The 144179-nt window shown below is 42.6% G+C and overlaps 4 protein-coding genes across 8 annotated transcripts; 2 read left to right on the top strand and 2 right to left on the bottom strand.

The window, feature by feature from the left end:
* Positions 1 to 2475: 2475 nt before the first annotated feature.
* On the bottom strand, positions 2476 to 17188 carry LOC132888186 (uncharacterized). Of its 4 annotated transcripts, none has more exons than XM_060924234.1 (3): positions 16822 to 17188; positions 16395 to 16539; positions 2476 to 7913 (listed from the first exon to the last, which is right to left on the bottom strand). In XM_060924234.1, exon 3 carries the CDS (start codon positions 5397 to 5399, stop codon positions 4038 to 4040), a length of 1362 nt encoding a protein of 453 aa, XP_060780217.1. In that variant the 5' UTR covers positions 5400 to 7913; positions 16395 to 16539; positions 16822 to 17188; the 3' UTR covers positions 2476 to 4037. The 4 variants fall into 4 exon arrangements, with proteins under 4 accessions (XP_060780217.1, XP_060780218.1, XP_060780219.1 ...); XM_060924236.1 differs by lacking the exon at positions 2476 to 7913 and adding an exon at positions 11378 to 16200; XM_060924237.1 differs by lacking the exon at positions 2476 to 7913 and adding an exon at positions 11378 to 16197.
* A 44814-nt stretch (positions 17189 to 62002) lies between these two features.
* LOC132887598 (B-type lectin plumieribetin-like) lies at positions 62003 to 63429 on the top strand. Its single transcript, XM_060923067.1, has 3 exons — positions 62003 to 62152; positions 62843 to 62936; positions 63088 to 63429. The coding sequence occupies exons 2-3, from the start codon at positions 62847 to 62849 to the stop codon at positions 63337 to 63339; spliced, it is 342 nt and encodes a 113-aa protein (XP_060779050.1). The 5' UTR covers positions 62003 to 62152; positions 62843 to 62846; the 3' UTR covers positions 63340 to 63429.
* Positions 63430 to 78814: 15385 nt separating this feature from the next.
* scg3 (secretogranin III) lies at positions 78815 to 107035 on the top strand. Its single transcript, XM_060923066.1, has 12 exons — positions 78815 to 79004; positions 80232 to 80284; positions 80474 to 80504; positions 80666 to 80884; positions 85222 to 85364; positions 86984 to 87094; positions 87634 to 87862; positions 89877 to 89993; positions 95161 to 95244; positions 95896 to 96000; positions 96936 to 97025; positions 105344 to 107035. Exons 1-12 carry the CDS (start codon positions 78866 to 78868, stop codon positions 105460 to 105462), a joined length of 1440 nt encoding a protein of 479 aa, XP_060779049.1. The 5' UTR covers positions 78815 to 78865; the 3' UTR covers positions 105463 to 107035.
* Positions 107036 to 107167: 132 nt separating this feature from the next.
* On the bottom strand, positions 107168 to 125588 carry lysmd2 (LysM, putative peptidoglycan-binding, domain containing 2). 2 transcript variants are annotated; one of them, XM_060924232.1, is made up of 4 exons: positions 125177 to 125588; positions 110794 to 111146; positions 109344 to 109393; positions 107168 to 107794 (listed from the first exon to the last, which is right to left on the bottom strand). In XM_060924232.1, the coding sequence occupies exons 1-4, from the start codon at positions 125384 to 125386 to the stop codon at positions 107640 to 107642; spliced, it is 768 nt and encodes a 255-aa protein (XP_060780215.1). In that variant the 5' UTR covers positions 125387 to 125588; the 3' UTR covers positions 107168 to 107639. The 2 variants fall into 2 exon arrangements, with proteins under 2 accessions (XP_060780215.1, XP_060780216.1); XM_060924233.1 differs by lacking the exon at positions 109344 to 109393 and having other exon boundaries at positions 107661 to 107794; positions 125177 to 125587.
* Between the last annotated feature and the right edge of the window lie 18591 nt (positions 125589 to 144179).

Below are 144179 nucleotides of genomic sequence, written 5' to 3'. Positions count from 1 at the left end.
CATTTGAACAAGGGGGGGGGGCCACAATCGCAAGAGGGTGTCACCGAAATGTTAGGTCAGACATGATGCAGGGGTTCCGGGGCTGAGCCCTGGCACATAAGCTCGGAGCGGAAGGCATATGATCACGCACACATCAAAAGCAACAAACCCTTTTCACGATTTTCAGTTATGAATAATTAAATATCGTTTTATTAATCAATAAACCCATGACTTTTATGAGATAGATCATAGTTTTCCTGATAACAAGATGACCTGTCAAAGCTATTTAGAACAAAACTTGCGATCAGAGATTCTGGTTTCTGGAACACTGCATGGGTTGCCAATTCCGCTTTTTATAAGCGACTTTGGGGTTTCTTTTTTTGTGAGCTCGCTTTAAAAAAAAATCAGAAGTCGTGGTTTGCGGGTTTTTGGGCTTGTGTTTCAGCGTTGTGACTTGTTTATAATTTTCTCCGTACACCGTCTCCCCTTTTACCTGCATACGATCCTAATCCATCAGAGGTGCTTGAACGAACTGTCTGTGCATTTGGCGAGTTCTATTTCCATAGTCCCCAGTTATCGACAGAAATTAGCCAGGGGGAAGGGGGAGATGTCAGTTAAAGTTAGCTACTGAAATTGACCAAAAGTTGAGCCTAACGTTACCTCAAGTTAGCTACCTTTGGCAAACATAAACAAAACACTCGTCTTGTGCTCTAGCCTTAATTAACTGTCGATACAGTCAATTTCACTTTTATACAAGAAGGTTAATAAATTGTTTTGTTGTCTTGGATTTTTAGAGGTCAGCAGCTAAAGGTTAAAAATGAGGAAAGCAAAGAGGAGGAAGCTTACAGATTTCTTCAAAAGGTGGGCAGCATCATCTCATCTCATTATCTCTAGCCGCTTTATCCTTCTACAGGGTCGCAGGCAAGCTGGAGCCTATCCCAGCTGACTACGGGCGAAAGGCGGGGTACACCCTGGACAAGTCGCCAGGTCATCACAGGGCTGACACATAGACACAGACAACCATTCACACTCACATTCACACCTATGGTCAATTTAGAGTCACCAGTTAACCTAACCTGCATGTCTTTGGACTGTGGGGGAAACCGGAGCACCCGGAGGAAACCCACGCGGACACGGGGAGAACATGCAAACTCCGCACAGAAAGGCCCTTGCCGGCCACGGGGCTCGAACCCGGACCTTCTTGCTGTGAGGTGACAGCGCTAACCACTACACCACCGTGCCGCCCCAGAACTGGAAATTTAAAAAAAAATTAATTAGTACTGCAGGTTTACACCATGATTTGCCACACAGCTTAATTAACTGCCATCTTGTGTGACTAAGCTATTGAGCCTCAGATAGCTGGTGTTAATATGTTCACTGAGAAATTGACCAAAAAATATGAATGAATGAATGAATGAATGAATTTATTTATTTCGAACATGTATAAAAATGTATGTAACTATTTGTACATACAAAAGAAAGAAAATGAAAAAAAGTGACAAAAAAAGAATAAATAAAATGACAAAGAGCTAATACATTACAATACACCGCACATTGTTCGAAAAAGGAGTGGGAAGAAGTACAATACTTTTTTTAATTTCCCACCCCTTTTTAACTACCCCGAAATCCAAACTACATTAATACACCAATAAAAATATATACCATATAGACACTTCATGATTATCCATATAAATATATCTCATCTCATCTCATTATCTGTAGCCGCTTTATCCTTCTACAGGGTCGCAGGCAAGCTGGAGCCTATCCCAGCTGACTACGGGCGAAAGGCGGGGTACACCCTGGACAAGTCGCCAGGTATATAAATATATAATTACAAAAATAAATATATACTACATACCATATCCATATATATATATATATATATATATATATATATATATATATATATATATATATATATATATATACACACACACACACACACACACATATATATATATATATATATATATATATATATATATATATATATATATATATATATATATATATATATATGTGCAAAGAAGCCCCTGAAACAGTCCAGCACATAGTAGCAGGGTGTAAGATGCTAGCTGGATCAGCGTACATGGAGAGGCACAACCAAGTGGTTGGGATAGTATACAGGAACATCTGCAACCAGTATGGAATAGAAGTACCCAAGTCCCAATGGGCCATACCACAGAAGGTGGCTGAGAACAACAGGGCCAAGGTTCTGTGGGACTTCAGCTTCCAGACTGACAAACAGATCCTGGCTAACCAACCGGACATAGTGGTGGTGGACAAAGAGCAGAAGAGGGTGGTGGTGATAGATGTGGCGATCCCAGCTGACGCCAACATCAGGAAGAAGGAACATGAGAAACTTGAGAAGTATCAAGGGTTGAAAGAGCAGCTGGAACGGATGTGGAAGGTCAAGGGTTGCGTGGTCCCCGTGGTAGTGGGGGCACTTGGGGCAGTAACCCCCAAACTGGGAGAGTGGCTCCAGCAAATCCCAGGAACAACATCTGAAGCCTCAGTCCAGAAGAGCGCAGTCCTAGGAACATCGAAGATACTGCGCAGAACCCTCAAACTCCCAGGCCTCTGGTAGAGGACCCGAGCTTGAGGATGACATGGATACCACCCCCCCCGCCGGGGGTGAGAAGGAGATTTTTTATATATATATATATACACACACACATATACATACACACACATGGTATATATATACACACACATATATACATATATACATACATATATATATACATACATACATACATACATACACACACACTTCATAAATATCTATATAAATATATAATTACAAAAATAAATATCTACTACATACCTATCCCTGTAAATATGAAGATATCTATCCCCATAAATAAATATATACCATATACTAAGTTAGTTCTAATATAACAATCCACCCTATTCTATTTATCCCTCATCATCCTCCATTAACATACTTCCTCTGCAATATACTTATTTAAAAATATTTTTTGTACCTTTTTTTAAACAGATTTATATTTGCACTTTGTTTTATTTCTGTCTCCAGTCTGTTCCATAAAGTCACCCCACAGCTCGATACGCACATGCTTTTCATATTTGTTCGAACCTTTGGTTTTTTAAAATTTAGGTCTCCCCTTAGATTATATCCCCCCTCTCTCTCACTAAACACTCCTTGTATATTTTTCGGCAATAGATTATTTCTTGCTTTGTACATTATTTGTGCTGTTCTGAATTTGACCAGATCCATAAATTTCAACATGTGTGATTTTATGAATAGTGAGTTTGTATGTTCTCTGTATCCTGTTTTGTTTATTGTCCTTATTGCTCTTTTCTGTATTGTACATATCGGCTGCAGAGTGGTTTTGTAAGTGTTTCCCCAGACTTCGACACAATAAGTCAGATATGGCAAAAATAATGAGTAATATAGAGTACGCAAAGATTTACAATCAAGAATATCTTTTGTTTTCCACAGTATTGCTGAGCACTTTGCCAGTTTTGCTCGTACATATCCTACATGAGGTTTCCAGCAGACTTTAGGATCCAAAATCACACCAAGAAATTTAATTTCCTGTACCATTTCTATCTTAGTATTGTCTATTATCAATTCTACATTACAATCTATTTTGTGTCTCCCAAACAACATCATCTTTGTTTTGCTTAGATTTAATGATAATTTATTTTTGTCAAACCATAGTTTTAGTTTATTTATTTCAGTTGTGATTATCTCTAAAGTCTGCTGCAAATTCTCACCGGAACAAAAAATATTGGTGTCATCTGCAAACAAAACAAATTTCAGTACTTGCGAAATTGTACATATGTCATTGATATATATTATGAATAATTTCGGACCTAATATTGACCCCTGTGGTACCCCGCATGTAATGTTCATGAAATCAGATTTATGGTCACCTATCTGCACAAACTGTTGCCTGTTTCTTAGATAGCTCGACAGCCAGCTCCACCCAACTCCCCTAACACCACACTTTTCTAGTTTACTTAATAATATACTATGATCAGTAGTATCAAATGCTTTTTTTAGGTCCACAAATACTCCTATTGCTATTTTTTTATTGTCTATACATTGTGATTTCCTCTATTAGTTCCATTAGTGCCATCGATGTTGATCTGTCCATTCTGAATCCATATTGACTGTCTGTAAGGAGGTTGTGTTTTTCAATGAATTTGTCCAATCTATCTGAAAAAAGTTTTTCGAGTATTTTGGAGAATTGGGGGAGTAAAGAAACAGGCCTGTAGTTTGTGAAATGGTGTCTATCTCCGGTTTTAAACAATGGTATCACTCTTGCAATTTTCATTTTGTCTGGAAATGTACCTGATTGAAAAGATAAATTGCAGATGTGGGTGAGTGGTTTCACAATTCCCTCAATAACTGTCTTTACTGTTAACATGTCTATATCATTCCAGTCTGCAGAGGTTTTGTTTTTACATTTTCTTACAATTTGGATAATTTCTTCCTCATCAGTTGCAGTTAGAAAAATTGTACTTGGATTTCTATCCCCCATATCTTCTATGTCCCCACATTGTGTTGTCTCGGGTTCCTTTATTTTTGCCGCTAAATCTGGTCCCACATTTACAAAGAATTGATTAAAACCATTCACCACATCCTCCATATTATTTATGGTCTTATCATTTTCAGTGTAGTACTCCGGGTAATTTGTAGTTTTGGATCCATTTCTCACAATACCATTTAGTACAGTCCATATACCTTTAATATTGTTTTTATTTTTCTCCACTAATTTATTATAATAGTCTTTCTTACATATCCTTATAATATTAGTTAATTTATTTTTATATTTTTTATATTTTTCCTCTCCCTCTATAGTTCGATGCTTTAAGAATTGTCTGTATAATATATTTTTCTTTTTGCAGGCATTTTGTAGCCCCTTGGTGACCCACGGACTATTTGTATATCTATGTATATTACTGTATTTCTTTATAGGACAATTTTTATTATATAGTTCATTGAATATTATTAAAAATTCCTCATATGCTTTATCAACATCTTTTTTTTTATAAACTACATTCCAGTCCTGTATTATTAAATCATTTTTTAGTGCAATCATGGTTTCTTCAGTTTTCACTCTTATATATTTATAATTTTTAGTATCCTTTTTCTTGCTATAATTACAGTAATATACATTAAAAATAGGTAGGTGGTCACTGATGTCTGTTAATAGTAGTCCACTCTCTATATTATTTTCCAGGATATTAGTAAATATATTATCTATTAAAGTGGTGCTGTGAGAAGTGATCCTGCTTGGTCTGGTAATAGTTGGGTACAGTCCCATACTGAACACTGAGTTAATGAACTCTTCTGTCATTTTGTGTTTCTTATGATTAAAGAGGTCAATGTTAAAATCACCACAGATGTACATGACCTTCTGAGTTGATTTTATAAACATACTTTCCATCCAATCTATAAAAACTTCTATGCTTGATCCAGGAGATCTGTATACAGCTCACCATTTGCAGCTAGAATAGTCATTTACCACATTAGCAATGTATAGAGTGGATTTCTGATTAGTTTAAAGTGATCTTCATTGAAAAGAACAGTGCTTTTCTTTCAAAAATAAGGACATTTCAAAGTGACCCCAAACTTTTGAACGGTAGTGTATATGCCAGATTAAAAATGTTTGCATTGAAAATCAAAATTTTTAGATTTAAGAACCAAGAAACTGTTAGTATCAGCACTGGTACAATGTCACTATGATTATGCCTGCTCTTTCTGGTACTCAAGTTTGACGAAGAAAACAAAAACAAAACTTCAGATTTCTCAGAATAAATTGGTTCATTTTATTCTAAATTTGCAGCCAAGAACATCATTATTTACTGAACGCTTGAAAATCTTAGGGTGGCTCCCTATCCGATATAGAGTAGAGCAATCAAAACTAAATCATATGAACCGAGTGCTTGATGGGACGTGTCCTAAGTACCTTTCTGACCAATTCCTTTCCATCTCAAGAAGACATTCTCATACTACTCGTTCTAGTCAACATTTGCTTGTCATTCCTCATTTTGGTGCTTTCGGTAAGTTTTCGTTTTGTATCGCTGGTGCTCCGTTATGGAATCGTCTTCCTTCTACTTTAGTCAGTTCTCATCAATCTTTGTTAAATTTTAAGAAAAATGTTAAGTCTTTTATATGTGTAATGTTATGACTAATATTGAGAATAATTATTTTTATTTTTTATTAATTTTTGTACATTTTTATTAGTATTAGGCTTATATATCTCTTTTACGTCACATCTTGTATTATGGGGACCACAATGGAAATAAGTTTTTAACTTTTTTGTGTTATCCCCGGCAATATCTACAGTATTATGTATTTTATGTTTTGTTTTATTTTTTATACTCCTGTTTATTTTGGATCATCTTTTTGTATACGTTTATCATTTTTATGTCCTGTATTATTGCCAAATAAATCAAATCAAAAACTTTGACAAGCTGAGATTGTTATATACAGCTCTGGAAAAGTAGCCTGGCAAGCCAGACTAAATGTGAATATTTAGTCTGGTCTCGGTCGTAGACATTTCCGAAGGGTGTGGGTAGGAACAACCCGCTGTCTTTCAAACTGTCTCTGTGCGTATAGGCCAACGCTCTGACCAATCAGCGCAACTGTGACTGTGACGTAGTCAGAGCGACAGAAAGCAGTGGGGGAGGCCTTGAAATAAATAATTTTTCAAAATGCGTATTAATTAATAAACAGGTTCTAGATATTAAGAGGTTTGGAGATAATGACCACGAGTTTGGAGTCTGTACCACATACTTAACATACACTCATTTTTTTCAAGTGTTTTTCAAGGGTTTGCTTAAACTGTTTTTGAGAGTTTTTATTTAGTGGTGTTTGGTGAAATAATTTTCCTTAAATTTAAAATAACGGGAAAATAAGAAACAATCAAAAAGTAATGTTTCAAAGCTGTTTATTAATTCTTCGTACTGCACAAACTAGCCCCATCCTTTTGGCTACCAGCGGAGCCAGCTGGTAGATCAGACTTTTGCCATAGCCGGTCGGCAAAACAGCAAAAACGTCCTTCTTGAAAAGGAATGAGCGGAGAGCCTCTTCCTGCTCATGTTTCAATGAAAACTCCAAGTCTAATTCTTCTAAAACTGATTCCAAAGCGGAGTCAAACGCGCGCTGTTCACTAGCGGTAGCCATCTTTCCTGCTGTGCTTTCTCCAGCGTCGCGCAGCTTTGTCGTCACTCCTGCAAAAGCCCGCCCAAAGAATCCAAACAAAAACCTTGTGTTGTGATCGGCGGGAACGATTTGATGCCCGGGGTGTTTTGTTGATATGGTGCGAGGCTAGACCCACTCGTAGGCAAAAATATTTTTGGCCGCTAGGCGGGTGGGTCTAGTTTACTAGGCTACTGGAAGAGATTAAGAGACCACTTCAATTTTTTTTCTTAAATCAGCATCTCCGTGTACAGCAGCCATTTCATTCCAGTGTCTGTGCTGGAATTTCTACACAAGCACCTCATTTTAGTTAACGAGGTCCTGATTAGGTGATCACCTGAACCACATTTTATGTAACAAGTGCTGCCAGGCAAAACAAACCTCGCCTGGTCGCATTTATGATGAATATGAAGGAAGATATCATGAAAAAAATCGGTCCCCTATGGGTCCATGTGGCTCCTGCTTATAAATAAAATAGTTTTCTGATCCCGTGTCCATACAGTAAATACAGCATATATTTACTCTATGAGTCAGTAGCCACAAAAATGAAGCGTAATCTAAAAATGAACAATTTAAAAATCACAGAAGTAAAATATACCAAGTGTCTGTACTTTATATTATTCTACTCTTACCTCTTACAGTTTCCGAAACTGAAAGCTCCGAACCGAGGCTGATGTACACACGCTGTCGCCATGACCCAAACTCTTATTTCCCGGAAATGGCCCGGCGCTAGAGCTCAGTGGAAAGCACTTTCCCTCTGTAATAAGCATAAACATTTCTGAAAGTGATTTCTTTAGTCTAGTCCATTTATTTCGAATGGTGAACTGTATACACTCACTGGCCATTTTAATAGGAACATGTGCATGCACATGCGCAGTGCACGACTGTTACGCTCTTACATTCTTACAGCACGATGATGTAGTGGGTTAGCGCCTCTATATGAGGCAGTAGACACAACAAAAACAATTTTGACCTTTTTGGTGACCTTGACCGGATGACCCTCAACAGGGGCTTAGCTAGGATTGGGAAGGTTGGGAGTGTTTTTCTGAATATAGGAAATGTAACTTGGTCGTGACCTGTGTGTGTGTGTGTGTGTGTGTGTGTGTGTGTGTGTGTGTGTGTGTGTGTGTGTGTGTGTTCTTATATATAATATAAAATGTTATAACAAAGTTTTAATTTAGTTTCTTATTCATTAACCAGAACTTTACAAATCACTGTAATTATCAGTAAAATTTTCTACAAATTCCTGCAATAAAAGCCGAAACCTTAAATGATCATTTCTAGTGCACTTAAGACAAAAAAACAAAATGCAAATTGCTGCAACTGAGTCGTATTACACAGAATATATCTTTACTAAATATAACAAAGATAACAAATGAGATTCAGCCGACTCTGAAGATTAATATTATGGAATATATACAACTGAAAATAATAGATACCTTTAACAAGTTTAGATTTTATGAAATATACATAATGCAAATGTTACATCACAAAATGTTAGGAATAATTTTGATTCTATTAAAAAGTGCAATAAACAGATAAAAAAAATCTTTTAGAATGAGTAGGTATTTACATGACTTACTCACTCTAAACTTGTCGAGCTTTGCCAGCGAAGCTCTCAAAACTTGTAGTATTTTGCTTCCATTCAAGCCTCGTTTCGGAGTCTGACCAATAAGAAGGCTACATTTTCGGTAGTAAATTTGATTTTCTTGATTTAACTTCCATATATGGAAAGCACGCATGCTGGGCACGCCCCGGGAAACCACTGACCATTGACAAAAATATCCACAGAAATGCATAAAATTACTTCACAAAACAACAAAATTTTGGTTAGCATGGGTTAGTATAACATTTATAGGCCATGTTTGGGGATTTATGGCTGTGTTTTTTGAGAATTGGCCGTGTGAAACATGGCTGCACGGTTTGCTAGCTAAGCCTGTGACCCTCAAAATGTTGGAGGCTCTATTTGAGACCAATGCCCATCTATCTTGAAAGTTTCATGAAGATTGGTCCAGCCGTTTTCCTGTAATGTTGCTAACAAAAAAAAAAAAACAAAGAAACCCCACTGAAAACAATACCTCACCCTCTGGTGGACTCTGTCCCAAGCAAGGTAATGAGGAAAAGTATAAAAACCACTGCTGTGGTCAACGCTATCGTCTTGCAATAGGATCAGTTTGGATGGCAAAAACAGTGCAAATAGGACCTTAACTTTTAATTGGAAAACAAAATTATCTATTGATCATGCCAAAAAAGTTAAAAAGAAGAGTTTTAAGTGAGGAAAAAGCAAGGTTCAATTCTGGCTTTACTGACGGAGGGATACAGTGAGTGCCAGGTTGCTTCTGTCCTCAAAATTTCAATGACTGCAGTGTATAAGAATAAGGTCAAGCAGCAGACAAAGTTACAGACTGGCGCAGGGCCGTCGACAGGGGGGGACAACCGGGTATTTTGTCCCGGGCCCAGGCATGAGGGGGGGCCCAGAACTGGTCCCTCATGAAGATGCCATTAATCATTCTGTTTCATTTCAAAATGTGTTGATATGGGGGAGAAAAATGTGCTATATTTGCATTCAATGAATGATTTCTGGTTCTTTTGCCTTTATTGTCTTCGAAAATAGATTCAAGAACCCACCTACCACCCCTAATGCAGAAATGGTTTGGTCTTTGATTAAGGCGCCAAATAACACGGCACTATTCCATCATAACGCTTCGACAATAAGCGTGCGAGCCCGTTTGCCAACATGCACAAGTCAGGAGCAAAGAAAAGAAAAGAAAAGAGAAAAAGAGATGAAGAAGCCAAGATTCTCAGGGGCTCACTGCATAGATATTTAGCTGAGCCAGGTAAGACACAGATAACTTTTTTCCAGCCCCGTAATGTAACCCCAGCACGCGCGACGCGCCATTCATAATTATAAAGTAGGGGATAGCAGGGTACACTGAGTGAACACTGAAATGCACAGGACATTGAATTATTTCATAAACATATCGGTTTAATAACACTGTGTTGCATATATCTCAATGAAGCAAAGAATAGCACATTGGCCCGCAATCATATCCAAATGTTTTAGGCACGCTTGCTGAGCTGGACTCCGGTTAGCTGAAAGCCCGTGGAACGCTGCCTCTTGTTAATTAAACCTTATTTTGTTGGAAATCATCCCGTGTAGATACGACGGCATGTGAAATTGCCAGCTAGATAGAGTTTAATGTAACGAATGGGCTATAAATGGGGTGTTTTGAGGTTAGTCTGTTGCAAAACATTAAACTTTCGCTTAAACTGGATACTCTTCAAACAATTCCCTTGCTCAAGTGAAAAATGATAGGCCTGTATGAAAAGCGCAATTAATGAAAGTAGCCTAATAAGCCCTAAATGAATAAAACAACCTCTGTTTTATTGTTGTTGCTTACACGTTAAGATTTTGAAATCTTCTCGGTCCAGTTCTATATCCAGGGAACGTTGTAATCCTTTTGGTTTATCCGTAATAAACGTGTCAGCCCCCAGGTCAGATAGGCTAATGTTACGTGGTTGGGAGGGTGTCAATTTTTTTTGTAACATTCTAAATCGAGTACGGAAAGGACGTTTATGAAAAACAAGACAAAAAAATACACTGAAAAACTCACTGTACACATCACTAGTGGCACACACGGACTGGCCATTGGGAGTAGCGGGAGTTTTCCCGGTGGGCCGGTGGTTCAGTGTGGGCCGGCGGAGAAAAAAAAACAGTTGCGCGCTGGCCTTTAATATGATAAGCAATGTTAACAGTTTCTTTAAGAAACTGTTAACATTGCTTATTACAGTTGCGCGCTGGCCTTTAATATGATAAGCAATGTTAACAGTTTCTTAAAGAAACTGTTAACATTGCTTATCATATTAAAGGCCAGCGCGCAACTGTTTTTTTTTTTTTCTCCGCCGGACCACGCTGAACCACCAGCCCACCGGGAAAACTCCCGCTACTCCCAATGGCCAGTCCGTGTGTGACTAGTGGTGATGCTTCTATGTTCAGATTTTGGGAAAGCCATAACTCCGTTCTCATTGAGGCCCAGTTCCATCCCGTAAACAATCATTTTGGTTTATCAACTACCTGCGCTCAAACATGTCACAGGAGAGGCTCAATGGGCTGGCTATGCTCTCTATAGAGCGCGAACTTGCAAAGAAGCTGGACTTCAATGACCTTATTGACGACTTTGCCACAGCAAAAGTCCGGCGCATTGCATTTCGCACCTGAATAGTTGCAGACTAAGGAAATGTTCAAACTGTAAATATGTTGAAATGTTGAAATAAAATGGTTGACTGTTATAATGGGCTTGGAATACCTGTTATTTAAGGGTTGGAGTGAATGGAGACTGTGAAAAGAGGGGTTGGGTGTGGGTGGTTGCTGTGTGGCGATGTGCGTGCGCGCGTATGTGTGTGTGTGGGGGGGGGGGGGCACTCAGATTATTTTGGGGGGGCCCACTCAGATTATTTTGTCCCGGGCCCAGCCAAAGCTGTCAACGGCCCTGATTATATGAGTGATGCTTGGAGCAATAAGCTCTGCTGCATCAATCACAAATCGGGCGGGGATATTATCCAGACCTGTGGCCTTCGACGAGTCCAGAGTCCTCAGCATTTTACGCACCTCAAAAACCTCGATGGTTGACAAAGCAAAAGCGTCCTGCTGAACTCCGAAAGTTTTATAAAAATTATTTATGTGATTTTGACCAAATGTAGAAGGTATGGGGAGGGAATCTACAAGAATTGTAGCAATGGTGGTAAAAAAGGAATTAAATTTTAACACCACTGCTGTAAGATTAAAAGATACAATCCCATCAATTTTGAGACCAATTGAAAAGTTGGATTTTTGTTTTTTGGAAGAACCAAGCTGTTTACACAGCTGCCAGAGTTTTTTGGGATTATTATGGTTTAATTGAAGATTATTTTTATAGTAATCCACCTTTGACTTGTCTATCATTCGATTAACCTTATTCCGAAGACGTTTGAATTCAGACTGATCATTTGATTTCTTGGACTCCTTCAAAGCTTGATCTCTTCTGTTGATCGCCTCCAAGATCTCAGTACTGACCCAAGGCTCAGTACGGTGTTTCACAGAGATAGACTTAACAGGAGCGATACTATCCAACACATAGATAAACATGGTTGTAAAGTTACGCCAAGCTTGATCAACATTCATACAGTTTAACACACTCGACCAATCAATCATAGACAGTCTTTCACAGAATACCTCAGCAGTGTAATGTTTCATTGACCGAACCTTTATCGTATTATGACCTGTTGCTTTTGATCTTAGAACCTTCCTGGTACAATAAATAGCCATATGATCACTCATACCACAAGTTATCACACCACTTTGACAGATTTTATCCTGATCAGATACAAGCATCAAATCTATGGTAGTCTGACTAGATTCACACACTCTTGTTGGTTCTGTAATCATTTGATGAAGATCAAACATTGAACAGAAATATTTTAGAGAGTTAACAAGTGAATTAGCCTTAGATGTTGACACATTTGTATTGAAATCACCAGTTATTATCACTTCACTGTCAACAAAACCTTCAGCGTTCGAGCACACTTCCTCCAAGATGTTATAGAAATTATTCACATCAGGTGGTCTATAACAGGCGCTGAGAAGAATAGGCTTAGTCTTTGGGAGGAGGATATTCACCCAAACAGCTTCCAGGTCATTGTCCATCATGTCAGGTCATACGTTGAACACGATGTTGTTGCGTATATAAACTACGACACCGCCACCATTCCGATCTCTGTCCTTTCGAACATAGGAATAGCCAGGGATGTCAACTTCTGGATCCAAGATGGTACAGTCCAGCCAGGTTTCGGAGAAACACAACACTGATGGGTTCCACTGATGAGCGAGGTTTCTCACCTCATCAATCTTCGGAAGAAGGCTCCTCACATTCAGATGTAGTATGTGAAGACCTTTCTTCTTCAAACACGTCCAGTCATCATTCTCAATCTCGGTCTGCGCCGGCTCAGCCTCGCATTTTAAATCAGCCCCAAGGGCCGGAGGTTTACACGTATGACAGAGCCACTCGGCATCACTTGATGACAGGACATCGTACTGGTAATCAGTCAACGAGATTGCTGCTGGCAGACACCTGACATGATGCCATACATCACAAGAGTCACACTGTATCCCTTTCTCACCGGATTTCACCTGATTTTGGCAAACTCCACAGGGATCCTGGTTAAACTGTTGAACTGGACCAGGATTTATGTGAACATCTCCGCTCAACAGCAGTAGTATCAGTCCGTGATGCCAGCAGGTCTGTAAAGTTGTCAATCTTGTTGTTGTCAAACTGTCACCTGGGCGCCACCATCTTTGTTGTTTTTTACATTCGCGACCGTCAGTGCTGGGCAGCAAACCACCAACACACAAAAGTCCAAAATTCTCACCAATAAAATCACCATCAGCTGTTAAAAGTTCACCAACGGGGTCTATATATCTTCCAGTTGTCAATGATTTCGGTTTGACTTTGATTTGTAACACTAAAACTGCACAAATAATGAAAGCAAGCAAGAGCTTTTCACAGAGATTGACCGCCATCATCGCCGCCTTTCTGATCCCTCGAACACACGTTCGAGATAGAATTAGCTCAATTCTCCTCCTTTAAAGGATGTTAAAAGACGCTCCAATCTCGAAACCGACTAAAGGCCAAGAACCGATCCGGGGATTTTCCTGCTCGGTGGCACCGCAGGCCGCTCACCCTGACATGCCTGTGAAAAGCACAGCGAAACTCGGAGCAGTCTCTCTATAAACAACTTGAAATCGTGTCTTGAGTTTCCAGAGTGTCTAAAGAATAAACTCCCAGTGTGGAAAAGTCATCTATACGCCCGCTTTTAACTTAATTTCGGGTTCACAGCAACAGCACAAGGATCCGTTTGACCACCAAACCCCCCCAACAAAATTCTCCTCGATTTAAGACATACTCGCGTATCGATTACTTCCTGATCTCCAATTCCATGTTTCCCTCTGTGATAGAATGTAACTATAACAGCATACTACTGTCAGACCACTCCCCTACTTCACTTGTGTATAGAGCTCAAGGATCAGTTGAAAGCACTCCTAGATGGAGATTCCACCCCAGATGGCTTTCCGATTCAAACTTTCTGCAATTTTTAGAGGCACAAATTGATTTTTTCTTTATTACAAATACAGATGAGAACTCTGCTGTTGTCAGATGGGAAGCCTTTAAGGCGTACATCCGGGGCATGATCATATCTTATACCAGTTCAAAAACAAACAAATCCAAATTAAAAATGAATGAGCTTGACCAAAAAATTAGAAGGTTGGAAAGGGAGTCATTTTTGGATAACTCCCTAAAAATTAAACAAGACTTGACGTTACTTAAAGCCCAATATGAGGAATTGTCCACATTGAAAGCAGAAAACAGTTTAATCTGGCTAAAACAGAGCCATTATGATCAAGGTGAGAAACCCGGGAGATTACTGGCCTGGCGAATAAAGAAATTGGACGCAGACAGGGCAATTACTGCAATTCAAACTCAGAAAGGAGCAATAACAACAAACCCTCAGGAAATTAATGATACCTTTTACACTTACTATAAAATATTATATTCATCCGAATCCTCAGAACAATTGGAAATCCAATCCGAATTCCTGGACGGTCTTGATATTCCCTCCATACCAGATGATTTTAAAAAGATATGGATAAGAAACTAGATGCTTCAGAAATCACTGATGCTATCACCAATATGAGAGGAGGTAAGGCCGCAGGCCCTGATGGTCTCCCAGTTGATATTTATAAGAAATTTAAAGATAAATTAATTGAACCTCTTTTAGCTATGTATGACGAGTCTTTTCAACAGGGTCGTCTCCCAGACTCCCTGAGGAGCGCGCTGATAACACTTATTTTGAAACCCAATAAATCCCCCACCAACTGTACCTCATATAGACCCATTTCTCTGCTCAACACAGATGCTAAGATTATCGCTAAAGTAATTGCAAGAAGACTGGAACCGGTGCTCCCAACTGTGATTAACCTGGACCAGAATGGTTTTGTGAAAGACCGTCAAGCCTTCCACAATGTCAGAGTGTTGCATTTGATACATGTGAGGGAGGGAGGGGGCCCCTGACACCGCTATTCTGTCTTTAGATGCTGAGAAAGCATTTGACAGAGTGGAGTGGAGCTATTTATTTGAGGTGCTCTCTCGTTTTGGCCTTAGTAATTACCTTCGAAAATGGATTGAGACACTTTATACTGATCCAATGGCAGAAGTCTCCACCAACTATTTAATATCATCCCCTTTCAAACTCACAAGAGGAACCCGTCAGGGGTGCCCTCTCTCACCAATGCTATTTGTCTTGTCAATGGAACCGTTTGCGATAGCAGTGAGGTCACACCCAGGGCCGTCGCAGGGGGGGTGCAAGGCCCTGTGCGAACTTGAAATGCGAGGCCCTAATCTTTGACATGGATGCGTAATTGCGCATGAATAACAGTCGCACGGATGCAACTATTCTAGTTCTATTGCACGCATAATCTCGCTGCAATACGTTTTATCAAGTAGAATAATACAGCATAATCATGCACATAGTCTCAGCTATGACTTTTTGCTATTTATTTCAAAGGAAAAAAAATCAACTGTGCAACGAGTGGCTACAGTACATCAGGTCAGTTCAGTCACTTTATTTTTGGCATCTTGACATTTTAAACATTCCATGTCCCAACAGCCAGCCGCTGTGTCCGGGGATCAGGTCGTCGAGGCCCCTGCCTTCGACTGCCACCCAATCCACACTGCACCAAACCCCTACTGCTACCTCTGTGGGTGGTGAACCCACAGGAGGTCAAGAGGAACCAGCTGAGGTGGCTCGGGCATCTTTTTCGGATGCCTCCTGGACGCCTCCCTGGGGAGGTGTTCCAGGCATGTCCCCCCGGGAGGAGGCCCCGGGGAAGACCCAGGACACGCTGGAGGGACTATGTCTCTCAGCTGGCCTGGGAACGCCTCGGTGTTCTTCCCGAGGAGCTGGCCGAGGTGTCTGGGGAAAGGGAAGTTTGGGCTTCCATGCTTAGACTGCTGCCTCCGCGACCCGGTCCCGGATAAGCGGAAGAAGACGAGACGAGACGAGACGAGACGAGACATTTTAAACAAGCAGATTAGGACACTTTTCATTCATTATATACATTTATTAATCACAATTATACACAACTCATTTTACTTATTATTTAACTTATTTACAACACTAACCGGAACAGATGAGATGGACTCACCATGCATAAACTGCGCAGAAACTAATCACTTCAGAGTCACTTTCTTTGCCTTCTTGGCCGCAAACTCAGCAATAAGATCTTTATAATCCAGTTTGGATGCAATGTCCTTTTCAATGGATAGCAGGGCAAGCCCGCACAGTCTCTCCTGTGACATGGAGGTGCGCAAATAGTTTTTAATTAATTTTAACTTTGAAAAGCTTCGCTCGCCCGATGCCACCGTTACTGGAAAAGTCAATAATCAATATCCAAAGTTTCACCAGGCTTGATTACCAAAGTTAGCTAACGACAGCACCTCATTCATTTACATTAACTTAAAGCCAGTTAGTTCCTGTCCTTTTGGTTAACATGATGCAGTGAAAACATAGTTGCAGAAATAGCATAGTTACTGCCAAAATACACTCGTATCATGCAGAAAGATTTTACCAACCTTTTGTTAAGTGATCCAACTCGTGCGTGCACTCTTCTCTTCACAGGCAGCAGAGACAAAAGCCAGTCAGCAAACAGCAGAAACTGCGCGAAATGTATCCATTTCACAGGGGGTGGAGATTTCCCAGTTTGCATTGCTTCTTGCTTTTGTTATCCTGCAGGAGTTGCACTGGAATATGCCTGCTTTCTTTTCAGTTATTGCAAACTTTGTTGTGCTCGGAATATGTGTGCTTTAGGTTGTAGCAAACTTTATCTTTTATGCTCTAAAATTGAGAAATTTTATTTTCAATTGTAATTAACATTGTATTGTTTATATTATGTTATGGCATCTTAGAGGTGTGGGAGTAAAATTCTTGTGTTTTTGAATTGAATTGAAATGGCTCCTTGCTGGAGCCCACTTACTGCCCATGCTTAATTTAGCCCATTTAATGCCCACCCATTGCCCATATGGGCTCCAACAACAAAGCCCACTTATTGCCCATGCTAAATAGCCCATTTAATGCCCACCAACTGCCCATGTGGGGCCCAACAACAAAGCCCACCTATTGCCCATGCTAATTTAGCCCATTCAATGCCCACCCATTGCCCATGTGGGGCCCAGCAACAAAGCCCACTCGAAGCCCATGCCCACCCGAAGCCCACCTAGCCCAGATGAGACCCATGTGGGCCCCAACTGTACGTGTTTGCAGGGTAGGATCCTGAGCGCAATCTCACAGTTAAGGAAAGTTCCTTCAATCCCTTTGAGGTAACGAAGTGTTTTTATTGCTGTAGTTGTTCCCTTTGGGATTATCTCTCATAGTATCCTCAACTCCTGGAAGAGGTCCTGTGCATTTACATCCTGAGATTCGGACGTGCTCAGAGCATCACTCAGTCTTGTGCACTGTCTTTGCAGATCAGTCTCCTCCATTTCACGCAGTTTGGTCAGATCAAAAAGAAATCCAAACATGTTGCCAAACTCCTGCATTTGTTTAAAGCGGGTATGAAGAGCAGTGAGGGCCTGGTCCACTAAAATAGTCCGTTACATATACCTGCTCTGGGTCTGAAGTATATTCATTCTCATTTTCATCACGTTTGCGTTTCAGTCGCCGTGTTGCTTTTATCACAGGTTCAGTGTCCATATCAGAAGCGATTTCTGTTGCAGTAGCTTTTGCGGACATAAATCCAGTGTCTCTGTATTTTTGCATGAAGTCAATCAATCCATCTAGCTGCGATAAGGCCACATCAAGCTGCATGTCCTTTGACTGGAGCGTCTTACTGATGGTGTTCACGGCAAACAGAATATCATACCATATCACCATAGACATGATAAATTCAAAGCTTTCCATTTCATTAGCCAGCGACTTGGCTTCACTTTTAATTTTGGGGTCGCTACTGTCCTCTGACACTCCGAGCAAAGCATCCTTAATATCGCTTGTTTGATAGCGTATGGGTTTTACACTCTCTACCCGACATTCCCACCTTGTTTCAGACAGAGGTTTAACTGTGAGATCCGGGACTTTTGCTTTCAGTATTTCCCACCGTTTAGGAGAGCCTGCGAATATGGCATAAACTTGTTGTACAATACCAAAAAATGACATTGCTTTTGGACAGCATTTTGCCATATCTCCTAGTGTTAAATTCAGGTTGTGGCAACCGCATGGCATGAAGTAAGCCCGGGGATTGAGACGCAGAATATGGGCTTGGACTCCCTGATTTTGTCCTTTCATATTTGCCCCGTTATCATATCCTTGGCCCCGACAATCATTTATGTTCAGTCCAAGGGCCTCTAGTTCCGCCAAGAGTGCATTTGATCATAGCCCCTTTCCAGTTTGGTCGTTCACTGGGATGAAGTCAATGAAATGTTCTTCTACATTCACTTCTAATCAGGGCCGGAGTGGGCCCTGTTTTCAGTCCGGGAGTTTAATTCACATTCAGGCCACTTTGAAATGGAGGAGGAATTTGAGTACATTAAAAAAGATAAAACAAATAACTGTTCTTTCACAATGCTTTTTATTTGGTTTAAATTCAGGTAAACTTCACTTCACTTCACTTTAACAATATAGGTTATAATTCAAATTAACATAAAACGAAAGATAAAAATTAAGAATAAAAGTTGTTTGTACAGTTATTTAACCAATCAAACTGCTGGTGTTCGAGATGTATGTTGTTCGTCGTTCTCTGCATTACTTTAGGGTTAATAAAACTTCCATTACGCGGTAGTTTAATGACCACAAACGTAATGCAGAGACCGACGAATGATTTCATCTAGTATGAGACGGGGCTCCACTTAAAATTGGATGGTGTGTGGCCGCGTGTCTAATCCGCATATACATTTATCTGTGTTACCAACATGTCCCAAAGTTCCTTAGTGAAAATATTTGAAAACACATCCAAAGGACATGCATCTTCAGAAATCGGCATCTTCGGCCCGGGTGTGGGAATGAACTTTTACGTCGGGGGCGAAATCCAGCTGACTGCCACTCCAAATAGCAAAGCAGCGAGTATGGCTGATTGTTTTGCGTTATTTAAGACGAATTACACAACACATTTTTAGTCACATAGTCTTAAAATAACGAAAGCACCCATCTCGCGTGCATTTGAACCAATGCTTGTGCATTACATGCCGCATACGCCTCGAAAATAATGGCAAATCAACAATGCTGGGTACTCAGCAACCGGCAGATAAAGCGTGAGGGCGCATTAGGCAACTCAAAAATGGTTAAATGAAATGTAGGCTAAAGCAAGTGTTCGATTCTGCTTAGAATATTGGCATACGCATACACCTCTTCTAAGTTATATATTTAACAACAATTATTTAACATCAAATATGACTTCTAGGCCTGTGTGTTCATAACCACAATGTGCGCACGCCTGTGGAAATGCACGGTGTGACAGCAAGATGAAATAGGCTGGATGAGGAAATAACGCGCAACAGCACATTTGGGACCTGTTCATCTAAAATTGTTAATAATGTAAAGCAATGTCCGGTTCTTCTTAGAATTAAGACATACACCACATCTATACCGTGTAAATTGCGAGATTTCACATGACATCAAAAAGCTGAATTGACATCGCAAACTATCGACACCAGGGGCGTAGGCAGAAATTTGTAATACTGTGGACTTCTATGAAATAGAGTGGACCCCATTGTAAGTGGGGGGTCTGGGGGTCCTCCCCCAGAAAAAATTGTATTTCTTAGATGCAATTTCCTGCATTCTAACCAATTTTAGGGTGAATATATTAGCAAATCCCATCTGATTCACAGCCCTCTGATTAATGGCAAGATTAAGAATTGTGTCAAGTTTCAGCTCAGAGCAGGTCAGATCTTTTGTTTTGAAATACAGGACGATTCCGTATTGTAAGGGACAGTTGACAACCCTACCCTTTCACCCCCCTATTTTGCTTACTTTAAAAAAAAAACAACAACAAAAAAACAAACCTACATTATAGACAACGGGTCTTTATTCACTATTGTTTTGTAAGAGAGAACAAAATATATTTTTCACAAAAAGAACAACAGAATTTTTAAAAACATGGCCATTTGAAGTCTAAATTTAATGCAGTAGAATAAATGAATAAAATAGTAATAATGAATAGTTAGTTACCCAATTATAATACAACAATTAAGAGTTTTACCGTTGGCCAGTAGGGGGAACCATTCCTTTGACATCCCGAATACAGGCAAGAATGACAAGGTTTCATCAGCAGACCAGTTATGATACCTGGTGAACTTTTTGCATTCAGAAGTAGGCTATGCAGGACCGCACTGTGTCTTTCGCATGCTTGTCGAAGGTGCTTCCAATCTCTGTATCCGTTTAAACATACACAGTCCTGCATCTCTGGAGGGAAATGACGACAGGCCTTGCAGAATATCGCATCTTTTGAAATACTGTACTCTAGAAAACGAAATTCTTTGTACCATTTCGCCGAAAACGACCTGGCCTTTCCGTTTATCACGGTCCGTGGGAATTCTTTCAGATCGGGCTGGGTAGCCGGTTCCAGGAGAGCGGACAGGTCTGCAGGGGGGCTGCTGGGCTGAGAGGCAGAAGGAGGGCTAGTCATGGGGAGAGTGGAGCGGGTTGCATCTGGTGTGGTGGCGGAGGTCGAACTTGATACCGGGACGGCATTATCATCATTGTCCACATCTGTTTCTTCTGATTTCTATCTTTTTGGCTTATTAAAGAAAGAGGACAGCGATGTCTGTTTAGACATTTTCTGTTTAAGTTAGCACAGCTAAACTAGCATTCTAGGTCAGCGATGACTTCCGTTTTTTGGCATAGCAACGGATGTTTGCTTCTTGCCGCTTATCAAAAACGCGGGCATTAGCCAATCAAAATGATTATAGAGAAAAAAAAAACACTGACAAAAATATAATTTCTTTAAATAGTTGTAACATTATACTTAATTCAAAGTGTTTTGTTTCGTGTTACATTATTGTTATCCTGCTGTTCATTGGATTTCACGTTAAAAACACCTCCTCTATGGTGGGCGAGCCAGCTGTCAATCAAGTTGGACACCTCCGATAGGGTGGGCCAGCCGTCAATCATAGTGGCACCGGCCCACTGTTGCCCTTATGTGCCTACGCCACTGATCGACACATTATAGGCCTAGCACAGACTGATAAAATCGACAAACAGGGTTATCATACTCCATATCTTTCGTAACCTACCAGCTGGTCTTGAGAACATATCTGTCAATTTGGCACATTTTGCTGCCACCTCCTTCCTTTTTTTAAGCTTCGCCCTTTCGGTTCCACCTGGCCTCTTTCTGCCCTCCATCACTGACGCGCACTGTTTCGCGCCAATGTTGTTTAAGTTCCCCGCAATACAGAGGAGGAGTCTTGGACCAAACCAACTGCAATAGAGGGGAGGGGAGAATTTCCTTATTTGGTAGCGCCTATTTAATCTGCTGCGATGCTGTTGGCGTCTGGGCTGCCATGTGAAAATGCAGAGTGCAGTTGAATTGATGATTAATGCAAGAATAAGATCAGTGACCAAAATTAGTGAAAATTATTTTCCCCATGCTCCAAGCAGGCCACCATTGATGGTTTGGGCCGGGGATGGTCCCGGCTAAATATAGGGCCACCCCGGCATTGCTTCTAATGATGTCATATTGACAAAACGAAGAATCAGTGACATTTGCTCCTGATGGCTCATATCTGGTGTGCAATCTAGAAGCACAGAGAAATACTTAGCTCTCTTCGTGTCATTCACAATAGAGTTTTTGACGTTTGTGGCCATAAGAGAAATTAACTCATTTTGGATCTGAGGTCCTAGATAATGTGCATGAGTTTCCTTGTTTCTTATGCGTCTGACATAGTGGGATCAAATTTGGCAATCATCTCTATTAATCCCAAAAAGTTACCATTGTTGTCTTCATAAAGCTTTGCATTTGTTCCTCGAAATGCCAAATTATGCTCAGACAAATATTGCACAGCTGCTAAAATGCGTGTTAAAATGTCCTGCCAGTGTGCCTTTTCTCTGTTTATCTCTCTTTGATGTGACTCGTCTATAGCTGTGTGTGTATTTAATCTTTGTTTTGTCTCCATCCATTTTGCGGCATATGTGATATGATCAGGGGACGTTTCGTGTTGTTTCAGCAGAGTACTCAAATGTCTCCAATCATTATTGCCATTATTAGCCAATTTAGACCGACTTGTACTGTTGTTAAACAGTTTGCAACAAAAGCAAAATACAGCATCTATTTTCTTTGAATAAACAAGCCAGGGAGGCACGGTGGTGTAGTGGTTAGCGCTGTCGCCTCACAGCAAGAAGGTCCTGGGTTCGAGCCCCGGGGCCGGCGAGGGCCCTTCTGTGCGGAGTTTGCATGTTCTCCCCGTGTCCGCGTGGGTTTCCTCCGGGTGCTCCGGTTTCCCCCACAGTCCAAAGACATGCAGGTTAGGTTAACTGGTGACTCTAAATTGACCGTAGGTGTGAATGTGAGTGTGAATGGTTGTCTGTGTCTATGTGTCAGCCCTGTGATGACCTGGCGACTTGTCCAGGGTGTACCCCACCTTTCGCCCGTAGTCAGCTGGGATAGGCTCCAGCTTGCCTGCGACCCTGTAGAACAGGGGTGTCAAACCTGATCCATAAAGGGCCTTGTGGCTGCAGGTTTTCATTCCAGCCATGCAGCAGCACACCTGACTTGGCTCATTCAATCAACTGAACTGTCTTCACCCAGTCAACTTGCAGCCACACCCACCCTTGATTAAAGGGTGGGTGTGTCAGTTGATTGAATAAGCCAAATCAGGGTGCTGCTGCATGGCTGGAATGAAAACCTGCAGCCACACGGCCCTTTATGGATCAGGTTTGACACCCCTGCTGTAGAAGGATAAAGCGGCTAGAGATAATGAGATGAGATGAGATGAGATGAGATGAGATAAACAAGCCAGTCTCTGCGAGCTTCTTCACCGTTGGGCAACTTCCTAACATAGAAATGATCGGAAAAGTGTCTTTTTTCCTGATTTACGGGGAAATCAAAGTTGGAGACCTTGACCGGGCCCTTTTCCACAAGTAAATCCACCTTTTTGCTATCCAGATGCACGGGCCAATTGCTGGGATCGTTAAGGTCCACAAGATGCGCTGCCGCTGATACTTCACTGTCGGACTGGCAGCGCTGCTCTTCATCAGGCGTTGGCGGGACCGCGTCTTCCAGGGCAAACTCTGATCGATTGTGATAGAAAAAAAAACAGAATTGATCGTGTGATCCAGCTCAACTGAATCGGGCACAAACCTCATTATAAAATATTTCTCAACCACAGCTAGCCTACTTATTATCCTCCTTCCTCACCTTGGACTTCACCATCATCCTCAGTGCGCGCGTTCCCGTCCTGCTGTTGTAGAAGCCCGCTCGGCTCTGCCACAGTGTCGGTGTGCGTGATGGAGATGCTAGTTGCTGCCACAGCATTACTGGCAGTACTGATAAATTTATCCAGCGATCCCCGCAGTAACTTGTGAAATTCCTCCTTCTTTTTAAATTTGTTCCTCTTCTCAGCACCCGATTCGTGCTTGCGAAATCGGTCGCGTTCTCTTGCCGTCGACATGTTTACTTTCCCCTGCTTTAACTTTCCTCCTCTCCCGTCTTCAGTGAGGATGCATTACGTAATGACAATGAAAAACTCGCTTTGTTTGGATTTGTTTTTTATTTGTTTGTTTGTTTGTTTTTATGTGACATCTCATTGATACAAAATCATACATAACTAATGTATTTATTTAAAAAATAATAATAATAATAATAAAAACACAGCAAGATTTAAGGCGTGAGGCCCCCTAGTGGCGCGAGGCCCTGTGCAGTTGCACAGTTCGCACAGCCTATGGGACGGCTCTGGTCACACCCCTCGATTTCAGGTATAAAAATATCGGACACTGAACACCGAATTGTAATGTACGCTGATGACACCCTTTTACTTCTAACAGATCTAAGTAACTCCATTCTTAATTTGATTAACTTAATTGACAAATTTGGAAAGTTTTCAGGCTTTAAAATAAACGAAACAAAATCCTCTATCATGTTTTTGAATGAGCAGGAACAAATAAATCCAGCTATAAACCACCCCTTTAATAATGCACTAAATGGATTTAAATATCTCGGTATCACCATTACCCCAAACATTAAGGATTTAACATCTCGCAACTATGATCCTGTGATCTCTACAGTAACTGAATCCATGAATAGTTGGTCATCAATGCCAATCTCTCTACTAGGACGTATAAATATAATCAAGATGAATGTACTACCAAAGTTTTTATATCTATTTCAATCGATCCCTTTACCCCCACCACCACAGTTTTTCTCAAAAATGAAGAAACCATTTACAAAGTTTATTTGGAATAATAGAAGGTCAAGGTTGAGACTATCACTTCTTTACCTGCCATATGAAAGGGGAGGGTTACAATTACCCCACTTACAGTGATATTTCTGGGCGGCTCAAATTAGAGCTGCAATGTACTGGTTTTCACCTGAACCGTGCTTACCATGGGTACAAATCGAAAGTATTTGCACTGGAGGCCTGCGACTAGACACTTATTTATACTCTGCATCTGTCAAAAAATTGAACCGGCTTACTGTTAACCCTTTTGTGAGGAATACTATTAATGTCTGGCACCATGTACAGTCATTTCTTGGAGAATCTACTTTGTTTTCAGGCTTTTCACCAATATGGGGAAATGATAACTTCTCTCCTGGCAGAAAAGACCAAGGTTTTAAAATGTGGGGTACAAAAGATTTGTAAAGTTATGGCAAACTAGCTTCATTTGAAGAACTCAGAAATGAATATGACATTCCCCGGACACACTTATTTAAATATTTACAGTGAAGAAGTTTTGTTTACGCACAGACTCACTCTTGTATACAACCCCCTCTGTCCATATTGGAAAATCTTGCAGTGAATAATTGTACTGGTAAGGGTCAGATATCCTTAATCTATGATATACTGGTGAAAAATCATAAAGACTCTACTGAACATAGGAAAGCTCGATGGGCAACTGAATTGCAAGAAGATATCTCAGAAGCGGATTGGAGAGACGTGTGCTCAACAGTCCATCTCCTAACAGTAAACACCCATCTCAGACTAATTCAATATAATTGGATTATGAGAATTTATATTACACCAGATAGACTGAATAAGATGAATCCAAATATCCCTGATACCTGTGTTAAATGTAATGCTGAAAAGGGCACCTTATTTCACTGTCTGTGGGACTGTCCTGAGATGCAACAATTCTGGAATGAAGTTATAGAATGCATTTCTCAGATGACCTTGAATCCTGTACCCAACTGCCTGACACTTTGGATCCTTAACCTATAGAGATCTTGCAGTCACGTGACCGGAAAGTTAACAGCCGCCATCTTGTCAGTAAAAAACACAGCTGAATACTGCTGCACTCGTGTACAGAATGGATCAATTTCAACCGACGGACTACACGGCTCATTTTTCTAATGAACAGATAACTAGATACATGTCTAAAATAAACGGTCTACAGATTAGTGACCCTTATGGCTTACCGGACGTAGTTTTCACAACCGTGTCAGTGGATTTTGAACTGCCAGCGGAATACCCAGACGTGTAAAATTACCTCATTAACTTTCCCTCGCTGTTCAGTGGTGAAGCACTGCGTGCTTATAAATCTCTGGACAGTTATCTTTACAGAAATTCAGGATTTATCAGCCCCCCTAAGATGTGGCATCTTGTAAACAAAAAAATAACAATCCTCATTGGACGGGTAAGTCACTTAAGTATTGAGTACTAGAACTGATACTAGATATACCAGCCGATTATGGTTGAATATTTTATATTATCAGTTAGATCAAGTATCAGTAGTCTATCACTATTACTCTATATATGGTATACCTGCTTTATGAAATAAAAACATATTTGTCCAGTTTAATTTCTTTTGCTTTTACCATAATTAGCAATACTGATAAATCATAATTATTAGAATTATAGATGTGCTCGTCTATGTCATAGATATTGGTAATGATACACTTGACACTTCACAGCCAAAACGTGGAAAGGGAAAATGAGAGGGTGACTGACAAATGTCTAAAGGTCACTGTTTTTTATCACTGATTTCTTATAACAGTTAGGGTAACTGTCAGGGTCCCGTGGCAGCCTATGAAACTTTCTTCCCGATTTCTGACCTCTCCTGTTGTGGCATTTATATGCCATACAACTCTCCGGCATTGTGGCATGGTAATATTTGAAGATTTCGGCGAAAAATAACGAAAGTCAGTGTCAGTAAGATGGCGGAAATATAGCGTTTTACAGACAAGATGGCGTCTGTCTACAATCTGGAGCGGATGTGATGTCACATGCAAGTGCTCCATACCCAATGGACTGTAAGCTAAAAAGCAAAGAGAGGAAATTGACTGATCTATGTCTATTACAAGCTAGACGTTTGATCTCTCTCTGTTGGAAAGATATCAAGAGGTCGTCTGTTGGTCGTTGGCTGAAAGAACTATCAGCCTGCCTTGTCCTCGAAAAGCTGACTTACACGATTCAAAAGAAACTGGCCAAATTCAAAGAGATCTGGAACCCCTTTCTTGCATTCTTAGAAAACTGTGAAGTTGAAGAAACTCTGAAAACTTGAAGGTGTTATGTCCCTAACTGCCATCACGTAAACCATGTGATGTTAAACTGCGTATGTATATGCATGTATGCTTATGTAATGTCATTGCCCATGTCAGTACTGGGTTTTTTTTTTCGTTCCCTTTGGGGTGGGGGTGAGTGGATTATTTTTACAGTTTGACTGTAATATGCTTTGTTGAATGTATGTTTGCACATTGTTAAAACTCAATAAATACATGTTTACAAAAAAATTTATTTATTTTCCATCTATACCTTTAGTAGGCTGGGCTACACCTTATTAATTAAATAAAAAGCAGCAGGCATTTTTGGTATCTGCAATACTAAAACTATATATTCTTTTGAATGGGGGGGGGCACCCCCCCGGGCACCCCCCCCCAATCCATGCCAGATTAGACTTGTATTTGGGTGTTTAATTTTTGGGACTACCTGACTTGACTGTGCTTTGTGGAGCTGGAATGCCAACAACTTGCTTGCCCTATTTCCCATCTCATAGTAAGTCTGACCAATAAATCTAAGGGCCCCATCTAAGGGCCCCTTCTGCTTTATTTTTAGTCTTTGCCTCTTTAGGATACTTGACATTGAGATGATTTTACCTCTCATTAAGGCATTTACTGCATCCCATAAAACTGAAGGTGAAACACTCCCACTGTTGTTAGAATCAATATAATTCTTCAGTTCTTGACTTACTTTCTCCCTTATGAGAGGGTCAGACAGCATGGATACACTGAGCTGCCAGTATTTAAAAATTTTATCAAATCCAAAGTTCATTTTAAGAGTTACAAGTCTGTGATCTGAGATAGTCACTGATTCAATATTACAGGATTCAATTTGGCTAATGTCTTGCTTGGAGACACAAAAAATCTATCCGGGAATAACTACCATGGACCTCTGACCTGAAAGTAAAATCCTTCAGTCTCGGGTGATGTTAATGCCATGCATCTGTAAGTTCAAATTATTTTATCATTGCATTCAGTGATCTAGATTTCCTAGAGATAGATCCACTATCCGGAGGGAACTGATCGATTTTTGAATTAAGTACACAGTTGAAATCTCCAGCCATAATAATAATTCCTTTGGCGTTTCCTGCCAAGAGCGATGCTATGATTTTAAAGAAGTTAGGGCAATCCTCATTTGGTGCATATATATTGAGGAAAGTTAAGTCTATTCTGAAAATTGACCCCACAACCATGAGATAGCTACCCTGTTCATCAGCAATTTGATAAAATAGACAGATTTAGTAAATAGTATAGCCACTCCCTTCTTCTTTCCATCTTGGGAAGAGGCACTACATGCCTGGTCTGTGTTCACCTACTGATTCCAGCTTGTAATGTGCCAAAACAGAACAAACACCAAGGGGGATGAATACTTTTGCAAGACACTGTAGCAATGTTTATGCCGTGATCAAAGTCACTGAGCACTTGGTAGCTTTCCATTCTGCTCTACCACTTCACTGCTTCCATCCAGCACTCAAGTATAACCTGGACCTGTGCAATTATCATAACAGTGTACACTGATGCAGATCATGTTTGTTGTCATGATAATGATGTTATTGTTGTTGGAAGAAGATGCAAGTAAGGATTTCGGTGCAAAACGTGAACCTGAAGGGCATTTACAGTGGGGCAAAAAAGTATTTAGTCAGCCACCAATTGTGCAGGTTCTCCCACTTAAAAAGATGAGAGAGGACTGGAATTTGTGGACACCTGTCCACAACCTCAAACAGTCACACTCCAAACTCCACTATGGCCAAGACCAAAGAGCTGTCAAAGGACACCAGAAACAAAACTGTAGACCTGCACCAGGCTGGGAAGACTGAATCTGCAATAGGTAAGCAGCTTGGTGTGAAGAAATCAACTGTGGGAGCAATTATTACAAAATGGAAGACATACAAGACCACTGATAATCTCCCTCGATCTGGGGCTCCATGCAAGATCTCACCCCGTGGGGTCAAAATGATCACAAGAACGGTGATCTGCTGGTGCCCCTAAAGGCTGAGCTAATTTCACGTGCCGTATGATAGAGTCCCCTATAACCAGAGCTCTTTCAGGTTTCTCAGTGGGTGCATCACTAAGGAGAGCAAACCTGTTCGACACGTGATGCAGAGAGGAGTGGTGCTCCCGTGGGCGAGCCTCAGCGGTAGCTTTGGCTCTACGCTTATGCCGCCGAGCCGTCACCCATTCGCCCCGCTGTAAGGGCTCTAATGCCGGAGTTGGGAAATTGCTAACTCCACCTAGGGCGTCCAGACTTTCCCTAACAGAAACTACACTGTTCGCACGCTCACTAACCTGCTCTAAAGCCTGGACACGCGCTTCTAGCACTGTAATCTTCTCCGTCAGAGAGCTAACTAATCTGCACTTATCACAAGTAAAGCTAATAGAGCTATCGCTAGTGACGGAGGAAGAATGACTAAACATCCTGCACTCAGCACACTGAACAGGCTGAAGGTGTGCGATTATGAAAAGATTCACGTACCTTAAATGAAGATCTGTTGATATTAAAGCAGATCAGATGTGGATGGCCTCTGCTTGTGGACTTTACACAGGAGGAGAGAAAAAGAAAGCTTCGGGTCTCGGCGTTCTTCCGAAAAAAGAAAGAGAAAAAACCGGGAAAAAAAACGGAAAAAGGAAAGCGAAAGTGAAAAGTACAAAAATGAAAGCGACAGTACAATAAAAATGAAGAGGATACTGGAAATTTATTTGTCGAAAAAAAGTTAAAAAAGGATTAGTAATTAACGCCGGCACTCGCGGGAAAAAGGACTCGGCGCGAACCGAGTGATCACAAGAACGGTGAGCAAAAATCCCAGAACCACACGGGGGGACCTAGTGAATGACCTGCAGAGAGCTGGGATCAAAGTAACAAAGGCTACCATCAGTAACACACTACGCCGCCAGGGACTCAAATCCTGCAGTGCCAGACGTGTCCCCATGCTTAAGCCAGTACATGTCCAGGCCTGTCTGAAGTTTGCTAGAGAGCATTTGGATGATCCAGAAGAGGATTGGGAGAATGTCATATGGTCAGATGAAACCAAAATAGAACTTTTTAGTAAAAACTCAACTTGTCATGTTTGGAGGAGAAAGAATGCTGAGTTGCATCCAAAGAACACCATACCTACTGTGAAGCATGGGGGTGGAAACATCATGCTTTGGGGCTGTTTTTCTGCAAAGGGACCAGGACGACTGATCCGTGTAAAGGAAAGAATGAATGGGGCCATGTATCGTGAGATTTTGAGTGAAAACCTCCTTCCATCAGCAAGGGCATTGAAGATGAAACGTGGCTGGGTCTTTCAGCATGACAATGATCCCAAACACACCGCCCGGGCAACGAAGGAGTGGCTTCGTAAGAAGCATTTCAAGGTCCTGGAGTGGCCTAGCCAGTCTCCAGATCTCAACCCCATAGAAAATCTTTGGAGGGAGTTGAAAGTCCGTGTTGCTCAGCAACAGCCCCAAAACATCACTGCTCTAGAGGAGATCTGCATGGAGGAATGGGCCAAAATACCAGCAACAGTGTGTGAAAACCTTGTGAAGACTTACAGAAAACGTCTGACCTCTGTCATTGCCAACAAAGGGTATATAACAAAGTATTGAGATGAACTTTTGTTATTGACCAAATACTTATTTTCCACCATAATTTGCAAATAAATTCTTTAAAAATCAGACAATGTGATTTTCTGGATTTTTTTTCTCATTTTGTCTCTCATAGTTGAAGTGTACCTATGATGAAAATTACAGGCCTCTCTCATCTTTTTAAGTGGGAGAACTTGCACAATTGGTGACTGACTAAATACTTTTTTGCCCCACTGTAAATGCATGAAATGATGCAAGAAGATAGCAAGCAGCAAAGTTCATGCAGCAACCTCAAACATCTGATCGGTGCTGTGATGTGGTCTCGGATGCAAACACTCGCAATTCTTACAAAAGACACAAAAGTTCATGCACTCAGCAGAAAGACGACAGCAGGAAATCTGGAGAACATGCAGACATACACACACACACAGGCGTATGAACAGATATGTAGTGGGTATTTTTATTTTGTACTGCAGAGAAGTAGTGAAAATGAAAGATTAGATTAGATTAGATTAGATTAGATTAGATTAGATTAGATTAGATTAGATTAGATTAGATTAGATTAGATTAGATTAGATTAGATTAGATTAGATTAGATTAGATTAGATTAGATTAGATTGAACTTTATTGATCCCTTTGGGCGGGTTCCCTCAGGGAAATTAAGATTCCAGCAGCATCATTACAGATAAACAGAGAATAGAAAATAGAGAAAAAACTTCTAGATAAATTAAATAAAGTATGTACATATACAAATATAAAAAGAATAAGATATGGGGAAGAGATGAAGGGGGAGGAGAAAAAAAGGAGGGGCAACAGGAGAGATATTGCACTTTATATTGCACATTGTCCGGTATTGCTTATTGTTAGGTTACTGCTACCTACGGTATAGGGCTGAGGAAAATATAGGACTGAGGAAACATTGAAGTTAAGACTGACAGGAAATGGTGAAAATGAGACGGAGAGAAGAATATAAGATTAGCTAGACTGATAGACAGAGTTTACCAGGAAACAAGAAGTCCCAAATTTATACTAACCCTAAACCCAGGGTCAGTAGTGACCCTGAGCCTGAGAGAGAGAGAGATATCAAAGATTAAAGCAGCAATCCAAAAATTAGAGTGTGCAAGCAAGTATCTTCATAATAATAATAATAATAATAATAATAATAATAATAATAATAATAAAAGATGGACATAAAATATTCAGCAAAATATATAAAATATAGTATTGGATATAGAGTATAGCTTTGGGATTATTGTGATGTACAGCACAAAACAGCAGGAATGGAACCACCGCAGTGCATCAGAGTAATCAAGTCAAGTCAAGTCAATTTATTTGTATTGCACTTTTAACAACAGACATTGTTGCAAAGCAGCTTTACAGAAAATTAAAGACTTTAAACAAATAAACTAATTTTATCCTGAATAAATTTATTTATCCCTGATGATCAAGCATGAGGTGACGGCGTTGAGGAAAAACTCTCAGACGACACGAGGAAGAACCCTTGAGAGGAACCAGACTCTAAAGGGAACCCATCCTCATCTGGGTGATAACAGACAGCGTGATTATAAATAACTCACTTCTATAACTGTGTCCTATAGCATGGGCTATTGCTCTAAGACAACGAGGGAGGCTCAGCCTCCTCTAAAAATGACGAACATTGTTTAGGATGAATTGAGCTAGGCTTATGTTATAGCCGACCTTACAGTGGGGCAAAAAAGTATTTAGTCAGCCACCAATTGTGCAAGTTCTCCCACTTAAAAAGATGAGAGAGGCCTGTAATTTTCATCATAGGTACACTTCAACTAGGAGAGATAGAATGGGGGGAAAGAATCCAGGAAATCACATTGTAGGATTTTTAATGAATTAATTGGTAAATTCTTCGGTAAAATAAGTATTTGGTCACCTACAAACAAGCAAGATTTCTGGCTCTCACAGACCTGTAACTTCTTCTTTAAGAGGCTCCTCTGTCCTCCACTCGTTACCTGTATTAATGGCACCTGTTTGAACTCGTTATCAGTATAAAAGACACCTGTCCACAACCTCAAACAGTCACACTCCAAACTCCACTATGGCCAAGACCAAAGAGCTGTCAAAGGACACCAGAAACAAAATTGTAGACCTGCACCAGGCTGGGAAGACTGAATCTGCAATAGGTAAGCAGCTTGGTGTGAAGAAATCAACTGTGGGAGCAATTATTACAAAATGGAAGACATACAAAACCACTGATAATCTCCCTCGATCTGGGGCTCCATGCAAAATCTCACCCTGTGGGGTCAAAATCAAATCAAATCAAGTTTATTTGTATAGCGCTTTTAGCAATAAACATTGTCGCAAAGCAGCTTTACAGAATTTGAACGACTTAAAACATGAGCTAATTTTATCCCTAATCTATCCCCAATGAGCAAGCCTGTGGTGATGGTGGCAAGGAAAAACTCCCTCAGACGACATGAGGAAGAAACCTCGAGAGGAACCAGACTCAAAAGGGAACCCATCCTCATTTGGGCAACAACAGACAGCCTGACTATAATATTAACAGTTTTAACAGGTATAACCCTCAACTGTCCTCATGGGGCCGTCCTTCACAGGAGCGGTGCGATAAAACTCCGACCAGACACAGGGCACCAGGATGGATCAAGCAGGTCCGAGGGGCAGAACAGGCCAGCATCTCAATCCCAGGATCAACATGTAACTCAGAGGGACAGATTGTGGGGGGGGGGGGGGGGGGGGAGAGAAAGAAAACACGTTAGGTATGCCCTAAAAATGACAAGTATTAAATCTGTGTGGTAGGCTCACAGAGACGAGAGTCTTTACATCAGGCATAACACACAACAATGGCATGTTAATATGGTAAAATATATCATGACCTGCTCTGGCTGGATGCTTGATTGGGTGATGGGAGCACACTCCTCAGCAATGATGAGATGCAGATGGGACCCTTAGGGCTGGCCAAGACAATTCAGTTACATTTCACCGGGTCTGGGACATGCGACAGAATGTCTGACGGCCAATTCCCTGCAGGCTACGATAGCCAGTCGAGGTCTCCACCCTCTCCACCAAAAGATTTCCTGTTGACTCCATGTAACTCAGAGGGACAGATTTGGGGTGGGGGGGAGGGAAAGAAAACACAGGTGGTTAGGTATGCCCAATGTCACCTGAATAAGTAGGAACAGTATACATATTGCACCGAGTACAAGCAGGGACTCCGGCAACTAACTATGACAGCATAACTAAAAGGAGAGAGCCAGAAGGTAACACAGGCATGAGGGAGCCCCGGGACATAAAGTAGCCAGCCACTACACCGTCAACAAACTCGAGTGAGCAAGCGAGTGGGGACTGACAGCATCCATACATCCCAGTTTACCAAAACACTGTATGTCTGAGGACCCTCCAGATCTACTCCTTTACCTCATAAACACCATTAACAAAAGGCTTGACTAAACAGACATGTTTTCAGCCTAGACTTAAATGCTGAGACTGTGTCTGATTCCCGAACATTACTTGGAAGGCTGTTCCATAACTGTGGGGCTTTGTAAGAAAAGGCTCCGCCCCCTGATGTAGCCTTCACTATATGAGGTACCAGCAGATAGCCTGCACCTTTTGATCTAAGTAGGCGTGGCGGGTCATAGAGGAGCAGAAGTTCACTCAGGTACTGTGGTGCGAGACCATTTAGTGCTTTAAAGGTCAATAGTAGTATTTTATAATCAATACGAAATTTGATTGGGAGCCAATGCAGTGTGGATAAGACAGGCGTGATGTGGTCATATTTTCTAGTTCTAGTAAGGGCTCTTGCTGCTGCATTTTGAACTAACTGGAGCTTGTTTATGCACTTATTGGAACATCCAGACAGTAAGGCATTACAATAATCCAACCTGGAGGTAACGAAAGCATGGACTAGTTTTTCTGCATCATGCAATGACATTAAATTTCTTATCTTTGCAATATTTCTGAGATGAAAGAAAGCTATCCGGGTGATGTTATCAATGTGAGTTTCGAATGAAAGACTGGGGTCAATAATCACTCCGAGGTCTTTTACTGCTGCACGTGAAGAAACAGAAAGGCCATCCAGAGTCACTGTGTAATCAGAAAACTTACTTCTAGCTGTATGTGGTCCTAGCACAAGTACTTCAGTCTTGTCAGAGTTAAGCAGAAGGAAATTAATAAGCATCCAGTGTCTAATGTCCTTAACACATTCCTCAATTCTATTAAGCTGGTGTCTCTCATCAGGTTTTGCAGAGACATACAACTGTGTGTCATCAGCATAACAGTGGAAACTAATACAATGTTTACGAATAATATCGCCCAGAGGTAACATATATAGAGAAAAAAGCAGTGGACCCAAGACAGAACCTTGTGGAACACCAAACTTTACCTCGGTACGTCTAGAAATATCACCATTTATATCAACATACTGATAACGATCAGTCAGATAAGACCTGAGCCAGGAGAGGGCCATTCCCCTAACTCCCACAACATTTTCTAGTCTATCCAGAAGAATGGAATGATCAATGGTATCAAATGCTGCACTAAGGTCAAGCAACACAAGTAGTGAGACACAGCCCTGATCAGACGCCAACAGTAGGTCGTTTACTACTTTAACCAGTGCTGTCTCTGTGCTATGATGAGGTCTAAATCCTGACTGATACATTTCATGGATGTTATTCCTATGTAAATATGAGCATAACTGCTGTGCCACAGCTTTTCAAGGATCTTGGAGATAAAGGGAAGGTTTGATATTGGCCGATAATTGGACAGCTGACAGGGATCAAGGTCAGGTTTTTTAATCAGGGGTTTGATAACTGCTAGTTTAAAGGATTTGGGTACATAGCCAATCATAAGAGAAGAATTTATTATTTTTAGAAGCGGTTCAATTACTCCAGGCATTATCTGTTTGAATAGATGTGTCAGTAAGGGATCTAGTACGCAAGTTGAGGCTTTTGATGTAGAGATTAATGAAAGTAATTCAGTTTCTTTTAGGGGAGTAAAACATTCTAACTGATGATCTGATAGTTATATTGTTAACTACAAGGTCACTTTCATTGTCTAACCTTAAATTAGTAGTTTGAATTTTTTGTCGGATATTCTCAATTTTGTCATTAAAAAATTCATGAAGTCGTTGCTACTACATACTGCAGGTGTGCATGTGTTGATAGTGGACTTATTTCTGGTTAATTTTGCTATAGTATTAAATAGGAATCTAGGATTATTTTTGTTATCTTCTATTACGGAGGAGAAATATGTTGATCTCGCAGCACTAAGAGCTTTTCTATACTTCAGGAAGCTCTCCTTCCAAGCTAATTTGAACACTACCAATTTTGTTTGACGCCATTTACCTTCCAATTTTCGAGTGGTCTGTTTTAATGTGCGAGTGTCATCATTATACCAGGGTGCTAATTTTTTGTCTCTGACCATTTTCCTTTTAAGAGGAGCTACATTATCTAAAGTGTGGTGGAATGTTGACTCTAAGCATTCAGTTGCCTGATCAAGTTCTGCAGGGGCTGACAGTGACCCAATCAAAGTTGACAGCTCTGGGAGATCATTTATAAAGCTCTGTGCAGTAGTTGACATGAAAGTACGTTTAATACAGTAGTGTGGTGAGGTGCATATATTATTACTCAGACATATTTTGAATGAGATGAGACAATGATCTGAGATAACTTCAGACTGTGGAAGTATGACTATATTGTCTACGTTTAATCTGAATGTTAGTATTAGATCAAGGGTGTGACCACCATTATGGGTCGGTCCTATGACATTCTGCTTAATCCCGACTGAATCTAAGATGGACACAAACGCTGTTTTTAAAGGGTCTTCTGGGTTATCGAAGTGAATATTAAAATCTCCGACAACTAAAGCTTTGTCTAAGGAAATAACCAGATCTGAGATAAAATCTGCAAATTCAGAAAGAAACTCAGAATATGGCCCCGGGGGCCTGTAAATAATAAGCAATGGAATTACCTGGGTAGACTTATTTTTCGAGGCTACATACATTATATGAGTATGAAGAACTTCAAATGTATTAAATTTATAACCAGGTTTGTGTGTTACACCTAGATAATCATTATAAATAACCGCAATGCCTCCTCCTCTGCCAGTTAGACGAGGCTGGTGTATATAACTGTATCCAGGAGGACTCGCTTCATTTAATGCTATATATTCATTTGGCTTAATCCATGTTTCTGTTAAACACAGTACATTAAACTCCTGATCAGTAATGAGTTCATTAACCATTAGCGCTTTAGATGTAAGAGATCTAATATTTAATAGCCCCACCTTTAGATCAAAGGTGCTGGCAGCAGCTGTACAGTCAGTATGATCTAATTTTATATTGATTAGGTTACTGGAACAAACTCTCTGAAAATTTCTACCTTTTTGTTGAGCTCGGGGAACAGACACAGTCTCGATGTAGTGGGCCCTGAGTGACGACTCTGTGCAGCTAGCAGACAGTCGGTTTAGCCTGTTCGTCTGCTCCCTGGCCTTGGCTCTGGATTGTCAGAAATTAACTAGGCCTGTTCTGAGACTATGACCTATGCTGCAGGAAATGAGAGCAGCACCTTCCCGAGTGGGATGGATACCGTCCCGCCCTAACAGGCCAGTAGTGCCCTCAAAATTAGCCCAATTATCTATAAAGCCCACACTGTTTTCAGAGCACCACCTGGACAGCCAGCAGTTCAGCGACCATAACCTGCTGTAAGCTACATCGCCACGCCGCATTGGGATGGGGCCAGAGCATACTACAGCATCGGACATCACCTTCGCTAATTTAAACACCTCTACAAAGTTACTCTTAGTAACCTCAGACTGATGCAGGCGTATATCATTAGCTCCTGCATGGATAACTATCTTTGAGAACCTGTGCTTGCCTAGGACCCTAAGATTACCTGCTATGTCCGGCGCCCTGGCTCCCGGTATACACCTGACTAAAGCTGCTGGTGCCCCTAAAGGCTGAGCTAATTTCACGTGCCGTATGATAGAGTCCCCTATAACCAGAGCTCTTTCAGGTTTCTCAGTGGGTGCATCACTAAGGAGAGCAAACCTGTTCGACACGTGATGCAGAGAGGAGTGGTGCTCCCGTGGGCGAGCCTCAGCGGTAGCTTTGGCTCTACGCTTATGCCGCCGAGCCGTCACCTATTCGCCCCGCTGTAAGGGCTCTAATGCCGGAGTTGGGAAATTGCTAACTCCACCTAGGGCGTCCAGACTTTCCCTAACAGAAACTACACTGTTCGCACGCTCACTAACCTGCTCTAAAGCCTGGACACGCGCTTCTAGCACTGTAATCTTCTCCGTCAGAGAGCTAACTAATCTGCACTTATCACAAGTAAAGCTAATAGAGCTATCGCTAGTGACGGAGGAAGAATGACTAAACATCCTGCACTCAGCACACTGAACAGGCTGAAGGTGTGCGATTATGAAAAGATTCACGTACCTTAAATGAAGATCTGTTGATATTAAAGCAGATCAGATGTGGATGGCCTCTGCTTGTGGACTTTACACAGGAGGAGAGAAAAAGAAAGCTTCGGGTCTCGGCGTTCTTCCGAAAAAAGAAAGAGAAAAAACCGGGAAAAAAAACGGAAAAAGGAAAGCGAAAGTGAAAAGTACAAAAATGAAAGCAACAGTACAATAAAAATGAAGAGGATACTGGAAATTTATTTGTCGAAAAAAAGTTAAAAAAGGATTAGTAATTAACGCCGGCACTCGCGGGAAAAAGGACTCGGCGCGAACCGAGTGATCACAAGAACGGTGAGCAAAAATCCCAGAACCACACGGGGGGGCCTAGTGAATGACCTGCAGAGAGCTGGGATCAAAGTAACAAAGGCTACCATCAGTAACACACTACGCCGCCAGGGACTCAAATCCTGCAGTGCCAGACGTGTCCCCATGCTTAAGCCAGTACATGTCCAGGCCTGTCTGAAGTTTGCTAGAGAGCATTTGGATGATCCAGAAGAGGATTGGGAGAATGTCATATGGTCAGATGAAACCAAAATAGAACTTTTTAGTAAAAACTCAACTTGTCATGTTTGGAGGAGAAAGAATGCTGAGTTGCATCCAAAGAACACCATATCTACTGTGAAGTATGGGGGTGGAAACATCATGCTTTGGGGCTGTTTTTCTGCAAAGGGACCAGGACGACTGATCCGTGTAAAGGAAAGAATGAATGGGGCCATGTATCGTGAGATTTTGAGTGAAAACCTCCTTCCATCAGCAAGGGCATTGAAGATGAAATGTGGCTGGGTCTTTCAGCATGACAATGATCCCAAACGCACCGCCCGGGCAACGAAGGAGTGGCTTCGTAAGAAGCATTTCAAGGTCCTGGAGTGGCCTAGCCAGTCTCCAGATCTCAACCCCATAGAAAATCTTTGGAGGGAGTTGGAAGTCCGTGTTGCCCAGCGACAGCCCCAAAACATCACTGCTCTAGAGGAGATCTGCATGGAGGAATGGGCCAAAATACCAGCAACAGTGTGTGAAAACCTTGTGAAGACTGACAGAAAACATTTGACCTCTGTCATTGCCAACAAAGGGTATATAACAAAGTATTGAGATGAACTTTTGTTATTGACCATATACTTATTTTCCACCATAATTTGCAAATAAATTCTTTAAAAATTAGACAATGTGATTTTCTGGATTTTTTTTTTCTAATTTTGTCTCTCATAGTTGAAGTGTACCTATGATGAAAATTACAGGCCTCTCTCATCTTTTTAAGTGGGAGAACTTGCACAATTGGTGACTGACTAAATACTTTTTTGCCCCACTGTAAATGCATGAAATGATGCAAGAAGGTAGCAAGCAGCAAAGTTCATGCAGCAACCTCAAGCATCTGATCAGTGCTGTGATGTGGTCTCGGGTGCAAACACTCGCAATTCTTACAAAAGACACAAAAGTTCATGCACTCAGCAGAAAGACGACAGCAGGAAATCTGGAGAACATGCAGACATACACACACACAGGCGTATGAACAGATATGTTGTGGGTATTTTTAGTTTGTACTGCAGAGAAGTAGTGAAAATGAAAGATTAGATTAGATTAGATTAGATTAGATTAGATTAGATTAGATTAGATTAGATTGGATTGGATTGGATTGGATTGGATTGAACTTTATTGATCCCTTTGGGCGGGTTCCCTCAGGGAAATTAAGATTCCAGCAGCGTCATTACAGATAAACAGAGAATAGAAAATAGAGAAAAAAACTTCTAGATAAATTAAATAAAGTATGTACATATACAAATATAAAAAGAATAAGATATGGGGAAGAGATGAAGGGGGAGGAGAAAAAAAGGAGGGGCAACAGGAGAGATATTGCACTTTATATTGCACATTGTCCGGTATTGCTTATTGTTAGGTTACTGCTACCTACGGTATAGGGCTGAGGAAAATATAGGACTGAGGAAACATTGAAGTTAAGACTGACAGGAAATGGTGAAAATGAGACGGAGAGAAGAATATAAGATTAGCTAGACTGATAGACAGAGTTTACCAGGAAACAAGAAGTCCCAAATTTATACTAACCCTAAACCCAGGGTCAGTAGTGACCCTGAGCCTGAGAGAGAGAGAGATATCAAAGATTAAAGCAGCAATCCAAAAATTAGAGTGTGCAAGCAAGTATCTTCATAATAATAATAATAATAATAATAATAATAATAAAAGATGGACATAAAATATTCAGCAAAATATATAAAATATAGTATTGGATATAGAGTATAACTTTGGGATTATTGTGATATACAGCACAAAACAGCAGGAATGGAACCACCGCAGTGCATCAGAGTAATCAAGTCAAGTCAAGTCAATTTATTTGTATTGCACTTTTAACAACAGACATTGTTGCAAAGCAGCTTTACAGAAAATTAAAGACTTTAAACAAATAAACTAATTTTATCCCGAATAAATTTATTTATCCCTGATGATCAAGCATGAGGTGACGGCGTTGAGGAAGAACTCTCTCAGACGACACGAGGAAGAACCCTTGAGAGGAACCAGACTCTAAAGGGAACCCATCCTCATCTGGGTGATAACAGACAGCGTGATTATAAATAACTCACTTCTATAACTGTGTCCTATAGCACGGGCGATTGCTCTAAGACAACGAGGGAGGCTCAGCCTCCTCTAAAAATGACGAACATCGTGTAGGATGAATTGAGCTAGGCTTATGTTATAGCCGACCTTACAGTGGGGCAAAAAGGTATTTAGTCAGCCACCAATTGTGCAAGTTCTCCCACTTAAAAAGATGAGAGAGGCCTGTAATTTTCATCATAGGTACACTTCAACTAGGAGAGACAGAATGGGGGGAAAGAATCCAGGAAATCACATTGTAGGATTTTTAATGAATTAATTGGTAAATTCCTCGGTAAAATAAGTATTTGGTCACCTACAAACAAGCAAGATTTCTGGCTCTCACAGACCTGTAACTTCTTCTTTAAGAGGCTCCTCTGTCCTCCACTCGTTACCTGTATTAATGGCACCTGTTTGAACTCGTTATCAGTATAAAAGACACCTGTCCACAACCTCAAACAGTCACACTCCAAACTCCACTATGGCCAAGACCAAAGAGCTGTCAAAGGACACCAGAAACAAAACTGTAGACCTGCACCAGGCTGGGAAGACTGAATCTGCAATAGGTAAGCAGCTTGGTGTGAAGAAATCAACTGTGGGAGCAATTATTACAAAATGGAAGACATACAAGACCACTGATGATCTCCCTCGATCTGGGGCTCCATGCAAGATCTCACCCCGTGGGGTCAAAATGATCACAAGAACGGTGATCAAAAATCCCAGAACCACACGGGGGGACCTAGTGAATGACCTGCAGAGAGCTGGGACCAAAGTAACAAAGGCTACCATCAGTAACACACTATGTCGCCAGGGACTCAAATCCTGCAGTGCCAGACGTGTCCCCCTGCTTAAGCCAGTACATGTCCAGGCCCGTCTGAAGTTTGCTAGAGAGCATTTGGATGATTCAGAAGAGGAATGGGAGAATGTCATATGGTCAGATGAAACCAAAACAGAACTTTTTGGTAAAATCTCAACTTGTCATGTTTGGAGGAGAAAGAATGCTACAATACAATACAATACAATAGCTCTTTATTATCCCATAGTTGGGCAATTTGTAGCACAACAGCGGTCGAGTTAAAAAATTACAAATAAAATAAAACTTAAAGGACAGAAAGAACATTATACATATACACAATCAAAAATCACTATAAAAACGAATACATTAAAAACAGGTATACAAAAGTTGTAAACTGAGATACATAAAAAAATTATAAAGAATGAAAATCAGGCAAAGGGGGAAATTCAAAAACAATAAAAGTACTGTTACTGAATAATAATAAAAACAATTAAAACAGTGGACTAATTCTCTTTTGATTTAATAAAGAGATTGCAGTGGGAATGAATGATTGCTTTGATCTGTTTGTTCTAGTTTTGGGGACCCTATAACGCCGATGAGATGGTAAGATATTGAATTCCTGGTAAAGTGGGTGTTGATGGTTACTAACTATAGAATTTGCTTTGTTTAAAACTTGTTTCTTATACATTGTGCTGAGACTGGTTTGTTGTGTTCCAATAACTTTGCCACAGATGTTTACCATTCTGCTAAGTTTGTTTTTACACTGTACACTAAGATTTCCAAACCAGCAAATGAATGAAAAGCTCAAAACACTCAATATAGGATCTATAAAAAAGCATTAGCATCTTCCTGTCAACTTTGAAGAAATTCAACTTCCTCAGAAAGAACCGGCACTGTTGGCATTTACTTAAAAACATGTTAAGATTATCCTCCCGTCGTAACTTATTGTCCAACATAGAACCAAGATATTTGTACTTCTCGACGACTTCCACTTTTTTACCATTTATAGTTGTTACATCAACTGGTGGTGCATCTCTCCTAAAATCTATACACATATCCTTGGTCTTATCAATGTTAAGTTCAAGAAAGGAACTTTTACACCACTTCACAAAGTCATCAACTTTCATGATTTTGAAGAAGGCTGACTATGGCAGAATCATCTGCAAACTTAATTATAAATCTATCCTCATGGCAACTTCTACAATCATCAGTATACAAAATATACAAAAGTGGTGACAGTACACAACCTTGAGGTGAGCCAGTAGATGAGATACACACATCAGAAAAAGTACCATTTACTCGAACTTGTTGTGATCTATTAGTTAAAAAGTCCAAAACCCAACCAACCACCTTAGGATGAATGTTAAAATAAGACAATAATTTACCAGTTAAAATATGTGGCTGAATAGTATTGAATGCAGATGAGAAATCAACAAATAGAACCCGGGCATGTGTCTTGCTACCTTCTATGTGTTTGTAAATTAAGTTAAGGAGGGTCAGAGTGGCATCCTCCACTCCCCTACCTGCTCTATAGGCGAACTGCAAAGGATCTAACATGTTCTGGGTTTTGTCTAAAATATAACTCTTGATAATTTTTTGAAGGATTTCATCACAAGTGATGTAAGAGCCACGGGTCTAAAATCATTTAAAACCTTAGGTGATGCTTTCTTTGCAATAGGTACTATGGTGGCTTGCTTCCACAAATTTGGTATTTTCTGAAGATCAAGGGACCGTTGGAAAATGAAGTGAAAAATGTCACATAACTGATTTGCACATGATTTAAGAATATGACCACTAATATTGTCGGGACCTGGGCTTTTCCTAGTTTTTGTATTTTTAAGGGACTTGCGCACATCGTCTAATTTGATCAAAACTCTCTCATTGGTGATAACAGTTTCCCTAATTTTCCTCTGTTCCTGCTGAAAATTGTAAACATCAAATCTTGAATAAAACATATTTAATGCATCTGCAAACTCTTTGTCTGATTTGTTACCCCACTTAATATTATCCCTGTTCCCCTTAGACTGTAGACCCGCCATAGTTTTTATCCCATCCCAAGCTGATTTCAGGGACCCAGAGCTAAATTTGTCCTCAATTTTATCTTTATAACTATCCTTAGCTTTTCTAATTTCTAATTTCAACTCTCTCTGAACTTCCCTATACTCAGTAAGATTACCCTCTTTAAACTTCCTTTTCTTATTATTTAGTAATAGTTTAAGGGATTTGGTAACCCATGGTTTGTTATTTGCAGAAGTGGAAAAACTGGATTGACAAAGTAAAAGTCCTGCTTAGGTTTTCCTTCTGCCTGTGCTCTCAACACAGGTGATTTAACCAATTAGCTCATCAACCTGGCTTAGGGGATGTGGTAATTAGGATCAGCTGGTTCATTGAATTGGCTGGAGCAAAAATGTGGCAGGGTTTTTACTTTCTGCACCCGGGTTTTTCCACCTCTGGTTATTTGGGTAGATTTTACAAAGTTTCTGAGGCACTGTGTTACTCTCACAGAAAGAGATGTAACTGCTAACAACGTCAGTAAGTTCATTTATGTCCTGACCAGTGTCTTTAAACAAGTCCCAGTCCGTGCATTCAGAACAGCTCTGTAGAGACTGTATACTGTCTTCCGACCATACCCGAACTTGTCTTGTCTGCAATTTCTCTCTCTTGAGCACAGATTTGTAGACTGGTACTAAATACACTGTGTTATGATCAGCAGAACCTAGAGGTGGCTTACTGTAGGATTTGTAAGCTCCTGGGATCGAACCATAGCACAGATCTAATGTTTTATTGTGGCGAGTTGAACAAGTAACATATTGGTGAAAAGTGTGTAAGGTCTTCTTAAGAGAACATTGATTAAAGTCACTGAGGATGAAGTTAGGCACATCAGGTGAAATTGACTGCATTTTCTGGGTAACATTGAATATTGTATCAACTGCATTGTTAACATTGGCCTTGGGGTGGATATAGACAACAGTGACAAACAGTTGTGGAAATTCCCGAGGTAAATAGAAAGGACGTAGCGAGACTGTCAAGAGCTCAATATCCGGAGTGCATATTCTTTCCCTGATAACAAGAGTCTTATACCAGTGCTGGTTCACGTACAAACACACTCCACCTCCTTGCACTTTACCTGTTGTTTCTTTGTTCTGGTCAAGGTGGATAGGACAGCCAAAGCCGTCAACAAATAACTCAGAGTCAGGGACAGCACTGTCCAACCACGTTTCTGTAAAGGCGAGTAAACCGGCATTTCTGTACTCATGCTGGAAACGGACGTTTACTTGAAGTTCATCAACCTTTCCTTTCAGTGATCGTACATTCGAAAGAACAATGGTCAGAAGCGGCATGCGCTTGACGCCCTGTTTCTTTAACCGCAGACGTACTTCACCTCTCCTACCTCGTTTCCTTGGTTTGACAAAACTGTTTCCTTCCTGAGATGCACGATATTTGAGGTGTTGTGGAACCACACTGTCGGATATCCAGGTGTCCTGAGTCTGAAAAGTGTTCGTTTGAAGACTGAGAAGAAACTCACGGCTATACCATAGTTGGCCATCTTGTTGACACTGGTGTCCACTGTAATGATGCAGGCCAGCTGCAAAATAGCTAAAAATCTCTAATGCCAATAAAAACAGTAGTAGAAAACAACCAGTGGCTTCTGGATACATTACTGGATACATTACTGTAGACGATTGTGGACGATACACACATCAAAACGAAAAATAAAAGGTAAAAATCAGGAATTTCTCAGACCACGAAACGCTGTCGCAGGTTGCTATACGAACAGCACCCCCAATGGATGCTGAGTTGCATCCAAAGAACACCATACCTACTGTGAAGCATGGGGGTGGAAACATCATGCTTTGGGGCTGTTTTTCTGCAAAGGGACCAGGACGACTGATCCGTGTAAAGGAAAGAATGAATGGGGCCATGTATTGTGAGATTTTGAGTGAAAACCTCCTTCCATCAGCAAGGGCATTGAAGATGAAACATGGCTGGGTCTTTCAGCATGACAATGATCCCAAACACACCGCCCGGACAACGAAGGAGTGACTTTGTAAGAAGCATTTCAAGGTCCTGGAGTGGCCTAGCCAGTCTCCAGATCTCAACCCCATAGAAAATCTTTGGAGGGAGTTGAAAGTCCGTGTTGCCCAACGACAGCCCCAAAACATCACTGCTCTAGAGGAGATCTGCATGGAGGAATGGGCCAAAATACCAGCAACAGTGTGTGAAAACCTTGTGAAGACTTACAGAAAACGTTTGACCTCTGTCATTACCAACAAAGGGTATATAACAAAGTATTGAGATGAACTTTTGTTATTGACCAAATACTTATTTTCCACCATTATTTGCAAATAAATTCTTTAAAAATCAGACAATGTGATTTTCTGGATTTTTTTTTCTCATTTTGTCTCTCATAGTTGAAGTGTACCTATGATGAAAATTACAGGCCTCTCTCATCTTTTTAAGTGGGAGAACTTGCACAATTGGTGACTGACTAAATACTTTTTTGCCCCACTGTATAACATTGCTATTTCAGATCCAGAATCATAGAAATATATGTGCTCAACCCAACTACAGTGTGAAATCATTCCGTTATAACTTTCCACAGTTCGCCTAATGTGTGCGTGAGTTTTTCCCCCTCGTGACAGTGTGATGCAGCCCAGCCTCAGTGCACTTCAATGGCATTTGGGAGCTATGCGCTTTCAATATCAAAATGCCAAACAGACCCAAACCATGATACTACCACCACCATGTTTCACAGATGGGATAAGGTTCTTATGCTGGAATGCAGTGTTTTCCTTTCTCCAAACATATTGCTTCTCATTTAAACCAAAAAGTTCTATTTTGGTCTCATCCATCCACAAAACATTTTTTCAATAGCCTTCTGTCTTGTCCACGTGATCTTTAGCAAACTGCAGACGAGCAGCAATGTTCTTTTTGGAGAGCAGTGGCTTTCTCGTTGCAACCCTGCCATGCACACCATTGTTGTTCAGTGTTCTCCTGATGGTGGACTCATGAACATTAACATTAGCCAATGTGAGAGAGGCTTTCAGTTGCTTAGAAGTTACCCTGGGGTTCTTTGTGACTTCGCCGACTATTACACGCCTTGCTCTTGGAGTGATCTTTGTTGGTCGACCTCTCCTGGGGAGGGTAGCAATGGTCTTGAATTTCCTCCATTTGTACACAATCTGTCTGACTGTGGATTGGTGGAGTCCAAACTCTTTAGAGATGGTTTTGTCACCTTTTCCAGCCTGATGAGTGTAAACAACGCTTCTTCTGAGGCCCTCAGAAATCTCCTTTGTTCGTGCCATGATACACTTCCACAAACATGTGTTGTGAAGATCAGACTTTGATAGATCCCTATTCTTTAAATAAAACAGGGGGCCCACTCACACCTGATTGTCATCCCATTGATTGAAAACACCTGACTCTAATTTCACCTTCAAATTAACTGCTAATCCTAGAGGTTCGCATACTTTTGCCACTCACAGATATGTAATACTGGATCATTTTCCTCAATAAATAAATGACCAAGTATAATATTTTTGTCTCATTTGTTTAACTGGGTTCTCTTTATCTACTTTTAGGACTTGTTTGAAAATCTGATGATGTTTTAGATCATATTTATGCAGAAATATAGAAAATTCTAAAGGGTTCACAAACTTTCAAGCACCACTGTAGATCCTGAGACACCAGTGCGATCCTGCCCCTTCTGCTCTTCAGACCTGCCTGATCCATCCTGATGCCCTATTTCTAGCTGGAGTCTCACCACATCGCTCCTGTGGAGGACGGCCCCATATGGACAGTTGAAATCACACTTAGACACGCTCTGGACACTTACTGTTCTGCTCCGATGCTTCAGGACTCCAATCACCATGATAACTTTAGGGCTGCAGTTCTCATGAACAGTTTTACACTCAAGTCTCCATCAACTGATGAACAGTTGATAACTTCAACAAAACAGACTTCCTGTTCAAACTATAATGAATTTCCTGGTTACACAGTTGTACTTTGTGACTCTATAGGACACAGTTATAGAAGTGAGTTATTTATAATCACGCTGTCTGTTATCACCCAGGTGAGGATGGGTTCCCTTTAGAGTCTGGTTCCTCTCAAGGGTTCTTCCTCGTGTCGTCTGAGAGTTTTTCCTCAATGCCGTCACCTCATGCTTGATCATCAGGGATAAATAAATTTATTCGGGATAAAATTAGTTTATTTGTTTAAAGTCTTTAATTTTCTGTAAAGCTGCTTTGCAACAATGTCTGTTGTTAAAAGTGCAATACAAATAAATTGACTTGACTTGATTACTCTGATGCACTGCGGTGGTTCCATTTCTGCTGTTTTGTGCTGTACATCACAGTAATCCCAAAGCTATACTCTATATCCAATACTATATTTTATATATTTTGCTGAATATTTTATGTCCATCTTTTATTATTATTATTATTATTATTATTATTATGAAGATACTTGCTTGCACACTCTAATTTTTGGATTGCTGCTTTAATCTTTGATCTCTCTCTCTCTCTCTCTCTCTCTCTCTCTCTCTCTCTCTCAGGCTCAGGGTTACTACTGACCCTGGGTTTAGGGTTAGTATAAATTTGGGACTTGTTGTTTCCTGGTAAACTCTGTCTATCAGTCTAGCTAATCTTATATTCTTCTCTCCATCTCATTTTCACCATTTCCGAAACAAACAACATTCTTCATCTGATATAAACGTTGGGTTACGGATGTAACCTTGGTTCTGTGAAGGAAAGAAAGGCTGCCAGACGGCTTGCCCAGAGGGCTGGAATATAATCCGCACATGCGCGAGTTCTGAGGTAGACTTATAACAAAACATCATCACGTGAGTGTGCAGCGCTACTGCGCAGTATATAAGTATGAGCGTGGCACACTATCGTCCTCATAAAATCCTGAACGCGAAGTCCAGAGCGACGACAAAGTCTGGCAGCCTTTCTTTCCTTCACAGAACCAAGGTTACATCCGTAATCCAACGTTCTGTTTCACTCAAGAAAGGCTGCCAGACGGCTAGCCCAGAGGGCTGGAATATATGTATGCCCCAACGTCGCGGAGGACAACCATGCAACAATTGTACAAAAGACACAAGGCAAAGTATAGCCAATACTTTTATTGAGACCCGGTGTGCCAACAGGGCTGAACTGGTAAACTGAACACTGTGGTTCACAAACTCAAAATAGCATTCCCAAAGGATGAAGGGGAAATCACATTGAGTTTATAAAACCGAGCAAAGGTTGAAGGGGAGGACCAACAGGCTGCCTGGCAAATATCCTGCAAGGGGACTCCTCTCAGGACAGCCCACGACGCAGCAATGCCTCGTGTGGAGTGTGCAACCGTCATCACTGGAGATGGGAGCCCAGAAAGCTGGTAGGCCTGCTTTATTGTGTCAACTACCCAGTGTGACAGTCTCTGTTTAGAAAGGGCCTTACCCTTCTGCCCAGCACCATGGCAGACAAAGAGCTGGTCAGTCACTCAAAAGTCTTTTGTCCGGTCGACATAACAAAGGAGGGCTCGCACAGGACACAGAGTATTAGGTGACACATTCCCTTCCACCCCAGAGGAAGGAGGGTTGTAAGAGTCCAAGATAATTGTTTGGTTGAGGTTTTGCGCTGAAAAAAACTTAGGCATGAAGGCGGGATTAGGACGTAGTACAACGCCGGTGCCATCTGGTTTGACATGGAAGCAGTCAAGATGTACAGACAGTGCATGTAGCTCCCAATACGCTTAGCTGAGGTGATAGCCAGCAGAAAACGACCTTCTGAGAAAGCCACTTAAGATCAACGCTCCCAACGGGCTCGATCGGAGGCTTCGTCAGGGCATCGAGGACAATATTAAGCTGCCATGCTGGCACAGAGGGAAGTTTCCTTGGGCGCAGTCGCTGAGCCCCCTTCATTAATTGAATAGACAGCGGGTTAGCACCGATAGTTCTGCCATCTACTCTCTCATGGCAGGCTGATATCGCTGAGAGAAACACCTTCAGAGTAGAAGGGGATTTGCCTTGGTCAAATTGCTCTTGCAAAAACTCAAGAACTGAAGTTAGAGGGCAGGACCGGGGGCACTCGTGCCGCTATTCGCACCATGTTTTGAAAACCTGCCATCTGTAAGAGTATAGGGCTTTTGTCGATGGGGCTCTAGCACACTGTAAAGTTTGCGTAACTGTGAGTGACAACCCTTGGGCAAGGAGGGTGTCCCTTTCAACAGCCAAACCCACAGATTGAGTACGGATGGCGTCGGGTGCCACAATTCTCCCCCGGCTTGCGATAACAGATCCTTCCGCAGAGGAAGTTGCCATGGATTGCCCGAGAGGAGGACCTGAACCTCCTCAAACCATGGTGCCTGGGGGCAGTATGGAGCCATTAAGAGGACACTTAGGTTCTCTCTCCTTGTCTTCTCCAGCACAGCCGGAATCATGGAAAGAGGGGGGAAGGCATACAGAAGGCCCCTGGGCCATCTGTGTGCTAGGGCGTCCACCCCTAGGGGTGCATCGTCTTGGTTTAAGGAGAACCACAGTGGGCAGTGTGTTGACTCCCTTGAGGCGAAAAGATCGACGTGTGCTTTCCCAAAACGAGCCCAGATTAGACACACCGTTTCCGGATGTAATCGCCATTCGCTCGGGTGTGGCTTGCCTCTCGACAACAGATCTGCTGCGGAGTTCAGAGCACCGGGCAAGTGAACTGCCCTGATTGAGCAAAGATGAGCGTCCGCCCAGAGAAGGAGTTCCCGGGCCATTCTGTGCAGTGTCCGAGATCTCAGACCTCCCTGGTGATTTATGTAAGCTATAGCCGACATGTTGTCTGTTCGAATTAAGACATGTTTGTTCTGAAGCACCGGCGTGAAATGGCGGAGGGCAAGATATATCGTTCTCAGCTCGAGGACATTTATGTGGGCAGTGTCCCATGGTGGATGCCAGACTCCCCGGGCTCCCACACCATTCCAGACTGCCCCCCAACCTGACAGAGACACGTCCGTGGTCAGAACTTCGCGGCGGTAGATTCTGCCTAGCTGCACACCATTGCACAGATTCTGTGGCGTGTTCCACCACTGGAGAGCTCGTAGGCACACAGGTGATAGAGTGACAGATTTGCTCCTGTCCAACACCGGGTGGAGCATCCTGGACAGGTACCAGCTCTGCACTGGTCTCATGTGTAGAAGGCCGAGGCGCACCACCTGGGACGCTGCAGCCATTAAGCCCAATAGCCTTTGACACTGGTAAGCATGAATATTGCTCTGCCCCGAAAACTGAGACAGACATTGTTGTAGAGCTACAACTCTCTGGTCTGAGAGGCCTGCAATCATGGCAACCGAGTCCAGCTTCACTCCAAGGAAAGTGACTTGTTGTGAGGGAGTCATCTGGCTTTTGTCTGAATTGAGAGACAGGCCTAATTGCTGCAAGTGGTCTATTACTACCGCTGTGTCCCACACTGCCTGCCGACTTGATGGGGAGCATATCAGCCAGTCGTCCAGATAATTGAGCACTCTGACACCCTTTTGGCGCAGCGGGCTCAAGGCTGTGTCCATGCACTTCGTGAATGTGCGTGGCGACAGAGACAGGCCAAAGGGAAGGACGTTGAACTCAAAGGCTCTGTCCTTTAGCGCAAACCGGAGAAATTGGTGATGAGCAGGGTGAACTGCGATGTGGAAATAGGCATCTCTGAGGTCTACGCTCGTGAACCAATCTCCACCTTGAACTGACTGAAAGATTTGTGTCAGTGACAGCATCTTGAAACATAGTGGGCATAGGTAGTGGTTCAGTGGCCTTAGGTCCAGTATTGGGTGGAATCCACCATCTCGTTTCGGAACCAGGAAATAGCTCGAATAAAAGCCACTCAGCCATTCGCTGTGATTTAACTCCCTTATTGCCCCTTTCCTCAACAAAGTGTTTATCTCCTCCTGTAAGGCCAGCTGCCGCTTTGGGTCTGGCTGATGAGAAACAAGAATGCTCTTGAACATGGGTGGGCGGCGCCTGAACTGCAGCCGATAACCAAACTTTATTGTTGAAAGTACCCAAGAACTGGGAGAACACATTTCCCACATCTTTAACTGAGTGTGGGAGAAAACACAAGGCAGCGCCCCTTGAACATCAGGAAGAGGGCTGTGAGGCAGTGGGAGGAGTGGCACAAGGTCCGTGGCCACCACGCTGCCGAGGCCTGGTGGGATTCGCCGGGCGGCGGCTTGCCGAGGAGGAGGCATGTACTGGCTGTCTTCGCGCATTTCCCGGCATATTGGGGCGACCTCTTGAGAAAGGCACACTGGGGTTTTCTGTGTAGCCCCAGTTCGGCCGATGCCGTTTGGGTGGAGGGGGCCTTGGCATCAACTGCTCCCACTCTTTCTTTGACTCCCTAGACTCCTTGGCTCGGCGGAGCATGTCAACAGCTCCAGGACCAAAGGTAAACCCGGGGGTAAGAGGTAATTTCATGAGCATGCCCCTGTCCTGCTCTGGAAGCTTCGACTGAGCTAGCCACAGGTGTCTCCGTGCCACCCACAGCGACGCAATGGATCTTCCACTGGAGTGTGCTGCACCCCTGGCGAGGTGCACCAGGATCTCAAAGACCTTCTTCAGCTCATCCACCACTTCCTGAGCGTGGGCAGCAATGAGGTCTTCAATGAGCTCCATTTGATACAACATGAGCACAGATGCTGTGTTCATGAGGCACGCCCCAAAGGCTGTATTGTAGAATTACTTTTTTAACCATTTATCGGTGGTGCGACACTGTTTGTTTGGGCATGAGGGGTCTTTCCCCACAAGAGCCATAGGATGGAGAACAAGAGAAGCAATAGAGTCATCCATCGCAGGATAGTCTCCAAAACCAACCTCATCCGCTCCGTGGATGTTGGCAAACTGTGCCCACTGTCTCATAGGCGGAGTAGCCGCCTCTGGATGCTCCTAGACAGATGTCATTTCTTTGACAAATTCAGGGAGGACAGGGAGCGAACATGGTTTGTTCACAGCCTCTCTCCTCCTATCAAAACGAGAAGGCTGGGCCTCAGCCGCTGTAGGCATATCCACACGTAGACGTTTAGTGGCCCTACACATCAGAGCAAGGAATTCTTCACCAGAGAAAGCGCTGGGAGTTTCAGGTGGAGCAGATAGCAGGGAAGAGCCATGACCTGAGCTCAGATCAGAATGGTGGGGGGAAGTTGCTAAGACATCCATATCCTCATCACCCAGGTTATCAGATGCCATCACTGATAACAGCTCCGCGCCATCATCAGCGGCCTGGGGAGCCGACTGCTGGGATGGCTCTTCTACAGGCTGCCCTAATGGGGCTGTCTGATGCACGGTGCCTGACTGGGTCACTTGACACTCGGCAAACTGGTGCATCATCCACTGTTGGTTAGATGCTAGAGATGACACCTCTCTCACCAGAGATGCCATTGTATTGGCAAGAGTATCATAATTGTCATGCTTCCTCTTCTTGCTTTTTTTGCCTGAAGCAAGCACATGATCAGCACCAAGACATGTCACACACAGTGTATGGCCATCTTCCACTGGCATTTTACTGTTGCAGTTAGTGCAGTTGTGAAATCCTGGCATGGTAGGTTAATGGCTAGCACAGTTTGCTTTAATAGCCACTCAGTATTCTTTTTTTTAATTAATTTTAATTTTTTAATTTATTTGTTTATTTTAACCCAGTGATTATAGGCATAAATCAATAGTACTGTTAACTGGTACCAGATATGGTACCAACAGAGCTGCAAAACGATGGTACCAGAGATGATAGGTACCAGCAGAGCTGCAATGCAATGGCACTTGAGTTGGTACCAGCCAAATTACACAATGGCGCCGACTGGTGCCAGCAGCAAAAAAGACAAGATGCAGCGAGAGATGTAGATTGCCTCTCCTGTCTTCCAAAAACACCAACAGCTGAAAGTAATCAAGATCACGTCCGTCAGATAAGCAACTGGATTAATTAACAAGCCTGGCAAAAAACTCACTCGACAGAGTGAGAATCATGGCAGTCCGCTTTATGGGAGCGATAGCTCCACCACGGTACCAGCGAGCCACAAACGGCGTCAGATATGACACGAGTAACAATTTCAAAGAGATGCAACCAGGGAGATTTACCTGGAGTCTCTTCCCTTTCTTGTTTAAATTCACAACTGTTGATCAACTTACCTGTCGAAGCTCAGTTGAAGATTCAGTCCCGAAAGGCAGTTCACTGAGAAATAGCCACCTTATTGATAAGCGGCGATAGCACACTTGTAAGGCGGACTTAGATATAAACTGACAAACGATAGCCTGGAGAGGAGTAACAGCAGTTACCAGCTCTCGGACAGCAAACTGTCAATAGGCACTTCGTTTTCAGCATCAACAGTCTAACCTAATCAGATCGCGTGAGGGATTAAAGAGGACGATAGTGTGCCACGCTCATACTTATATACTGCACAGTAGCGCTGCACACTCACGTGATGATGTATGATGTTTTGTTATAAGTCTACCTCAGAACTCGCGCATGCGTGGATTATATTCCAGCCCTCTGGGCTAGCCGTCTGGCAGCCTTTCTTGAGTGAAACAGAACATGAGACACAGTGTCTGACTGTCTAAGAATCTGAGAGGTACAGATTCTCTAAAAATTATATTTCTCCCCTACACACCGTCTCTGAAGCTTACCTTTCTAAAAATCACTAAAGTTATAAGAATTGTCTAAAAATAAAATTTTCCCCTACAACACTCTTCTTCTATTTTATTTTGGGAAATTATTTCACGTATCATAGCATTGTTATGCATTTTACTCTGCCACCTTGCCACCCAATAAAGATGAGTCTGTGACCCTTTTTGGGTTGTGACGCTAAATTTGGGAAACGCTGATTTAGTTCAGTGAAAGCATTCTGGAATAAACTGTCAGTACTTGCACTACTGTCATCAGCCTGGTGAGCCACATAAAGGATGAGTTTCTCCCTTTAGTGATTGATTAATACTCTGCCACCCAGTACTGCTTCCTGGAGTATTAACCTGTAAAAGAAAGATCATTTAGTTCCACAGGAGTAGCTGTTATACATACGGGGCATAATGCCTGAAAAGGAAAAGGTACTCAGGTACAACCCCAATTAAAGCTGTGTTTTCTGTTGATTAAATTGAACTTTTGAGCTTTAATGTGAACACTCTGCTTCTCACCTTGCAGGAGCTCCGGCAAACCTACGCGATAAAACAAATCCAGTTTTGGCACCGACACTCAAATTAGGACACAATAAGATCAAGATGAAAACTAATCTTTCAGTATCGAGAAGCAACAGGATAAATGAAAGATCTGTCAAGAAAGCCAGAATAGAAGCAACGCAAACCTTAGCGTGATTGGATACACAAGGAGAACAATGTGGGTCAACTTTGCCAGGTGAGATATTAGCGATGCCATTCCAGTAATCCAGTAATGTCATTTTACTTACATACTTTTTGTTTTACAGACGTACCAGAGTCAAATGAACTTGGGCCTGAACCCCTCCCAGCAGAGATCCACACTGAAAGTGGAACCAGACGGAACTCACTGGGTTACAAACATCTCAAATGGAGCAGTGCAGTAGAGATACAACTTGTGAATTGGTGGAACTTAAGAAAAAGATATTGGAAGCTGATCTAACTTTGCCAAAGTATGCTGTGCCTTGTGTCATTTATCTCCATCAATTGTTCCTTTTGATTCGAGTGATTTTACTTTGTCTATGAAAGGAAAACAGAATTAGCATAAAATGGTACTACTTGTGTAGTGATGTTTTTATTGCATGCTCTTCAACTGTGTTTGTACTCTTTGTCAAAGATCTTTACTGTTTGAAATGTAAAGGTTTGAGCAGCATGGTGATGTAGTGGTTAGCACTGTCGCCTCACAGCAAGAAGGTTCTGTTAACTCTGACAAGACTGAAGTACTTGTACTCGGACCCCATGCAGCTAGAAGTAGGTTTTCTAATTCCACAGTACTGTAACTCTGGATGGCCTTTCTGTTTCTTCACATGCAGCAGTAAAAGACCTCGGAGTGATTATTGACCCCAGTCTTTCATTTGAAACTCATATTGATAGCATTACCCGGATTGCTTTCTTTCATCTCAGAAATATTGCTAAGATAAGAAACTTAATGTCACTACATGACGCAGAAAAACTAGTTCATGCTTTCGTTACCTCCAGGTTGGATTATTGTAATGCCTTACTGTCTGGATGTTCCAGTAGGAGCATAAACAAGCTCCAGTTAGTTCAAAATGCAGAAGCAAGAGTCCTTACTAGAACAAGAAAATATGACCCCATCACCCCTGTCTTATCCACACTGCATTGGCTCCCAATCAAATTTTGTATTGATTATAAAATACTACTATTGACCTTTAAAGCACTGAATGGTCTCACACCACAGTACCTTAGTGAACTTCTGCTCCTCTATGACTCGCCACGCCTACTTGGATCAAAAGGTGCAGGCTATCTGCTGGTACCTCATATAGTGAAGGCTACATCAGGGGGCGGAGCCTTTTCTTACAAAGCCCCACAATTATGGAACAGCCTTCCAAGTAGTGTTCAGGAATCAGACAGTCTCAGCGTTTAAGTCTCGGCTGAAAACATATCTGTTTAGTCAAGCCTTGTGTTAATGGTGTTTATGAGGTAAAGGTGTAGATCTGGAGGGTCCTCAGACAGAGTGTTTTGGTAAACTGGGATGTATGGATGCTGTCAGTCCCCACTTGCTTGCTCACTCGAGTTTGTTGACGGTGTAGTGGCTGCTGCTTTATGTCCCGGGGCTCCCTCATGCCTGTGTTACCTTCTGGCTCTCCCCTTTTAGTTATGCTGTCATAGTTAGTTGCCGGAGTCCCTGCTTGTACTCAGTGCAATATGTATACTGTTCCTACTTATTCAGGTGACGTTGGGCATACCTAACAACCTGTGTTTTCTCCCCCCCCCAAATCTGTCCCTCTGAGTTACATGTTGGTCCTGGGATCGAGATGCTGAACCTCTTCTGCTCCTTGGACCTGCCTGATCCATCCTGGTGCCCTGTGTCTGGTTGGAGTATCATCGCATTGCTCCTGTGGAGGGCAGCCCCATGAAGACAGTTGGGGGTCGCGCCTGGAGGACGCTCTGGACTCTTGCAATGGTGCTTCTGTGGCTGGGGACTGCAGTTGACTTGCTGACTTTAGGACTGCAGTTGATTTGCTGACTTTAGGACTACGGTTGTCATAAACGGTTTTGCGCTCGAGTTTCTGTCGGTGGGGGTTTATAGCATCAATGAAGCTGTTTTTATGTTAGGACTGTTAATGTTATAGTCATGTTGTCTGTTGTTGCCCGGATGGGAATGGGTTCCCTTTTGAGTCTGGTTCCTTTCGAGGTTTCTTCCTCATGTCGTCTGAGGGAGTTTTTCCTTGCCACCGTCGCCACAGGTGTGCTCATTGGGGATAGATTAGGGATAAAATTAGCTCATATTTTAAGTCATTCAAATTCTGTAAAGCTGCTTTGCGACAATGTTTATTGTTAAAAGCGCTATACAAATAAACTTGGCTTGACTTGACTTCTGGGTTCGAGCCCAGCGGCCAACGGGGCCCTTTCTGTGTGGAGTTTGCATGTTCTCCCCGTGTCCGTGTGGGTTTCCTCCAGGTGCTCCAGTTTCCCCCACAGTCCAAAGACATGCAGGTTAGGATAATTGGTGGCTCTAAATTGACCGTAGGTGTGAATGTGAGTGTGAATGGTTGTCTGTGTCTATGTGTCAGCCCTGTGATGACCTGGCGACTTGTCCAGGGTGTACCCCGCCTTTCGCCCATAGTCAGCTGGGATAGGCTCCAGCTTGCCTGCCTTACTGATTATAATAACACACATATTTAACTATTCAAAATGTTAAAAGGCTATGTTATTTATTTTTTTACAAGGTTTGGAAGTCAAAGATGGCTGCATTTTTTTTCAGTCCTGTTACCAAAACTCAAAGTAACAGGACTGAGTTTTTAGCCTAGGATTAGCTAATACATGGAATTAAGCCACATGGCATCATCGCTAATAGCATGACCACACCAGTGATGGGAATAATGGGGTTAGAAATAAATGGCGTCACTAACGGCGTTATTTTTTTTAGTAACGAGTAATCTAACTAATTACTTTTTACATTGTTATAACACCGTTCCCGTTACTTACAATAAAACATTATGCGTTACTTTATTAAAGCTGTTTTCATCTGGCACGCTGCTCGTTCAGCCTTTCTTTACTCTGCTTTAGTGTGGGGCGGGGAGATGCGAGACAACGGCATAGTAAGCCAATCAGAGTAGATTTGGACAATATACGTACAACATACGTAGATAGGCTATGTCTACTGTATGACTGCGCACACTTTCAATCAGAAGATACAGTGATGGCGAGCGGTCAGCCCAAGATGTCTTATCTCACATTGTCCCACAAAAATATTAATATAGTGTAGATAACGTTACTAATTGGTTCTGTTAAGTGTCCATTTCAGTCATTAAACACATTTAACATTCACTTTTATTATGATTACACTAATTGAATTTGATTGTTTTTGGGGGGGTGTACACAAAATGTAACGGAATAATTACTTTCCCTGGTAATTAGTTACTTTTATGACAAAGTAACTCAGTTACTAACTCAGTTACTTTTTGGAAAAAGTAACTAGTAACTATTACTTTTTGAAAGTAACGTGCCCAACACTGGACCACACTTAGCACATTCTAGTGATTTACCAAAAATTTGTATTTTTAAAATAAACAAATATCATCTAAGAAATAATTTAAGTAACAGGACACTATGTTTACATTGACCTCATCAGTCAAAGTTAAAAAAATCATCAAATATACAGAAAAGTAAATGAGAGAACTAACTTTTGGTCTTTCCATGGCCTTCAGAAGACACAACTGATGTAACTTCCTGTTGAGCATGTGATTTATGGAATGTTCCAAATTTGTCAGATGGGGTAATATGTTTGGGTAACAGGACTGAGTGAAAACCCAGGGGCACAACTAAAATGTGTATTTTAACTAAGATATTGTGGATTTCTTATGAAAAAAATATATGTAAACCATGGGTAGGATATGGAGTCACACAACAGTGCAAAAGAAATACTGTTTCTGAAGGATTTTAATCATCATATTTCATAGTTAAGTATAAAGTTAGAGTGCGGGGACAGGTAACACATGCTATTTTTCAGTGTTTTAGATAGTTTTTATTAATCCTTACAATTATATATCTTAAATTTGAAATCAGATCAATGTGCAGGACATTCTGCGTAATAAGGAAATGTATTTTAAAGTACATTTTTATGTGCATTTATACATATAATTTTCTAGGGACGGAAACGGCACCGATTTGGTGGAATGGCTCACTACTTATGTACATGTCCTTGCATTCTGGATTTGCATAATCATCCAACATGGCAGCGGGTGCACACGTCAAACTGTTTTTGTCACATGGTTACACAAGAAGAATCGTGTGACCTGAAAATTTATATGTACATATGTTCCTGGTGGCTACTGTAGAATAATGAAGTAGTTGTGCCTCATCTTTTGTAGATTTTCTTATTTCTGTGGTAAAAACACTCGTGTTAGTCACCAGCTCTCGTCCAGTTTGTCAGTAGTTTTTGAAAATTATTTAATTTTTTTCTAACAGAAAACTTTTACAATTCATATGAACTTGTTACATTGTTATTAAATGTGATTTATGTGTGCACTACAAAAACATTGCTCAAACAGTATGATATTAATAACTGAAGCATCGTTGTACATGGTGTGATGACTTGATTATGTATATTAGCATATCTTAAAAACAAAAATCCATAGCGATCTGGTAAAATTAGTGAAAATATTTCTGCAAATGTGCATCTGTCAGATTCGTGGGCTGGATCTTACTTTTCTTACTATTTTTTTTTGTTTCTTTTTATTGTCTTTATTTGTACTCTTCTTAGTATTTAGCCTTACTCATTCGCATGCTAATATGGATGTGTTTTTGGTAAGGCCAAAAAAAAAAAAGTGTGTTTCAGGTAACATGAAATTCTAAAATAGGGTCGGTAGGTAGGAAAAAGTTTTTTTTTTTCTTACATTTTTTTTTTTATTATTGTTTGAAAAATTTAACACAAATAACCATCTTACAAAATAATATTTTGGCACAGAATTCTTTCAATATACCACACATAAAATGTGTTTTAAACAAATTTTTAAAAAACTTGAAAAATTGTGACTAGTCAATATATAAATTGAAACACTGAAACATTCAGCATTTTAATACTATAACAAAAGTTAATCTTTTTATTTAAAGTCTTTTTGTTAATATCTGTTTTCAATCAAAAACTAATGCTGCTTACACAAAAATATCAGTTTTTTTTCTAGAAAAATTTAGTATGAGGGTGCTCACCATGGCGAGGGAGCGAAGCGGGGGGGTGCCGGTTGTCCCCCCCCGTGCAAAGCCTTTGAAAAATTGAGGCTCCAATGGGACATTCTGAGGCTATCTGAGAGGGAAATTGTAACAAATTGTCTGTCAACATTGAAAAAGAAAGAAGTAATCTTCTTCTGCCCCGGACAGTCTTTGGCTTTCTTCCACTTCGTGCCGCGGGATGACCTCTTTAAATGCCCAAGTGTCAACAAAAACAACTCGCGAACTACTTCCGTCAAAAGCTCCCGCGCCGGTGGGTGAAAGGTCATTCAGTCTCGAGAAATCTCGCGCTACAAGTCAGCTGACCTTGTATGTAACCCATGTCAAATCTCGCGAGAGCAGCCACGACAAGTAAACAACTAAACAACATGGCGCCTCAGTCTGGAAAACGCCAATTCGGATAGTTTTTGCACCATCTGGTGGTGTATCTACTATGATTGGAATATTTTTGGAGCAATTATAACGTATTTGATGATCAGACACATTGTCACTTGGTGTTGCTGGGATGTTTTCACTGAGTCGGTAAGGGGGCGCACGCCGAGAGTAAGAGGGCGCAGCGCCCCTGTTCCCCGGTTTAGACGAAAGCCTGAATATCGAGGAAAATTTGTAATAAAAACTTTACGGTCGGCAATTTCGCCGCCGAAATTCTCAGTCGGTCGGGTTACCGGAAACACACTATTTTTTTTATTTGGCCTAAGACAATTTTTGTGTTTTTTACTTGTTTTGGGACTTTTTAAAACAATATCGGGAGAGCCATTCAGTCACGGCTCGACTGTTTACACCTGCGATCAGCTGATGGCATTGCAAAGCATGAGGATACTCTGTGAGGAGAGACACAAGATCCCCGTGTAAATAAGGAGGACGAGGAGATGTAGAGCTGGGGTTAAGCACCGCAAGAGGAAAAGACGGTATAAACCATCCATGCTGTCTGTTATCACGGGGAATGTAAGATCCCTCCCTAATAAGATGGAATGAGACTGGTAAGGGCAGGGGGGTAGTGATGTTTGTGAACGAGAGATGGTGTAACCCTGGGCACATTAGTGTTAAAGAGCAGCGCTGCACATGGGACTTCAAGTTGCGAGCTGTTAGCATTTGGTCGTACCACCTCCTAAGGGAGTTCTCACATGTTATCTCGCATGTTATTATTGGTGTCAACCTGCCCTCCATCCAAGACTTATACTTGTCCAGAGTCAAGAAACGGGCAGGTAACATCTCTGTGGACCCATCACACCCTGGTCACAATCTGTTTAATCTTCTTCCCTCAGGGAGGCGATATAGATCACTGTATGCAAAAACAACCAGACACAAGAACAGTTTCTTCCCTCAGGCTGTCTCTGTGATGAACAGCTAAAATACAGATTCATATATCAGTAATATCACCTGCAAAATATCTGCACACTCATACTGTCATTCTGTGCTCACTGTTACTTATATTTATACTTATTTAAATTTACTATTCATCTTTGCAGTATGCACCATATTGCACCAAAAGGGAAATCCTTTCTGTGATGAACAGCTAAAATCCAGATTCATATATCACTAATATCACTTGTAAAATATCTGAACACTTATACCGTCATTCTGTGCACACTGTATACTTTATATTTATTTAACTATTCCATACTTGACTTACCTGAATTATTTTGTTTTGTGTATATGCTTCTTTTATCTGTTTTGTACTAAGAGAGCTAAGTGTAAGATCTCTAGCCGCTTTATCCTGTTCTACAGGGTTGCAGGCAAGCTGGAGCCTATCCCAGCTGACTACGGGCGAAAGGCGGGGTACACCCTGGACAAGTCGCCAGGTCATCACAGGGCTGACACATAGACACAGACAACCATTCACACTCTCATCTACGGTCAATTTAGAGTCACCAGTTAACCTAACCTGCATGTCTTTGGACTGTGGGAGAAACCGGAGCACCCAGAGGAAACCCACGCGGACACGGGGAGAACATGCAAACTCCACACAGAAAGGCCCTCGCCAGCCACGGGGCTCGAACCCGGACCTTCTTGCTGTGAGGCGACAGCGCTAACCACTACACCACCGTGCCGCCAATATCCTTTTCATTTGCTAGTATTTTCTTATTCATGTCTCACTCTCATAATTGTTGTGTACAATTATGTCCATAGCCTGTGTTTTTTGTCATTTATTGGTTACTCATAAATTTACCCACCAAAGGATGAATTTATCTTATCTTATTTTAACTTAGCTTAGCCAAATTTTCAGCGCTGGCCACAGGACAGTGGGCGTCACCTCAGGTTCTCAGAACGAATGCTTGGTTCCTCTTTCAGCTTAATCACTGGAGCTTAGCAGAACAGTGTTTGTTCATATTCTGCTAATGGGCTGTGTGTAAAAAAAAACCACAGTGAGAGGAGGAGTCCTAAACTCTGTCTCAGTCAGAGTCAGTCCATATAAACCCCATCACTCATCACCAATCCGCAAAGCAGCTCATTGATTCATCTCTCCGCTCACTGGTTCATCTCTCCGCTCACTGGTTCATCTCTCCGCTCACTCTCATTGTGCAGGTGAGTAAAACTGATTGAACCTAAAGTGCACCTGGTTTATTTATTTGAACATTTAAAGAAAAAAAAACCCCAGATGTGTTGATGTATGAGCATGGCATTTTATAAAGATGACTAAAGCTGAAGAATAAAACTAGAACTGATGCATTAATTATTAAATATCAAGCCTGATATCCTCGGATCAGTTTGTGCACGAATTTATAGCTTCTATAATGTAAGTAAGAACAGGAGCTTGTTTTGAACGTTCTGCAACTTTAAATCTGACTATAAACAGATGAAAGCATGAAATATTATAAATATAAGCACAAGCATTTGTGATGTTTTATTCTTTAATAATTAAAAATGGTAAACTTTGGCAAATTGCTTTGGTATAAGGGAAAGAAAGCACTTGGGGATGAGCTGTTTTAGGAAAATAATCAACTTAGAGGTGGGAACAGTAACTTTGACTTGCGTCCCGCTGTCTGGATGATTTTCCTACAACAAAAAACCCACTCGTGTTTTATTCCTTACGTATTAGCTGTGAGAACTAGAAATGTGGCTTTAATTATTTAGAAACAGTGAAAGTCTAAATATTAATATCTTCAGGTCAGCATGTACACAAATTCTTTTACAATGTTCTTATCATTTTTTCCCATAAAAGTCACTACTTGCTTGAATCTAACACACATTTTTAATAACTGTCTTTATATTCAGAACCATGAGCAGGAACTTCTTGTCTATAAATGAAGAGCTCCAGAAAGGAGACTTCTTGTTATCCAACAACCGGGAGTACAAAGCAATCTTTCAGGTAGAACTAAAACATGGGAAATAAAGAGAGATGAAGAGTCTTCTTTGCTTTTTCTTCATTTGCTGTTTGAAAAAATTACTTCCAGTTCCTTTCACAGAAATATAAACTCACCTTCCGTTCTCTGATATTGAACTCTAACGTCTTGTTTCAGGATGATGGGAACTTTGTAGTGTACGGCTGGGCGCCGCTGTGGGCTACTGACACTGGCGGCATTCCAGGCATCAGTCGCCTGGCCATGCAAAACGACTGCAACCTCGTCATATATACGCCGGATAAACCCGTGTGGGCCTCCGACACCTACAGCAAGAATTTCACCACATGCCGTTTAACTTTGGGTAATGACGGCTTTCTGGTGATCCACAGGGACAAGGATGTGGTGTGGAAGTCCACTAAGAAGAATTAAAATTAATGAAACAAACTTCTCAAAATGCTTTGATGTTCCTTTCATCTGCAACTGTCATTAAAGTTGTCAATAAATCAGCAAAGCAGATCAGCTGGATGTGTCCGAGTCTCAGTGTTATAGCCATCGCACTGTTATTACAATCAGTCATGAGCTGAACCTCAACACCACAATTACACAAATCACTATTTCAACTGCACTGTTGATAAATAATAAATCTAAGAGATATAATGTAAAGGACATAATTCTATTTAGAGTCAAAAATAATGAGTATAATATTGATATCAGATAGATTTTGATTGGTCTGTATCGAAGAAGGTTGAATTGATCAAGTCAAGTCAACTTTATTGTCAAATATGCTATACATACTCGACATACAGCACAGATGAAATATCAGTCCTCTCTGACCCACGGTGCAAACAGGCAATGCAATAAATAAAAATAGAATAAAAATAGAATAATTGAAAAAAAACAAACAATATAAACAGTATAAACACTCTAGATAGGAACTAGACTAAACACACACACACACACACATAAATTGGTACAAATAAACAAACAGTCAAGGGCACTTGAGGTATAGCAGGTAAACATGAAACATGAAATAAGCAGAATAAACAAACTAGCAGCTGTTAAGGTGAGGTAGTGCGGAATAGTGCAAATGAGTGAGGTAAAGTGAGATGTGCGGTCCCTGAGTTCAGTGTGTTAATGAACGATGAGATGTGTGTGTGTGTGTGTTGGGGGGGGACTGTGAGGATGACATGTCAGATTGTCAGATGCTGAAGGGGGGGCAGGGGGGTGTGCGCGAGCAGAATCTGTGGCAGGGGGCAGAGGGGGGCGGAGGGGCAGAACAGGGAGGGAGTTGAGCCTCCTGACCGCCTGGTGAAAGAAACTGTTCGTGAGCCTGCTGGTTTTGGCCCGGAGACTCCGCAGTCTCCTCCCTGACGGCAGCAGGCTGAAGAGGCTGTGAGATGGGTGGGTGGGGTCATCTGCAATCCTGATGGCTTTGCGGGTGAGGCGGGAGTTATAGATATCCATAAGAGAAGGAAGAGAGACACCAATGATCCTCTCAGCTGCTCTCACGATGCACTGCAGAGTCTTGCAGCAGGACACGGTGCAGGCGCCGTACCACACGGTGATGCAGCTGGTCAGGATGTTCTCGATGGTGCCTCTGTAGAATGTGTGCATGATGGGGGCCGGGGCTCTTGCTCTCCTCAGTTTGCGGAGGAAGTACAGGCGCTGTTGGGCTTTTTTGGCCAGTGATGCGGTGTTGTTGTTCTAAGACAGGTCTTCAGAGATGTGCACACCCAGAAACTTGGTACTGCTCACCCTCTCCACTGCAACACCGTCGATAGATAGTGGAGCATGCTGGGTGTGCTCTCTCCTGAAGTCCACAACAATCTCCAACAATAATACTTAATAAAGTGTGAGTGATGTAGAAATATAAGTCCTCTTATAACACAAACATAACACACACACTATTATCATTAGGAACATTAGGGACAAGCCTGCGAGCTGGGGACGGAATATCAAAACGTCAATAACGTCAGTGATTGTCGCTAACATTAAGTACGTTAGCTAGCAACACAACAGACTCATGAAACAAACCATTCAAATGCTAACACACACAAACTATCCAGTACTTGTCGCTGACTGAAGAGATGTTCCACTGAGATGCAAGACTGAGAAAACAGACACAGCTTGGACTGTGATGAAGTTAATTTGAGACGATTGTGAGCTTTGGAGATCACGTTCCTCTGTAGCTCTGACTGTAATCACAATCTTTTACACAGATCACAAAAAAATCCTGACATGTGTACAAAAGTGTGAAGTAAAGGAAAGGTCGCCATTACTAATGCCATTTTATAGTGTCCTGTGTTTGTGTGTGTGATATGTACATATGCACAAGAAGGTACCCAGGTGTTAAAACACCGGCCCCTGGAGGTGATAAGGGGTGAAATGGAGTTTCTCCTGACACTCAGGTCATGAATGTTTCAACTTGCAAAGATGTGACTTTAAAAGATGAAACCATTTTTAAAGTTGCTCAAAAGTAAAAGTAAATTATTACAGCAAGAAACATACAAGGGACTTTTTTTTTTTAAACCACTGTTTACTAAACATGAGGACCTGAGCATTCTGGGGGGGAAAAAAAATCGATAAAAATAGACTGAACAGACAGAATCTTATTGAAAATAACAAACAAACTGAAGGCAGTGATGCTTTTAGGGGCTACGCTGCAATTTCTAACTGCACTAACAGCTGCAGAGAAAATCCAGCCTCTGTCTGAGGATGATGATGGTGATGATGTTGTTGTTGTTGATGATGATGATGATCCTGCTGAGGGAAAATGCTGGCATTATTTAGAAGAAAGAAGAAACTCTTATTTGTCACATGCACACTTCAAGCACAGTGAGATTCATCCTCTGCATTTAACCCATCTGAAGCAGTGAACACACGCGCACACACTCACCCAGAGCAGTGGGCAGCCACACTAGAGCGCCCGGGGAGCAGTCGGGGTTCGGTACCTTGCTCAAGGGCACTTCAGCCCAAGGACGCCCCATGTTAACCTAACTGCATGTCTTGAACTGTGGGGGAAACCGGAGCACCCAGAGGAAACCCACACTGACACAAGGAGAACATGCAAACTCTATACAGAAAGACCCCACCAGCCGCTGGGCTCGGACCCAGAACCTTCTTGCTGTGAGGCGACAGTGCTAACCACTACACCAGTGGTTATGAAACCTTTTCAACTTGAGACCCAAACAATAAATTCAGAGTCTCCTCAGGACCCAAACTTACAAAAATCTACAAACCCCGTTTCCATAAAAGTTGGGATATTTTCCAAAATGCAATAAAAACAAAAATGTGTGATTTGTTAATTCATGTGAATCTTTATCTAGCTGATAAAAGTACAAAGAAAAGATTTTCAATAGTTTTACTGACCAACTTAATTGTATGTTGTAAATATAAACAAAGTTAGCATTTGATTCCTGCAACACACTCCAAAAAAAAAAGTTGGCACAGAGGCATTATTACCATTGTGCTACATCACCTTTCCTTTTAATAACACTTTATAATCATATGGGATCTGAGGAGTTGGACTTTTTGTCCATTCTTGCTTGATACAAGACTTCAACTGCTCAACAGTCTGTGGCTGCCATTGTCTGATTGTCATCTTCACACATTCTCAGTAGGAGACAGATCTGGACTGGCAGCAGGCCAGTCAAGCACACACACTTTGTGTCTACAAAGCCATGCTGTTTTAGCCCGTGCAGAATGAGGCCTGGCATTGTCCTGCCCAAATAAGCATGGACTTCCCGGGAACATTCTCATTCTTATCTCATTATCTCTAGCCGCTTTATCCTGTTCTACAGGTTCGCAGGCAAGCTGGAGCCTATCCCAGCTGACTATGGGCGAAAGGCGGGGTGCACCCTGGACTAAGCTGACACATAGACACAGACAACCATTCACACTCACATTCACACCTACGGTCAATTTAGAGTCGCCAGTTAACCTAACCTGCATGTCTTTGGACTGTGGGGGAAACCGGAGCACCCGGAGGAAACCCACGCGGACACGGGGAGAACATGCAAACTCCGTACAGAAAGGCCCTTGCTGGCCACGGGGCTCGAACCTGGACCTTCTTGTTGTGAGGCGACAGCGCTAACCACTACACCACCGTGCCGTGATGGCAACATGTGTCTCTAAAATCCCAATACTGTATATCAATGGCAACTTCACACACATGCAACTCACCCCCTGATGCCCCCCACCCACCATCACAGATGAATCGTCTCTGCCCTGATAGAAACAACATCAAAATAATCCCTTCCACCGCTGTTTGAAATCTTCACGTCGCTCGTGACTCCACCCTTTCTTTTCAGTCACACATGACCAAATCAACTTCCTGTGACTTCCATAATATCACCTGGCTCCGCCCCTCTCGGCTTTCAAGATGCGGTGTTGATGATGATGATGAACAGCAGCACACAGGAAATTGCTGTGATTGTCGTAACGGTGCTGAAACGTGTAGCTCTCGCACTCCGCCACCAGAGGGCAGCACGAGCGCACTGCAGTTCCAAGGAGAACCTTTCAGAGCTGAGAGCCTGAGAACTCCTGCTCCCTTTTCATCATGAGGAAAACACAACTGGCAACAAACATCATCATTCAGTTATAAAAGGATTAAATGAAGTAAAGAAAAAAATGGAAACAATTCCAGAGAAGGAGGATAAAACAAAATATACTGTAAAATAAAACACAAAAGAGTAAATGAATAAATAAAACCGTTTTAACTGAAAGGTATACTAAACACAAATGTCAGAATAGAGGAAGAGCTTTCATTATTTGTGAAAAATATTTGCTTTTAGTGAATTAAAACTCAACAATTAAAACAGTCAGGTGTGTGTGTGTGTGTGTGTTATCAAAAGCATCTCATCTGGTCGGTCATTAGTTTAGCATAGTGGATTAATGTGGGTTGCCAGAGTGGAACAATTTGGGTTGCCAGAGTGCGTTAATTTGTGTTTCTAAAGTGGATTCTTGTGTGTTGCCAGAGTGGATATATTTGGATTGTGAGAGTGGATCAATTTGTGTTGCCAGAAAGCCTTAATCTGGATTGTCAAAGTGGATTAATGTGGGTTGCCAGAGTGGATCAATTAGGGTTGCCAGAGTGGATACATTTATGTTGCGAGAGTAGCTTCATTTAGGTTGCCAGAGTGCATTAATTTGGGTTGCCAGAGAGCATTAATTTGGGTTGCCAGAGTAGATTAATATGGGTTGCCATATTCGATTAATTTGGGTTGCGAGAGATAAATATGGGTTGCCTAGTAGATGAATTTGTGTTTTCAGAATTTTGGTTGCCAGAGTGGATTAATGTGTGTTGTCAGAATAATAGTAACATGTTAATATCCAATACAAAAAGGATGGATGGATGTAGGGTGTTTTTTCTGTCTTGGTTTTAGATTAACACAAATTTTAATTTCATAAATACAGTGAAGGACAGCAGTGCAGTCACCATTATCAGGTTAACCGAGATCATTTATATTGACACCTCTACTGCCATACGCTTCAGTGCTTAACACTGTGTTTGGAAATAAACCATGATATAATATACTATAGAGGTACAGCATCTTCAGCTCATACTGCATGTGTTATTGCATACATGAAATTTCACTCAGTGTAGCTGGAGGTGCCAAAAATTCTGGACATGGAAAGGTAGGAGGGGGAAAATATGACAGAAAATGTCACAATCATGATACTTGAAGATGTTTCTACAATCCATGATATGTATTGTAATATTTTACTTTGCTAAGAAGAACAGGTAAAGCTGAATTAAAAAGAAGAACCTGGGAACAACTGAGACTGATCCATCCATCCGTCCGTTATCTCCAGGGGCGTCAGAAGCATTTTTAATGTGGGGGGGAAACACTAGCGGGGGGTCCTCCGCCAGAAAATTTTTAATTAATTAGATGCCATTTCCTGCATTCTGGTGTATTTTTAACAGGTTGTTAAACACCTAATTTTACCTACAAAAGTCACTTAATTCAATGACTATTTTAGAGACTCAACAATAAGTCCTCATTCAACTAGTCCATATATTCATCAGTCTGTTTTTAAACCCACCGCTACGCCTAAGATAATGAGATGAATGTGACACAATTTATCACCAACTATAGAGGCTAAGACTAACACTTGAAGCCCCTGAGGCGTTGCTTAACAAACACCAATCTGACGCGCTTGCTCAGCAGGTGGACTCGCTTGTATGCATGAATAAACAAATGTAGCGTCTTCTTTCTTTTGCGCATTTATTGTGGCTCACCGCAATGTTAAAATGCATCCAATAGCAATACATCCCAAGTCAGCATCATTCATAATAGTCCATTAAACGCAAATAAAGCACGCCAGAAAGTTCACATACAAAAGCCGAGCATAGCGGTCAAAAACTGTATGTGTTCCCCTCCGTCAGGCAACACCTGTCACCTGAACAAAGGTTCCCCCTTATATTGCTGTGACCAATTACATCATGGTGCCCCCAATGGACAATTATGGCATGACAAGAAATAAAAGGAAAACTGGCTCTTACACCCCGGCCCCTAATTAAAATGGTTGTCATACAAACATGACAATTCACAAACACACAAAAAGCCAGTGAAAAAAAAAAAATGGGCACATAATGATGTACACATTACTCCAGTTGACACACATAATTGAGTACCCTTTCTAACTTACTAACCTGGAGGTTCGTACAGCAGGCAGAGCTTAGCAACTGGTCTATCAATTATGTTACTCTTTGTCTGGAGGCGTACTGAGCAGACAAACCCCCATTTGTCAGGATATGTTTCCAAAACTCTTCCAAGTGGCCATGAGCTACATGGAGCAGTAGGATCCATAATGATGACAATATCTCCTTGTTTGAGATTTTCCTTACATTCGTTCCATTTCTGCCTCTCCTGAAGCATTGGGAGGTATTCACGTATCCATCGCTTCCAGAAAAGATCCGAGATGTATTGAACTTGCCTCCATCTCCTCTTGATGTACAAGTCATGTTGATCAAACAGCCCTGATGGTAAAGAGGTCCTTCCTTTCATTAAGAGGATATGATTAGGAGTGAGAGGTTCAAGATCGTTCGGGTCAGCGGACAGCTTGGTGATAGGCCGGTCATTCAATATGGCCTCCGCTTCACACATAACTGTGTGGAGTCCGTCATCATCCAGCCTCTGTTGCCGAAGAACTGAATTGAGAATCCTCCTCACCATGCGTATCACGCTCCCAGACACCACCAAAGTGTGACGCTGCTGGAGGATTGAAGCTCCACTTGACTCCCTTTTGTCGCATTGCTCCTTCAATTTGTATATGGTTAAGGGATGAAAGCCCCTCTCTGAGCTCTCTCTCTGCCCCAATGAAGTTGGTGCCATTATCGGACTGGATATGGGCAACCTGACCTCTTCGGCAGATGAAACGGCGCAGCACATTAATACAGGCATCAGTATCCAAAGAGCATGCTACTTCTAGGTGGACCGCTCTACTAGACAGGCAGGTGAATATTACGCCGTAGCGCTTGACTGTACCACGACCTTTCTTCACCTCTATCGGTCCAAAGTAGTCAAGGCCCACATTTGTAAAGGGTGGATGGTCGGGAAGAATCCTTTCCTTTGGCAAGTCTGCCATCTTCTGCGCCCCCGTCCGACCATTGTATCTCCTGCAGGTACAGCATTCAGCCACAATTCTCCTCACTGCAGAGTTAGCACCAGTGACCCAGTATTTTCTTCTCAGCGTGGACAGCATGTGATTCCGACCACTATGGCCAAGCCGCTGATGGAGGTCACGCAGTAAAAGAGTCGCCACATGTTGACCTTTTGCCAGAATGAGTGGATGTTTTACTTCCTCTGGCAGAGAACCTCTGGTGAGTTGCCCTCCAACTCTTAGGAACCCGCCCTCTAGTCGCGGGTCCAGCTTGTAGAGCACGCTTTGTTTACTGACCGTCTTCCCTGCAGATAAGGCAGCCATTTCCTCTTCGAACCTTTGATGCTGACAGAAGCGAATTATAGCAGACTCAGACTCGCACAGATCTTCAACAGTCAAGCTTCCTTTGCGTTCTGCAGCATCCTGTGTGCTGCTGGCAGTGTCTGACTCCTTCCTTCTGCGAGCCCTACACAGAAGTAGCTTCCTTAGTCTCAAAAGCCAGGCTACTGCTACTTTCAGTTTCCTCCAGTCTGAGAAGTAGGTGATAAGATGGCTGGTGCTGTCAGAGGGTGTATTCACGTTGACTGCATTCACTACAGCCTCCTTCTTGACCTCTGGGTCATCCGGCCTGATCACAGTGTCCACCACGTCACATGGCCAGTCCTGTTCTGGAAGACGTAGCAGACTTGGACCCTGTATCCATCTATTGTGATCGATGAATGGCCGGACCCTCAGCCCTCTGGATGCATCATCAGCTGGGTTGTCCTTAGTGCAGATGTAACGCCATTGGGAAGGTGTTGTTGACTCCCTTATGGTTGTGACCCTATTCGCCACAATGGTGTGGAAGCGCCTGTCCTCATTTCTTATATATTTGAGCACTGACATGCTATCTGTCCAAAAGACTGACAGTTGTAATGGGATCCGAAGCTCAGCTTTCAGCATCAAATCAACCCGAACAGCCAGAACTGCAGCGGTCAACTCCAAGCGAGGAATAGTGACAGCCTTTAATGGAGTTACTCTAGCTTTACCCATCAGAAATGCAACATGATTGTCATTTTGGCTGTTCTGCATTCTGAGGTAAGTGACTGCACCATAACCTAATTCACTCGCGTCTGAGAAATGATGAAGCTGAGCTTGGACAATATCCCCAAATCCTTTTGGCTTAATGCATCTGTTGACGTGAAACTCTGACAGAATCTCCAACTCCTCCAGCCACCCTGTCCACTGATGCAGAAGATCTTGAGGTATGGCGTCATCCCAGCCAACGTTTTTTCGGCATAGCTCTTGCAGCATAAGTTTTGCAGGCAACGTGACTGGTGCAAGGAAGCCTATGGGATCATAAACTGAGCTGGAGACAGACAGCATTCCTCTTCTAGTGCATGACCTCTGATGCATGTCCAGCTTGAATGTAAAAGTGTCCTCTTCGACACACCACCTCAGACCAAGAGCTCTCTCGACAGGGAGTTCATCCCGGTCCATGTCGAGTTCCTTCAGGTCCTTAGCTCGCTGGTCCTCAGAGAGAGCTTGCAGGACAGCGCGGCTGTTGCTGGTCCATTTTGTCAGAGTAAATCCTCCCCTCTGACAGAGTATGGTCAGATGTTTCACCATTGACAGAGCCTCTTTGTCAGATGCCACACTTTTTAGGCAGTCATCAACATAAAAATTCTCTTTCACAGTTGACACCACCTCTTCTGGGAAGTCAGCTTGACCGTCATCAGCGGTTTTCCTCAGAGCAAAGATGGCACAGCTCGGAGAGGAGACGGCACCGAACAGATGCACAGTCATGCGAAACACTGCCACATCTTTAGTAAGATCCCCTTCAGGCCACCACAGGAAGCGCAAGCAATCTCTGTCCTCCTGTGGGACTCTGACTTGATGGTACATTGCTTGCACATCTCCCATGATGGCCACGGGATGCTGTCTGAACCTCAGAAGAACTCCAAGCAATGTACTATTAAGGTTGGGGCCTTGCAAGAGCTGCTGATTCAGTGAGGTTCCCTGGAACGTTGCAGCACAGTCAAACACGACTTGGAGAGTCCTTTTCCTGGGATGACGAACGCTGTGGTGAGGAATGTACCAGACTTTGCCGCTGCTGCCACTCAGTTGCTTGATAGGTACCTCCTCTGCATAGCCTCTGTTCACCATCTCAGTAATGCTGGCATTGTACTCCTCAAAGAACTGCTTGTTTTTCAAGAACTTTCTTTTCAGGCCTATTATTCTTTGTTTCGCCACAGTATAGTTATTGGGCAGACACACGTCTCCTTTAAAGGGCAACTTCAACTGGTAGTGGTTGTCTTGGAGAATCGCCGACCTTTCCACAATCTCCATGAACTTCCTATCCTCTCTCGACAACCCCGTCTCCTCTGTAGCCCTCTCATTGAAGTCATGGTTGTACTGATTGATCAGCATCTTCTCCAGCCTGTGCACGGAAATCCTATTAACCAATGCAGGTGTACGCTCAGCACTAAGGCTGCAATCCTCATATACAGGACCATTCACGACCCATCCTAATGCTGTTTTTATAGCGTAAGGGCCATCCCCACAGCTGTTTATGACTTCCCAAGGCTCCAGTATCTTGGGTACGTTGCTGCCAATCAGCAAGTCGACGCCAGCCTCTATCTTGGGAACATCGACTCTCGCCAGGTATGGCCACTGCACCAGGTCTCCAGTAGTTACAATGTAGTCAGTGCTTACGGGTATTTTCCTCTGTGTCAGGGTCTCTGGAAGTTCATAGAACACATCACTATTAATGCCAGACACCTCCAAGCCAACGAGTGAGTATGATAGCACCACTCGTTCTTGCCCCATTGTTTGGAGTAGAAACTGTGTTCTTTTCCCATCAAGGTGGAGCCTTCGCATGAGCTGCTCTGAACAAAAGGTGGCTGAACTGCCCGGGTCTAGAAATGCATATGTCTGGATCACTTTGTCACCTTTAGCAGATTTAACTTGCACCGGGAGGATTGACAACAGACAGCGATCTCTTCCGGCCCCTGTATGTCCACATGTCTCCGCGGCTGGCCGTGACCCTGTAGGGCCATCAGATACTGTGGAGGAACTGGCTTGGACTTGTCCTGTGCGTTTGCTGTTTGTTGCATCATTCCTGTCAACATGAAGAGTAGTGGGATGTATTTGCCCACATGTCTCACAGGTTAAGCGCTGCTCACAATTTCGGCTCATGTGCCCAGCACGCAGGCAGCCAAAGCACAAGTCTTTCTCCTTTAAAAAAAAATCTATCTTGTCCCTATGTTTCATGCGCTTCAACTGCTCACAGCGGTCTAATGAGTGACTTTGAGCACAACATGCACAAGTTGGGGCTACAGCATAGATACGCCTTGATGAAGTGGTCCTCAAGCCTCTGGCCTGTTCAGACTCCACAGGTGCGATGGTAGTGGCAAAACTTTTTCCTTTAGTCCTTTGCTCTGTATAGGACCTTGGCCTACTGGCAACTCTTCCTCCATTTGGTCCAAGTGGTGTGTCATTAATGTTGCCATACAAAGGGTCCGACAAGACGCTAACATGTCTTTCGATCACTTTGACCAGGTCATTAAATAGAGCCCTGTTGCCTGTTGCTTCCAGAATATCATGTGCAATGCTCCTCCATCACTCTCTGAGCTTAAACAGCAGCTTGGTGACAATTGCCCGAATGTTACTTGGCATGTCCAACTCTTGCATATAATCAAGTTCTACCATGATGTTGCAGCAGCCTCTCAAAAAGAGGGAGTAGGCCTTTAATGCAGAAACATCTTCATTCCTTATTGGAGCCCAGGACAAAGCCTTCTCAATGTATGCCGTGGCGACTTTGTACTTGTTGCCAAAGTGCTCCTGTAGCAGATGTTTTGCTGTTGCATAGCCCAAGTCAGGCATCATGTGCAGACAACTACGAACAAGCTCCCTTGGCTGCCCCCTAGTGAACTGTTCCAAGTAGTACAGACAGTCGTTTTGGCTGGCCTTTTCCTCCACTCCTTGCTCGAATGCACGCATAAATGAAATGTACTGAAGAGGATCTCCATCAAACAGAGGTATATCCCTTGCTGGCAGTGATGCTAGCTGTTGTTGTTTAACCAGTGCAGATGTTATTTCATTTTGCCGTTGCATTACTGAGAGGAGGTCAGGTGCTGGTAAGTTGGTGACTTGTGTGGATTGTAGTCCTGTGCCCGAGGTGTGCTGAAGATTCTGCATGTTGAGATTGGTGTGTTGCTTTGACCTAACTGTGGGCTGTGCTCCACTTTTCTGCTGTAATGCCCCTGGTTCTTTTGAGTAGGCTGAAAGCACTGACTCCTTGTACATGCATTTCCTTTGAGGTGGATACATAAATTCATCTGCCTTTGAGTTTAACTCATGTGACGTTTTTCTCCTGTTTTCCTCCAAGTAGGAATTCATTGCGTTGGATGCTTTAGCACAGCTTTGATTGTCAGAGGCCTGGAGAACTGCAAGCTTAGCAGTGGATTCAGCAATCATGGTTTCCAATTCCTGTTGCTCTTTTCTCCTCCTTATCTGCTGCTCTTGCTCCTCGAGTGCATGCTTGTCCTTTAAAGCAGCCAAACGAGGTTGCAGTGCTGCCTTCTCCGCCGTGGCCTTGATCCTAGAGGAAGCAGTGCTAGATCTACCACTACTAGCACTTCTCCCTGACCGTCTGCTGGCTACATTTGAGACACTGTCTTCAGGGTTAACACCATCATCAATACCAGTGGCAGCATCAAGCGTTACACTTTCATCACACTTTGATAACCATAATTGCACTTTAGAAATAAAATCATTATTAGCAATCATTTTGGCCTTAAACCACACGTCATGTTTGTCTTGTTCATCAGTTGGCAACATACTCATTATAGAGGCATGAATACCCTTTGCTTCGTCACATTTTTTCAACAAGTCATTAAAAACACATTCAACCTGTAATTTATCATTTTTTCTCACAAAACATTGCAACGCATCTCTTAACTTTGAAGCCTTATTCAGCACAATTCGCCTGTCATTTTGTAAACGTTCCAGCTTTTCAGCAAACGCTTTAGCAGTTAATTTGACCACGCGTTTTTGTTTGTCATCTTGCGCATCGACATATTCAATGTTCGATTTGTCAGACGGCTCCGTGGGCCTGTCTACAACATTATTCTCATCCATATTAAATTAGTCCAAATGGTTATTTGCAGTTTCGAAAAGTTCGCAACAAAGTTTGCACCAAAGTCAATGAGTTGAAACGACGTGAAGCAAATCCGCAATAAAGTATCAGCGTTAATTACCCGCCCCGACTGTCACCAATGCATTGGATTTTAACCCACAATGTGAGCACACAAACTGAATGGCCATTCATTCGTAGATAGCGCTAATTCGTAGATAGCGGAGGATGACCCGGCGAAAAGCAGGGTCATCCTCCGCTGCATTGATCCAGTGTTGCGATGCTGAAGCAAGACTCCTTTCCCAGGCTCCGTAGTAAAGTCAGATCTTCCTGTATCTCCAGACCAGTCGCACGATGAACAGCTAAATCCACTTTGATAAATCTTGTTCCGTCTCGATAGAGTGAGGCACAGTTTTTGACTTTAGATATAGAGGCTAAGACTAACACTTGAAGCCAATGAGGCGTTGCTTAACAAACACCAATCTGACGCGCTTGCTCAGCAGGTGGACTCGCTTGTATGCATGAATAAACAAACGTAGCGTCTTCTTTCTTTTGCGCATTTATTGTGGCTCACCGCAATGTTAAAATGCATCCAATAGCAATACATCCCAAGTCAGCATCATTCACAATAGTCCATTAAACGCAAATAAAGCACGCCAGAAAGTTCACATACAAACGCCGAGCATAGCAGTCAAAAACTGTATGTGTTCCCCTCCGTCAGGCAACACCTGTCACCTGAACAAAGGTTCCCCCTTATATTGCTGTTACCAATTACATCATGGTGCCCCCAATGGACAATTATGGCATGAGAAGAAATAAAAGGAAAACTGGCTCTTACACCAACAATGACTTTATGGGTGCATTTTACTTTTTATTTTGTGTTTTCTATTTAGTTTCAGATGTAACACAACATGCCACTGGGCCAAGCAATAGTGACACTCAACTGTATGTTTAAAAATAAGAATATTCATAATCTCACACAATGAACAGGCATGACATGGCATCATGCAAACTTCATAACACAAAATCACACTGTGTCAAGCAACGGTGACACATAAAATAACTTCACACAATGAACAGGTGCAATTTTGTTCACCACCAACAGTGACTTTAATGGGTGCATTTTACTTTTTTCCGATTTAGCGATACTCATAACAAAAATGGCATGGCATCATGCAGTCTTCATAACACAAAATTACACTGGGTCAAGCAATGACACATAAAAGATAACTTCACACAATGAGCAAGTGCAGTTTTGTCAACCTACATGCAATGGTGGTGCTACAGTAGCATTTACAGATTAGTATAACAAATAGATTTATAGATAGAACTCCTTCTTATATTGGTGCCACCACAATTTCTACTACTTCATAACTTTTATCCCCCTTTCCTTCACAATCCACCTGGAATAACATCCATCTCTCTCCATCGCTTTCCTTTCTACTATTCCTTCCCCATACACTGATTTCCCATCTTACTTTCCAGAAAACTGCCAAAGACCAGACAAAACAAGGAATCAATAAATATCATCAGAGCAGACTTGACCTCATTCTTGGCGTTACAGTAAGGCAGGCCTACTGGGTTTGAATTAAATGATAGCTAACATTAAGCTAGCTGATACATCTCCTAACATTGACTAGCCAGCTGACTGCACTAACATTTCCATTGGGACAAAAAAAAAAAAAAAAAACCTGTCCTGTGGGGAAATTCTGACTGACTTTCCACTTCTTTGTAAAGAATGTCCTTATGTCCATTGTGTCTGGGGGGGAGCAAATACTGCAAACAATTCATCATCAACCAAGAATACCCCATTAGGCGAAGCTTATTTCACTGTTTAGTTGAATATTAATTTAACGTGTCCTAGGGTTAATTTTGAGGGCAGATAACAAAAGAATAAGGTTTTAGCAAAAGCTAGACATTGTGAGGTTGCAATGGGGATGACGTCACCTCCTCCACTTTCCAGCAGCTGCACCAACATTTCTGTGCTCGCGCTGAGATTCCCTTCCCTCGCGCGCGGTGAGCTGTTGTAGGGAGCGCCCGGAAAACCCGGAGTGGATTTTCAGTGCTCTGTGTTTTCTCTTATCCATCAAGTGGAATGGATTCTTTCACAAGCAATAGAAACGGCGCTGAGTGAACTCATATTTTATGTTAAATGTGGGGGGGGGGGGTCCAAACGAAGAATTATGAAATGTGAGGGGGACACGCCCACTTCACATTCAATGGTGGCGACGCCCATGGTTATCTCTAGCTGCTTTATCCTGTTCTACAGGGTCGCAGGCAAGCTGGAGCCTATCCCAACTGACTACGGGCGAAAGGCAGGGTACACCCTGGACAAGTCGCCAGGTCATCACAGGGCTGACACATAGACACAGACAACCATTCACACTCACACTCACACCTACGGTCAATTTAGAGTCACCAGTTAACCTAACCTGCATGTCTTTGGACTGTGGGGGAAACCGGAGCACCCGGAGGACAACATGCAAACCCCACACAGAAAGGCCCTCATCAGCCACTGGGCTTGAACCCAAGACCTTCTTGCTGTAAGGCGACAGTGCTAACCACTACACCACCGTGCTGCCACTGAGACTGGTGATATTTTACATTTAATTTTGAATAAAATAAATGAAAATGGAATGAAATGAGACCAAATTTTCCATTTTATAAACTGAGTTGAAGAGAGAAAAAAGAATCAATGTCAAATCAAAGCTGCTCCGAAGGTCGATTTATTTCGTCATAATTTTTGAAACATGATAAAAGTTATAAACTATGATTTAAAAAAAAGTTCTCACATTCCTACGATATCTGAATAAAGTCTATTGCAGGGAATTTTATCACGATATTAAAGTATCGTTACAGCATATAAATCACAACGCCCCCTGGCGGCAGGACATTTTATTATACAGTGGATATTTATGAAGCTCTTTTGTGATAGAGTTAAATAGAGCAGCAGGTCACAGATCTGAGAGAGGTGAGGGGTGAGAGGGGTTTAAATAAAAATAAATAAAAACATAAATAAAAGCTGTATAATTTTTATTTTGTATAAATCTGGCAACCCGTTGCAAGGAGGCGGATATTGCGCACGGGCTCGCCGTTTATTCCCGTTATTCTGCACACAGGAAGAGCAGGTGCATCCCCCCTCTCTCTCTCTCCCTCTCTCTCTCTCTCTCTCTCTCTCTCACTGCTGCTCTATAAACTGACCGTCGCGCGCGCCGCCATTACAGAGACGGGAGGATGAGGATGATGGTGAGGATGAGGATGATGAGGATGATGAAGACGGTGAGGATGAACACAGTGCCTGTTTTTCTTTTTCTCTCCATCACAACTGCACTTTTACACCAAGCACAGGCCTTTCCTACACCTGCATCACAAGGTACATTATTATTATTATTATTATTATTATTATTATTATTATTATTATTATAGAGCATTGTAATATTGATTGTTGAATTTTAAACTGATATTGTGGGCATAATATATCATAAATATTGATTTTTTTCCCCTCTTCTTCTTCTTCTTCTTCTTCTTCTTATATTTTATTTTTATTATTTAGTAGTCGTAGGAGGAGATTTCTGTTCTTTATGTTTAATTTTGCTGTAATTTTCAGCGTTACACTTTAATACATTCAGAGGTTTAAGATCAGTGTGATTTATTTTAAAGTTGATAATGTAACACGATGCAAATATAATTGTTTTTATTTGTTACGCAATACTTTGTGGCATAAAGATAAAAGGATCTGTTTGCAGTTTATCACTGTATTATTAAATAAATATATTCTGGCATCGTGTTCTGTAATATGTTGTTCTTACTGATATTACAGAGATCCTGGTTTTGAGAACACTTTTATAAACTATATATTTAAAAATAAAATGTAACCCTGCTGTGAGTTACACATAAAAGATGATCAATAAAACATCCATAATTTAAATGGAATTAAAAATGAAAGGGTTTTTTAATAAATTACTTATTACATAAGTGAAAATGTTCTATTGAAAAATGATAAAACTGCTTTATGGTGTATATATATTTTAATACTAAATACAAAACCTACAGAAGAACGTGTTATAAAATGATAAAATAAAACTACAACACTTTACATATAAAAATATTTAAAATCAACCCCAGCAATAAATTACATATAAAAATGAAGGCAAGTTTCTGTGACCCTGTAGAACAGGATAAGCGGCTACAGATAATGGACGGATGGATGGATGGATGGATGGATGGATGGATGGGTGGATGGACATATGAGACAGTTATTATGGTTTTTATAAACATGAGGTGTTGAGGGTGCTACCCGTTTGTTGAGATCTCTGTAGTTACTTATTGTTCATTGTTTCAAAGAAATATGAAAGGTTATTTTACTAAATACAGTAAAATGAGGAGTTGTGTCCCGGTGTGTGATGTGTGCTGCAAGTATCTGGTGCTCCAGTTCTGCGGTGGCTGAATGGTTTATCCTGTAATCAGATTAGTCTTGAAGCTGCAGGTCCTATAACCACAATGACTCAGAGTCAAGTTCTAGAATTAAACTCAGAAGATTAATGTAGTGTGTGTGTGTGTGTGTGTGTGTGTGTGTGTGTGTGTTTATATCCTAATGCAGATAAAGCAGAGTATGACAGGCAGCTAACTGAGGAGAGACCGCTACAGCAGCAGGTACAAACTCCGGTTGTGTGTGTGTGTGTGTGTGTGTGTGTGTGTGTGTGTGTGTGAGATCCTATAATATTATAAAAGATAAACGCTAACCTGCTGCAGTCATTGTAACAGTGAGCATTTAGTTCTTCTCACTCTGATTAATATTTTATCTGATTTTATTTTATTTTCTGTGGGTTTTTTCCTGAAAAGATTGCAGAAGTCGACAGTGAAAGTAAGACAGGTGAGCGACCCAAAACACCCAACAACTATTTACTATGATTTTTGAAACAATTTGTTTTCAGGTTTGGCCTGTAGTGTATATGGGAACAGCACACTCAGCAGCTCTGTGTAATCAGAAGAAATAAATATTTAGCTGTATTAACTGTATCACTTCACTTTCAGAGCCGAAGCCCACGCAGCCATCTGAGTTCAGTCCAGATGACGATGACATCACACTGCTGAAGTCTCTGGCTGAGAAGTCCAGAGAGCTGAACAACGAAACACCAAAATCAGACTCGACAGACGATCATTACACACGCGACGAGACCGATTCCACCAAGAACAGGAGGCTTGCAGACGACTACGACACCACCAAGAACGGCATCGACAACAAATACCAAGGTCAAACACGAAAATATAAAACACAAATAGTCAGATTAAAACTACAAATATCGAGCTAAATATGAACAAATGCATCATAAACCTAAAATACCAACAAATACTACAAAAAACAAAATAAACCAATATTAACAAACAAATACAAACAAGAGTGCTCTGATAGTGCAATATCCCCCGCTGGCAACTCTGCCATAACTCTGGTAAAATGCGGCTGAATTTAACGAAATTGCAGTGTGCATATTACCTATATGTAACAAAGAATCCTGTCAAGTTTCATGAAATTCCTCCAAAAATTGTGAGAGGAGTTGATTTCAGAAGGTGAGCACCCTTCCCGGGACAGACAGACAGATGGACAGACAGACGGACATCACCACAACATAAACCACCTTTGGGCCTTTTGGCCAATGGGGGATAAAAACCCCAAGATAAAACTACAAACAGCAAATTATAAAATGCACTTATCAAGGTTGAAACTACAAATAAATTTGTTTAACAAACAAATAAGTTTAAACCAAAGCTATCAAGATAGAAACTACAAATTCAGCCCAAAAGTGTAAACCATTAATAGAAAGGTAAATCTAAAAATGACAAAAACTATAAATAGCCAAGTGCTGACTAGAAATACCAAGATATAAATCTGCAAATTCTAAAGTTAACACAATAAATAGCGACATAGAAATTACAAGTTCTAAAGTTAACAAAATAAATACCAACATAGAAATTACAAATTCTAAAATTAACACAATAAATACCAACATGGAAACTACAAATTCTAAAGTTAACAAAATAAATACCAACAAAGAAACTACAAATTCTAAAGTTGACATTATAAATAGCAAAATAGAAACTACAAATTCTAAAGTTAACAAAATAAATGCCAACATAAAAACTAAAAATTCTAAAGCTGACATTATCTCATCTCATTATCTGTAGCCGCTTTATCCTGTTCTACAGGGTCGCAGGCAAGCTGGAGCCTATCCCAGCTGACTACGGGCGAAAGGCGGGGTACACCCTGGACAAGTCACCAGGTCATCACAGGGTTGACACATAGACACAGACAACCATTCACACTCACACCTACGGTCAATTTAGAGTCACCAGTTAACCTAACCTGCATGTCTTTGGACTGTGGGGGAAACCGGAGCATCCGGAGGATACCCACGCGGACACAGGGAGAACATGCAAACTCCACATGGAAAGGCCCTCATCGGCCGCGGGGTTCAAACCCAGACCTTCTTGCTGTGAGGAGACAGCGCTAACCACTACACCACCGTGCCGCCCCCAAGCTGACATTATAAATAGCAAAATAGAAATGCCAACATAAAAACTACAAATTCTAAAGTTAACAAAATAAATCCCAACACAGAAACTATAAAGTCTAAAGTTGACATTATAAATACCAACATAGAAACTACAAATTCTAAAATTAACACAATAAATACCAACATAGAAACTACAATTTCTAAAGTTAACAAAATAAATACCAACATAGTAACTACAAATTCTAAAGTTGACAAAAAAACAAAAAAGAAACTACAAATTCTAACGTTAACAAAATAAGTACCAACATAGAAACTACAAATCCTAAAGTTAACACAATAAATACCAACATAGTAACTACAAATACTAAAATTAACACAATAAATACCAACATGGAAACTACACATTCTCAAGTTAACAAAATAAATACCAACAAAGAAACTACAAATTCTAAAGTTAACAAAATAAGTACCAACATAGAAACTACAAATACTAAAATTAACACAATAAATACCAACATGCAAACTACAGATTCTAAAGTTAACAAAATAAATACCAACAAAGAAACTACAAATTCTAAAGTTGACATGATAAACATCAAAATAGAAACTACAAATTCTAAAGTTAACACAATAAATACAAACATAGAAACTACAAATGCTAAAGTTAACACAATAAATGCAACAAAGAAACTAAAAATTTTAAAGTTGACATAAATATTAAACTAGAAACTACAAATTCTCCAGTTAACACTATAAATACCAACATAGAAACTATAAAGTCTAAAGTTAACACAATAAATACCAACATAGAAACTACAAATCCTAAAGTTAAAACAATAAATACCAACACAGTAAGTGCAAATTCTAAAGGTAACACTATAAATACCAACATAGAAACTACAAATTCTAAAATTAACACAATAAATACCAACATAGAAACTACAATTTCTAAAGTTAACTAAATAAATACCAACACAGAAACTACAAACTCTAAAGTTGACATTATAAATACCAACATAGAAACTACAAATTATAAAATTAACACAATAAATACCAACATAGAAACTACAAATTTTAAAGTTGGCATTATAAATATCAAAATAGAAACTACAAATTCTCAAGTTAACACTATAAATACCAACATAGAAACTATGAAGTCTAAAGTTAACACAATAAATACCAACATAGAAACTACAAATTCTAATATTAACACAATAAATACCAACATAGAAACTACAAATCCTAAAGTTAAAACAATAAATACCAACATAGTAAGTACAAATTCTAAAGTTAACAGTATAAATACCAACATAGAAAAAACATTCTAAAGTTAACACAGTAAATGCCAACATAAACTATAAATTCTAAAGTTAGCACAATAAATACCAACATAGAAATGACAAATTCTAAAATTAACACAAAAAATACCAACATAGAAACTACAAATCCTAAAATTAACACAAGCACCAACATAGTAACTACAAATTCTAAAGTTAACACTATAAATACCAACTACAAATTCTAAAGTTAAGTAAATAAATACCAAAAAAGAAACTACAAATTCTAAAGTTAACACAATAAATACCAACATACTAACTACAAATTCTAAAGTTAACACTATAAATACCAACATAGTAATTACAAATTCTAAGGTTAACACTATAAATACCAATGTAGTAACTACAAATTCTAAAGTTAACAAAATAAATACCAAAAAAGAAACTACAAATTCTAAAGTTAACACAATAAATACCAGAAACTACAAATTTTAAAGTTAACACAATAAATATCACATAGAAACTAGAAATATTAAAGTTAACATTGCACGTACCAAGCTAAAATCTGTAAATGCTAAAATATAAACTACAGATTTCAATGTTAAATCTATAAACATGAATATAAGCACATACATGTACCACAGTAGAATACCAAATAGCTAAATTTGATATTCCAAATACCTACTTAAAACCCCAAAATACAAACAATAAAGATACAAATACCACAATAAACACCACATACTGAGGCGGAAACTATAAAAATTCTGATTTATAATGAGAACAGAAATGATGATGATGATGATGATGTAGAAGGCATTAGCTGTGATTTGAAAGCTTGATAAACAAAGGGCTGGCTCAGGAAGAGTGTGCGTGCGTGCAAGGGGGGGAGAAATCCTATGACTGCTCTGTGAGACATTCAGAGTGTGAATTGCAGTCTATCACTGTAGGACACACACACACTTTATAGTCTTACAGGTCAGTAGTTTATAATAAAGGCTGCCATTATTACTACTGACTTAAATAAAGTGGAAATAAAGAAATTATACCTTTTAACAGATACCTGTTTGCAAGAGATCTTGTGTGTGTGTGTGTGCCAGAAATTACCTGGCAAATTGATTGATAAGGTCCTGCACATACTTATTTGTTTGCTTCTATTTAGCTGTGCATGATTATCTGCAGTGCTGTGAACATCAAGAAAGGTTTCTTTTTCTGTTTTCTTTTTTTTCTGTTTTTGGGAACAAGTTTAAAATTTGAGGAAAATGTTTTAAAATTTCATGATGAGGATTTTACGCTTCAAACAGAAACATCAATCCGGGCGAGTCAGCACAGATCCGATTACACATCCAGACAGAAAGGAAATGGAGCCAGAACCCATGCAGACATGGAGCAGATGCTCAGTGTGACCTCACACACACACATGATGAATCACCGACACAAACACACAAGCAGGCCCACATTCACATACGTACGGTACAATGACATAACCAGCACACACTATAAAATGTTCACTCAAGATAGACGGCATTAATTATGGGCATAACACACACACGCACACACACACACACACACACACACACACACACACACACACACACACACACACACACACACACACGTGTCAGACAGGACACATCAGTCAGTAACTTCAAACGCAGCCTAGTTTCTGTGAAGCTGCCGCTTTTGAGCTCCTCCTGTTATCACTGGAAGGTGTGGTTATATGGTTATATTTAGTAACTGTACTTTTTAGTTCTAACGTCCTCATCTGTTCTGACGTTCTCGTTTTGATGACGTTCCCTCTCAGATGATCCAGAGAGCTTGCACCAGCTGGATGGAACTCCACTCACGGCTGAGGATATTGTCCAGAAAATCGCCAACAAAATCTACGAAGAGGATGACCGTGGAGTCTTCGACAGAATCGTCTCCAAACTCCTCAAACTTGGACTGGTGAGAATCGAGATCCTGACCTTCAAACCTTCCTCTTTAGGTTCTGCTTTGGTTAGTTTTTAGGGTTCTAACGCTTAGAACTTAGCTTTTCGGGTTATATCCCTTGGTTAGTCTCAGAGTTTAGCATTCTGACTTTTGGTTACTCCAAATGTTGTGTTCTGCCTCTTGGTTAGTCCCTGTCTTTAGGGGTTTACCTCATGGTTTGTCCCAGTCTTTAGGGGTTGTACCTCTTGTTATTCCCAGTCTTTAGGGGTTCTACCTCTTGTTTAGTCCCAGTCTTTAGGGTTTTACCTCATGGTTAGTCCCAGTCTTTAGGGGTTTATTTCATGGTTAGTCCCAGTCTTTAGGGGTTTACTTCATGGTTAGTCCCAGTCTTTAGGGTTCTACCTCTTCTTTAGTCCCAGTTTTTAGGGGTTTACCTCTTGGTTAGTCCCATTCTTTAGGGTTCTCCCTCTTGTTTAGTCCCAGTCTTTAGGGTTCTACCTCGTCTTTAGTCCAAGTTTTTAGGGGTTTACCTCATGGTTAGTCCCAGTCTTTAGGGGTTTACCTCATGGTTAGTCCTAGTATTTGGGGTTCTACCTCTTGGTTCATCCTAGTCTTTTGGGTTCTACCTCTTGGTTAGTCCCATTCTTGAGGGTTCTCCCTCTTGTTTAGTCCCAGTCTTTAGGGTTCTACCTCTTATTTAGTCCCAGTCATTATGGGTTTACCTCATGGTTAGTCCCAGTTTTTAGGGGTTTACCTCATGGTTAGTCCTAGTATTTGGGGTTCTACCTCTTGGTTCATCCTAGTCTTTTGGGTTCTACCTCTTGGTTAATCCGTCTTTCGGGTTCTAACTCTTGTTTAGTCCCAGTCTTTAGGGGTTTCCCTCTTGGTTAATCCTAGCCTTTAGAGTTCTACCTCTTGGTTAGTCTTAGTATTTAGCATTCTGCCTCTTGGTTAATCTAAGCCTTTAGGGTTCTAGTTCTTGGTTAATCCTAGTCTTTCGGGTTCTACCTCATGATTAGTCCCAGTCTTTAGGGTTCTACCTCACGGTTAGTCCCAATCTTTAGGGTTCTACAGTACCTCATGATTAGTCCCAGTCTTTAGGGTTCTACCTCTTGGTTAGACCTAGTCTTGTTGTACTCAATCCTGTTTAGGTCTAGTCTCGTCCTAGGTTTCTAAATCTTGACTAGCCCCATTTTTTCACGTCTCAGGGTTCTAATTTCAGATTGTTAACATGTCACAGGAAGCGCATGCATGCTTGAAGTTTCTTTATATGTTGCTGTCCTGTTTTGAGATTTCATTCTGTGACTGTTTTGAGACATTTGTTAGAATTACATTTTCCTCAGAGCAACGTCTCAGTTTTACCCACAGATCCGAATCTGATATTCATGTTCAACACGAAGAGATGTTTTTCCTGTTCTTTGTTTTCATCTCTCCTAGTTTTTTCAGGCCATCTGTTCATTTTTAGAACAGACCTCCTACTCCTCCTACGCTTCAAAATCAGTTCTTCCAAACTAACACACACACGCACACACGTGCACACATACAAACATGCAAAATGACAGCACATTTTCTGAAGTTTTTAGTGTGTGTGTGTGTGTGTGTGTGTGTGTGTGTGTGCGCGTGTGTGTGTATAGATTACTGAAAGTCAGGCTGACACTCTGGAGGTTGAAGTTGCTGAAGCTCTGCAGGATCTGATCACCAAAAACGCCAAGAACAATGAGATCCAGGAATTGAATGACAACATGGTACTGTGTGTGTGTGTGTGTGTGTGTGTGTGTGTGTTACAGCTTTTCAGAAACATTTTATAATTTTCTCTCTCTCTCCTTTTTATACTTCTCTTGGGCTTTTTGTCTTTCACTCTTTCTTGCTCTGTCTTTTTTCTGTATTCTCCATACATTTATATATTTTTCTCTCTTTTCATATCGTTTTTCTCTCCCCATTCTGCCTTTTTCATCTCTTCCCTTTCTCCCATCTTTTCCTTTTCCTTCATTTTTATTTTTTCCTCATATTACTTTTCTCCTTCCTCTTTCTTCTTCTCTATTATTTGGGTCCCCTTTACTTTTTAACTTTCACTTTCTCCTCTCTTTCTCTCTCGCTCCCTCTTTTCTCTCTTTCTCTCCCTCTGTTCTCTCTCTCTCCCTCTCCATCTATTCATTCTCTCTTTCTCCCTCTCTCTCTTCCTCTGTTCTCTCTCTCTTTCTCCCTATGTTCTCTCTCTATGTCTCTCTCTCCCTCTGTTCTCTCTCTCTCCCTGTTTGTTCTCTCTCTCTCTCTCTTTCTCCAGGATGAGGAGGATCGTCCCAGTCGTCAGTTCGATGATGAAGATGATAACGTTAATGATGATGAGGATGAGGATGGTGATGAAGAGCAGGAGGAGGAGATCAGAGATGCTGATGGAAACTGGGATGGAGTGAGTGAAGGAAATGACAGGAATGAAGTGAACCCTGAGGAAGAACTGCAAGACCTGCAGTATTTCCCCAACTTCTACAGACTGCTCAAGAGCCTGGACTCAGGTGTGTTCAGTGTTGAGTGAGGACACACACACACACACACACACATTTCAATTCCATCACCTCGATTTAGAATCTCGTGGCTTCATTTCGCTGTGCACACAATATAAAAGTGAGGAATAACAGTCCAGTAACAGTGTGTGTTGGATCAAGTGCTGTTCCACATGCTGCTGAATAACGAGTGTGGAAGCCATTCTGTTAAATTAAACCAGTGATTAATGTGATAATTAAAGTGACTAATGTGATATTCATGCAGTGATATTTTTACAGTTATTCCACGAAATCGAGTCGTACATGAGCTGATAGCCGACGAGGCGCGTAGCACCGAGTTGTCTATAATCCATATACGACGAGATTGAGTGGAATAACTGTTGTATTCTATCCACATTCACTGGATTTTGAGAAACGGAGCATTTTTATTTTTATTTTTTGCAAATTCGATAAATAAAAACTATACAAAATGTCCGACGAAATAATTTCCGCTTAGAATGTAAACAAACTGACAAAATGACAGGAGCAATTTGTGAAAAATGCTATAATTCTTGAAAAAAAAAGATATGTTCTTACCATCAAACACTTTAATTCCATATTTTGTTGCTTTTTTATTTTGGGGGGGGTCTTCTTCTTCTTCTTCTTTAGGGTTTTTTGGTGGTTGGCAAACCAACTTAAAGGTGCATTACCGCCACCGGCTGGGCTGGAGAGTGGAACAAGAGATATTGGGGGGAAAAAACTATATTCTTTTAGCTCTTTCTGTTTCTTTTAAATACTTGATAACATTTTTTTTTTTGTGGTCTTGTTTTCAAGTAGAGTTTTTATTTCGTCCTTGGTTGGTTCAGCAACACGCTCCACCATTTTGTTTTTCTCTACTCATGGTATATGAGCTGATATCCTAGTAGTAGAGTAGCCAATCAGAGCGCACGACTGCTCATATCCAGTGAACGTGGATAGAATAAATTGATGATATATGAGATTCCTATTAGATTTATTTCGACACTTGCCGCCTTCTCCTTCACACTGTATCGTGATATTAGTTTTTCATTTTTTATTTTTAAATTGTCTGTGGCTTTTATGTTATATCATAATTAATTTAAAAGCAAAGATGAAAAAAATGCCATTTCCTTCCTTCTTCGGTCCGTATTTTCTATTCATGATTATTTTGGGTTTAAAGACAGTGATCTAAACCCTGTCTTGCATGCTTCTACTCAAAAAATTCAAAAGGCAACCTCAGGGGCATGAACTAGAGTCTGATGATGATTTTTTTTTTTGTCTGGAATCCTGTGGATCATGGAATTCCTGTGTGATTCCTGTGGGATGGGAGTCAGTTTCATTATTTATTTAGCTGACCGGCCATAAGGCGATGAGTTATTTGCCATCATGTGGCGTCCATCATCCATCCACAATTCACAAAAATTGCTCCTCCCTGAGTTTTCACTGGATTTTGATTCTGATTGTTTTGTTTGGAAGATCTAATCAGTCTGCGTAGAAGTTACTCCCGGGTTTTGTGATTTCTCATTAACTGGTTGCTAATTAGGCTGATTAACAAACTTTCAGGAAAATCGCTCCTCCCCCCTCCGTTTTCAATGGGTTTTGTTTTGAAGATAAAAATGTTCTAATTGTTCTCATGAAGAGCAACTTAGCTAATTATGAACGAGCCTGGTTTCTCATGGTATGGCCGTGTGAGCTACTGCGTCGCTGATGCTCTGGTCACATGACTGCGACGGGACAGAAAAATGAGGGTCAGTGGAAGTGGGCGGGACAAGAATAATTACAGCTGTCGGTCAGTTTTTAAATCTAAATGTAGTTTTAATATGAATAAATGCTGTTTTCTTTATTTTGAAGATTGGAATATGGGAATTTTTTATTCTGTTGTGGGACTGGAATGGGACAGGAGTGAAAATCCAGTCGCGCGTCACCCTCTAGTGTGATTTTAGTAATCGGAATGTGAAATCAGCTGGGTTACCCGACTCTGAATACTGCGCTATGGTATTAGTATTAAGTGTGTGTGTGTGTGTTTTAGAGCAAGACGCTGAGGAAAGAGAGACTCTCATCACCATCATGAAGACACTCATTGACTTTGTGAAGATGATGGTGAAATACGGCACCATCACACCTGAGGAGGGCGTGTCCTACCTGGGTAAGGAGAGCTTTATTCCTTCACACACACCTGAACACCGTCGTCAACACTAAAACACTGCCATGTGCGTTACAGTAAAATACTGAGCAATGGTGATGAAGTGGAGTTACTCTTACCAACACGGAGTTGATTATTTTCCTCTATCGGCACGTCCTAGTGTGTTTTATTCCTCTTACACCACAGTAACTCACCCAAAATGACAAGTTTTCATTTTTTTAAAGAACGACACGTTATACTTTTTATCTGTTTATAGTTACACGTTTCTGTTGTCACTTACCGTACGTTATAGCAGCTATAACCAGTTGTCCCCTCACCCGCATCTCTTTAAGTTAATGAGACAAAAAAAAAACATGTCCGTGATGATGCCGAGCGTTTGCTCTACACGCCCCTGTGAACCACAGTGTTGCTATAGAAACGATAGTTGTATGTGTTTTGTGGAAAACAAAAGAGGTCAGTGATGACTGTGGTTCTTTTGTGTGTTTTAAAAAGCCCTTATCGGAGCCACACACACACACACACACACACACGATTCCACACAGAGCAGCTGTTTAATGTTTAAAAAGCCTTTTTTATTGTTTTATTGTTTCATTTTATTGTTCTCTTCCCTGCTCGCAGCTTTTTATTTTTATTCAAAAGTGTTTTCTTTTTTCCACGATGAGGCAGGAGCGTCGTTTAGCTTCTCTGAGAACGAACATTGCGTTTAGTTAAAGCAGATACACAGAGCCTTTATTTTTAAATAAATTTCTGAGTGGATAGTATCTCCATCCTTGACTCTTGTATGCTGCATACCGGTAATTGGAAATAAAAATATATTTTTTTGAGAGTTAAAATAGACCGCAGAGTTGGCATTGGAGCTGCCACGCTGAGCCAGCCAGCCCTGAGTGCGTGACGTCACAGCGGGAACCGGTGCTATAGACCAAAGCCAGACTCGGCAGGCGAGAGCGGTTGCGATGGCCTCTTCGTTCAGATTTATTGGAGATTCTTCAGATTCCTCAGATAGTAATACATCTGACTGTGATAGTCCTGAAATTGGAGTGTGTGTACATGCTACTGCTAAACACGTAGAACCGTATCAGTTCAAACCACCAGAAAGTGAATCCGATAGTAACACGTCGGCCACGGAGGCCCCGACCTTACGAAATAAAGCCAGAGAACAAAGCCGTCTAGAGAATTGGATGGAATTGAACTGACAGTCTCATGTGACTCTCATTAAAACAGGATGGGTGCTATAACTTATGCAACATACATGAACATGCATGCATTTTCACTGATAAAATGTAAAAGGCTAATTAAATAATCAGATGAACTGAGACAATCACATTCTGAAGCAAATTAAATAATCTTATACAGCTAACTTAAACACACAATACAAGTTACATGGATTAATCTAAATGCAGGTAAACAACGTGTTGTTGTTGTTGTGATGTAACCAAATGAGAGTCGCATCTTACCCGTCTGTGTTCTCACTTCTTGAAGGCCGATCTTGTGGTCTATTGTTTTGAAACAATCTGACTTTCAGTTCTTCGTTCATTCCAGGGGCGTGTTTAGCCTATTTCTGGGGGTGCTTGAGCACCCCCAAAAACAAGCTGAGCACCCCCTAGCTCAGCACCCTCAAAAACACTGCTTTTGGATGTAATTTTCAGAAATAAGTGCCCTTGCACATTGCGCAATGAATGTGTGCGCGGGCGTGTGTGTGTTCTTGAATTCACCTGTTACGTGATAGTTCTATGAGCAGTAAAATCCCTCTCCTCCTTGCGTCCCCTCTGATTGGGTTGCCTGTCCGCGCAAGTGCTTGCTACAACATGGTGTTTTTTTTAACTGGATTCCACGCCGATGAGGAACTCGAAGTAGCACCTGAGTATTACTGGCATAGCGAGATGTGAAGGTACGGACTGGAGTTACAATTGTTAAACACAACACAATAATATGCATAATGCAATATTGATGTTCCCTGGTCTATGAACAGAATGATAAAAACGACATTTGTCATCCATATCGAGATACTTTTGTGCAGACCTGTACAAGTGCTATGGTGCTAGACCACTGTGTGTTAGTCAATTTTATTTAATGTAACATAGTGTTTACGTTTGCTTAGATGCTAGAATCGCCCCTGCTGTCAGCTCTGGGGGCTAAGCACCCCCAAAGATCAGATGCTAGAATCGCCCCTGGTTCATTCACTTCTTCCATGTAAGGGTGAGATATTGCTGCTGAGGCGAGCATATCCAGCGGAGAAATCAGACGGCTGGTCCACTCATTCTCCATTTTCTCCATACTGAGTACTCCGCCATTACTGCTCGGCTCACACTCCAGGAGAACTGGTGCAACTGAACTTACTTTCCTTTTCTTGTAGTTTTCTTTTCCTTTAATTGTTGATACTGCACCCTCTTTCAGTACGGGCTTATAGCCAACGCTCCTCAACAGATCAGAGGTCTCGTATGAGTCATCAGTAAAATGTGCAGAGCAGAGGAGAGACCACTTCGTAGGCGCCCAATCCGTGAATTTCTTGCAAAACGCGTCCAAATCTTTGCAGTTTAAACATTCTTGGGCCATGAATGCAACATAAATCCACCTTCTGTCCTGTTGCTGCACTGACCAGCAACACATCTACGTGGCAGGGTGATAAATTAGCTCAAAATGGAGGATCGGCGTTGCAGTCAGCTCTGTGTTTTAGTATAGCGGAAATGGCGAGGAGACCGATAGACTTCCTGCTGTGACGTTACGGACGTCAGGGTCATTCACTCAGACCGCTACCTATATAAATCACTTTAATCGTAAAAATTACTACATTAAACTTATTGTTAACGCTTAAAACTATTCCTGTGCCATTCTTGAGGTCTCAAGGCATTTATAAACAAAAAGTGAGGCCATGGATCTGCGTCTATGCTTTAAATTAATATCAGGATCTTAGTATTAGATTCATTAGAACAGTTCTTTCATTTATTTGACTCAGCATTTGACTCATTAGGAAAAGCAAGAATTAATAAAATGAAAAATGATGAAAATGTAAAAATAAATAAATGAATATCTCACAAAAGTGAATTTAAAGATTGTAAAAGTTTTCTATATTGTGTTTGTTTTGTTTTCATCAAGAAAAGAGAATCGCCCCTCCCCGTTCACTCCCCCTTCATTTGCATACAGGAACGTGATTGGCTGTTAGATTTTATGATGCAGTCACACTCAGCGGTTAAAAACAGTTAACATTCTGTCCAGGAAGGATTATAATCACACACACAAAAAAACATTTTGACATTTATGCTGTTGTTTTTGGGGTTTTTTTTCCTTCTTCAGTCCAATTTTAATAAAAATAAATGAAAGGCAGAACTTCGACCTGATCAGATTGTTCCATTTCCGCCTCATCGTGTCAGGGTAATGAGGCGAGGCGAGGACTCTCATTAACCAAACACAGATAACGGGGACGTGTTCTAGCCAATCATGAGGTTGCTATGGAAACCTTTACGTACATCAGGCCGATAAAGACGGCGTGTAAATAAAGAATCCCGCTGCCTGGAAACAAGACGCTGCTTTAAACCGGTTCCAGCAGGAAATGAGACGCACGTCACTCTCCAGTCCTGCTTATGCTAACGTGTGTGTGTGTGTGTGTGTGTGTGTGTGTGTGTGTGTGTGTGTGTGTGTGTGTGTGTGTGTAACAAACAGCTCAGAGACACTGGAACCTCACGCTGACGTCTGTCGTCCTGTGTTTTAATTGTTTGTAATGCGACGTTCTGTCTTGATTTCCACTGAAGTTAATTAGATGGAAATTGAATCTGATGTCATTTCAGGAGCACAAATGACCCAGAATGCATTACTCGGGTTTCATACGGTTTATACTCAAAACAGCAATAAATTGCCTGATAAAGCTAATTAAACAAATGCAGGATATTATTTCACTTAAGAATAAATATAATGTTTAATTTCTTGTTTTCAGTTTCGATATTATGGCTTTAACTCCGCCCATCCGAAACTGTTAATTACTTATGCTCGCTAGTTAGCAAACCAGATCCTTATTCATGATATTGCGCTAGCAAGTTAGATAGCAGGTTATGCTAGCTAGTTAGTAAATTACTTAAAGGAGAACCGAAGTCATTTTTAAACTTGCTTTGTTTCTTAATTAACGTGTTATTCAATTACGTTTTCGGTTTTAGTAACCTTATATCGTGACTCGTATTGGCAACTAATTGCAATTAAATATTATACTTATCGGCCTATTCGGTTTTTAGCCATGTTGAATTTAGTGCGTTTGGTCCACGGCAGGCGTCGCTTATCCGCGCGATCTTCACGAGACTTCGAAACGTGAAGAAGTGTCAGCCAGGTGTCAGTGCCGCCATTTTGAAAACTGTTTTCCAAACGAAATATTGCACAAAAACGAGTTTAAATGACGATTACTGCCTACTTTTTCCAAACTTTCCTGATTGCTATCAAAACAAACAAAACTTCCGGCTTGATTACGTCAGCATTCGAAAGAGGGCGCGTGCGTCTTTGACAACGTTGGCAGATGTCGGTCACTTTAATTTCCGCTGTACGTTTTACTTCCGTCCTACGATGTCTCGCACAGGTCTCAGCGAATCTCCTTTACGGCCATTGCTTTGACATATGGCCTGATATATTACAGAGCATATTTCAAACACTCAGAACTAGATAATTAATTGTTTAGTTAGCAAGTCGGATTATTTTTATGCTAGCTAGTTAGTAAATTAGACCATCAGTTACGCCAGTTATCAAGTCGATACAGAGTCTGAGAGAAACTGTGTAAAAGTTTCCAGTGAAATCGTCATGGTGATGTGGTTCTTGCTGCAGTTCATCTTACGTTACTCGAAGTCAGGTATTCATTGATGAAAAGTCAACACAGCTGCGGAAAAACCAGTTTAAAAAAAAGGTGATTTTTTTATTTAGTTAGCATGCAGGTGCTTCACGTTGATCCAAATTAGCTACATTAGCATAAAAGAGGCAAATATTGGACATAAACCATGTGCACATTTTCATTAAATTGGATGTTGTGTACATTTAACTTTCTATCAAACTGTTCCTTGAAAAATGCCGATAAACATAAATATCGCTAAAGAATAAACGTGTGATTTATTTCCAGTGCTGTTGCTTAGCAAAAGCCTTAAACCCAAAATTAGCAATCTGTTTTTCTGTTGATCTGCAAATTATACTCTATGTCTTACAGAGAACCTGGACAACATGATCGCCACCCAAACCAAGAACAAGCTGGGGAAAGCGCTGGGTCCCGTCAGCATCACGCCCCCTACAGGCAGGGATTAATAACACACCCTTCATTAACATTTAACACAGAACAAAGTCACTCGGAACTGACAGTTCTTTATTTCATTCATACTTTTTTGTTAATCTAATGGATTATACATCATCAGCTTTTTCGCCATAATTATTGGCACCCTTGGTAAAGATGGGTTTGAATTGAAAATGTGAAAGACAGCAAACCTTTAATTGAAGTACATTTACGAATGTATGATATTCATTATTACAGAATATACACATGAAATGAGAGAGTCGAAAGGTGAGATTGCTTCCTCTGAATTCTCCAAACTCATAATGATTAATCGGAGAAGATTCTTAATAGTGCTCTATGTTGGTACTGTTATGTAGGGGGGCCAATAATTGTGAAACACCTGGTTTTGTTGGAATAAGCTACATATGCTTTCCGAGGGTTAAATTTTATTTCAATTAAAGATGAAATGTTTCTCGTGTGAGATGAGGATAATTCAATACAAGCACATTTTTCGTAACTGTTCTACACTGTACCGTACATTTATTGCTACTGAGGGTGCCATTACTTCTGGAGCTGTCTGTTATTGTGTTATATTCAGTTAATGATGTACAGTTTTTTTTGTCACTGTACGTACCGTAACTCTCGCCGTCTTTTTTCCCCTCGCCACACGAACAGTGACAGACGAGGACGACAACACAAAAGAGGAAACGGCCAAAATGCTGAGGGAATACGAGAACCTGAAGGACTCAACCAAGAACGAGAGAACGCCAGCGGAGAACGGTGAGTCATCACGGAGGGAGACATGGCTGTCCGAGTCACACTCTTCAACATTATGAGCATTTATTAATCAGCATTTTTACCTTCTACCTTCTAATGATTAATTAAACTAATTAACTAATTGATTGATTGATGAATTTGTTGGAATTTTTTTCTGTTTGACAAAAATGACAAACATTTCACCCCAGCCAAACTTCTGATCTTGAATATTCTCAAATTTATAGAATATTTGTTTTTATAAAATCATCAAAAACAGATATGAGATCACTTTTACAAGCTTTAATTTTAAATTCAAAGTTGTTCTTGGTCTTTTGGCAGATCACATTTATTTCTAGAAACAGTATTTTTATTTTTTTTGCACTGTAGAAAAAAATAACATCACAGAATAATCACTCTTTTTTTAACTTAGCCTGGTTGCCATGGCGACGTTTCTTGGTGTAAATGAAATGTAGGTCAGCCTTAGCAGTGGCTGAATTCTGGGCCAAAGTGGCTCTTACACACAACATGTCTATAAATAAGGAGTAAACACTGTGTGTGTGTGTGTGTGTGTGTGTGTGTGTGTGTGTGTGTGTTGTGCTGTTACAGATAAATACTCAGTGAGCGGGTGGTGTGATGAAGTGGAGTTACTCTTTATATAAAAACACAAAACTGCACTGAAGGAAAAACAATTTCTGGTTGTCCAAATCGACTGAAGATTAGTTTGTGTTTAGATAAGACAGTATGTTCTCAACCTAAAAAAAAAAGATCAGCCCGTGTGTGTGAGCGAAGGAGAGGGAGAGAGAGCGAGCGAGATCACTGCAGTACTTTAATATCCGTGGATGGAATGATCAGAACAAATCTAGGACATCTGAGTAATAAAATATCAACACACACACACACTTATATAATCCCAGCTAATATCTGCTGTTGTTGTTTTGCGACGCTCCGTCTCTCTCCAGGTCACGCAGGAAACTCAGAGTCGTATCTGGAGGCGATCAGGAAGAACATCGAGTGGCTCAAAAAGCACAATAAAGACGAGAACAAAGAAGGTGAGCTGATCTCACCTCAGCACCGCCGATCTCACCCCAGTACTGCTGATCTCACCTCAACACCGCTGATCTCACCTCAACACCGCCGATCTCACCCCAATACTGCTGATCTCACCTCAACACCTCTGATCTCACCTCAACACCACCAATCTCACCCCAATACCGCCGATCTCACCTCAGCACCGCCGATCTCACCTCAGCACCGCCGATCTCACCCCAGTACTGCTGATCTCACCTCAACACCTCTGATCTCACCTCAACACCACCAATCTCACCTCAGCACCGCCGATCTCACCTCAGCACCGCTGATCTCACCTCAGCACTGCCGATCTCACCCCAGTACTGCTGATCTCACCTCAACACCGCTGATCTCACCCCAATACTGCTGATCTCACCTCAGCACCACCGATCTCACCTCAACACTGCTGATCTCACCCCAGTACTGCTGATCTCACCTAAACACATCTGATCTCACCTCAACACCACCAATCTCACCCCAATACTGCTGATCTCACCTCAACACCACCGATCTCACCTCAACACCGCCGATCTCACCCCAGTACTGCTGATCTCAACTCAACACCGCCGATCTCACCTCAACACCGCAGATCTCACCTCAGCACCGCCGATCTCACCCCAGTACTGCTGATCTCACCTCAACACCGCCGATCTCACCCCAATACTGCTGATCTCACCTCAGCACCGCCGATCTCACCTCAACACCGCAGATCTCACCTCAGCACCGCCGATCTCACCTCAACACTGCCGATCTCACCCCAGTACTGCTGATCTCACCTCAACACCGCCGATCTCACCCCAATACTGCTGATCTCACCTCAGCACCACCGATCTCACCTCAACACCGCTGATCTCACCCCAGTACTGCTGATCTCACCTCAACACATCTGATCTCACCTCAACACCGCCGATTTCACCCCAGTACTGCTGATCTCGCCTCAACACCGCCGATCTCACCCCAATACTGCTGATCTCACTTCAACACCTCCGAGCTCACCCCAATACTGCTGATCTCACCCCAATACCGCCGATCTCACCTCAACACCGCCGATCTCACCTCAACACCGCCGATCTCACCACAGTACTGCTGATCTCACCTCAACACCTCTGATCTCACCTCAGCACGGCCAATCTCACCTCATCACCGCCGATCTCACCCCAATACTGCTGATCTCATCTCAACTCCACCGATCTCACCCCAATACTGCTGATCTCACCTCAACACCGCCAATCTCACCCCAATACTGCTGATCTCACCTCAGCACCACCGATCTCACCTCAACACCGCTGATCTCACCCCAGTACTGCTGATCTCACCTCAACACATCTGATCTCACCTCAACACCACCGATCTCACCCCAATACTGCTGATCTCACCTCAACACCACCGATCTCACCTCAACACCGCTGATCTCACCCCAGTACTGCTGATCTCACCTCAACACATCTGATCTCACCTCAACACCACCGATCTCACCCCAATACTGCTGATCTCACCTCAACACCACCGATCTCACCTCAACACCGCTGATCTCACCCCAGTACTGCTGATCTCACCTCAACACCGCCGATCTCACCCCAATACTGCTGATCTCACTTCAACACTGCCGATCTCACCCCGATACTGCTGATCTCATCTCAACTCTGCCGATCTCACCCAAATACTGCTGATCTCACTTCAACACTGCTGATCTCACCCTGATACTGCTGATCTCACCTCAGCACCACCGATCTCACCTCAACACCGCCGATCTCACCCCGATACTGCTGATCTCATCTCAACTCCGTCGATCTCACCCCAATACTGCTGATCTAACCTCAACACCGCCGATCTTACCTCAACACCACCGATCTCACCCCAATACTGCTGATCTCACTTCAACACCACCGATCTCACCCCGATACTGCTGATCTCACCTCAACACCGCCGATCTCACCCCAATACTGCTGATCTCACTTCAACACTGCCGATCTCACCCTGATACTGCTGATCTCACCTCAACACCGCCGATCTCACCTTGATACTGCTGATCTCATCTCAACACCGCTGATCTCACCCCGATACTGCTGATCTCATCTCAACTCTGCCGATCTCACCCCAATACTGCTGAGCTCACCTCAACATTGCCGATCTTACCTCAACACCACTGATCTCACCCCAATACTGCTGATCTCACTTCAACACTGCCGATCTCACCCTGATACTGCTGATCTCACCTCAACACCGCCGATCTCACCCCAATACTGCTGATCTCACTTCAACACCGCCGATCTCACCCTGATACTGCTGATCTCATCTCAACACCGCTGAGCTCACCCTGATACTGCTGATCTCACCTCAACACCGCCGATCTCACCCCAATACTGCTGATTTCACTCCAACACCACCGTTCTCACCCTGATACTGCTGCTCTCACCTCAACATCGCCGATCTCACCTCAACACCGCTGATCTCACCTCAACACTGCCGATCTCACTTCAACACCACCGATCTTACCCCAATACTGCTCTCACCTCAACATCGCCAATCTCACCCCAACACCGCCAATCTCACCCCAGTACTGCTGATCTCACCTCAACACCACCGATCTCACCCCAATACTGCTGAGCTCACCTCAACACCGCCAATCTCACCCCAACACTGCCAATCTCACCCCAATACTGCTGATCTCACCTCAACACCACCAATCTCACCCCAACACCACCGATCTCACCCCAATACTGCTGATCTCACCTCAACACCGCCGATCTCACCTCAACACTGCCGATTTCACCTCAACACCGCCAATCTTGCCTCAACACCGCCGATCCCACCTCAATACTGCTGATCTTACCTCAACATCACTGATCTCACCTCAACACCGCTGATCTCACCTCATTACAGCCAATCTCACCTCAACACCACCGATCTCACCCCAATACTGCTGATCTCACCTCAACACCACTGATCTCACCTCAATACCACCGATCTCACCCCAATACCGCTGATCTCACCTCAACACCGCTGATCTCACCTCAACACCACCGATCTCACCCCAATACTGCTGATCTCACCTCAACATCGCCGATCTCACCCCAATACTGCTGATCTCACCTCAACACCACCAATCTCACCCCAGTACTGCTGATCTCAGCTCAACATCGCTGATCTCACCCCAATACTGCTGATCTCACCTCAACATCGCTGATCTCACCCCAGTACTGCTGATCTCACCTCAACATCGCTGATCTCACCCCAATACTGCTGATCTCACCTCAACACCGCTGATCTCACCTCAACACCACCGTTCTCACCCCAATACTGCTGATCTCACCTCAACACCGCTGATCTCACCTCAACACCGCCAATCTCACCTCAATACTGCTGATCTCACCTCAACACCACCTATCTCACCTCAATACTGCTGATCTCATCTTAACACCGCTGATCTCACCTCAATACCACTGATCTCACCCCGCCGATCTCACCTCAATACTGCCGATCTCACCTCATTACCACTGATCTCACCTCAATACCACTGATCTCACCCCGCCGATCTCACCTCAATACCGCTGATCTCACCTCAATACCGCCGATCTCACCTCATTACCACTGATCTCACCTCAATACTGCCGATCTCACCTCATTACCACTGATCTCACCTCATTACCGCCGATCTCTCCTAGATTAGTTTTGGACATTAATTTGATAAATTAGCTAGCTAGTTAAGTTTAGTTTTCATTGCTATTGTGCCTTGTATTGAGCATGATGAATCCCTCAGCTCTTTAGTTTTACTCTCGAATACTTGATTATACTAAATTGTTGATACTTTAACTCGAGTTGATTTTTTTTCCTCCGTACATAAGTGTATGCTTTTAATTGAGTACGATGTTGACACAGTGCTCATATTTTCACTGAAGGAGAGTTTCTCTGCACTTTTCCACTCCTGATATTTCACACATTTTATTAACTACATTTTATTTATTCTGTTGCAGTCTGGTGTCGTTTATGTCTTTATACAGCAACGTTTTCTCAGGACAGAGAAATCATTTTCTTAACATCTCAGTTCAGGGAAATTTTCTCAAGATAATGAGATGATTCATTTGAGAGAAGTGTATGCTCTCGTGACTGTAAAATCGTAATACGGCTGTTTGTGTGCACACATAATCATTGTTATTATACTATTACACTTGTTCACGATATATTATACAAACTCGGGTCCCAGATAACATCGAGACGCAGAGCTGAGCAGCGTTTCCTCTGATGTTCCGCCTCATTTTCTTCAATTAGAGTCTCTTTTGTGTGTGTGAATCTGTGATTCTAATGAGCGTGGGCCAGCGGAGGAGACGATAGGTCGCTTTGTACACAGTCGCAAATTCATATTCATGAGGCTTAATGAACTCAGGCTGATTATAGACATGCAGAGCTTTTGTTGAGAACACAAAAGAGGGTTCTTTATTCAGTGTGTGCTCCGTAAGTGTGTGTGTCAGTCGTGTCGCTTCTCATTTATAGTGTAAAAGGTTAAAACTGGAAGGTAAAGGCTGTCTGTAGAACTCTACAGCTGGGAGTTTTTATGAAGGAGGTTTACAATGAGAATAAGGATTAAAGACACCGAATAAAAATCAGAAACAATCCAATCTGAATCACGCCATCAGCCTGAAATCTACAGGAGGATAAACAGGGTTTCTATTGTGATTAAGACCGAGGAGAGAGAGAACAGAGAGAGAGAACAGAGAGAGAGAACAGAGAGAGAGAACAGAAAGCGAGAACAGAAAGCGAGAACAGAGAGAGAGAACAGAGAGAGAGAGAGAGAACAGACACAAGAGAGAGAGAGAACAGAAAGTGAGAACAGAGAGAGAGAGAACAGACACAAGAGAGAGAGAACAGAGAGAGAGAACAGAGAGAGAGAGAGAACAGACACAAGAGAGAGAGAGAACAGAAAGCGAGAACAGAAAGCGAGAACAGAGAGAGAGAGAGAACAGACACAAGAGAGAGAGAGAACAGAAAGCGAGAACAGAGAGAGAGAGAACAGAGAGAGAGAGAGAACAGACACAAGAGAGAGAGAACAGACACAAGAGAGAGAGAACAGAGAGAGAGAACAGAGAGAGAGAACAGAGAGAGAGAACAGACACAAGAGAGAGAGAACAGAAAGCGAGAACAGAAAGCGAGAACAGAGAGAGAGAGAGAACAGACACAAGAGAGAGAGAACAGAAAGCGAGAACAGAAAGCGAGAACAGAGAGAGAGAGAGAACAGAGAGAGAGAGAGAACAGACACAAGAGAGAGAGAACAGAGAGAGAGAACAGAGAGAGAGAGAACAGACACAAGAGAGAGAGAACAGACACAAGAGAGAGAGAGAACAGAAAGCGAGAACAGAGAGAGAGAGAACAGAGAGAGAGAGAGAACAGACACAAGAGAGAGAGAACAGAGAGAGAGAGAACAGAGAGAGAGAGAACAGAGAGAGAGAGAACAGAAAGCGAGAACAGAGAGAGAGAACAGAGAGAGAGAGAACAGACACAAGAGAGAGAGAACAGAGAGAGAGAGAACAGAGAGAGAACAGAAAGCGAGAACAGAGAGAGAGAGAACAGAGAGAGAGAGAGAACAGACACAAGAGAGAGAGAACAGAGAGAGAGAGAACAGAGAGAGAACAGACACGAGAGAGAGAACAGACACAAGAGAGAGAGAGAACAGAAAGCGAGAACAGAGAGAGAGAGAACAGAGAGAGAGAGAGAGAACAGACACAAGAGAGAGAGAGAACAGAAAGTGAGAACAGAGAGAGAGAGAACAGACACAAGAGAGAGAGAACAGAGAGAGAGAGAACAGAGAGAGAGAGAGAACAGACACAAGAGAGAGAGAACAGACACAAGAGAGAGAGAGAACAGAAAGCGAGAACAGAAAGCGAGAACAGAGAGAGAGAGAGAACAGACACAAGAGAGAGAGAGAACAGAAAGCGAGAACAGAGAGAGAGAGAACAGAGAGAGAGAGAGAGAACAGACACAAGAGAGAGAGAACAGACACAAGAGAGAGAGAACAGAGAGAGAGAACAGACACAAGAGAGAGAGAACAGAAAGCGAGAACAGAAAGCGAGAACAGAGAGAGAGAGAACAGACACAAGAGAGAGAGAACAGAAAGCGAGAACAGAAAGCGAGAACAGAGAGAGAGAGAGAACAGAGAGAGAGAGAGAACAGACACAAGAGAGAGAGAACAGAGAGAGAGAACAGAGAGAGAGAGAACAGACACGAGAGAGAGAACAGACACAAGAGAGAGAGAGAACAGAAAGCGAGAACAGAGAGAGAGAGAACAGAGAGAGAGAGAGAACAGACACAAGAGAGAGAGAACAGAGAGAGAGAGAACAGAGAGAGAGAGAACAGAAAGCGAGAACAGAGAGAGAGAGAACAGACACAAGAGAGAGAGAACAGAGAGAGAGAGAACAGAGAGAGAACAGAAAGCGAGAACAGAGAGAGAGAGAGAACAGAGAGAGAGAGAGAACAGACACAAGAGAGAGAGAACAGAGAGAGAGAGAACAGAGAGAGAACAGACACAAGAGAGAGAGAACAGACACAAGAGAGAGAGAGAACAGAAAGCGAGAACAGAGAGAGAGAGAACAGAGAGAGAGAGAACAGACACAAGAGAGAGAGAACAGAGAGAGAGAGAACAGAGAGAGAGAGAACAGACACAAGAGAGAGAGAACAGACACAAGAGAGAGAACAGAAAGCGAGAACAGAAAGCGAGAACAGAGAGAGAGAACAGACAACAGAGAGAACAGACAACAGAGAGAGAACAGAGAGAGAACAGAGAGAGAGAACACAGACAACAGAGAGAGAGAACAGAGAGAGAACAGAGAGAGAGAACAGAGAGAGAGAACACAGAGAGAGAGAACAGAGACAACAGAGAGAACACACAGAGAGAGAACAGAAAGAGAGAGAGAACAGAGACAACAGAGAGAGAACACACAGAGAGAGAACAGAAAGAGAGAGAGAACAGAGAGGGAGAGAGAGAGAGAGATGTGAAGTGAATGATATGGAGAATAAAAACGGAGAATCAAAATTTCCCACAGTGTTTATTATGATTTATTATATAAAACACTGATGATAATCATTTAATCATATAAATAACTGATGGAGAGATGAATAAAGTATCTATCTGTCTATCTAAGTTGGAGAGAGAGAGGTGAGTCAGTAGAGTCAGAGATAGAAAGAGGGATGGAGAGGAGTGGATGGAAGTGGAGAGATGAAAAAAGAAAGACAAGGAGCTGGAAAGTGGGAAGTAGATAAGAAGAAAGATCTCTCCATCTATCCCTGTCTTCATCACTCCATCCCTATTGCCACCCACACACTGTATGCAAAGAGACAGATGGAGGGAAGTATTTTGGCTAATGCCGGATGTGTGTGTGTGTGTGTGTGTGTGTGTGTGTGTGTGTGTGTGTGTGTGTGTGTGTGTGATAAGCTGTGGGAAGCAGGAGTGTGTGGGTGAATCGTGGCTCTGTGTGTGTTTGTGTCTGTAACCATGTTTTTATATCTTGGTAAAGAACAAATATCCTAAAGGACGGGAAAATCGGACACTTTTGACTTCTGGCTCGTCCTCATGAGGAAAACTTTTATTTTACTTTTGATTTATTTTTTAAATTTTACTTTTGATTCCTGAGGTAACGACTGGAGTCAGATTTACAGACAGCGTTAATTACCTGCATTAGTCATTATATTGTTAAAACTGTTATAATCACATTGTTATCACCCAAATGAGGATGGGTTCCCTGTTGAGTCTGGTTCCTCTCGAGGTTTCTTCCTCATGTCGTCTGAGGGAGTTTTTCCTTGCCACCGTCGCCACAGGCTTCATCACTGGGGATAGATTAGGAATAAAATTAGCTCATGTTTTAAGTTATTAAAATTCTGTAAAGCTGCTTTGTGACAATGTTTATTGTTAAAAGCGCTATACAAATAAACTGGACTATATCAGTGGAGGGTCTTCACAAGTGTAGTAAGGCAACTGTGTGTGTGTGCACGTGTGCGCATGCGCACTCAGGCCAGTGTGCAGTCGTGACCTTTGATGATGTCTGGAGTCGAACCATGAGGAGATAAAAATAACCCCAAATGTAGCCATGTATGTGCACTGTTTACACAATGCTAACCCATTAGCCACAAGCTTTCATTCTGTGTTAGCTCCATTAGCCTCGTAGCTCCAGTGCAAAACCACAGAAGGAATCTTAACACACCGAACGCGTCTCCGCTGATCGACCCGATTTTACCGTTTGAATTATTTATCAATCACGCTGTTGCAGCTCAATAAGAAAACATCTGGAATTTTCTTCTTCTTCTTTTTCAGATTATGATCTGTCCAAGCTGAGGGACTTCATGGACCAGCAGGTGGACACGTACATCGAGAAGGGAATCCTCAAGAAGGATGAAGGCGACATCATCAAGAGGATCTACGGAAGCCTGTAGGACGCAGTGTATTTATCGCGTAATCATTTACAATCATAATTTATTCGACTGGCAAAATTAGTCTGATGCGTTCCGTCATGAAGTAGCTTTCCAAATTAAACAAAAGAAGCTAAACATTTTATTAGCACTAAATTAATATCTCAAAACGCAATACATACAAAACGCAAAATAATCAGCAATAGGTGATTAGGCTTGTAAGGATAAAATACGCGTAAGATACAATAATCTGAAGTGTAAGATATTTACGGTTTATAGTTCGATCGTAGGAAGCAACTCTGAATTTCACACTGACTCTTACACTTTCATGTTAGCACTACCATTTTTTTCCCCTTTTCTTTTCAGAAACAACCTTTTTGTATTCATGTTACATTATGTGTCTGTACAGCAGCGTGATATGTACCGTATTTTCCTGGTTATATCAGAAACTATACGATAAAGTCACGATAAGGGAAATGTTATGATTAGCTTGCTGGTTAAATGGGCTAATGCTAGCAATGCACTTGTGGCAGTTGTACCTTGAGATACTGTATATAGAAGGTATTTGTAAGTTACACTTTTACGAATTTATATTGGAATGTTAGCCATCAAGCTAGCTACTTTACAGTCACAGCTACTATAAAAACTCTGACATATGCGTAATAATATCGAGATACTGCTTTACGATTTGCGTTAGGCTGATTTTTCTTTTACGCATTTGTCAGGGATTTTGACAGTAGCTTGATAGCTAATATGTTACCATGGAAACCTGTAAAAATGTAACTGCCGAATAATGTGTCACATAGAAGTATTTTATAAGTCTATTACTGTACCTCAAACTAAAACTACCAGAACATTAGCTACGGACTGAGCTCGGATCATAGCTCGAAACTAACATTACCCTATTTATAAAAAATAATATAAAGTGGAACTTTTAGTTTAGGATGTCATATTTATTAAAGTCAAACCTAAACCAGATAAACTATTAACTAACCAGTTAACTAACTGCTAGAAAGCTAGAATTTTTGGTATCTTGAGCTACAGCCTCATTTTCTTTCCGATCTATTTAACAACAGCCAGTCCTGTTAAAGTATAACAATGTTACCATGACGACCATGTTCAGCATTAACATTAGGTATGTTTGCTAGCTGACTAGCTTTGCACTCAGTTACCATGTAGTCATCCTTAGTGACATCATTGTTGTTTTTTATTGTAATTCCAAAGAGGACAAACACTAAGCTAGACGACACCACCAGGGGGCACTGAAGTGCCATTTTCCAGGAAGTAAAATACAATGACGATGATGCTGCTTTGTTTGTTTTTTGTTATAACTAATACTCCAGGAAATACGGTACTCTGTATTAGCATAAAGCTAGCATTTTATCTGTGTTTGATTTCAGATTTTAACAAACTAACTACAATAATTTCCTGATTTTCTCTGCGACTCTTGAGCGATTTGTGTTCCTGTTTCTTAATTTTCCCTCTTGCTTGTGGATTATCTAACCTCGTCTAACACAATCGAGTATTTTTCACTGTAAATACTGCGATTTCTTCTCTTTTTTCCAGAATTGCGAATAAACGTTGCATTTCTTTTAAAGGTGTGGTTGGTGTGTCTGAGTGTTTTTGAGAGTCTACGGCTGGAAACAGGATATTAATAAAGTCTGACGTAATGATCACATTCTATGAGAAAGAAAACACATGACATAAATAAAAAAAATTTAGATTAATATTGATTTACTGATATGTTTATTAGGATTTCTTTTTAAAATCGAAAAGCACACAATAGTAGCAACATCATTTAAATTCACCTTCACACTGCAAAAACATACATAAGAGTCCTGTACAGATAAAATAAAAACAAATTAAAAGGTTAGCAAGCAGCCACACACACACACACACGGCTGTATAGTCTTATTGAGCAAACAGCAACTCAAACACACTTCAGATATTAATAGAGATTTGAATAACCGCGTCTGTTTGGTCGATTGCATCTCGGTTCTGTACAGCAGCTTTTAAAAAGACGTAACGGATAAATGAGTGTTTGGTTCATTTTATCGTCGTATCAGGGCTCTGAGCTACAGATTACCCCTTTAATGTCACACACAGCTGAATGTAAACAGCAACAAATAATAATAATAATAATAGAAAGGCAGTGAAGGTGACGAGTCCTGATTTTCTTCACAGACCAATAAAAGCAAGATTTAAAGAAAATATAGACAGACTAACAGATAAAGGGTGAGGATAAAGGGACGGAAGGATGGAGTGATACGATCGTCTGAGCTTTCGATACATGTGATCAGACGTGTGTTATATCTCCTGATAAGACGACGTCTCATGTGTCTGATCTTCATCCTCCCTGTAAACACACACACACACAAAACCAGTTAATCAGCTGCAAAAATAATGGCACCCTACACAAAACTACCTTGTATGGTGTAATTTGAACACAGCTACTACTAAACGCCATTTTCAAATGTATTGGCACCCCTGAAAAGCACTCAGTGATAGTCTTTCTGTCATGTTTTAGTCAGTTTGAGACAGGTGTAGAAGATCTTAATAGAGTCTACAACATGGCTCAGTTCCTGAGACGGAGGTGAACGAAGCGAAAAGATACAGATTACAGGTTACAGACAGTGTCCTGGCCACTAGGGGGCGCTTGAGGTGTGTAGCGTTGACATGAATGAGTAGCCATTATGCTAGCGTGCGCTCTCCCTCTCTCACATACGCACACTCTCACACACAAGCCAATGAATTAAAGTCCAAGAATCTGAAATGAATTGTGATCCGTTTTTAGTGCGAGAGTCTGATTTTGTAATTATTGTACGAACTGCAGTGGCGCAGCGACGGGGCTGGATTGCAGGTTCGAACCGTCGCTGATGGATTTTCCGCATGGTTTCTCACGGATAACTAACACAACACACGTTTTATAAACATCACTATAACAGTTCATGTGCAATTCGTTGTGCGTCAGTTTTAAATAACAGACTTTATAAAACATTATGATAAAAAAGCAGAGAGAAGATATAATAAAAGAAAGAAAAAGGATGGTAAAGGAGGTTAAAATAACGAAAAAGAAAATAAATAAATAAATGAATGAATGAAGGAAAAAAATATATAAAAACAGACAGAAAAAGTATGATAAAAAGGAAATTGCGGAAAAATGAAGAAATATGAGTGAGAGACTGAAGAAAATAAAGATGATGAATCAAATAATGAAATAAAAAGAAAAGAAAGAACCTCTGCGATATTTTTCCAGTGTTCATTATTAATTCATCATCTGTTTTCTCCCAGTACCACACTGACGCATGTATCAGTTACACCGTGTGTGTGTCCTAATGTGCCCTTTCATTCTCCTCCACCTGAAAGCATCAGTAAATTACACACAGTGAATTATCTCTCTATGAAAGGGCAAAAAATATCTCAGACAGTTTCCCTGGTGATCTCTCTCTCTCTAACACACACGATCCTGATATGAATCTTGTTCCCGAGCCTCACTATTCAGTATCTTCATTCTGTGTGAATCATTTGAGAGCCAAACGAATCGACTCTTATTTGAGTCAAGAGATGTGACTCAGTGAAAAGAACTGGATCTCCCGTCACTCTCTCCCACAATCCTCTGCGCAGGAACGAGACCCAGCTGGGATGAGAAACACTTCATACCACTGTAGTGCTCTGTGCCAAAACTTTAGATAATTTATCGAGCAAGAAGAAAAACTCTGCTGAAGAATCAAATTAAAATGCCTTATTGATTCGTTACTTTAAAATAGGAAACAGCACCATGACGCACCTGCAGCACTTTTTTCCTATTTGAGTTAAACACACACACACACACACACACACACACACACACACACACACACACACACACACACACAGTCTGACTCAGGATCAGCTGCATCACTCACAATCCTGGATTAAGAATCTGCTCTCTGTCCCATTTGGCTGACACGCCCGTCTGAAAAACAGGTTTTTGTGACATAATGAAATGAAACCAAGATGAAATCATCATCATCATCATATCTTTTTCAACCTTTAACGTAAAACAGAAAATCAACAACATTGGAAATAAAAATAGAAACGATTTAGGAAAGAAAAAAAATAGTACAACCACCTGGTTGCATAAGTATACACACCCCTTCACTAACACTTTTTTTTAGAGCAGCTTTCGCTTTTAAAACAGCTCTCAGCGTTTTTGGTTAAGACTCGACCGACTTCACACATCTTCATTTGGCCATTTTATTCCACTCTTCCTTACAAGATAGTGAACAGATCTCCTCTACACAGAAGGATTAGAGCTGAGCTTCATTCCAAAACCATCTAATCATCGTCATCATGGGGTCTTTATTGTGCTGGAAGTTGAAACGTTTCTTCATCTTCAGCTACCAGAGGATTCGTTCCAGAACAGATTGGTCTTTGGAGCTCTCCATGATTCCCTTCATCTTAGATCCTCAGTTCTAGCTGAAGAGAAGCAGCTCCAAAGCTTGATGCTTCTACCACCATGCTTCACCATGAGTATTGTGATGTTTGGATGATAAGCTGTCTTTTTACTCCAAAAATATATTTTAGAACTACCTTGGTAAAAGTTCTGCACATTTTGCCACATGGTTTGGGGTAATTTAGAGCTTTTTTCATGAAAAAGTGCCTCCATCTAGCCACCCAACCCCATCGCCCAGAGATATTTTCATCAGATGTTCCTGCATCTCCTTTAATGTTGCTGTAGGTCCCTTAGCAGCCTCGTTGATCATTTTCATCAGTTCTAATCCTTTCATCAGTTTTCAAGAGACGTCCTCTAGTGGCGATGTCACTGTGGTGTTCCATTTTCTCCACTTGATGATGATGAAGGACTTCAGCCTGTTCCATGGTCCAGTTAATGTTATTGAAATTCTTCTGTACACCTCTTCTGATTGAGATCTTTCACACAGCGAGATCCTGTACACACCTGGCAAGCTCTTCAGGTTCAGCAGTCGGATGAAACCAAGAAGATGCGAAGAAACTCAGAGAGAAACAGCTGATCTTTATTTGGCGTTAATCAGAATAATTTCAGTGATGAAAGGGTGTGTATACTTCTGCAACTAGGTTACTGTATATTTTGTTGGTTGCTATTTTAGATTAAAGATGGATCTGAAAGAACAATCTGACAGGATTTAGTTTTATTTCATTTTTACGTCACAAAAACCTGGAGTGTGAATGGGGGCGTGTAAACTTTTACATCCACTGTACACATAAAGACTACTCACACTGACACTAAAGCACCACAGACGTGTTATTATGAGTTATAACGTCATTAAGACAGGACAGAAAACCCCACCGGGTTCCTGCGGGTGTTTAAAAGACGCCCTCGTCCCCACGTCTCACCTCGTCTCGTCCTCTTTGAGTCTCCTGGCGGCCTGTTTGGAGCGAGTGATCTGCAAGTCCAGCATGTGTAAATAGTCCTTAGCAGAGAGCTCATCCGGCTGGGGGGGCCGCGGGGTCGACTCCGGGGGGGCCTGAGTAGGAGGGGGAGGAGGAGTGAGGGGTGAGGGGGAGGTGGAGGGTACAGAGGAGACATGAGGAGATTCCTGAGGGGCCGAGTCGTCTCCGTCCGGTGACTCCAGAGACAGTCCGTTAAAGAGAGACGGCCGCTCCGTGTGCACCGGGATGTTCAGGCTGTGGCGCAGGAAAATGCAGTCGTTACTGAAGAGCTTGTTCGCACGTTTGATCTGCTCCATCTGCGTGAGAGAACACACACGCACACACACACACACACACACACACACACCACACTAACTATAAGCACACACCAGGATAGGGCATGGGGCGCCATTATTTTTAATCACGCACTGAAATCAGCCAAATATGTCCAAAAAATGAGTGCACCCTATCAAGTGCACAACAATGGCAACACAGTTTCTTAGGCCCCACAGAGGTGCACTACAAAATGGCTCCTACACCCTACTTAGTGCCCTAAAGTGCCGTTTGATCAAATACAGCGCCTTCATCCCTACACAGGTGCAGAAGGAATTAAGTAATGTCTCCTACACCCTACATAGTGCACTTAATAGCTTACAGGGTGCCATTTGCAACACTGTAACTAACAGGTTATTGAAGTGCACACTACACACAACATGCTGCCTTCACCCTACGTAGTGTACTACACCTCCTACAATGGGAACTCCCTGCACCCTACACAGTGTGAAGTGCACTACAGGTAGGGTCTATGATAATGGCTTCCTGACTGTATATACTGCACTGTACAGATCTAGTGTACACTACATTTTTAATGAACTCTGTTTTTAAGGGCACTGGAGCATGAAGTGTTTGCTTTCATTTCCTACATAGTGCACCAAACTCCCTATGCACAAGACAAGCATACTCTGCCTTCTAATCCCTATATACTGCACTACATGTGGGGGAAGTAGAATGGAATTCAGCTCCCTACTCACTACATGAGCACACTACATACGAGGGCAAATAGTTACTTCACAGCCTACATAGTGCACTATACCTCCACTAGACCCTAAGAAGTGCTCTATACATCCGCTAGACCCTAAGTAGTGAACTATACATCCGCTAGACGCCCAAGGCATAGTGAGGATAAGAACTCGTCACTCCCAAACCCTGAGTAGTGCACTATACATCCACTAGACCCTAAGTAGTGAACTATACATCCGCTAGACCCTAGGTAGCGAACTATACCTCTGCTAGACCCTAAGTAGAGCTCTATACATCTCCTAGACCCTATGTAGTGTCTATACATCCGCTAGACCCTAGGTAGTGAACTATACATCCACTAGACCCTACATAGTGAACTATGCATCCACTAGACCCTCAGTAGTGAGCTATACATCCGCTAGACCCTAAGTAGTGCTCTATACATCTGCTAGACCCTAAATAGTGTTCTATACATCCGCTAGACCTTAAGTAGTGCTCTATACATCCACTAGACCCTAAGTAGTGCTCTATACATCCGCTAGACCCTAAGTAGTGCTCTATACATCCACTAGACCCTAAGGAGTGCTCCACTAGACCCTAAGGAGTGCTCTATACATCTGCAAGACCCTAAGTAGTGAACTATACATCCGCTAGACCCTAAATAATGATCTATACTTCCGCTAGACCTTAAGTGGTGAACTATACATCCTCTAGACCCTAAGTAGTGCTTTATACATCCGCTAGACCCTAAGTAATGCTCTATACATCCGCTAGACCCTAAGTAGTGCTCTATACATCCACTAGACCCTAGGTGGTGCTCCATACATCCACTAGACCCTAAGTGGTGAACTATACATCTGCTAGACCCTAAGTAGTGCTCTATACATCTGCTAGACCCTAAGTAGTGCTCTATACATCCACTAGACCCAAGGTGGTGCTCCATACATCCGCTAGATCCTAAGTGGTGAACTATACATCTGCTAGACCTTAAGTAGTGCTCTATACATCTGCTAGACCTTAAGTAGTGCTCTATACATCTGCTAGACCCTAAGTAGTGCTCTATACATCTGCTAGACCCTAAGTAGTGCTCTATACATCTGCTAGACACTAAGTAGTGCTCTATACATCGGCTAGACCCTAAGTAGTGCTCTATACATCTGCTAGACCCTAAGGAGTGCTCTATACATCCGCAAGACCCTAAGTAGTGAACTATACATCCTCTAGACCCTAAGTAGTGCTCTATACATCCGCTAGACCTTAAGTGGTGAACTATACATCCACTAGACCCTAAGTAGTGATTTATACATCCGCTAGACCCTAAAGTGGTGCTCTATACATCCACTAGACCCTAAAGTGGTGCTCTATACATCCACTAGACCCTAAAGTGGTGCTCTATACATCCACTAGACCCTAAGTAGTGCTCTATACATCCGCTAGACCCTAAAGTGGTGCTCTATACATCCACTAGACCCTAGGTGGTGCTCCATACATCCGCTAGACCCTAAGTGGTGAGCTATACATCTGCTAGACCCTAAGTAGTGCTCTATACATCCACTAGACCCTAGGTGGTGCTCCATACATCCGCTAGACCCTAAGTGGTGAACTATACATCCGCTAGACCCTAGGTGGTGCTCCATACATCCGCTAGACCCCAAGTGGTGAACTACACATCCGCTAGCCCCTAAGTAGTGCTCTATACATCCGCTAGCCCCTAAGTAGTGCTCTATACATCCGCTAGCCCCTAAGTAGTGCTCTATACATCCGCTAGACCTTACATGGTGAACTATACACAGCAAATTCCTCAGTGTTGAATTAACACTTTCAGAGGTAATTTGTGTCCAACTGGACCTATATAAACACAGTAGGGTGTTAATTCAACACTGGGGATTTTGCTGTGTACATCCGCTAGACCTTAAGTAGTGCTCTATACATCCGCTATACCCTAAGTAGTGCTCTATACATCCGCTATACCCTAAGTAGTGCTCTATACATCCGCTATACCCTAAGTAGTGCTCTATACATCCGCTAGACCTTAAGTAGTGCTCTATACATCCACTATACCCTAAGTAGTGCTCTATACATCTGCTATACCCTAAGTAGTGCTCTATACATCCTCTAGACCCTAAGTAGTGCTCTATACATCCGCTATACCCTAAGTAGTGCTCTATACATCTGCTATACCCTAAGTAGTGCTCTATACATCCTCTAGACCGTAAGTAGTGCTCTATACATCTGCTAGACCTTACGTGGTGAACTATACATCCGCTAGACCCTAAGTAGTGCTCTATACATCTGCTAGACCCTAAGTAGTGCTGTATACATCTGCTAGACCCTAAGTAGTGCTCTATACATCTGCTAGACCCTAAGTAGTGCTCTATACATCCGCTATACCCTAAGTAGTGCTCTACACATCTGCTAGACCCTAAGTAGTGCTCTATACATCTGCTAGACCCTAAGTAGTGCTCTTTACATCCACTAGACCCTAAGCAGTGCTCTATACATCTGCTAGACCCTGTAGTGTGCGTTATAAACCCTGTAGTGTGCGTTATAAACCCAAAAGTGTGTAGTGTGCGTTATGAACCCTGTAGTGTGCATTATAAACCCTGTAGTGTGTAGGGGAGGACATAACGGTTTATAAACCCTGTAGTTCGTAGGGGATTGCGTTATAAACCCTGTAGTGTGCATTATAAACCCTGTACTGTGTAGTGTGCGTTATGTACCCTGTAGTGTGCGTTATGAACCCTGTAGTGCATAGGGGATTGCGTTATAAACCCTGTAGTGTGTAGGGGATTGCGTTATAAACCCTGTAGTGTGTAGGGGAGGACATAACGGTTTATAAACCCTGTAGTGCATAGGGGATTGCGTTATAAACCCTGTAGTGCATAGGGGATTGCGTTATAAACCCTGTAGTGTGCGTTATAAACCCTGTAGTGCGTAGGGGATCGCATTATAAACCCTGTAGTGTGCGTTATAAACCCTGTAGTGTGTGTTATACACCCTGTAGTGTGTAGTGTGCGTTATGAACCCTGTAGTGTGCGTTATAAACCCTGTAATGCATAGGGGATTGCGTTATAAACCCTGTAGTGCGTAGGGGATTGCGTTATAAACCCTGTAGTGCGTAGGGGAGGACATAACGGTTTATAAACCCTGTAGTGCATAGGGGATTGCGTTATAAACCCTGTAGTGCATAGGGGATTGCGTTATAAACCCTGAAGTGTGCGTTATAAACCCTGTAGTGCGTAGGGGATCGCATTATAAACCCTGTAGTGTGCGTTATAAACCCTGTAGTGTGTGTTATACACTGTAAACCCGAATAAGTTGAGTTTACTTAAAAAAATTGAGGAAAGTGGTTGCCTTAAAAAAAATAAGTAATTATTAATGATTGAATTGAGTACCTTAAACTTACAATCTTCTGGTAAGTTTAAGGTACTCAATTCAATCATTAATAATTACTTTTTTTTTTAAGGCAACCACTTTCCTCAATTTTTTTAAGTAAACTCAACTTATTCGGGTTTACAGTGATACACCCTGTAGTGTGTAGTGTGCGTTATGAACCCTGTAGTGTGCGTTATGAACCCTGTAGTGTGTAGTGTGCGTTATGAACCCTGTAGTGTGCGTTATAAACCCTGTAGTGCATAGGGGATTGCGTTATAAACCCTGTAGTGCGTAGGGGATTGCGTTATAAACCCTGTAGTGCGTAGGGGATTGCGTTATAAACCCTGTAGTGTGGAGGGAATTGCATTATAAACCCTGTAGTGTGTAGGGGATTGCGTTATAAACCCTGTAGTGCGTAGGGGATTGCGTTATAAACCCTGTAGTGTGTAGGGGACTGCGTTATGAACCCTGTAGTGTGTAGGGGATTGCGTTATGAACCCTGTAGTGTGTAGGGGATTGCGTTATGAACCCTGTAGTGTGCGTTATGAACCCTGTAGTGTGTAGGGGATTGCGTTATGAACCCTGTAGTGTGTAGGGCATTGCGTTATAAACCCTGTAGTGCGTAGGGGATTGCGTTATAAACCCTGTAGTGCATAGGGGATTGCGTTATAAACCCTGCAGTGTGGAGGGAATTGCATTATAAACCCTGTAGTGTGTAGGGGATTGCGTTATAAACCCTGTAGTGTGTAGGGGATTGCGTTATAAACCATGTAGTGTGCGTTATGAACCCTGTAGTGTGTAGGGTATTGCGTTATAAACCCTGTAGTGTGTAGGGGATTGCGTTATATACCCTGTAGTGTGCATTATGAACCCTGTAGTGTGTACGGGACTGCGTTATGAACCCTGTAGTGTGCGTTATAAACCCTGTAGTGTGTAGGGGATTGCGTTATAAACCCTGTAGTGTGCGTTATAAACCCTGTAGTGTGTAGGGGATTGCGTTATAAACCCTGTAGTGTGCATTATGAACCCTGTAGTGTGTAGGGGATTGCGTTATGAACCCTGTAGTGTGTGTTATGAACCCTGTAGTATGTAGGGGATTGAGTTATGAACCCTGTAGTGTGTAGGGGATTGCGTTATGAACCCTGTAGTGTGCGTTATGAACCCTGTAGTGTGTAGGGGATTGCGTTATAAACCCTGTAGTGTGTAGGGCATTGCGTTATAAACCTTGTAGTGTGTAGGGGATTGCGTTATGAACCCTGCAGTGTGTAGGGGATTGCGTTATGAACCCTGTAGTGTGTAGGGGATTGTGTTATGAACCCTGTAGTGTGTAGGGGATTGCATTATGAACCCTGTAGTGTGCGTTATGAATCCTGTAGTGTGTAGAGGATTGCGTTATGAACCCTGTAGTGTGTAGGGGATTGCGTTATAAACCCTGTAGTGTGTAGGGGACTGCGTTATGAACCCTGTAGTGTGTAGTGTGTGTTATAAACCCTGTAGTGTGCGTTATGAAACCTGTAGTGTGCGTTATGAACCCTGTAGTGTGTAGTGTGCGTTATAAACACTGTAGTGTGCGTTATGAAGCCTGTAGTGTGAAGGGGATTGCGTTATGAACCCTGTAGTGTGTAGTGTGCGTTATGAACCCTGTAGTGTGCGTTATGAACCGTGTAGTGTGCGTTATGAACCCTGTAGTGTGCGTTATGAACCCTGTAGTGTGTAGTGTGTGTTATGAACCCTGTAGTGTGCGTTATGAACCCTGTAGTGTGTAGTGTGCATTATGAACCCTGTAGTGTGCGTTATCAACCCTGTAGTGTGCGTTATAAACCCTGTAGTGTGCGTTATCAACCCTGTAGCGTGCGTTATAAACCCTGCAGTGTGTAGTGTGCGTTATGAACCCTGTAGTGTGTAGTGTGCATTATGAACCCTGTAGTGTGAGTTATGAACCCTGTAGTGTGCGTTATAAACCCTGTAGTGTACGTTATGAACCCTGTAGTGTGCGTTATGAACCCTGTAGTGTGTAGTGTGCATTATGAACCCTGTAGTGTGCGTTATGAACCCTGTAGTGTGCGTTATGAACCCTGTAGTGTGAAGTGTGCGTTATGAACCCTGTAGTGTGCGTTATGAACCCTGTAGTGTGCATTATGAACCCTGCAGTGTGTAGTGTGCGTTATGAACCCTGTAGTGTGCGTTATAAACCCTGTAGTGTGTAGTGTGCGTTATGAATCCTGTAGTGTGCGTTATGAACCCTGTAGTGTGCGTTATGAACCCTGTAGTGTGTAGGGGATTGCGTTATGAACCCTGTAGTGTGCGTTATAAACCCTGTAGTGTGTAGGGGATTGCGTTATAAACCCTGTAGTGTGCGTTATAAACCCTGTAGTGTGTAGGGGATTGCGTTATGAACCCTGTAGTGTGTGTTATGAACCCTGTAGTGTGTAGGGGATTGAGTTATGAACCCTGTAGTGTGTAGGGGATTGCGTTATGAACCCTGTAGTGTGCGTTATGAACCCTGTAGTGTGTATGGGATTGCGTTATAAACCCTGTAGTGTGTAGGACATTGCGTTATAAACCTTGTAGTGTGTAGGGGATTGCGTTATGAACCCTGTAGTGTGCAGGGGATTGCGTTATGAACCCTGTAGTGTGCGTTATGAACCCTGTAGTGTGTAGAGGATTGCGTTATGAACCCTGTAGTGTGTAGGGGATTGCGTTATAAACCCTGTAGTGTGTAGGGGACTGCGTTATGAACCCTGTAGTGTGTGTTATAAACCCTGTAGTGTGCGTTATGAACCCTGCAGTGTGTAGTGTGCGTTATGAACCCTGTAGTGTGCGTTATGAACCCTGTAGTGTGCGTTATGAACCGTGTAGTGTGCGTTATAAACCCTGTAGTGTGTAGTGTGCGTTATGAACCCTGTAGTGTGCGTTATGAACCCTGTAGTGTGTAGTGTGCATTATGAACCCTGTAGTGTGCGTTATGAACCCTGTAGTGTGCGTTATAAACCCTGTAGTGTGCGTTATGAACCCTGTAGTGTGCGTTCTAAACCCTGTAGTGTGTAGTGTGCATTATGAACCCTGTAGTGTGCGTTATGAACCCTGTAGTGTGCGTTATAAACCCTGTAGTGTGTAGTGTGCGTTATGAACCCCGTAGTGTGCGTTATGAACCCTGTAGTGTGCGTTATTAACCCTGTAGTGTGCATTATGAACCCTGCAGTGTGTAGTGTGCGTTATGAACCCTGTAGTGTGCGTTATAAACCCTGTAGTGTGTAGTGTGCGTTATGAACCCTGAAGTGTGCGTTATGAACCTTGTAGTGTGCGTTATGAACCCTGTAGTGTGCGTTATGAACCCTGTAGTGTGCATTATGAACCCTGCAGTGTGTAGTGTGCGTTATGAACCCTGTAGTGTGCGTTATGAACCCTGTAGTGTGTAGTGTACGTTATGAACCCTGTAGTGTGTTGTGTGCGTTATGAACCCTGTAGTGTGCGTTATAAACCCTGTAGTGTGTAGGGGATTGCGTTATAAACCCTGTAGTGTGCGTTATAAACCCTGTAGTGTGTAGGGGATTGCGTTATGAACCCTGTAGTGTGTGTTATGAACCCTGTAGTGTGTAGGGGATTGAGTTATGAACCCTGTAGTGTGTAGGGGATTGCGTTATGAACCCTGTAGTGTGCGTTATGAACCCTGTAGTGTGTATGGGATTGCGTTATAAACCCTGTAGTGTGTAGGGCATTGCGTTATAAACCTTGTAGTGTGTAGGGGATTGCGTTATGAACCCTGTAGTGTGTAGGGGATTGCGTTATGAACCCTGTAGTGTGCGTTATGAACCCTGTAGTGTGTAGAGGATTGCGTTATGAACCCTGTAGTGTGTAGGGGATTGCGTTATAAACCCTGTAGTGTGTAGGGGACTGCGTTATGAACCCTGTAGTGTGCGTTATAAACCCTGCAGTGTGTAGTGTGCGTTATGAACCCTGTAGTGTGTAGTGTGCATTATGAACCCTGTAGTGTGAGTTATGAACCCTGTAGTGTGCGTTATAAACCCTGTAGTGTACGTTATGAACCCTGTAGTGTGCGTTATGAACCCTGTAGTGTGTAGTGTGCGTTATGAACCCTGTAGTGTGCGTTATGAACCCTGTAGTGTGCGTTATGAACCCTGTAGTGTGAAGTGTGCGTTATGAACCCTGTAGTGTGCGTTATGAACCCTGTAGTGTGCATTATGAACCCTGCAGTGTGTAGTGTGCGTTATGAACCCTGTAGTGTGCGTTATAAACCCTGTAGTGTGTAGTGTGCGTTATGAACCCTGTAGTGTGCGTTATGAACTCTGTAGTGTGCGTTATGAACCCTGTAGTGTGTAGGGGATTGCGTTATGAACCCTGTAGTGTGCGTTATAAACCCTGTAGTGTGTAGGGGATTGCGTTATAAACCCTGTAGTGTGCGTTATAAACCCTGTAGTGTGTAGGGGATTGCGTTATGAACCCTGTAGTGTGTGTTATGAACCCTGTAGTGTGTAGGGGATTGAGTTATGAACCCTGTAGTGTGTAGGGGATTGCGTTATGAACCCTGTAGTGTGCGTTATGAACCCTGTAGTGTGTATGGGATTGCGTTATAAACCCTGTAGTGTGTAGGACATTGCGTTATAAACCTTGTAGTGTGTAGGGGATTGCGTTATGAACCCTGTAGTGTGCAGGGGATTGCGTTATGAACCCTGTAGTGTGCGTTATGAACCCTGTAGTGTGTAGAGGATTGCGTTATGAACCCTGTAGTGTGTAGGGGATTGCGTTATAAACCCTGTAGTGTGTAGGGGACTGCGTTATGAACCCTGTAGTGTGTAGTGTGTGTTATAAACCCTGTAGTGTGCGTTATGAACCCTGTAGTGTGTAGGGGATTGCGTTATGAACCCTGCAGTGTGTAGTGTGTGTTATGAACCCTGTAGTGTGCGTTATGAACCGTGTAGTGTGCGTTATAAACCCTGTAGTGTGTAGTGTGCGTTATGAACCCTGTAGTGTGCGTTATGAACCCTGTAGTGTGTAGTGTGCATTATGAACCCTGTAGTGTGCGTTATGAACCCTGTAGTGTGCGTTATAAACCCTGTAGTGTGCGTTATGAACCCTGTAGTGTGCGTTCTAAACCCTGTAGTGTGTAGTGTGCATTATGAACCCTGTAGTGTGCGTTATGAACCCTGTAGTGTGCGTTATAAACCCTGTAGTGTGTAGGGGATTGCGTTATGAACCCTGTAGTGTGCGTTATGAACCCTGTAGTGTGCGTTATTAACCCTGTAGTGTGCATTATGAACCCTGCAGTGTGTAGTGTGCGTTATGAACCCTGTAGTGTGCGTTATAAACCCTGTAGTGTGTAGTGTGCGTTATGAACCCTGAAGTGTGCGTTATGAACCTTGTAGTGTGCGTTATGAACCCTGTAGTGTGCGTTATGAACCCTGTAGCGTGCATTATGAACCCTGCAGTGTGTAGTGTGCGTTATGAACCCTGTAGTGTGCGTTATGAACCCTGTAGTGTGTAGTGTACGTTATGAACCCTGTAGTGTGTTGTGTGCGTTATGAACCCTGTAGTGTGCGTTATAAACCCTGTAGTGTGTAGGGGATTGCGTTATAAACCCTGTAGTGTGCGTTATAAACCCTGTAGTGTGTAGGGGATTGCGTTATGAACCCTGTAGTGTGTGTTATGCACCCTGTAGTGTGTAGGGGATTGAGTTATGAACCCTGTAGTGTGTAGGGGATTGCGTTATGAACCCTGTAGTGTGCGTTATGAACCCTGTAGTGTGTATGGGATTGCGTTATAAACCCTGTAGTGTGTAGGGCATTGCGTTATAAACCTTGTAGTGTGTAGGGGATTGTGTTATGAACCCTGTAGTGTGTAGGGGATTGCGTTATGAACCCTGTAGTGTGCGTTATGAACCCTGTAGTGTGTAGAGGATTGCGTTATGAACCCTGTAGTGTGTAGGGGATTGCGTTATAAACCCTGTAGTGTGTAGGGGACTGCGTTATGAACCCTGTAGTGTGTAGTGTGTGTTATAAACCCTGTAGTGTGCGTTATGAACCCTGTAGTGTGTAGGGGATTGCGTTATGAACCCTGCAGTGTGTAGTGTGCGTTATGAACCCTGTAGTGTGCGTTATGAACCCTGTAGTGTGTAGAGGATTGCGTTATGAACCCTGTAGTGTGTAGGGGACTGCGTTATAAACCCTGTAGTGTGTAGGGGACTGCGTTATGAACCCTGTAGTGTGTAGTGTGTTATAAACCCTGTAGTGTGCGTTATGAACCCTGCAGTGTGTAGTGTGCGTTATGAACCCTGTAGTGTGCGTTATAAACCCTGTAGTGTGTAGTGTGCGTTATGAACCCTGAAGTGTGCGTTATGAACCTTGTAGTGTGCGTTATGAACCCTGTAGTGTGCGTTATGAACCCTGTAGCGTGCATTATGAACCCTGCAGTGTGTAGTGTGCGTTATGAACCCTGTAGTGTGCGTTATGAACCCTGTAGTGTGTAGTGTACGTTATGAACCCTGTAGTGTGTTGTGTGCGTTATGAACCCTGTAGTGTGCGTTATAAACCCTGTAGTGTGTAGGGGATTGCGTTATAAACCCTGTAGTGTGCGTTATAAACCCTGTAGTGTGTAGGGGATTGCGTTATGAACCCTGTAGTGTGTGTTATGCACCCTGTAGTGTGTAGGGGATTGAGTTATGAACCCTGTAGTGTGTAGGGGATTGCGTTATGAACCCTGTAGTGTGCGTTATGAACCCTGTAGTGTGTATGGGATTGCGTTATAAACCCTGTAGTGTGTAGGGCATTGCGTTATAAACCTTGTAGTGTGTAGGGGATTGTGTTATGAACCCTGTAGTGTGTAGGGGATTGCGTTATGAACCCTGTAGTGTGCGTTATGAACCCTGTAGTGTGTAGAGGATTGCGTTATGAACCCTGTAGTGTGTAGGGGATTGCGTTATAAACCCTGTAGTGTGTAGGGGACTGCGTTATGAACCCTGTAGTGTGTAGTGTGTGTTATAAACCCTGTAGTGTGCGTTATGAACCCTGTAGTGTGTAGGGGATTGCGTTATGAACCCTGCAGTGTGTAGTGTGCGTTATGAACCCTGTAGTGTGCGTTATGAACCCTGTAGTGTGTAGAGGATTGCGTTATGAACCCTGTAGTGTGTAGGGGACTGCGTTATAAACCCTGTAGTGTGTAGGGGACTGCGTTATGAACCCTGTAGTGTGTAGTGTGTTATAAACCCTGTAGTGTGCGTTATGAACCCTGTAGTGTGTAGGGGATTGCGTTATGAACCCTGCAGTGTGTAGTGTGCGTTATGAACCCTGTAGTGTGCGTTATGAACCCTGTAGTGTGCGTTATGAACCGTGTAGTGTGCGTTATAAACCCTGTAGTGTGTAGTGTGCGTTATGAACCCTGTATTGTGCGTTATGAACCCTGTAGTGTGTAGTGTGCATTATGAACCCTGTAGTGTGCGTTATGAACCCTGTAGTGTGCGTTATAAACCCTGTAGTGTGTAGGGGATTGCGTTATGAACCCTGTAGTGTGCGTTATGAACCCTGTAGTGTGTAGAGGATTGCGTTATGAACCCTGTAGTGTGTAGGGGATTGCGTTATAAACCCTGTAGTGTGTAGGGGACTGCGTTATGAACCCTGTAGTGTGTAGTGTGTGTTATAAACCCTGTAGTGTGCGTTATGAACCCTGTAGTGTGTAGGGGATTGCGTTATGAACCCTGTAGTGTGTAGTGTGCGTTATGAACCCTGTAGTGTGCGTTATGAACCCTGTAGTGTGTAGAGGATTGCGTTATGAACCCTGTAGTGTGTAGGGGATTGCGTTATAAACCCTGTAGTGTGTAGGGGACTGCGTTATGAACCCTGTAGTGTGTAGTGTGTGTTATAAACCCTGTAGTGTGCGTTATGAACCCTGTAGTGTGTAGGGGATTGCGTTATGAACCCTGCAGTGTGTAGTGTGCGTTATGAACCCTGTAGTGTGCGTTATGAACCCTGTAGTGTGCATTATGAACCGTGTAGTGTGCGTTATGAACCCTGTAGTGTGTAGTGTGCGTTATGAACCCTGTATTGTGCGTTATGAACCCTGTAGTGTGTAGTGTGCATTATGAACCCTGTAGTGTGCGTTATGAACTCTGTAGTGTGCGTTATAAACCCTGTAGTGTGCGTTATGAACCCTGTAGTGTGCGTTCTAAACCCTGTAGTGTGTAGTGTGCATTATGAACCCTGTAGTGTGTGTTATGAACCCTGTAGTGTGCGTTATAAACCCTGTAGTGTGTAGTGTGCGTTATGAACCCTGTAGTGTGCGTTATGAACCCTGTAGTGTGCGTTATGAACCCTGTAGTGTGCATTATGAACCCTGCAGTGTGTAGTGTGCGTTATGAACCCTGTAGTGTGCGTTATAAACCCTGTAGTGTGTAGTGTGCGTTATGAACCCTGTAGTGTACGTTATGAACCCTGTAGTGTGCGTTATGAACCCTGTAGAGTGTAGTGTACGTTATGAACCCTGTAGTGTGTTGTGTGCGTTATGAACCCTGTAGTGTGCGTTATAAACCCTGTAGTGTGTAGGGGATTGCGTTATGAACCCTGTAGTGTGTGTTATGAACCCTGTAGTGTGTAGGGGATTGAGTTATGAACCCTGTAGTGTGTAGGGGATTGCGTTATGAACCCTGTAGTGTGTAGGGCATTGCGTTATAAACCTTGTAGTGTGTAGGGGATTGCGTTATAAACCCTGTAGTGTGTAGGGCATTGCGTTATAAACCTTGTAGTGTGTAGGGGATTGTGTTATGAACCCTGTAGTGTGTGTTATGAACCCTGTAGTGTGTAGGGGATTGAGTTATGAACCCTGTAGTGTGTATGGGATTGCGTTATAAACCCTGTAGTGTGTAGGGCATTGCGTTATAAACCTTGTAGTGTGTAGGGGATTGTGTTATGAACCCTGTAGTGTGTAGGGGATTGCGTTATGAACCCTGTAGTGTGCGTTATGAACCCTGTAGTGTGTAGAGGATTGCGTTATGAACCCTGTAGTGTGTAGGGGATTGCGTTATAAACCCTGTAGTGTGTAGGGGACTGCGTTATGAACCCTGTAGTGTGCGTTATGAACCCTGTAGTGTGTAGTGTACGTTATGAACCCTGTAGTGTGTTGTGTGTGTTATGAACCCTGTAGTGTGCGTTATAATCCCTGTAGTGTGTAGTGTACGTTATGAACCCTGTAGTGTGTTGTGTGTGTTATGAACCCTGTAGTGTGTAGAGGATTGCGTTATGAACCCTGTAGTGTGTAGGGGATTGCGTTATAAACCCTGTAGTGTGTAGGGGACTGCGTTATGAACCCTGTAGTGTGCGTTATGAACCCTGTAGTGTGTAGTGTACGTTATGAACCCTGTAGTGTGCGTTATGAACCCTGTAGTGTGTAGAGGATTGCGTTATGAACCCTGTAGTGTGTAGGGGATTGCGTTATAAACCCTGTAGTGTGTAGGGGACTGCGTTATGAACCCTGTAGTGTGCGTTATGAACCCTGTAGTGTGTAGTGTACGTTATGAACCCTGTAGTGTGTTGTGTGTGTTATGAACCCTGTAGTGTGCGTTATAATCCCTGTAGTGTGTAGGGGATTGCGTTATAAACCCTGTAGTGTGCGTTATAAACCCTGCAGTGTGCGTTATAAACACTGCAGTGTATCTGGGGTTGTAACTCCGCCCCCGCAGGGCAGTAGATGAGCTCGTGCCCTCAGCAGGGCTGCCGGTTCTGTAGCTAACGGGCTAACAGGCCGAGCAGCTCGCGCGCATCATCCAGGCGCCCATGAAAAGGGCCGCGATGACGTCAGCGCGCGTTCTGTTTGCAGCAGTGCTCGCGCTCAGCCTGAGTCCCGCGCACGAGCGCAGTGTTGTTGTTGTGGTTGTTTTTGGACCGGAAGCAGAATAAAAGAATAGAATAGAAAGAGAGAGAGGGGGGGGGGGAGCGGCTCCTCTTACCGTGACCCCGTATCTGAGCGCGATGCCCTGCAGCGTGTCTCCGTCCGCCACCCGGTGCTCGGTGTATCGCTCCCCGAGCGTCGCCGTCACGCTGGCCGTGCTGCCGTACGAGCGCGTTTTGGCCCGCGCTAGACTGAGCCACAGCTCTCCGTCCGAGTCGGAACCGGAGCGGCACCGCGGCAGCCCCGGGGACAGATCCCCCTCCGCCATCTTCCTCTCTAACGGGCTCTCACCTTACATCACCGCCGGAACACAAGGCGCGCGCCCGCCCCCGCTCACCAACCCAAACAGAACCGCTCGGAACAGGAACGGATCCGTTTCAGGGAATAATAATAATAAGCTCTCTGCGCCAGCAACCGCGCGCGCATGCGCAATGAGCCGTCAGGCTGTGTGGGCGGGAGAAAAGATTCGGTTCTCCAAGGCACTGCGAGTGAAGAGTCGACACGCTCCAATCCGCAGGAGTCGGTTCCATGTGATTCATTTAACTTGCCTGTTAATGCTCTATAGAAAAGAGTCGACTCTCCAGTTCCACGCATTCGACTCGCTCTGAAGCTTTACGGTCGATTCCATATGATTCCACTGATTCAGATTAAATAGCTTAGCATGTGAAGCAGCTAAATAAACCTAACAAGCATAAACTCTTCAGATTATTGTTATTTCTTTAGCAGGAGCGCACGATGTGTATTAATATTACAGGTAAAGTTAAAGATTCGGCCCCAAACAGAGTCGATTCTTCAGTTCCAGGCTGTCTGAATGAAGAGTCGACATGCTTCGTAGCTTTGGAGTCGATTCCATATGATTCAATTGATTTAATACATGAGAAAAATCTTTAATAGCAGTTTACAGTAAAATAAACAGAAACATCATGAAAGCTTAAATGACAGCAGCATATGGAGTTAGTAAATCTCTTTATTATTTAATTTTAACCTGTTAATTTATGCAAATTTGTTAATTTATCTCTAAATTTGTCGTTTCTTTTATATATATCTTTTTTAGTATACTTATAATACATGGGGCCAATTCTATAATCATTACTCAATTCTGGTTGGTCAATCAAGGAGGGCTTTTTTCCTTAACGGGGCCATATTTCTGAAATGCTATTGGCTAGTCCGTTTCTTGGTTACGGTTACAAAAATTAGCAAATTTCGTCAACAAAATGGCTGACTCTGCAATGCTGCATTTCACTATATTTGACGAAGAAATGATAAACCAATTGAAAGCTGCAAGCGAAAATGAAAATACCAAAAAAAGTACAAATTTTTGGCTTTCCGTGTTTAAGAAATGGGCCGCAGAAAGATAAATAAACAAGACTCTAGTGGCGTATGAATGCTGTGAGTTAGACAAGGTGCTATCGCAGTTTTATGCAGAAGTGAGGAAAGGAAATGGGGAAAACTACGAACCAGACTCTCTTAAAGTGCATATCCTGGACCAATTTAGTTTTTTTTTTTATATGAAAGTATGTCCCTTTACACACTCATCCAGAAGGGTAATTTTACACAAGGCCGTCTGTCTACAGCAGAAAAAAAAATAAAATAAAACGCGTCTGGAAAAATCCCAAGGGAGTCTGGAGCCAGATTCGTGACGTCACCTGCGGAAGCGCCAGCAGGCTGCGAGAGCTTGCACGGTTTCAGTGCACAGCCTGTGTAGACCAAGTTTAGCAGCTAGCGATTTTGCATTGAAATATGGAATTGTCACCTGAGCGCAATGTTACTTCACCTTTGGATGAAGAATATAATGAGATGTCAGAATTATTTCTTACCTTGGCAACATTCAACTTGTGAATTGCCGACTTTCTTGGTCTTTTTCTCGGCTCTGCTTGGTCCTCGGCTTCCAGGTGCCTCGCACTAAGCGCTCCCATTTCTCTCTCATTGTCCGGTCTTTTGGGAAACTATGAGCACTAATCCCATCAAGATTGGTGTTGCTACACCTTCCTACGATACATCTGTTAACCATTTTAATAATTACGTGATAACGTTGAAGAAATTTGCAGAAAACCACCAGGTCGTTTTCTCATAAACCAGCACTGGCGTAGGATTCAGAAGGAGGCGTCCCGCATGCGACGTCATGAAAATCAATGTTTGCCGGAAAATCCAAATGGCAAGTTTTTTCAGAGGCGGACCAATTCGCCTCAAATGGCTTGATTTCAGCTGAATTTTTCTGGTATTGCGCAAGGTAAAAAAATTGCAGAGAATCCAGAATGTGACAGATATTTGACCAAAGTTTAATATAAAATAGGAGAATTACATTGATCTTGAGGCGGCACGGTGGTGTAGTGGTTAGCGCTGTCGCCTCACAGCAAGAAGGTCCTGGGTTCGAGCCCCGGGGCCGGCGAGGGCCTTTCTGTGTGGAGTTTGCATGTTCTCCCCGTGTCCGCGTGGGTTTCCTCCGGGTGCTCCGGTTTCCCCCACAGTCCAAAGACATGCAGGTTAGGTTAACTGGTGACTCTAAATTGAGCGTAGGTGTGAATGTGAGTGTGAATGGTTGTCTGTGTCTATGTGTCAGCCCTGTGATGAGCTGGCGACTTGTCCAGGGTGTACCCCGCCTTTCGCCCGTAGTCAGCTGGGATAGGCTCCAGCTTGCCTGCGACCCTGTAGAAGGATAAAGCGGCTAGAGATAATGAGATGAGATGAGACATTGATCTTGCTCCTGAATTTACCCGTGATATGCAATTTAAAATAATGCAGGCAGCATTGGATCGGCATCTGAGACGAGAGGAATATCCGGGATCAATCCTGAAAGATGTTACTTTCCAAGAATCACGAAAAGTCCTCGAGGGAAAAGCAAGAGATTTGCGAAAACAAGGAATGGGTAAAAAGCCAAACAAGTCCAAAAGCCTGACGAAACAAGAAAAAGATATTCTGTGGAAATGCAATCAGCAATCAGCTTTTGTAAAGAAGTTCCAATAAAATTTTGTAAACCACTTTCAAAATCCTCGTGTCGTGTCGCCGTGTCATGATGAAAGACGCTTTAGAAACTGATTCAAACGTGCAAGATAGTCTCATGCCCTGATTGGTTCAGAAAACGTGAATGACAAATGTTGTGAACTTGAATGGCTTCCGAAGTATGAATTTGGCCCTGTATATTATTGTGGCAGCGGGGGCGTGGTCAAGCGTTGGTCTGTGACCGGAGGGCGGAGTCAGGGAAGGTAAGTGACAGAATCACTACACCTGATGTCAATTAACCTGTGTTTGTGTGTCTTCCCCAGTGACCGCGCCCTATATAAGGAGGGAGAGAGAGAAGGAAGGGAGCTCTCTCCCGAACCAGACGACTAATGTGTGTGTGCATGTGTCTGGGTGACTGGGAAATTGTGTGTGTGACTGAAAAGTAACACAATAAAAGAATTTTTGACAACTCGGTTCTGACCTGCCATACTTCTGTGCTCCACCCCCCCGCTCAAAGTCTTACAGTGGTGCCAAAACCCGGGACAGAGCACAGAGGAGAACAGCCCCATGGAGTCCTCCCCCTTCGCAGAACTGGTCCACACCCTCGCCACGGCCCAACAGAGCCAGCACCAGGCGTTGGTTGCCCTCTGAAAGGAGCTAGAGCAAAGGTTCGAGGCCCTGGTGCTGGTGCAACAGGAAGATCGTCAGGCGTTCTGGCATCTCCTCACGTCGGCGGGGTCCACCACCTGCACCGCCGCGGGCCCTCCCTACCTCACCCTAACGAAGATGGGCCCACATGACAACCCCAAGGCCTTCCTTGCACTATTCAAACAAGGCCTCGGGCTGGCTGGTGGAACAGGACGTGGCGCGCCTCCTCCCCCTGCTAATGGGCGAGGCGCAGCTGGCCGCGCTACAGCTCTCCGCCGACAGCCGGCTGGTCCTCCAGCATGTGGGGCGCACCCCCGAACAACATCGACAGCGCTTCCGCGCTCTGCGCCTAGAGGAGTTTGGCCGTCTGTTCGCATTTGGCCAGCAACTCCGGGACTCCTGCCAGCAGTGGCTGAGGGCTGACAACCGCAACGCCGAGGGAGTCGTCGATCAGGTGGCACTGGAGCAGTTCATCGCACAACTTCCCAAAGGGACCAGGGAGTGGGTCCAGTGCCATCGCCTGGCATCACTGGATCAGGCCATCGAGTTGGCGAACGATCATGTGGCGGCTGTTCCCACGGCAGGATCACAGATCCCCTCTTTGCTTCTCTCCTCTCTCTCTCTCTCTCTCTCTCTCTCTCTCCCCCTCCCCTTCTGTGTCTCGTCCTCGCCCCATTCCCCCACCGCGGAGGCGAGGGCCTGCTCCCTCACAGCCGGCCCGCCGCACCTGCGGTGCCCTCCCGTTTCCCGCTTCCGTGTCTGTCTCTCCCCCCCTCAGGTGAGTGAGCCCCAGAGCGCCGGTGCAGAGAGAGAGCCCAGGCCAGTTTGCTGGCACTGCGGGGAGCTGGGGCACCTCCGGCATCAGTGCTCGGCAATGGAGGTGGGTGCGGTGGTCCGGATCCCCGACACGCCAGGAACCGCCTTCGATCGGGTGGGAGCGTATCGCATACCGGTGAGTGTCCAAGGGGATACATATCAGGCTTTGGTGGACTCTGGCTGTAATCAGACCTCAATCCACCAAAGCCTGGTGCAAGACGAGGCATTGGGGGGAGCACAATAGCTGAAGGTGTTGTGTGTGCACGGGGATGTTCACAACTACCCTTTAGTGTCGGTCCACATTTTATTTTGAGGGGAAAAATTTAGTGTAAAGGCGGCGGTTGATCCTCGCCTTACCCACTCGATAATTTTGGGGACGGATTGGCTGGGATTTGGGGAGTTAATGACTCATTTAGTGAAGAGTGGGTCCTGCCGTAGTTCAGCAGGGGGAGGTCCCGGTGTGGCATTGGCGGGAGCAGCTGTCACAGAGCCGTCTACGTCATCTCCGTGTCAGAGTGAGGAGCAGCAGGCTCCTCCTCCCTCTCTCGGGGAATCCCTCGCGGATTTCCCGTTAGAGCAGTCATGAGACGAGACTCTGTGGCATGCGTTTGACCAAGTGAGAGTAATCGATGGTCAAAAGTTCCAGCCAAATGCCACACTGTCCTTCCCCTATTTCTCTATTATGAAAGATAGGTTATACTGAGTGCAGGGCTGCAACAACGAATCGATAAAATCGATAAAAATCGATTATTAAAAGTGTTGGCAACGAATTTCATTATCGATTCGTCGTGTCGCGCGATTACAAAGTCACAGACCGTTTGAACAAAGTCGTTCTATTATTAAAAAAGTCTCTGGTTTGAGTTGAGCGCGGAGTTCACACTCCGGAGCAGAAGGTGGCGGTAATGCACCATTAAGCTGGATGCCAGCCAAACAAGCAGAGTTGAGCTCGGAGCGGAGTTGTTTAGAAACATGGCGGAAGCGGAGAAACCGGTGCGACCAAAATCATCTAAAGTGTGGGAGCATTTCACGCTAAACAAAACGAATAAGTGTGTTACTTGTAAAATGTGCAAAAGTGACATGACGTGGCACGAGAGCACCACAGTAATGATCCAGCACCTGAAACGAAAACACGTTGGAGTCATTGATGAGGAGGACGGGAGTTCAACAGCAGGGTAATGGTGCGTTCATGTGCTATGGGAATTATGGTAAATACCAAACGCCGACATGGAAAGCACACATGAACGCCCCCTCTTGTGGTATTTTCCACTGGGCAACTCGTAGAAAATTGTGATACACGAGTTGCCGAGATGAGATGAACTTTAACCTTTCAACATGGCGGCGAGCGTGGCATTCAATGTGTTAAGAAAATCTCTACTTGTCATGATGAGGAAATATTCAGCATTATTTACCTTTTGACTTCTGATAACTCATATACCTGCTGCAGCTGATGAACAAGGCAATCTATAATTGTTTTAGCCAAATAACAGGCCTGATTCTGAATCTGGTCCACCATCTTTAATTTGTCAACAACAACAAAAGCATGTGAACACAACACACTGGTAAATACCACTTCCCAACTGGAAAATATCATCTTCCCATAGCACATGAACGCAGCATAAGTCACTATGACACCTATGTTTGTTCCGCATCGAAGTGATGAAACGTAACGTTAACATCCCTCCAAAGCTCGTCTGGTGCTGGTGTTTGCTCGATGTCCAGCTTGACAAGCGAGCCTGAGTCAGGAGCATGTGGACATGCTCACATTTTTGCATTGCAATGCAAAGTGTCTGAGCAAAGGGAGTGAGAGAGAGTGAGTGTGTGTGAGTTTGTGCAACTGTGAGTGTTTTCTGATTTGTATTTTTCTTTATTTTTTTATAATTTATTTATTGTTCTGACCACTCAGAGCCCTTTAAAAAATATATACCTCTTTTTGTGCACTTTATTTTAAAAAAGCTTATATTTTTATTATTATTATTTTTTTTTTTTACTGCTCAGGGATGATCAAGGATCAACATGTTTTTGCACTTTTGCACTAAAGATTTTTTGCACTGTGAATTTTTTTTTTTTTTAATAAAGGGCTGGAAATTAATGCTTTTTTGTTTGTTTTTTTATCCGATTCATCGATTAATCGAAAAAATAATCGACAGATTAATCGATTATTAAAATAATCGTTAGTTGCAGCCCTAACTGAGTGACGCAGGACACTCAGACTAAAGAGCAGATCACGCAGCTTTTGATCCCAAAGAGCCGCCGGGAATTGGTATTTCAGGCGGCTCACTTTAATCCCATGGCTGGACACTTGGGGCAGGATAAGACACTAGCCCGAATAATGGCCCGGTTCTATTGGCCAGGGATTCGCAGCGATGTCCGTAGGTGGTGTACGGCGTGCCGCGAATGCCAGTTAGTAAATCCAGCGGCCATTCCAAAAGCGTCTTTGCGCCCTCTACCATTAATCGAGACCCCGTTCGAAAGAATTGTGATGGATCTCGTCCGGCCATTAGATCGGTCAACACGAGGGTATCGCTTTATTTTAGTTCTGGTGGACTATGCAACGTGATACCCAGAAGCAGTGCCTCTTCGCAATATCTCAGTGGAAGCACTCTTCCACATCATCTCCCGAGTCGGAATCCCAAAGAGATTCTGACTGATCAAGGCACTTCGTTTATGTCACACACACTGAGCGAACTGTATGGGTTATTGGGAATTAAGCCGAGCCGCACCAGCGTTTATCACCCACAAACGGACGGTTTAGTCGAAAGGTTCAACCGCACGCTCAAGAATATAATTAAAACATTCGTAAGCGAGGATGCACGCAGTTGGGATAAATGGCTCGAACCCCTGTTATTCGCAGTGCGAGAGGTCCCCCAAGCCTCCACGGGGTTCTTCCCGTTTGAATTATTATATGGGCGTAAGCCGCGCGGCATCCTAGATGTACTGCGGGAAAATTGGGATGAGGGACCTTCCCCGAGCAAAAATGAAATCCAATACGTTATTGACCTGCACAAAACTCCACACACTCACACATCTAACCCAGGAGAATTTGCAGCAGGCCCAAGAATGGCAAATCTGCCTGTACGACAAGGGTACGCGCTTTAGGGAGTTCGCACCGAGAGATAAAGTACTCGTACTGTTGCCCACGTCGAGCTCCAAATTGATCGCCAAGTGGCAAGGACCCTTTGAGGTCACATGGCGAGTCGGGGACGTTGACTATGAGGTGAGGCAAACGGACGGGGTGGGGCGCTACAGATTTACCACCTCAATCTACTCAAACTCTGGAACGAGGAGGTCCTCATGGCGTTGGTGTCGTTGATTCCGGAGAAGGCGGAGTTGGGGCCGGAGGTTCAAAAGGGAACATGGACATCGTGTACCTATCCGGTCCCCTGTGGAGACCACCTCTCCCCGACCCAACTCACGGAGGTTGCCCAGTTGCAGACCGAATTTTCGGATGTGTTTTCGCCCCTGCCCGGCCGCACCCGCCTCATAAAACACCACATTGAGATGCCCCCGGGGGTGGTAGTGCACAGCCGCCCTTACAGGCTACCTGAACACAAAAAAAAGGTAGTTTGGGAAGAACTCGAGGCCATGCTCGAAATGGGCATCGTCAAGGAGTCCCACAGTGACTGGAGCAGCCCGGTGGTCTTGGTTCCCAAGGCCGACGGGTCGGTCCGGTTCTGTGTGGACTACAGAAAAGTCAACGCGGTGTCTAAACTCGATGCGTACCCAATGCCTCGTATTGACAAGTTGCTGGATCGACTAGGCACGGCTCGCTTTTATTCGACATTGGTTTTGACAAAGGGTTATTGGCAGATCCCCTTGACTCCACTATCCCGAGAAAAAACGGCCTTTTCCACACCGTTTGGCTTACACCAATTCATCACACTTCCTTTGGGGCTGTTTGGGGTGCCCGCTACGTTTCAGTGGCTTATGGACAGGGTCCTCCGCCCCCACGCCACCTATGCAGCCGCGTACTTGGACGATATTATAATCTATAGTAATGACTGGCTGCGGCATCTACAACACCTGAGGGCCATCCTCGGGTCGCTGAGGTGAGCGGGTCTCACGGCCAACCTGAAGGAGTGTGCGATTGGGCGGGTGGAAGTACGGTATCTGGGCTTCCACTTGGGCAATGAGCAGGTGCGTCCCCAAATTTATAAGACGGCAGCGATTGTGGCCTGCCCAAGGCCCAAGACCAAAAAGGGGGTGAGACAGTTCCTGGGGCTGGCTGGCTACTATCGTAGGTTTATACCTAATTATTTGGATGTCACCAGCCCGCTGACTGATCTCACTAAAAAGGGGGCACCAGATCCGGTCCAGTGGATGGAGCAATGCCAGCGGGCTTTCTCTGAGGTGAAGGCTGCACTGTATGGGGGGGCCTCTGTTACACTCCCCTGACTTTTCTCTCCCCTTTATGTTGCAGACGTATGCGTTGGACAGAGGGCTGGGGGCTGTTTTGTCCCAGGAGGTGGAGGGGGAGGATCGCCCCGTGCTGTACATCAGCAGGAAGCTGTCAGTGCGTGAGGGGCGCTACAGCACAACAGAGAAGGAGTGCCTCGCCATCAAGTGGGCGGTCCTTGCCCTCCGCTACTACCTGCTGGGATGCCCTTTCACCCTCTGTTCGGACCACACGCCCCTCCAGTGGCTCCACCATATGAAGGATGCCAACGCGCGGATCACCCCTTGGTATCTGGCACTCCAGCCCTTTAACTTCAAGGTGATCCACAGGCCGGGGGCGCAGATGGTCATGTCATCCTCTCCCATCAAGTGTGTGTGTGTGTGTGGGGGGGGTCGGCTGCAGGTCGGACGGCTGCCCGGCCTGAGTCAGGCGGTGGAGGTATGTGGCAGCGGGGGCGTGGTCAAGCGTCGGTCTGTGACCGGAGGGCAGAGTCAGGGAAGGTAAGTGGCAGAATCACTACATCTGATGTCAATTAACCTGTGTTTGTGTGTCTTCCCCAGTGACCACGCCCTATATAAGGAGGGAGAGAGAGAAGGAAGGGAGCTCTCTCCCGAACCAGACGACTAATGTGTGTGTGCATGTGTCTGGGTGACTGGGAAATTGTGTGTGTGACTGAAAAGTAACACAATAAAAGAGTTTTTGACAACTCAGTTCTGGCCTGCCGTACTTCTGTGCTCCTCCCCGCCGCTCAAAGTCTTACAATTATAAACAACAGTGGCGGCTGGTAGTCTTTCAAACAGGGGAGGCTAGTCGGTTATGACATTTCCAGATTTTAAAAGAAAAAACACATCAATTTTGCCCATACTCTTGCCTCTGATCTGGCTGATTGTTGGCAGGGTCACAAACTGTGAAATAACAGGTTCTTTTGGCCCATTAGCCTACTGTCCAATATACATGATGGTGGTGTTGGGGGGGTGTTATATTTTAACATTTTATATTTTAAAATTGTGGCATGTTTAAAAATTGACCTCGGCTGTGTTTTTGTTTAAAAATGTTTTCCAAATTGTAGCGGTGTTTAATTCATATCCAGAAAAATATATATTCCAATATAATATACTCAGCATAAACATTTTAAATAGATTCTATATTTTTGGGCATCCATGACATATTACTAAAGTAGCCAATTTACTGTTGTTGATGTGGGTCACTTGCTGTTAGCCAATTCACTTTCTCGTACCAGGAGAGCTGAAAGGAACGAGTATTATTCCCTACCTTTTTCACCAAGTCAGTTTGAGGCGTTGCTCTACCCTGCTCTTTAATTTTAATTTTTTCCTCGAAAGGAAGACTGGCAAATGGCTTCGCCAAAATTAAATCAGCAATGCTTGGCATCCGTGTGCAGCTTTCTTGCTAGCTGACTAGCCCCCTCAAGCTCAAGTTCAGTCACTCAAATAAACGAAATTTCTGGAACTAAGATAGCAAACTTGACAACACTATATTTACACTTTATTTACAATGAAAATATATACAAACTAAAAAAGCTGGTAGAAACCGTATGTAATGAATGAAATCGAAATGTAAGCCGATCTCTTACAATACACCACAGCACTTGCAAATCCGCATGGAACTGAACTGATGTTGCCAGATACTGCTGATGTTATCCAGCCCAAAATATGTTCAAAACCTGCCAAAATGCACTTAAAACCGCCCAATCTGGCAACACTGTACCGCTGCCTGTCTATAGTTGAAACGAGCTGTCAATCAAAGAAAATATCCGGCCGCTTTCACCAATCACCAGTCTCCTCGCGGAAACTGCCATGTCCCTCCCATGTGAGGCTCGGAGTCCGTTTTCGCAGTATTTGTCCAATAACCGTCTTGCATTTTGAGATTGAAAAGCGCAGAGCTCCCAAATGCCGTTGAAGTCCACTGAGGCTGGGAGTCCGTGAGACTCCGTAGGTGGGCGTTTTCGCAGTATTTGTCCAATAATCGTCTTGCATTTTGAGATTGAAAAGCGCAGAGCTCCCAAATGCCGTTGAAGTCCACTGAGGCTGGGAGTCCGTGAGACTCCGTAGGTGGGCGTTTTCTCAGTATTTGTCCAATAATCGTCTTGCATTTTGAGATTGACAAGCACATAGCTCCCAATCCACTGAGGCTGGGCTGCATCGCGCTGTCACGAGGGGGAAAAACTCACGCACACATTAGGCGAACTGGGGAAAGTTATAAGGGAATGATTTCGCACTGTAGTTGGGTTGAGCACATATATTTCTATGATTCTGGATCTGAAATAGCAATGTTATAAGGTCGGCTATAACATAAGCCTAGCGCAATTCATCCTACACGATGTTCGTCATTTTTAGAGGAGGCTGAGCCTCCCTCGTTGTCTTAGAGCAATCACCCGTGATAAACAAGTAATTGTATGGTTCTTTGTAAAATTAAGGATCAATTTCACTCGTGATTTCACGACTCGGGCAATTTTCAAAACTTTGAAATTACTCGTGAAATTAATCCTTAATTTTACTCGGCCCCATATGATTACATATACTTAGTACTTTTGCACTACTCCTTCACTGTCTTATCTTTTTCTCTTTATATATTTTGCTGCTGTAACAATGTAAATTTCCCCTTGTGGGATAATAAAAGGCTATCTTATTTTATTTAATTTAATTTATGAACGGATGATGTGATATAGGCGGCACAGTGGTGTAGTGGTTAGCGCTGTCGCCTCACAGCAAGAAGGTCCGGGTTCGAGCACCGTGGCCGGTGAGGGCCTTTCTGTGCGGAGTTTGCATGTTCTCTCCGTGTCCGCGTGGGTTTCCTCCGGGTGCTCCGGTTTCCCCCACAGTCCAAAGACATGCAGGTTAGGTTAACTGGTGACTCTAAATTGAGCGTAGGTGTGAATGTGAGTGTGAATGGTTGTCTGTGTCTATGTGTCAGCCCTGTGATGACCTGGCGACTTGTCCAGGGTGTACCCCGCCTTTCGCCCGTAGTCAGCTGGGATAGGCTCCAGCTTGCCTGCGACCCTGTAGAACAGGATAAAGCGGCTAGAGATAATGAGATGAGATGAGAACAGTGAAATTGAGAACATTATTGTGCAGACTCGAATAATTGAACCGACTTCTTTGGGAATCAAAATGGGAATCGACTCTGTGTTCCAGAATCGATTAGCCCTAATGTAGAGTGCATTAGTGCCTGTCAGGCGCCTAAAGCTTTTACCTGTGGGCAATTTTAGTCCTTTATGTCCCAAATCGACCTCGGGTTCGATCCACTAACCACTTTTCTCAACATTCATCATGAAATTATTTGATTTCACTCATAAACAGTAGCCATGAGTTTTACTCTGTGTGTGTGTGTGTGTTGATGAGTAGTTTTCTTCACTAACCAACACAATTTCCCACATTTTAGCCTAAAAGTAATAAAATAAAGGCATGTTTTGTGTCTGAAGTCTCTTTGTTGCAGTCTTGGTCAATATTTAAGACATTTTTCTCCTCTGTTATCTACATCAGATCTTGTTCTTTGTGTATGATGATAGCAATCATGCTAATTTCCTTCCTCACATGAAGTGTCACTATGCTAAGCTAAACTGAGGACTAAAAGAAACTCTGTCAGTATTTTTAAGACTATAAAATAATTTGGATTAATGTTCAGGTAGCTACAGAAACCAAAAACCTTTCCACTAATGATCAAATCGGCTCCATTTTCAACAAGATGCTAACTTTTAAAACATTATTGTTCATGAAGGAGAATGAAGATGTTTCTCAGATGAACACCAGCACATACAACAGGATGCAGATGTTCACTGTTTAACCCCTGTTTGTGTGTGTGTGGTGTGGAATGTATTTCTCAGTCCGAGAACAATGAGTCAGGGAGATCATGTGTAAACACACATTTCCTCAAACTGGTGCTACGAGCAACAAATCGTGCCATCGTTCCTGAGAGTGTTTCCTCTCCATGTGCTTCAGTTTCTCTGGCACCCAGCAGTGAGACTCTCACAACGACAGCAGTGATTAGTGCTCTGTTTTTATTTAGCTCATGCTGTTGATACACAACAAAACAGAACATAATTAGTGCCCGTCATTGTGCTAATAAATTTTAAAAATCACCAAGTAAATCTTTCAGCATCGTTCTGGTCTGAGGTGGAGAAGTTGGTCTGGAGATAAAGACAAGATCACAACATGGTTTTGGAACAGATGATGAAGATGAGGATCGTATGGTGTCGTAGACACTGTATATCTAAACTCCCAACATTCATGAGCTGCTTGGAAATGAAAGGAAATATATTCTTTGATTATTTAACAAAAGCAACCGCCAACATCCCCATGACTCTGATCAGGATAAACTCATGATTATCCAGTGTTATAGTCTGAGTTTTAGTGGCGCAGATCAAAGACAGTGTGTTTTTGCGTACGGTTTATAGTCGATCATCGTCAGAGCGTTGTGTTTCGGTTTGGCTGGAAAATCAGTTTACTTGTAAATAAATAATAAAAATGGTTTAGGCCAAAACACCAGGATTCACACTGAAAACAATCTTTTACATTCAGAATAATGAACCAGTAGTGAACAGGAGATTGATCAGGAGAATACAGGTCTCCAAAGGTAAAACATATATATATATATATATATATATATATATATATATATATATATTCTATGGACTAGACTCCAGGTTGCCTGCGACCCTGTAGGACAGGATAAGCGGTTACAGATGATGGATGGATGGATATTCTATGGACATAGTGGTGGGAAATAAACCACTTGTATTTTTCATCCGAGCTCCATCCAGGACACGGAGAACCAAAACCATGACATAAATCCCTATCTGTCACTTGTGAGGAAATCAATGATAAATTGTGTTTTGATAAATTTGGGGACTTTTTGTTTGTGAATATGTCAATATAATAAAAAGAAAATCACATGTTGGCTTGACAAGAAGGTCCGGGTTCGAGCCCCGGGGCCAGCGAGGGCCTTTCTGTGTGGAGTTTGCATGTTCTCCCCGTGTCCGCGTGGGTTTCCTCCGGGTGCTCCGGTTTCCCCCACAGTCCAAAGACATGCAGGTTAGGTTAACTGGTGACTCTAAATTGACCGTAGGTGTGAATGTGAGTGTGAATGGTTGTCTGTGTCTATGTGTCAGCCCTGTGATGAGCTGGCGACTTGTCCAGGGTGTACCCCGCCTTTCGCCCGTAGTCAGCTGGGATAGGCTCCAGCTTGCCTGCGACCCTGTAGAAGGATAAAGCGGCTAGAGATAATGAGATGAGATGAGACATGTTGGCTTGACAAGAAGGTCCGGGTTCGAGCCCCGGGGCCAGCGAGGGCCTTTCTGTGCGGAGTTTGCATGTTCTCCTCGTGTCCGCGTGGGTTTCCTCCGGGTGCTCCGGTTTCCCCCACAGTCCAAAGACATGCAGGTTAGGTTAACTGGTGACTCTAAATTGAGCGTAGGTGTGAATATGAGTGTGAATGGTTGTCTGTGTCTATGTGTCAGCCCTGTGATGACCTGGCGACTTGTCCAGGGTGTACCCCGCCTTTCGCCCGTAGTCAGCTGGGATAGGCTCCTGCGACCCTGCACAGGACAAGCATGTGGATATGTTTTTGAAAGATGTACCAGTGAAAGGGTTAAAATATAATTTCATCAGTGTAATTTATGATTATGTTGTAATGAAAGGTGAAGGAAAGCAGAGAGACATGATGCTGTTTAATCAGACACTGAAACCCCACCCACAACCTCATCATCTACACAGGAGAGGGGTCTATTGTTCTCATTTCAAAGCGCGCACACACACACACACACACACACAGCTGTGTGTAAATAAAGACTAAGCAGGTGTCCACAGGTTTGTACATCAGCACCATGGAAACCAGAGCTTCATTAAAGCAGCGGTGATACGAGGACATGAGGAGAGGTGTGTGTGTGTGTTTGTGTGTGTGTGTGTGTGTGTGTGTGTGTGTGAGACATGTTCCAACTTGATTAAACACACAAAAAATGTACAAGCTGATTTACCTGTAATTCCATAATAATGGGCGGTGTAGTGGTTAGCACAGTCGCCTCACAGCAAGAAGGTTCCGGGTTTGAACCATAGGCGGTTTTAAACAGGGGCCGGGGGGGCCAGTGCCCCTGTAAAATTGCTCCTGGCCCCTGTTGTGGCCCCTGTTGTGGCCCCTGTGCTGAACAGGTAACAAGATTTATTAATTTTGACGTGCGCTGGCTCGAAGATTGGAACTGACATGACGGAGTGTTCTACACGGACTCCTTAAAGCGCTACACGCGCACTATTACCTGCAGCAGAAAGATCAGCAGCAGCGCGAATTGTAAACTTCGGACGTGAGAGATAACAGCTGCAGCCCTGCAAGGACTAGGCTACTGCAAAGAGGCGAAGGTAAGGAAAATTATTCAATTTCGTAACGTCAGTGTTTGCACATATCCGTGTTTTACTGTTGTTGTTCACTACAATAATAAATCCGTTTTATTGCGCTTTCTTAAAAGTGCGTTGCACAGCAATAAGTAGCCTAACTTAATATTTTTGGGAAATGGGTAAAATAACCGACAGTGTTTAACCTTCTTGTAAAATAATGGCCTTGTGATATGTAGAGGCTACATTCCTCTCCGTTTACTTTTTAGTATAGACCTACTGTAGGCTGTCATCATGGAAAGGAGCAAGAAGGACATTATGTCCTTTTTTGCCCCTGTTGGCAAAAAGCAACATAGAGAGAGTAAGGAAGATGAAGATTATGAAAGAGGAGAGAGAGCCAGAGGTGGAGAGAGAGCCAGAGGTGGTGGTTGGAGAGGTGGAAAGTGAGGCATCTGAAAGGCAATCTGAGAGTGAGGATGAAGACATTCAGGATCAGATTGAGGGACAGAATGAGGGACAACCCAACGAGTCATTGGGACAACCAGATTCACCATGCATATCAAGTACAGCACCATCAGGTTTGTGATGTTGAACAAATGCGTGTGTGTGAGCAGTGTCGACCTACAATTCATATAGCCTACCCTGAAAGTGTGAAGTCTGAATAATAATTAATAAATATAAAATACAAATAATAGATATAATAATAAATTAATAAATGAATAATGATAAATAAATGTTGTTCTCAGTCGCACTCTCATATTCACTGTATTCATCTTTCTCCAGATATCAGCAAGTGCTTGGACAACACTCCAGTGCAGCCACATCTGAAGAAAAGGTTCATTGTATGCAAAAATAGAAATCTTATTTTACAAAAAAGAGAAACATGGTTTTAAGATTTACTGAGCACAATTTATTTTATGTTTAGGCTATTGAGACAGAATGTTTATCTCATTGTATTTATGCTCAATGTATTTTGTTTTGGTTTTAAATAAACTAAACAAAACATTTTTAATGCTTAAATATTGCCATGTTTTGCCCATATGTGCCCCCCTGAAAAAACACTGGCCCCACCTCGGCCCCCCTAGTAATTTTGGTCTAGAACCACCACTGGTTTGAACCCAGCAGCTGGCAAGGGCCTTTCTGTGTGGAGTTTGCATGTTCTCCCCATCAGGGCCGTAACCAGGATTTTTCAAATACCGGGGTCAAACATTGCGATACATCTTATTTGCCAAAAAAAAATGTCCTAATATGGTGACTTTTCATACATTTTGGAAATGATTCAAAATCACAAGCCCAACAAGATGAACATGTAGGTGAACATGTTTATTTTAACAATTTCAAAACTGCACGATCACAAAAGTATTTTGTGTGTGTGTGTGTGTGTGTGTGTGTGCGCGCGAGTGAGTGAGTGAGTGAGTGAGTGTGGGTGAGTGAGTGAGTGAGTGAGTGTGGGTGGGTGAGTGAGTGAGTGAGTGAGTGTGGGTGGGTGAGTGAGAGAGAGTGAGTGAGTGAGTGAGTGAGTGAGTGAGTGAGTGACTGAGTGAGTGAGTGAGTGAGTGAGTGAGTGAGTGAGGGTGGGTGAGTGAGAGAGAATGAGTGAGTGGGTGAGTGAGAGAGTGAGTGAGTGAGTGTGAGTGAGTGAGTGAGTGAGTGAGTGAGTGAGTGAGTGAGTGAGTGAGTGAGTGAGTGTGGGTGGGTGAGTGAGAGAGAATGAGTGAGTGGGTGAGTGAGAGAGTGAGTGAGTGTGGGTGAGTGAGTGAGTGAGTGAGTGAGTGAGTGAGTGTGGGTGAGTGAGTGAGTGAGTGAGTGAGTGAGTGAGTGAGTGAGTGAGTGTGGGTGGGTGAGTGAGAGAGAATGAGTGAGTGAGTGAGTGAGTGAGTGAGTGAGTGAGTGAGTGAGTGTGGGTGGGTGAGTGAGAGAGAATGAGTGAGTGAGTGAGTGAGTGAGTGAGTGAGTGAGTGAGTGAGTGAGTGAGTGTGGGTGGGTGAGTGAGTGAGTGAGTGAGTGAGTGAGTGAGTGATGGAGTGTGAGTGAGTGAGTGAGTGAGTGAGTGAGTGAGTGAGTGAGTGAGTGAGTGAGAGTGACAACGCAATCTAGCCGAGCCTGAATGGACTTCAATTGCTTTTTAAAAAATATCTGCCCTTTTCAATAGCAAAATACTAGACGGTTATTGGACAAAACCGACTAAACCGCTCCATTGGGAGACTGAGCCTCACTGGAGATGGGAGTCAATAAGAGGGGCGGGACAAGACTTCCCGAGAGGAGGCTCATCTCCAGCTGCTGATTGGAGGAGGAGCTGTGAACGCAGCTGGGCTGCTCATGATTGACAGAAAGCAGTCAGAGGCGGTACATCATGTTGTAAATAAAATGTGAACATAATAAGTTTGCTACCCGTTTTCATTTCCGTTCGAAAATACAACCAATGATCAAAACAATAGTGTCTTGTGTTCCCGTTAGCCTATAGTCTGGTAAGTTAGCAAAATAGCTCAAGTCTCATCAGCACCCAATAACTTCCTAAACAACAGGTCACGACTGTCCAGCCTTTTCTGATCTGAAACGCACCAAATCAAATCGAGAGAGAGAATAAAAGAGTTTGTGCCGCCTGGAAAACGAAAATCCTATCTCGCTAAGTGGCTTCGACTGTTGTTGCTTGAAATGCTAATTAAAATTGCACTGTTAATGATCATAAGCATTCCGGCACATAACTGTCAGTGACTGGCAAAATTAACTCCCCTTCTTCCCTCTTTCTTTTTCTCTCACTTGCTGACTTTCCAGAGCTGAGTTTGGTTTGTTTTAGTGGAGTAGACTTCTTCATCTTATGTCAATTTTCAGATTCCACGACTAATTGACAAACTGCCTGGCTGCGGTGTCGGACCTTGATGAGAACACTTCTCAGCTCTTGTGTATCCCGCGGTGCTTAGCTGACTATCGCGAGGCTGCCGAATATGAAATGTTTCCAATGTCGGATATTTCAGCTTCGTTTAAAAATGATTATGTGGACTTTATTTTTAGACAAACAAATGAGAACAGGGGGATGCAAGCTGAATTTAGAATTTTCCACCGATCAAAGTCAGAACGATTTTCATCATGTATTAATTTCACATTTCTGATTGAAAAAAAAAATACCGTGGGGAAAAACATGCCGAGGACATGACCTCGGTGTCCTCAATGGTAGTTACGGCCCTGCTCCCCATGTCCGCGTGGGTTTCCTCCGGGTGCTCTGGTTTCCCCCAAAGACATGCAGTTAGGTTAACATGGGGCAGTCTTGGGCTGAGGTGCCCTTAAGCAAGGTACCAAACCCCTGACTGCTCCCCGGGCGCTGTAGTATTGCTGCCCACTGCTCTGAGTGTGTGTGTGTGTTCACTGCTTCAGATGGGTTAAACGCACAGGATGAATCTCACTGTGCTTGAAGTGTGCATGTGACAAATAAAGGTTTCTTCTTCTTCTAATTGCTGTAATCACAGGTCTATCGTCAGAGGATCTTCCCTGTATAACGCGACACGGAGAAAACCAAGTTTATTGGGATCTCAAAGGGGGTGTGTCATACACTTTTGAATTATGTTATATTCTTCCGTCAGATGATGATGTAAAGATTGCGAGTGGTTCTGTTTTCTTATGCAGGTTTAGCATGGCGTGAACCCCACAGGATAATGATTTTGCAGCTGTGCTTTTAAATATTATATATTTAATATTAAAAATGAGCTTCACTCTGATTGGCTAACATCTTTGATCTTTTGAAATAAAGGCATGGACACAGAACCAGTACCACACCCAAGACTAAAGAGTCTGATCACCATGGAGACCTGCTGTAGCCCGGCTAACAGATCTACACCCTCTCCCCTGGATTCTCAGAACCCAGCGAGAGCTCACCAGACGCTTTGGAAGAATCCGCAGACTCGAGGTTTTTGTGCCTCCTGGAACAGCAG

Source organism: Neoarius graeffei, chromosome 6 (genome assembly GCF_027579695.1).
Source record: "Neoarius graeffei isolate fNeoGra1 chromosome 6, fNeoGra1.pri, whole genome shotgun sequence".
NCBI classification, from domain to species: domain Eukaryota; kingdom Metazoa; phylum Chordata; class Actinopteri; order Siluriformes; family Ariidae; genus Neoarius; species Neoarius graeffei.
The sequence above is the reverse complement of the archived record's forward strand: the minus strand, read 5'-3'. Positions and strand labels throughout refer to the sequence as shown.

Coding starts and splice junctions, on each gene's coding strand:
- lysmd2 (XM_060924232.1), bottom strand. CDS start 125,386: ATGGCGGAGGGGGATCTGTCCCCGGGGCTGCCGCGGTGCCGCTCCGGT. Junction 111,147..125,176: donor CGCTCAGATACGGGGTCACG/GTAAGAGGAGCC, acceptor TCTCTCACGCAG/ATGGAGCAGATCAAACGTGC. Junction 109,394..110,793: donor CTCAAAGAGGACGAGACGAG/GTGAGACGTGGG, acceptor CCTGTTTTTCAG/ACGGGCGTGTCAGCCAAATG.
- LOC132887598 (XM_060923067.1), top strand. CDS start 62,847: ATGAGCAGGAACTTCTTGTCTATAAATGAAGAGCTCCAGAAAGGAGAC. Junction 62,937..63,087: donor AGTACAAAGCAATCTTTCAG/GTAGAACTAAAA, acceptor GTCTTGTTTCAG/GATGATGGGAACTTTGTAGT.
- LOC132888186 (XM_060924234.1), bottom strand. CDS start 5,399: ATGGAAAGTATGTTTATAAAATCAACTCAGAAGGTCATGTACATCTGT.
- scg3 (XM_060923066.1), top strand. CDS start 78,866: ATGAGGATGATGGTGAGGATGAGGATGATGAGGATGATGAAGACGGTG. Junction 89,994..95,160: donor GGAGGGCGTGTCCTACCTGG/GTAAGGAGAGCT, acceptor TATGTCTTACAG/AGAACCTGGACAACATGATC. Junction 96,001..96,935: donor GAGAACGCCAGCGGAGAACG/GTGAGTCATCAC, acceptor GTCTCTCTCCAG/GTCACGCAGGAAACTCAGAG.